Here is a 102500-nt window from a genome sequence, read left to right as displayed (position 1 = left end):
AAATCACTGATTATATTGAAGAAACTCATTGATCAGGGCAATATACACTAGCTCTATATTTACAACTAGGAACAGTAATAAGTATGATTTTATAAACAGATCATCAAAATCCAACAAACCAATACAGTTTCTGAACTTTTATTATATAAAAATGACTATCATTATGCAAACTAACATGTCCCAAAGAAATAATCTATTTTGAAATACTGTGGTTCCTAATTCTCAAAGAACTAATCAATCAAAGAATGACAATACTGAAAGTACACAATCTCTTCAAGATTGCATTCATGTCTATGTTTTTGTTTGAAATGGTGATTATAATACATTTCAGTATGATTTATGAGCAACTGTTCTCTAAACCCCCTTATATTTAACAGAGTAGTAAAGAGATGCTAAACAACACAGTTCAGTCTACTTACATGAATAGTAACCACAATCAATTTACTGTTATATGTCTGAAATATTCATTTACTTTTACTAAGCATGCGAACTAAACGTAAAGAGAAATATCTCTAGCTTCACGTCAGGATGAAAAATATTTAAGGGGAAACAAAATATCTGTACATCTGTGTCAAGATATGCTGTCATGTGTCAACACATAAATAAGACAAATGTAGAAGTGAACACAAATCTCTGATCACATCAGCTGACAGGAGAGGAATATTGATACCATATGTACATCATTAAATAGGAAAATAACCTCAGTCATGATGTGTCATTGGTGGTAAGCAACAGTGGCTTCAACACTTATATAATTTCAACCTAACCTGCCTTCCGCCAAACCCCCTCCCTCCCAACCAGTGCATACCACTTTGCCTCTTACTGAAGGATAGGAAATGCGAACATAACAGATGGTGGTGGTACAGAGTGCTGCTGTTAAAACGAACACATTCATGACAAATTTCTGTTCCAACAGAGTAAAAATCCAGGTTCCAAAATTATTATCTTTATATACTTTTATTTGTTCGGATATAACAAAATTTTGATATAATGTCAGAAAACTGCCATTTCCGAGGACTTCTAACACGAGTCGCCAGTGATAAAGAATTTACCCATCATGATTATGACGCAGGGTCTCTACAGAGCTCCCAGAAGGGAGGAGCAGAAGGAGGTAATGGTCATAACAGCATAAGGACCTTATGCCACAGGATAACCATCCTCATATCATGTCAAACAAGGTAAAATTAGTATAGACTTGCGCACAGGTCTCCAAAATGTTTTGTGAGTTGATTACATCACCATCTCTTCTACATGAACATGTGGTTGCCCTGATTTGAGAAGACATGTGAAGTGTGAAAATTCCATAACATTCTTATTTCATGTCTGATTGTACTGAAATTAGTCTATTCCAAGTGAATTTAAATGAGCTCCAACCAAAACCAATATCAGGATTCTGTCAGTCACATGGCCCAAACAAACATCAAGGTGTTAAATAGTACTTAGAAGAAGAAAAAAAAATGCATGCACATGAAAGTATTGTTTTTTTGCTGCACATTGTGTGAATGTATCTAGATGATGGACTGTGGAGAAAAGTATGGCTCAGATTTGACCTGATGGGAGATATAGCCACAAGGTAATCAAATCTGCAACTCTAAATAGATGCTTTACCCTTTAGAACCAAAAATCACTCAGAAAAGCATGCATAACTTCAGGATGTTGGCCTCAGTTTTGACATTTCTAAAGTGAGTTGCCACTTCAAGATAAGAATGAGGTCTGGAATACAAAGACTATCACAAATTCAACTCAAACTCATGAAACTCTAAACAGAAGGTCTAATTAGGGGAAGGACTCATATCTTCATGGCAGATTATCCACTTGTAAATGGGATGAAGTAAAAATAGTATTTCTCACATCTACTACAGGCACTAAACATCCAAATTATCCATGAACTGTATGTTGAATGCTGTCAGCTGCTGGATTCTTTTAATAAATAAATTTCACAAAATCTGAATGAAAAATGTGAAACTTCAGCAGTACTTTTACCTTTTCTATCAAAGTAACTCAGTTTAAATCATGGCATAACATAATGAAGTATTAAAAATTTTTCAAGTTAATGACAGTGAACTAAAGAAACAATCCATGACCTTACCCACAATAAAAGAAATAAATAATGAATATTTCCTCAAATGTGGCATAACAGAAGTATTTCAAAACAGCAAATGCATGGCATCTTGTCTGATGTGAGTTAAGAAACTGTTGGCAAGACATCTCTACACTGCAAATAGCATTTAACTCTACAGTCAAGAAAAAGCAATAGTTTGACACACAATGCATAGGCCTACATATATGTACGATGGAAAAAAAGGTAATTTTGTCACACCTATTTATAACTCTCTTTCTCCCTCTCTGAAAATTTTCACAAGAAAAGATAGTTTGCTTTATAAAAAAAAACACTCTCTGTGACAGTCAGTAAGTGTCTTTCACAAGTCATACATATCATGACATACAATAGGCATAAAGACTAACGAGACTCGAAGACTGAGAAATCAGATTGACGCCTTTAATATGTTTGTACTGCACACAAATGATGTGTCTTCCTGCATGCAGCAGGACTCTTAAAAAAAAAGAAACATAAAAAAACAAAAACAAAACAAAACCTGACAACAAGACATTGTAGAGTGTGTTCTATACAGGATGAAGTAGATTTGAATGCAAAACCCATAATTAAGGGAATCTATGAGGCAAAAATAAATCTGTGAATACCAGACTGTGGTACATCATATCAGCACTACAGACAATACTGTGTGTTTCCATAATATGAACGAGGTTCCAAAATAAAACAAGGCAGAGCCAGACTAGCATGACTTATATAAGAATATTCATCATATGCTCCCTATCATCTTGAATACACAAACTACATGTCGTCTGTTGAGAATGAGAAGGGCGTTAAGTGGTCGTGAACACTATGGGTTTAGTGGCAACTTAACGCCCTTATCATTCTCAGCCGACGATGTGTTGCAGTTACTCAGTATATTACTGGGTTACATGACATCGACCTTTCTTTGGGATACAGCAATGAAAATACTACGTAAAAAATCAACAAGCAACAGAGAGTCATTACCACGGGCAAAGAACGATGGCGGATGAACATACAAAATTCAGCAGGGTTGACGAGCCCTCTGTCGCGAAGAAGGCTAGATGACCTGAGGAAAGCTATTTCTGTTCTGTAGCTGCTTCAGTGAGGCACCATTGGTTGGTGTGCTGCATGAGGGTGGATCAGGCCAAGCGTCATGAGTGCTGCTGTCAGGGGGGGGGGGGGGGGGGACAAAAAAGAAAGGATTTTTCAGAATGGGCACTGATACAGGAAAGGGACAGGGGCAGTCAAAATCACAAGAGTGGTTTGAGCAGCCACCTCAACAACAGCTTAGCATCAGCACAGAAGCTGTAAGCATTTCAGCTGTTGCCTTAACTAAATGACTTGCAATCACTAAAAGATTGTCCATTGTTATACTGTTATGAAACTCTCGAGTCAGATACTGTGAGATATATGCAACCATTGTAATCATTCAAGAAAAGTAATGCTCAAAGGTATAGCTGAGCACTGATGGACAGTCTTCTATGTACGGCTGTGATATCCACTGGTAGAATGGCATCTCTGCAACACACAATACACATAACATGCTGCTCCATGGCTAATACTGGCATAACATAGATGAAATATAGACTTTCCTGCTTTTCAAAAACCTCATAAAACTAATTTACAAATTACATTATAGCATTATCAATCTATCTATCAGCATGATTTCTTCACTAATTTCATCTGTGACAATTTTTCATGTTTTTCCAGTGGTGGAGATAAGATAAAAAGCATATTTGTAAATAGACATGTAATCAAGAAATATGAAGTTGGATTACACAGAAATATTATACCATACTCCTCTATTGTACGTGTAAATAGCACAAAGACATTGATCAAATAAACTATATTCACAATTACTACAACTCATCTACCGTGTATACCCCCCCCCCCCAATCTCCTTAAAGGGATAGCTGAGTACAATACCGAGAGTATGAGTATGATCATAGGAGAGTGAGGTTTACCACCGAGCTGGTTGAGTGTGCCCGCTTTCTCTTCCAGCAGTCTGGGTGGATTTTCTTGTGTTCCTCTGCCAGCTGCTTGGCCTCCTGAGAGAAGACACGTCTCTCCTCCAACTTCATCTTCTTCCACTTGTTGCCAAGAATAACGCTGATGGCTCTGTGTAAAGACAAACATGATACATAATTGATGTCATTCATTCACCAGTTCATTCATTCACAGCATAACTGATAGAGCCCTGTGTGTTACATAGTGTCATCCATGATCATGCTGAAATATCTGTGTATGGAACAACACATCCTTGTACATTTGTAAATCATTCACTCATTTATTCACAGATTCTCAGCAAAATAAATCAAATGATGCTCAGGATCATTGTTGTTTTGAGACTGTCCAATATTTACCTATCATAAGTATCAATAAGTATCACAAATTTTGCATAACACCACTTCAGATGTTAAATATGATGTGTCGTTCAGTGTTCAGATGAAAAGATAGATAATTGAAAGTCTGCCCTCCTCTGTCTTTGAGAAAATTTTTACACTAAGCTGTCTTTCATGTAAGATGAGACATGGTGAATGAATAAAGTTAAGTATGAATAAGATTCTGATGTCAGATGAGCTTGAGAAAAGTCAGGAATGATCTAAGTTGGCAGTAAGTACCTGTTATCCTTGTCAGGGTACAGCTGAGTGTACTCAAGTCTGAACTTCTTGGCAAACAGCATGAAAGCATTCATGGGTCTCTTCCCCTTGCCTTGATCACCCAGCTGCAGTTTCTTCATTCCCTTTGAGGGGGAGGAGGGGGCGCTGGCACTGCCCCCCGAGGGTGACAAGATGAATGGGGGCAGGGAGGTGTGGGAGGAGGATGAGATGATGGGGCGGGTGGGGCTCTTCTCAAAGTCCTTGCGGTGTTTGGCCATGCTGCTCAAGGCCAGAACTGCAGACGAGTCCAGGGGAGTAAAGTCTAGGCTGGAAACACAAATTTTAAAGATGTACAAGAAACATTAAATAGCTTGAAATTGAAAAGAAAAAAATATATACAGTGCACTCCCGTTACAATGAACACGGTTTTTATAAAATGGGTTCAAGAATGTAGCCAATAGGAAGCGCTGAAATGAGTCACATGTGCTTTGGTTACTCAGTCCCATTGCACTGCGTGTTAAATCCTATTGCCGATCGTCTGTGCGCACGGCGGCTCCTTTGAATTGCATGCATACGCGCTGTCAATCCTGTAAACAACTTCTACAGTGTAGTTCGGGCTGCCGGCCGGCCGGCCTTTCTTCCCTCGTGCATACATAACATGTGTGGCGTACGTATCATACGTACAGTGTACAGTAGACCAAGCGTTGTGGGACCGGACGCGTACATGGAGTCACTTTGAAGGGCAAATGACGATTTAGCAGGTTAATTCTCACGCCGTTTTCAGAGTATGTTGTCTAGTAGGCCTATATGAGGAGTCTATATCAAGTCTTTAAGGTAAAGGGTGCATATTCTATGTAAAATAAGTAAGTTTTCATGCGGGAACTTAAGTGTCCGGAAACCCAACCCCCCATCATAATTATATGTGCGGGAGTTCCGAGTGCGACGTGCGTAAATGTTTGGGACGAACATCTTCGGACGTCTTGACCCACAAAGGTATGTGAAAAACGCTGAAAAATGCTGTTAGTTTTCGAATTTTCGTCCCATTTTATAAAACAAATGATGCACAGGATTATTTCGTATCCTGTGCATCATTTGTATAATAACGAAATTTCGTTATAACGAAGTAAATCTTCTGGTCCCAAAATTATCACCATGAAAGTCTATGGTACAAAATTCGCTTATAACGAACACGGTTATAGCGAAATTTCCGTTATAACGAAGTCTTTTCCGAGTGCCACAGACAAAGAAAAACAAAAGAAATGTGCTCCGTTATAACGAAATGCGAATTGCTTTCGAAAATAAGTAGCGGAACAAGCTTATAATTAGCGTCTCTGCATGGGTGAACGCTTCTCACCACTGTGTGTTCGCTCCTTGTGTTTCCTCAGTTTCTGAGGGGAACTTGCGTATATTATTGTAATACAGTTATCCCATCACATTTCACATAGCTTTCCGGTGTCTGATGAGTATTCAGCAAACAGAATACATATGATATATATATATACGTGGTTTCCTTGTTTTCGTTATACAGCTGTATAATGTATTTGTTCGGTTATAACGAAATTTCGTTATAACGAAATTTCGTTATAACAAAAGAAAACTGCCGGTCCCGAGCATTTCGTTAAAACGGGAGTGCACTGTATGTGCCTAAGTAGTGGTGAAAAGCGTGCACTGTACAGCTTTGGCTGCACATGGCCTTTTTGAGGCTTACAAAAACCTAAGGGCCTAGAGAGATGTTGTTGTCATGCAAATGTCTGCTCAGTTAGGTTTTACACTTTTGTAGCACTCACCTCTTGAAGCTTTCAAGGACTTCTGACTCCTTGAAGCTGATGGCATCAGGATGAGATGGAGGCAGGCACACATCACCACTCTCTAGCTCAGAGCATGGGATTCCATATCGCACCACAGTTTGGCAAGGAATATATGATGACCAACCTGTAGAGAAGGCAGTATTTGATTGATTGTACATAAGACTCATTCAACATGCCTCTTTTGGATAGCAGTGATACATCAATGAACCTCACAATAAATTATGTTTCATTTTCACTGACTGTGTGGTGACTTCAGATGAATTTACTCATAAACCGCTAAATAAAACCAAGATTTTCTTTGTTTGTATGCATAAGTCCACATCTAATACACTAGAAGTGCAGTGGTAACAGCAGAAAGCAAGAAAAAGAAATGCTTCATTAAAAAGCCAATTGTTACTGTTTCGTGGTTTGTGATTTGATCGTTGCATGGTAGCTAGAATGCTTTCAGGATCACACAAATTGGAGAATGACACAGAATTCAGCCTGTTTATAGCCATGTTCAGATGTATTTGTAGTCGGAATAAAATTTTATCGCGCAGCAATTAGAATGAAAATTTATGCTTATCTTACCACGACCCTGTGTCCACAGACGGGAAGAAACTCTGACCAATTTACCATGACCTTCGTGGGGATCACCGTGGAGGGTCGTTGTAACTTCTGGAAGTGGTAGCGCCGCGCACGTCGACCATACCATTGTTTTTTTACGAGCGGCATTTATCTTCTCCATTCTTGTTGATGAGAATTTCTGAGCGCTAGTTTCTCCGTCACGATCGACTAGGTTAGAATTGTACTGTACGCGCACGTGCACTCGCATTTGACTCCGGAAGTTTTACCTAGGTCGTATAAGGTTTGTAAGGTCATAGATACTCCAGGGCTTGTTCGCACAGGCAATTTACTCCGACCGGCTAGTCGTGGTAGCGACTATAGCAATTATACAGCATTACAAATGAAACACAGGAATGTCATACCTTTGTCTCTGACAAAGAAGGGATGGTCTGTGGAACAGATTGCTTCCAAGCATGGCTGATTCGTCACATCAGGGTTAAAGGTTAACTTCATCTGATCATATGACTCGCTGTTTGTCCTGGCTGGCTTGGGGTCACTGGGCTTGAGGTCCTCAATCTTGACCAACCTCAAGCCAAGAGGGGCAAAACCTGCCTTGGGTGACTGACCACGCCCGTTGACATCTTGCTGGAGATTGGCTTGAGCTGCCAGAAATTCGGTGCTTCCAATCTCTTCGGCCAGTCGCCACTCGGTACGGGGACCAGAGGTGAAACGTATCAGGTTCCCTAATAGGAATTCACAATGTGTCATCTCGTCACAGGCTTATACAACAGATAAACTATCACCTTCTCACATTCCATAACTCAAGGTGTAGAGGAAAAATACAAATCCACCCTGTGGCTAAAACTAGCCTAAGATGACTGCATGAGGCATGTTGTAAACAATTGTCGATACTTTTATACTGGTCCCACCATGGAAATGAATTGATATAAAAAATCATCTACCCGTATTTGTATGTAGTGACTTATTCAAATTCTGCATAATTGTAAAAGGTAGGTCATCCTGCAAATGAGTAAAAACTGAACCAGAGCTGATGCAATCATATACATGTGATATATGAAATATGAAATGGAACAGGAATGAGATTGGAATGTAGGGTTGAATATTCAGGGTTACCTTTGAGGAAGCACTTCCACACAGCCGTGGGCCAAGGGTGTGACCAAGTGCCTCCCGCTGACTCCGCCTCTTTTGGCGACGCTGGAAATGGTGAGGAGGACGTGATCCTGGCATCACTTTCAGGTGCCCAGGAGCCGATGGGATCGATGATGTCATCCTCCTCCTGAGGATGAGCATTGGAGGAGGAGGAGATGAGAGGTGGGGGAGATGGGGTCCTTCGTGGAGGCTTGGCGTAGGTATGGATAGCACGGTTCAGGGAGTTCACTGCTGCTGACAGTCTGACACACAAAAGTAGATGCACAACAATTAGAATGTACATGTACATGTACATGCACTTATCACATCACACACATTCAAGCTTTGCAAGATTGTGCATCTTAACAGGACAAGTCTTGCTTCCAGACCATCTACATACAGCGTACTACTTTGCTTCCGAGAATATCAATGCTCTCTAATAATGAGAGAAGTATACTTGGTGAGCTGCCTGCTCCTTTGGCAAAGGCAGTGAGTCACCACAGAGGATGCATTTTGTGGAAGGGCTACACAAGACAAAGGGTCTGGAAACCAGACTAAATCAAGAAATATCTTGTCACACTAGGTATTACACACAAATACACACACATACATGTAATACTATGCAAAATAAATCTAGAAATACAGATACAGAATCACAACAGGTAAAAAGAAAAACAACTTCACAAAACAAAGCAAAGTCACATGTGATATTGATCAGAGTTTAGTGAGGTTTTTCTCACCCTGGCTATGAAATCAATAATATTCAGCCTACACCCTCTTGTAAGGTGTAAATAAATTTTATTTTAAAAAATGATCAAAGTACATGTATACACATGCTTTTGTCATTTTTGAGAGGAATATTGGTTTCAAGATCTTACACTTCTGTCTGATGGCATTGCACTTGTTATTGATTCAGAGCACAGATGGAATTTTTATAAAATTGAATATACACAAAAAAGTTGATGTTACTAGTATCCACACCCAAGCTCTTCAATTGTGCTGACACAACACCTGAGGCCAATTTCCTTAAGATTTATGATTGGTCTTACATTCAATTTATCAAGCATAACACAGTGAATCCAACAATATTGATCATAAATCTGTGTCATAATGCACGATTTCAACCACAAGGTTTTCAGCAGATCGAGGAAAACTTTTTTGAATTGCATCAATCTTAAGATTAACATCAGTCTTGAAATATGAAACTGAGACCATCTTCTTTTTTTTTTTGTTGCAAACTTGTGCGCAATTCCTATCCTCACTCAGCAAACTGATACTGCACGGGTTCTTGCTTTCACCATTTGTTGATGCATTACTGGTTTTACATGTAATCGACACAAAAAAAACCCCCCAAAATATAAGGATGAATGAAATTTATATACATTGTAACTACAAACATTTGTTGCAATTTTATCATAATGTCAGTATCACATTGCAATAATGTATTAAAAAAAAAAGAAATATTAATATGAAATATTACATGATAATGGTACAATTATCACCACTCTGACCTGGTTTGCTTGTGGAGGACACTCCCCTCTGAGTGATGCCTTTGTCTCTGTTTGCCACTGGTGGATCCACTCCTTCTGGACTCCATCAGTGGGCTCTGAGGACCGGTAGCAATGATGGCCAACTCTGTAAGCCAGTCAAGGGTGGAGTGCTGCCCTCCGCCTCCATCACACTGGTCCACAGATGAGCCAGTGATGGTGGTTTCACCTCCACTGGAACTAGCCAGGATGCTTTTACTCTTACTTTCATGACACTGGGATGGGCTTGGCTCTGAATAGCACAAATGCATGAAGAGGTGTACAGATACTCTTAGACATAATTATTATATTATAGTAGGCCTAATGAGAAATCACGGAGATAGCAGTGGCAATTGCAGTGATGGTAACAATTTTCAAACTATCAGAGTAATACATTGTAATTATTAATACATGACATAAAACTAGTAAATTGTTATCATTCATATTACAAAGGGATTTCAAGAAGAAGCTATATGAGACTTACATTGTAAGTCTATACACAGTTTGTTAGAAATTATACATTGTACATACAGTACATTACACTATGCACACGTGTCATATCTTCATTTTGCACAATGGTTTAAAGGCAGCCGATCGCCATCCCTTATGGTACGTAAACTCCGAACGACCGAAGTTTGTGCATGCAATTGCGCAATGCCAGACTCGGTGCTATATCCATAAACGTGTGGGACAATGCTGCCACTGAGACACGTGTGTGTGTGCGTGTGTGTGTACGCATCATACACAAACATTGTCACCGCGAGCTGCAGTGATTGGAGGAGAGAGGCCAGAAGACGCGTGGCTCTTTTGGCCTCTCTTCATGCGCATGCGCACTGAGAGTGTGCGTCCATTCGGAAGCTCTTGTGGCTCGCTCGGACAGCCATTTTGGGTTAGGAGATTTGTAGCATTGAGCTCTTGTAGGTTAGCGTGTTGTTCGCTGACCCATTGAGCCAGCGCTATTCTCATTCGGGGTCACTACATTTGATACAGAATGGGGGAGGCAGCGTGTTGCGTTCGTCTCCGTGCCGCACAAACCACTCGCCACGATTGAGTGCCTTTAAAGGGGCGATCGTTAACGATCACCCCGACACTGTACAGGCATTCTAACCTGGAAACATTGAACTGCACATTACTTGAATATGAGACCATTCTGAAGCAAATAATTTTCACACAACAATAAATATATAATGTACTCTTAAATGAATCCCACAAGGATTGGAACAATCATCCCCAGCATTCCCACTGATCAGTACTAGCCATCCCCTTTACATACATTCCTCTCCATGTATACAGTGTATGTGCATGTTTGTTATTTCAAGAAACATCAAATCAATCCTAACACACTCAAACTTAATGCCTATAAAATTGACAAAATGAGAAGATTGTACACTTAGGTTAACAAACACTTTCAATTTAGAGATTATCAGTGTATATGCAATTCATGAGAATTACCCTTCTCTGCAATTTTAGAAGTTTCATTTGTTTAGAACATTAGTAAAAGTCATTACAATTATTACCACCACATTGCAATGAGTACAATGGCCTACCATTTGCATTGTGATCCAGTGAGGGAAGCTGGGGGTGTGAAATCAACTCCTTGTCATCCATCATCCTGTTTTAGTCAGGCGATCTCTGTGTGTAATAATCATCACAAAATGAGTCAATTAAAATTTCTACTATTCAAATGTCCAATCAGTCTGCACTAAGATACATGCTCATGCTACAGTGTAGTTAACAATGTCATGCCATGACATAATGTTGACACAAAGTATGTTTCTTCACAGTTCCACTTTTGTTAATCCATGTACACAATGTACGGTGTACATGATGGATTATATTTGTACTGTTCAGTTCACATCATGAGACATGTACAGTGTATATTTGTACAATGTACATTGTATGCACTTTACATTAATCAACTTGATGGAATCAAAGTAAAAAAGAAAAAAGAAAAAAAAAGAAACTCAAATAAACAAATTCTGGAATTGAATGCACCTACAGTGTAGAGTACAAATACATATTGCAATGTCTGCATTTAGTATCAATTAAACCTTACATATCCATGCAGTAAAGGTTATCAACACAACTTAAAACTCCTGTGACAATAGGTCTACATGTCATGATTGACCTAGGATCTAAATGATATATTTTTTACACTGAATTTTACAAGACAATACTATAGAACAAAGAAACATTGAAAAGGGGTAATACATTGTGTTTCAAGTTTAAATTGAGACATATCTGTATCAAGCAATACATTCAAATGAAGTGCATCTTTCATGACATAATAGAGAATAGAACAGATAAAAGCATGTATCCATGCCCTACATCCTATTTAAGCACAACTGTAAATGTGGATATTTTTGCTCAACAAAATTTTCGCATTCGGCATGGTAAGAAGAGTTTCGCGTGTTTTAAATTCCAAAGAATCATGACATCAACTACTGGAACATACACATAAGGCAAGCAAAAATATTCACATGCTTTTATTCTTGCGCTCGTTACAATTTGTAAGTATGGTTGCGTGAAATGCATGAAAATTTCAACACTGCGAAAATTTCACTTTTACAGTACATAGTTCATCAATATTTAGGAGTAAATTGGCTATTATTTTAGTTTTGGCTCTCTAACATCAGCACAGGAGATGGACATTGGCTATGGTTCAGGATCTGACATCACTGCACGGCATTGCATCATCACTCAGAGATGGACGACGGAGGATAGTCTATAATGAACAGCTATGCCATTTCATTCAACTTGGGTTGGCTTGTAATAAAGTTGTATACTGCAGGCCTAGACAGATAGATCTGTCTGTCTGGAGGAGTCTTTTATTTTTTTTGACGTTACCTATCGCTCTCCTTCAGAGGGGATCCGTGAAGCCAGACGCAGTCTCCATGGAACATTCCCCGACGACCAGATACAGACCGATCTTTCGGTCAACTGCAGGCCCTGGTACATCATACATGCGCTTATACATCTGAGCTATCAATATTGAAATGCATGCCAAAGTTGGGTCGTTGTCTAAATCTGTATATGCCTACACCTTTAAGTTACTCGCTTTACTGAAGAGCTGTAGACCTACACTGTAGATTGATTTTTGTCTTTAATTGTATGTATGATAAGGATATGATGGATTTACGTCAAATGAAACTGATTGGAGCAGCCAGTAGAAATGATATTAAAATTGATTACATTTTGGGTGTAGCATTCTATAAAATGTTGTTCTCAATTAATTTTATGCATTACTACTCAATCATCAGTGCTTCATTATACTGCTATATTAAGCTATGTAAATCATTGGGGTTTATTGGGACGAAAGTAATCCCTCTAACGAGTGCAGTACACACAGATGTCGATGGCATTGCAATCGCACCTCAGCTCTTGCTCACGTACACCCACACCACAGACACAAACACGCAATGCTATGTGTATGCACACTACAGACTCAGTACAGGCGATCATCTGTGTACGGCCTGCCCACACACAGCCAGCTGATCCACAGCCAAGTCCAGGGAATGAATGACCTGGATCAAAATAACATCAAAGTGTTCTATAACATCACGAATCCCCAGCTAAATAACATTAAATTTAGCTATTCACCTTCACATATTACTGTCACATCGTTACACTCACCTAATGAATCCTGTTGGGTGGCTTAACGGAGATTAAATCGTAAACTGGGGAGTTGTTTTTCCTCACCTATCAGCTATCTGCAACCTCGGCACGGGAAGGGACGCCATGATATGAATGGCTATTGTAATCTTGTTTACTATGTATGCAAATATCGAATCCCTCGAACGTGATTGGCTGTAGGGCGGCAAGCCGTCTGTTTGATCTGTGTTGACTGGGATGTTTACAAGCTTGTGACAGGTGAAAATGTACATCCATTGAATGTACGGGCCTGGGTATTATCGAGACTCCGAGTAAACTCAGCTTTATCTTTATAGCCCTGATACAAAAATAGATCATAACATAATTACTGTCGATGTGTTGATGCATTGGTGCAAGACTGGGGCGAGGGGTTTTGAACGCAAACATGTGCTACCAGCTTGATTTTGTTCTTCATTTTTGCAGCAAGAAAATGCCGCTGTCATATAAAATTTCAGAAATAAACAATAAAGTCCTTACGTATAACGAGGAGATAGTCTATGAGATTGATTTGTCTGAATAACAGTATCATGCACCAAATCACAGATCACACACTTACCCTAATAACAACCGCATGTCAATGCTGCTGGTTCAAGTAATTGGGCAAAGAAAATATATTTTTGGCACGGAAAAAAAGGGGGGCTGCGTGTCCCCAGCCTGAGTGTCCATGGTCCGTATTCCCCGAAAGTGGTGATAAATGTGAAAAGATGACTGGAAACTAGTGATTGACCTTGAGGTAATATTATCAGGCAAATAAAAGAGAAGAAATTCTATCTATATAGTAAATTCACTTGATGTATATTATCTTGAACTTATGCATAGAATATAGAGATAAGCCCCATGCATATAGATTGATCATGGATGAAAGCGTTAATTAAAACTGCATGAAAGTGAAAAATTGTTTTTGCCTGCCAAGTGTCGTATATAGATGTAACTTTATTGCAGAAAGAATCTTCAATGGAAACGTGTTTTCTTATTTCAAAGAAAGTGTGTGGAGTTCTGTGTATGCATGACCATGAAGAGTTACTGTTTGGTTGTATTTACAGAAGCCCAAATGGCTATAATACAGCTCTTCTATACATTTTTTTTTTCAAGAAGTAGAGAAGTCGCATATAAGAGTTTGCTTACCTTGAGTCAAGCGGATTTTAAGTTACCAAATAGGCATATTGATCGGGAGAACTTTCTGTACAAGGGGCAGATATCATATAAGCGATTTCGCACACGAGGTTTTTAAAGGGATAGTATTGTATTGGTAGAGATGAGGATTGTGCTTTTAACAAACAGAGAGAGGGGGGGAGAGGAATCGTTATCAAACGTCCAGAAGTCATTATACAGGACAAAAAGCGGCTCAAGAAAAGCAATAAGTAATGAAGCAATTTTATAGATTAGTATCTGAAGCAAAAAGGAATTTTGAATGTAAACTGAAATCTAAAATTATAGAGTTGTAACCGAAAGTGTTTTTGGAGGTATGTGAAAGTACAGCCAAATTTGAATCAATTTTGGGAGTTGGGGAGAAACCTAAACAGAGGAATAGCAGAAAAGGCAGACACCGCCGTCGTGAGCTGAATCGCTTGCGATTGCGGTTTCCTGCATGCGATTATCTCTGTTATTTTACTTTAAAAATACTATATATCTTATTTTATGTTTTTGTATACATGTATTGTTCATTGCAACTGCTTGTATATGTGTATCTATTTTGTGTTATGTTTATTATCGTTTTATATCACTTCACTTATAATTCTTTGTCTTTGTGCTTTTGAAATTTGTATTCAATTTGCATTTGATTGAATGCAGAAATAAATCAAATCAAATCAAATAAAACAGTATAGGACACTTTTTACATTTCTCTTTTTGCTTCTGTTATTACGAATGTAGACATATTTAGTGTTCTTAGTTTTAGAATCCAGGATCCATGGTGCACAAACAAATAGCTTATAGTCAAGTTTACTGAACAACTTGTTAAAGAAGTCATTATATGAAACTGGATCAGACAAAATCACTTATGCGCGGTCCTGACGTACCGATGTAAATCGAATTTATGCATTAGGGAGAACGCCGTCAGAGAGAGGAGATAATTGAAGAAAGGAACCAAACAGCACTAGCTGTCTGACTATAATGTAAGTTGATATGTGTTATCATCCAGAAATAAGATTATAAGCCATGCTGTTCTATTAATGGACTCAAATTTGTTGTTTTTAGACGAGCAATTATGTTTTGAGGAAAGGAAGATGCTACACGTGCCCGTTATAACTGTATCTGAAACATTTATGGACAAAAGTACCAGATAATGGTGAAAATGTTGATTGTATATACATGTCTAGACTATAACATAATGTATTTGATATAATGTGTACCCCACGCGCGATCATTGATCAAGAAAGTAGAAGTTTATCGGTTTATGAGATCACAGGAAATCTCTTGAACTATATATAGTCACAGAACACAACAAAATGGTCGTCAATCATGGTGTTTCATCTTTACAATCAAAAGTTACCAGCGGAGTTCCCCAAGTTTATAGTGTACTGGGCACATGTTAACTTCTGTTGTGCGTATATGTTGACCTTCCCAGTGGAATATTAGATGTGAAAGCCCTTTGTGGACGACTTAGGTCTACTAAATTGTATCAGCAGATAAGTAATATGATAATAATGATGCCCTGAATCTGCAAGCTGATCATAATAATCAGACTGATTGCATGGTCAAAAAGAAAGTGCATGATAGCTTCCTTTTAATTAGGAAAGGTGTTAAGTTAATAGAAGGAATCTGCAAGCTGATTTAATCAGACTGATTGCATGGTCAAAAAGAAAGTGATAGCTTCCTTTTGATTAGGAACAGTGTTAAGTTGATATAGAAGGAATAATCCGTGCTTGTATGTTGTAAAGCGGCATTCCTGCAGCTACTATGAGTCTATATGTAATATATCTCGGAGAAAATTTTGACAAGAGGTTAGATTTCACCCACCACAAGGACACTACCTGTGCTACAGCAAATCGTAAAGTTGAAATTATCAGCCCCAACCGTACATTTTCTATCCTTGATGAGAAAGGATTTATTCAGCTGTACAAGTCTATCGTAATACCTACGTTGAATACTCTCCGGGCCTGTGTGGCATCCACATTGACAGAAGTATGCTGTAAAAGTAAATGGAAAAGTATAGCATCGAACTCCCAGACTGATCTAAATATATTTACGTCCACTCCGACCCCTGAGTTATGAAGCAAGATTTATAAATCATTTAGAATTGCATGCCTTCACTTGCATACAGAGCTGATATTATATAGATTTTTAAAACTATAAATAGGATTTACCATTTATTTTAAAAGGATTATATAGTATTGGTTGATATGAGAATTAGGCTTTTAACTTTTTGTGAGATACCAATGAGCCACATAATGTAAGAGTACAGAGCATACCATTTTAAGAGGAATTCAAAGTTTATTAGATGAAAATCGGTTTTGGAATCACTGAGACATCAAAAAACAAAGTAAAACAAAGCAATCCTAATAAAAGGTGGGTCCGCTTTTTATTTGGAATGCACTTTTTTGCTATAGGAAACAGCCATTTTAAAACCGATTTTCATCAAATAAAGGTTGAATCTCTCCTGGAATCACATGATCTTTCATGTTTCATGAGAGGTTTTTCATTTTCTCACCATCCAAAAACAAAGTAAAACAAAGCGATCCTAATAAAAGGTGGGTCCCGCTTTTTATTTGGAATGCATTTTTTGGCTATCTCAGCCATTTTAAAACCGATTTTCATCAAATAAGTTTCTCATTATCTCACCAAAATTATTACTGTATCTCACAAATAAAAAAAAAGAAAGAAAGAAAACTGAAGTTACACGGTCTCAACCAAAACTAGACGCTCCCTCTAAAGTCTCCCGATCGAGTGCTGTAAGTTCTCTTCTGGAGAACCACATGGACACCAATTCAAGATACTGAAGAAACATGTCATGAGATAGTGCTCCAGGGGCTCTCTCTCTCTCGAGAGAGAAATCAACGAGTGGAATAAGTTAACGGCATTATTTCTGGTTGACAGCCCAACAGTGAACTGGACAAAATGACCCTATGAATTTTCCTGTCCGTGTGATACATCTTCGGCACAGCGCCTATCAATAATCAAGTAATTAATTTCATACGTCCCCGAGGGGCAAATAAGTTTACTGAGTAGTATTTACCATTAGGCGTAGTGATTTAAACAAAAAAAAAATGTTCGAGATCACATTTGAAACTGGTAACTTTGAAACTTAGGTACTTGGCAGTAACAATCCTCCTCTACGAATGTTCCCAGTGCATGCAACAATGATTTGAAAAGATCGTCATTGGATTTAGTGTTTCACAATGATTACTAGTAGTACAGTGTATGTTCATCTGACCTAAAATCATGATGACTAAAGGCGATATAAAGCAAAACAAAAAAGATAGAAATTCTTCAACAGGTAAATAAACCCTTTCCTCGCAATCTATTGGTTCTGAAATCGATTGAAAGTATGCGCGTCTCACAAACTATCCAATCAGGCCTAAGGTACTAGAATATTAATGAGTTTAAAGCACCCGTATGTTCAGCATGCACCTGTTGGTGTGCTTACGTGTTGTTGTACGTACACACGTCGTATCATGCGTACATACGTACGGGGGAAGCCTATGTGGCTTCGTTGGTGTTTCGCTGTGTGTATAATGCATGGTGTAGATACGCAGGCCTATGGACGACCCTTGATAAAGAAATGAAGGTGAGCATTTCCTCGTTTTACTTTCGAGCGTGAAGTTGTCGCCTTAGATTTGAAAAACTGTTTGAGTGTCTCTGTATGAAGTCAAAGGTATGTTTTATTTGGTATCGGGACCATTTTGTGTGATAAGATGAGCGGTCCTCGTAATTTTCAGTGTTGTGTTGCTATGTCTGCTATCTCAATAGCGTGCATAGAAACCTAGTGAGTCACCCCGGTAAGTGCGTGTGTTATTCAGACCCACCTATCGACCAACTTCCCAGAGCTCGGCCGGCGCCGCACCTGGGTCTGGTCTGGGTGGACCAACCTAACTCTACTACAGGCAGGCGATACTCGTGTAAAACGTAGTTACACAATAGACGCATGGATTTTGGGCAGCGGATTTTACTTTGTTAAAGAATGTGTATATCTTTCGGTCTTTCTTGTACCTTAGTCTAGATGCAAAGTCCCAGAAAGATGCTATTTTCTGCAATTCTGGTAGGCAGTGCCAGTGTCAGTGAGTGCAGTGAGAACGTAGTTCTATGTTCTAATTGTTGATTGAATGCTACATAACGTTACTGAGTGATACACGCCATTAAAACCAAAACAGCGACAACAACGTTATTGGCAGATCTCCAATTCCATGAAGCAACACGCAGTCTCCATGGAACATATCCATATCCCCAACGACGTACTACCAGAGACATGCAGCCGGAATTGCAGGCCAATCTTTCGGTCAAGCTCTAACAGTTAGATTTATGTCATCAAAATAATTCTAACATTCTAAAGATTAAATGCCTGTGTATTAGTCCCCTCATTTCAATAGAAATGAATGTGCCTCGAATTTCTAGAATGTAGAGAGACTAGAGTTCAATAGCATTTTACTTAAAAAAAAAAAAATACCCAGCTGGTCTAAATTATTAATTCTGACTCTACTATCAGCGAGAATGAATCAAGTTTTGCCTTATTTATCTGTTGACAACTGAAGCCATGCAGCTTTTTATCTCTATATTTATTATCATCATTATTGTTACTTATATTATGATATTATTATTGTTATTACTATTATCATTTTTATTATTATTATTAATTTTGATATAAATCAGTCTTTTTAGTATTAGGCCAAGTAAAAAAAGATAGTAGTTTCTCGTCCGGGTTTTTTGAGCAAGGCGATGAGGGAGGTCCTTACTATTTGATATCTTACTATTTTTTCGAAGATTGTCAAAATGAAAGTAATAGGCCCTATAAGCTATGTGTTTCTCGTCCGGTAATTCTGAGAAAGGTAACGAGAGAGGGCTTTTCTATTTTCTATATCCAATTTATGAAATGAAATATCACTCTGGTATAGCAAGGCATAATTAGAAATGAGACATCACGATTGGTAGGTGAATTGTCGATTTTTTTTCGGCGGCCTAAAAAATAGTAAATATCAAAAAAGTTGATGCGGCAACTGAAAATCGATGCGGGCGGGGAGCGGGCTGGGACGAGAATTATGAATTTCTTGGTATTTTCAGCGCCATTTTGAAAATAGTAAATAGTAAAAAAATCGATGCGGCGGCCAAAATCGATGCACGCGAGGACGAGAAACTGGTTTCTTTTTTTACTTGGCCTTACCATGCCCTCATGTTTCTTCAGACAGGAATTATAGACCTTCATACAATGGCTCCTTTGTTACTACAAGTATGTTTAAGGCATTATTTCGTCTGATGAAAGTGGGTTCTAGTGGGTAAAGTGTGGGAAGTGACATTAATTAACAATGTCAGGAGTTACAATATTTGTTTTCAATATTTGTTTTCAGCATATGTTTTTTTCTGTGTGTTTATTCAAACAGCAGTTGAAGAACCAAAGATGTCACCACATGCAATGCTGAACAAGGAAATCGGTTTACAGTACATGACACCTCATCTTACATATTGTATTTATTTGTTACGAGCACTGACTCAAAAGTTGTGAAAACCATGGCCAATTCAGCTGGATACAAGCTGCGCAATGCCGCCCATAAACACTTGACAGACCCGGAGTGCACAACCCTGAAAATCTGTATAAAGCGGTTCCGTGAGACACAGTCGGTGCTGGGACTCTGCACAGCACTGCAGAAATTCCTGGACACTCCTGAGAATGTGCACATGATGACCCTCATCTTCCCCATGATCCCGGCTGACCTCCGTGTGGACTTCGACAACCTGTCACGACTCCAGTTTGAATATTACAGCACTCTCGTTCGACCGAAGCTCGTTGATAAGTATAAGCTGGATAGCCCGGTGAAGAAGCCAAGTCCAAACAAAGGGAGAGAGCGAAAGTCGTCAGCTCGTGTCTTCCTGCCCGTAGAGCAGCTGCATAATATTGCAGAGGCCCGGGAACACACCATGCAGACTTTCAAGGGGCACCAGACCAACCTACAGCGAAACCACAGTCAGCAATCCGTCGAGGTTGTTCGCTTCGCAAAGGACCACAAGCGCAGCAAGACATACCATGCAACAGAAGAAGTCCCATGTGGACGGAATACTCCAGATCCTGTGCCTGTGGTGCGTTCAGAGCAACAGCCTACCGCACTGAACATCAGCCACACTAGCAGTGACTCTACACCTAGAGTAAGGCTAGGGGAGCTCAAGCAGAATGCAACACCGAAACCACTCAAGGTTAGGGGCTTTGTCACTCTTCTAAAATTTAACATTCTGTTTGATAAAAATTTCTTTTAGAACTAATCAGTAATGGTATTCAGCGTAATTAATGTCATACAGGTTGTAGTTTTTTCTGTGTTGTCATTTCCTTGAAGGGTGCTGAATGGTTTAGAGTTCATAGAAGAAAATGAGCCAAACTTTACAGATTATCCATGTGTCACAATCCTTTGAAATGCATAGTGTACATTCTTGTTTCATTCACATCCTAGTTATAGTACAATGGATAGTACATTATCTTTGTTTGTAGGCATTTGAAGGAGAACATAACCGAGCTTGTTGAGCCTGTCACTTCTAAACTTTCTATTTACCCCCACTGAGCTATCATATCATGCTTGGTAATCATCTGTTATGTAACATAGAAGCCCACATTTACTAAAGAAAAATATGAAAGCACTGGCACATGCCATATGATATTTTGTTCGTACTGTGCATAAAATTTTTGGTTAGGAATAGAACAAACTAGTAAATATTCTGTGTGATAATCAAAAAGTGTTTTTGATGGTTCTTTTTAAAAAACTGAAATATCGAAGCAATTCAAAGCAAAAGTAGTTCAAATATTCATAATGATCATAAGCATTCTTTGTCATTCAAAGTATGTGTACTGTGTAAGTACATGAATAATTTTTTTTTTTCAGTAAAATGGTACACTGTATCAGGATAGTTTTAAAAAGACAGACATAATGATGAGAGAACTATGACTGCATACAGTGATTGTAAATATCCACCAGACATTTAATTAACTCTATCTGTGGTTATCTACCTGTAGCAGTATTCGCCTCAATTGAACAGAAAAAAAAAATAGCTACTCTCCTTTTCATTTCCCTCACTCAATCACACATTTATCTATTCATGTACTTGTTTAATCATTGTTGCTTGTTTCCTTTTGACAGGTACGGAGAGTTACACTGGAAAGGAGGGAAGGTCAGTCCTTTGGGTTCTGTATCCGTGGTGGTGTGGACCTCAATACTGGTATATTTGTTTCCGAAGTGGATCCAGGTGGTCAGGCAGAAAGAAAGGTAATGTTATAGACTGTGTAAAATATGTTTCACACCGTAATTATGCCTCAGCTAAATTACATTCTTTCAGTTAGCTTTATTTTGATCTGTTATGTACATCTATTTATCTCTTTATTTTTAACATTTTGATTATTTGGTGTGTGTGCGTGTGTCTTTGCAAATTTGGTTTTAAAAAATGAAGAAGAAGAAAAAAATCCATGCTTATCAAGGTAGTGAAATCAAAACTTCCTGTTCACAAGCATATTGAGCTAGGAATGATTTGCTACTTTGAGTAAATGTTGGTACTTTATGGTTGTGTTGAACATATGGAAAAGAGGTCCAGAGCTTTGTGAGATCAAATTAAAATGTTTTTGAATTGGCCTTGTGCAGACAACTTGCCATATCCAACAATATGTTACAAGAGAATCCTGTTTGGACTTGTTAACACAATCACACTGAATGATTCAGTTTGAACATTGAATCTAGGGCATTTTAGTATTAAACACAAATCATTCTTTTGCAGAATATATGCTGAATATATTTTATGTTTTTGTTGTGGTGCAAAAAAAAAAGAAGTTTTCATTGTGCAAGTTAAAATCCCCTCAGAGGAGTCTTCGCTGTCACATGAACTGTAGAAGATGTGTTTCCATGTTTTGTAGAATACTCCTTTCTCTGAGTTTATACTTAATTTGCTTTTTGCGTGATGTCTCCCTTGTAATGAGTCAGCCCACTGTTGTATGTTACTATGGTGCAAGCCTCACTTCTAATGTCTAATCCATTCCTACACTTGCAGGGGATGAAAGTCGGAGAGAGAATCCTGAAAGTAAACAACATAGTATTCAAGAACATCACCCACTCGCAAGCAGTTGTGGCAATCAAGTCTGCTCCGAGAATCCATGTGTACCTGGCACCTCTTGGCCAAATGCCTGGCTCTGTCAACAATACACCAAGGTCAGAACAAGCCTTTATTTGTGATACTAACAGTAATACTGAAGTGGCACCCTGTAATAATCTCCTCTCTTCCTCCAGTGTACAGAATAGACTCTCTGATGAGATGATTTGCTTCAAGGTGATAAGTTTCAGATATGCACTGATGTTTATTTAAAAAAAAAAAAAATGAATATATCTTTTCATTCCAAAATAGGATGAGATAAGTCATTTGATTTCTCTTGCACATATCACCCTTGGATGAAATGATTAGATTTTTTGTAAAGACAACATCTTCCTTTTAAGTTTACAAGGTTGTGTTTGAGAGCTAATCTCTCTCCCTGTTTTTTGTTTTGTTTTGTTTTGGTTTTTTTTAAATGAGTGTGTTTCTCTCTTTAATAGACAGATGATTGTTTCTTCTTTCACCATACAGACCATCGTTAGTGTCTGGGACCAACCTGGGGAGCCAGCAGTGGCTCGGCAGCAGTCAAGAGCTTAGTCAGGAGGAAACCAAGACGGCCAAGGGTCGGAAAGTGACCATTCTAGCCGAGGAGGATGGATGGCTGGGATTCAGTATCAGAGGGTAAGATCCCTCTCCTACTATTCAAATATTGGTAGAAGTCTTCATGAATGAAGGTTCTAGAGCTTAACCTTTTTATGCCTCATATAAGTTGGACCCTTTGACCAATGAGGATTTGTCCAGCTCCCCCTTTCAACCCTAGAATCAGTTTACCCTGTAAAGATCAAATGGTTGTAGGCTTCATAAAATTTGCAACTATAGATAAGATGTGATATAGGGTTGTTATCAGTTTGTATGGAAACCCCAAAGTTTAAAACCCAACCAATGCTGTAAATTCCAGGTTATCTGAATTCATGAAATTATTCTTTATCTGTATGCATATTTTTATACATTTAGAACTGTGGATATGCAAGATGCATAGAGGGTTTTGTCCTGTCTGATTAAATGATGTGTGTGCATGGTTTGAAATTTTAAAAAGTTCAAATCTTGAGATTCCCAGAAGGTCATCTATCTAGCAGTTTCAAATTAATCACATTTGATGTGATGATTTGCAAAGAAGTTGGATATAAGTACTATTTTTGTGTATTTGTGTCTGTCTCTGAGTCACAATACAGTGCTTAAAATATTTTTTACTATTGGAAGAGCAATTATACAGCAAATTCTTGAATGAAATTATATTGGCACATGCCATTCTAAATTCTCATATCAGAGAACTTCAAAACCTAACTGAAATTGTTTTGTTTAATTGTTAAACTGTGCTGATATTTAGTTTTCATTCATTGTGTTTAATTCAGTGGCATGGATCAGAATATAGATGTGTCAGTGGCCAGTGTTGATCCATCGTCACCAGCAGACAGAGCTGGCTTGAAGAAAGGGGAGCTGATTACAAGAGTGAGTCTTCTTACATGCCATCTTTCATTCTCTAGAATGAGATGAAACAAGAAAATATTGATAAAGATTTGAAAAGTAATATTTCCTGTTGCTTGTAACTATGCTATGAATTCAGTCGCAGTCATGCCAATAATTTTGCCAGGAAGACCACTTGTGAGAAAATCTATCTAGAAAATGCACTCTAGCACATTTTGCTACTGTGTACTGCACTTTGTTTTCTGAGAATGAATCTGGTTCATGTTAGTTACAGAAATTCTCATGACAGTAAAACTAATGGACACATGAAGATAATTCACAGCATGAGGATTGTATGCGAGTGGTTGAAATATTTGAGTGTGTGTATACTTTGGTATAAAAGATGGAATGATGTTTATGAAAATATTTTTTTTCTTGAGCTCTCTCTCCCTCACTCTTTAATTTCATATACTCTTTAAAAAAAAAAAGGAGAACTGAGATAAAGAAAAGTGAACAAAATTCTGAATTCTAAGACTATTTTCTTCACATAGATCACATCTTTCGTACACTGCACTGCATACAACTTGTATAATATTCAATGGCAAGTAGGAAAGATGTTTTATCATAATTTTTGCATTTTGTCAAGGAAAATTCAGTCTTCTTTTGATATTTGTCTTCTGGTGATATCTTCAAGGTGAATGGGGCTGATGTGTCAGGATTAGAGCACATGCAGATTATCAACCTGGTCTTGTCTGCCAGTATTGTGGTACTCCATGTCAAACCAGGTAAGTGATGGCTAACATTTACAATCTGTGTAGTATTGTATGCAACATTGCCAAAATATTTATAGGTGCTCTTATCACTACAATTTCATCAAGTAATGAAATTCACCATACTGGTAGTCTGGCACTTAACAAATGAGTAAGATACAATAACCATTTTATAAGTCTTTATTTTACGAAGTAGGTCATGTTTCACTGTTATTCATGCAGTGTGTATTTGATTGAGAGATGCTAACATGTCAAAGATGTGTGTCTAATAGCAGTTACGACTTTAGCGAGGTTGAATGCACTTATGGTGCTATACTCGTGAAATTTGAAACTGTGGTGCACCAATATCAGCAAACTCTGTAGCAAGTATCATGCTGTATAGTATGTGTCAGTCAGGGACATGTTACCACTGAACACACTACCTCGGAGACTGCTTAGTCCCATTAAGTATATTTCCTGTTTGTATTTCCTGTCCAGCTCCAAGGAAGTCATCCCAAAGCAGTGACCACACATCAAAGATGAGAGCTCGCCATGTGTCCTCCAGCTCATCTACTGGGGGAAAGAGCTGTAAGGATGGTGAGTATTCCGCTCAGTGTAATTAAAAGAAAAGAAAATAAAAGAAGGAATTAATGATTTTCTTAACCCTATAAGGGCCGGGGGTGGGGGGCGGAGGGCGGAATCCGCCCCCCCTCGACGTTTCGCGCTATAATTCTGTAACGCGAGAAGGCCTCGTCACGAGGTTTCTTGACTTTGTTTGTTCACGTCTCGCGCAACTTTTGAGACCAAATTTGCAACGTCCGCGCATACTTTCGAGAAGCCACACCCATTTTTGTAACGGAATGTTGCCCCAAAACGGGCACAATTTTGTGATTTTGTGTACATTTCCTATGGAAAACAGTGCTCTGTCATTAAAGTCATAAAAGCCTGATTATTTTTACAATTAATCGCTTTCATTGATTAATTTTGTACTAATAATGGTAGAAAAGTGGTCAGTGACAATTTCCAATGAAAAAACAAAGAAAAAACAAAAGTTGAAAAACAGAAATACATAAGAAATTCTGAAAACAATAAAATACATAAGAAATTAAATGAGTATGGAAGTTTTTGTGATGTACAATTGTTGAATATGCTAAAACAGATTTACAGATCAAAAATTAGACTCTCAATGCTTTTAATTAGGCTAAAATATGACCTTGAGCTTAATTTGCATAATTAATTAATCAAAATTAGAAATTGATTGCTTAAACAAATTTTATGACACAATCTTGTAGATTATGACGTGGGTCTCACGCATGCAAAATTTCATCACGATCACACCACCGATGGCCGAGATCTCGGGGGGGGGGGGGGGGGGGGGGGGGGGCGGAATCCATCCCCCCACCCCCGGTCTGAGCATAGCCAAAAAAGCCCGGCCCTTTTAGGGTTTAGGACTGAGAAACAGCAATCAAGTATATCATGTGATGTTTGAAAGTTTGCATGGAGACGTGAGGAAGTGAAGTTTGTAGTAACATCATGTTTACTGTTGTATGTAGTCCTTATAAGGACTGTAAGGACTAGGTATATTATGTCATCTGAAGTTGCACTGATCAAGCTTATGCTAATTGAGAGGTGTCTGAGTTAAGCCCAGAGATTTGTTTTGGGTCACATGCTGAAAGGGAATATTGCTGAGCTTTTTATGCACATGTTCTTTAATATCTCTGTATTAGCCACATGTATGTGTCAGATACGACAACATGCATATCTACCAGTACTGTCTTTTACCATGTCTTTTTATATAACACTTTGCATAAAGATTTACATTTCTTTCTTTCTTTGGGGGGGGGGGGGAGGATACTGGCTAAAGCACTGTGAGACTACAAGTTTGGTATTGATGATAAGACTACTCCCTTCAGATGTTAACCCCTGGTGTCGTGATCCTTCTTTTGCAGCTCCTAAAATAGATGTGGATGTCAGTCCTACCCGCACTACTAGGAGACGTGGCCCCAAATCTCCAATACCTGAAACTGACATGGAGATTGCACAGTTTGTTGCTGTAAGTAGTATAAAAGAATTTCTGTTTGTGTTATGTGTGTATGTCACTGTGTGTTTGTCTTTCTGATAACAAAGGGTACAGGCGTAGCTTTTAGATTTTCATGATGTTCTTAAACTGATTGCAGCAATGCCTGACCCCTGTTTCCTAAGACTCTTGGTTAACTGAAGCATACAACCCCAGCAGTCTGCCTCAAATCTGGTTTGCTTATAATTCTTTAACTGATATTTGGTATTTCTATATAAATCTGTTGGTAAATAATCCAGTAATTTCAGTTATTTCCATGACTTTTCTCACCATCAGGAGATGCAGTCAACACCACCTGTTTGCACGTCTACACCACTTCCACCTGATGATGACCCGAGGCTAATCAAGAATAGGAACCAGTACCTGCGAGAGAGGTACAATGGTACAGCGACTGATGAGACTACCATCCTACAGATGATGAGAGCACGCGATGAGATGGAGCCACTTCAGCTGGACCTCAACCTGTCCAGCATCTCTGGCAGGTCAGTGGAACAGGATACCACCGCAAGGAATCTTGGCTCCCATCCAGGAAACGCTGGCCAGAAGGAGAGTCCAAGGAGACGCTCGAAGTTTGAGCAAGGCACCATCAGGATGAACCTGGCCGACCCTTCTGACAAGGAAGCCATGAAAGAGGCGAAGTTGATCAACATTGACATCGATATCGATGGGGACGGCGACAATCATGTGGCCGTTGCACAACGTGTACATGTCAAGGATCTCTTTGAACAAAAGCAGGAGACAAATCGGCAGCACAGCCCATTGCCCGGTCAACTCAAGAAAGAGGTGGATATTCCAGATGGCTTCACACCACGAATGAACATTCTTAGCAGTCCTTACACGCACTACGACCGGGAGAGACAGATTAAGGCAGATGCGCTGTCCCCGTCATCTAAAGACTTGAAGAGTGCCGTAGGGACAGCCTCCAGTCAGATCAGAAAGGAGCTGAGTGGGAAGCATCCGGCTATGACCACCTGTAACCTTCCCCCTTCTCCCCACATGACTGCAAACCGCTCTGGCTCCAGCCCAGTGTCAAAGTTCATCCACAAAGTCCTGCGTAGGGGAAGCGGTGGGAAGGAACTCCTCAAGGGCCAGGGGGGCGGTCAGTCCAGCAGTGCAGGAAGCAGGGAATCCCTCAACAGTGGATACGGGAGCTTGAAGCTGAGTAAGATAGAATCTTCATCCAGCTTGGGTCGAACGGCATATGACCTTATGAAGATGGGTGCCTCTGATTTGAGCTCCGCTGATGGTGACTGATCTGGAAAGGCAACAAATCTGGACAGAAGTGTTGATCCCTTGGGGGAAAAAAAAAATTGTAGGCCAGTATGAAGAAATCTGAACAAACAGCCAGGTATTAAACCAAATGATTTTTCATTTGACCAATGCAATTTGCAGAGTGAGGAAAGAAAAATTGTGTTCATGTTTTCTTTTCAAAAAGACAGAGAAGCTCACCTGGTATAAATAGGTCACCAGTATTTATGATGGCATCAGAGAAGACCGTTTTCACTAATGCACTTTCTCGCTTAGACCATCTGATGTATCTTCTTGCTGCGCTGAGATATACCAAGCCTTATCATAGTAGTACTTTCGTGCTTCTAACATGTTTCACAGCACATTACTAGAGTCCAGGTCTGAAGAACCAACATTAAAATTCAGCATATGATTCTCAGCAATAAACTACACATATCAAATTAGCATAGGTAATAGGTGAAATATCCCTGTCTAAGATCACAGAAACAATGTGCAAAAAGAAGAAACAACTTTGCGTTCCTAATACCTGAGATGCCTTTCTCAGATGTCAGTGTTGCACTACGGCAGTTATCTGCTTAGGTCGATGGTGTAGTTGAGCTGCCATCCTCTGAGGTGAACATTGGAGTCGAGTCTTGCGTCGAGTCTGCGGTGGAGCAGCTATCCTGTAAGGTCATCCGTGCAGTTGAGCAGCCATCATCATCAGATGCCTCAGCATCTTTGCATGCCCTCTTTCTTGTGGGAAGTGAAAGTACTTACATGTATATACGTGTAGTTTGCATCAGGGGTGGGTCCAGGATTTGGTAAAGAGGGGGCAGAATTGGTTGATAAAAATCCATGCTGCACTTTTTTTTTGTCAGCCACCAAAAAGGTTCAGTCCTAGTCCAGGGATTGGGGGTGGAATCATGCACCCTAAAATAGGGAGAAGGGGACTGATTCGGCCCCTCCCCCAGATCTTGGCCCCTGTATGCGACAAAATTTCGCATGCTCATCGCCCTGGACATAGTCTACAAGGGAACATTATCAGATTTTTCAAAATATCTAATTTTCAATTATGGTTTATTAATGGTTAATCATTAGATTAATTCTTAGCCCATAAAATACTAATGAGATGGATTTTAAGCAGTATTTCTGCTGTATTTGTTTTAAGGTATTCAATAATTTCTTATCGTAGAGAGTTGGGCATTTCATTTCCATTTCCATATTGTTAAACAATATTGATGTCACCTGTCTCAGGCTGAATGACACTTTATAGATGCCTCTGCCATGCAAGAAGCAGAGGAAAATATTGACCATCGTGCATGTTTGGAGGTCTGTTCACTATTTTTCATTCCCATTTCACGTGTCAAGATTTGGAAAACCTCTGCCAAAACACAGAATGTGTGAGTGATACATTGCTATTCGGACAAATTTTTGTGTGATGAGTGATTATGAACAAAAGGCATTTATGCAAATCAGTGGCTCTGGGTAACATGTATATTTTGTAGTCGATGAAATGAAAGTGTCAAGGCTTCCAACCAATCATTGGACTTTTATAAGATTGTTACGCTCTAAAGATCTGTCACTGGGTATTGTGCACGACAAGTGCGACAATCATTATCACTGGCATAAGGCACATAGTTATTAAAGAATAGTGAGTAATAATATAGATATCCTTGCCAGGTTTTTTTTAATGTAGTGTGTAGTTTATATTCATTACAAGAATGTTGGCTAAACCCATTTAATTTTCATTGCATACTAGCAGTAGTCACTGAGAAAATGATGTTGCTTATATCAATCTATTATGAAGGAGTTTTGGTGCATTGTACTAACTTTATATTTTAATGGAAAATCATTAAACTAGAATCCTCTATAATGAATTAGTAGAAATAGGCCTTCTGCAGACTAATATATAATTTCTGTGGATACCATTTTCCGATGTACAACACAACAGGCACCTACAAACAAATCAATACAATTGAATTGAGTATTGAAATCACACAGTTTTTTTCCAAACACAGAAATGGAACATGCTGTGCGCTGTGTTTACAGTTGTTTGTGTGGCATGTGTTAGGTCTTCATAGCATTATGAATTCACTGCAAATCAGTTGCACATTTTCTGTAGCTGTGGAGGACTGTCCATACATTGAGTGTATTTACTGCTTTACATATGGTAAACTTTGATGCAGTCTTATACTCATGGTATTTTGCATTTAAGGGATATACATTGATGTGAAAGTACATTTAGCAACACAGATTTTGTTTGATTGTAAAGACTTAGAGAAAGCCTTACAATGTTTGTGGTGCTTAGAGCCTAACATGACACATTTCTTTTGAGTATATGTGAGGCAGGTATACCACAGTCATTTCCTCATCCCGGACATAGTCAGCATACTTGAGGACCATAAGATAATACATTTACATTAATGGAATTGTTTCCTTTTCATAATGGGCAGGAAATCTCTGTTTGATAGTCACATATGATGACGACATACAATATATGAAATGGACAGTCCATTTACGCTTTATTGATAGCATTGCCCCGTATGTGACTCACACCAGCTGTATTGTGTTGGTTTTCCAATATTTGATAATTTGTCAGGGTCTTTTTCTGTATTCCAGGGTGTAACACTTACCTCACTTTATCAACAAACAATTCCTTGTTCTTCCAGACTAGGTACAGTACAATTCCTTCATGTTCTGAATTTGCAAGCTGTGTTGGGAAATAATCCACAATAAATACTGTACATTCATTGCTGTGTTTGATAGGCCAACCACTGACTGAGCCTGTTATGCATTCCATGCCAGATTACATAATATTGTGCTGTAAAATTGATTTCATGTACTAACAAACCATACTCTGGAATGTTAATCGTGTTGTAGTATGAAATTACTCCATTCTTTCTGCACAGATTTCAATTTCTTGTAGGAAATAGGGAAAAAAGACAAAGTGTGAACAATTGGAAAGTCTGTAAGTTCTGTATTTATGTCAAATAGTAGAAAGCCCATTGTATTCAGTGTAATGTTATCATAGAAGGCTGAAAAATGATATTCCTATGTTTTGTGTATGGTCATTCTGTAGTGGATCTAAAGAGGCTGGTTCATCTTTTTGTGATGCTTAGTACCATCATTTACATTCCTTGCATCATATTGTCAGTAGTGACGAATCAGTTGTGCAATGTATGTGTTTCTATGGTGTATGCTGTGTAACCTGCATAGATATGTGAACTTTTATAGTAAAGGCTCTTCGTACGCTGAAATGTCTTGAATGCATTGTATTCATGGATAAAGTATCATGTTGGATGTATGGCAGCATTGTATTCTCGCATTCTAAACAAATAGTGTTTGTGACACCTTGAAGTTTGACCTGCAATAAGAATGTAACTTGCTTTTTATTCTGTGTAATAGCCAGTGTTCTGATATTTAACATTACATTTTGTAAATGAGAAATATATGAAGCATAGTTTTAGGATCACAGTCTATTAATGGGACTCTACCATGATAAAATAAGCCTTTCTTTGCAGTGTGACTTACCATTGACATAAAATGTCAGTGGACACAAATGTTATCTCAAAAATGTACATGTATGTACCAGGCTGCAGGTCAAATGTTGTACATACTACTGACATGAACGGAATGAAAAAGAAACAAAAATTGATCAAATCTTCTGACATAATGTAGAGACACTGCTCTTAAGGAATCTACCCTGGCATGTGGAAGAAATGGATATGGAGTTTGTGTTATAGAGAAGTAGTGATACTGTAGGTTGTCTATGTGTATTCATTGGATTCCAGAGTGTTGTCAAATATCTTGATTTGTGATTAACAAAATTGACTCCAGATTTTTCAGTGGTAGTAGAATATTCCCTTTCAGGTCATTCTTGAACAAATTACTAGTACCACTTTGCTATATAAAATGCAATCTCACCTACAGCTGTATCATTTGTTGGCTATGAGTTACTAGTTCTTCATACAAATCTATTGTTTCAACGTCCTTGAAGTGTCCAGACTTACTGTATTTTGTCTTCACATAGCAGAAAAACATACATAGACATGTCAAGATTAATATACAGTTTATCAGGAGATGGTTTTCATCATTGAGTTCTCAAAGTTATAAATCAGATGATGAGTATAATAGATATGTGTCCATGATTATGTATTTTTCTGCTGGTGAATGTACACTGTATAAGTTAAGATCATGTATGTATTTCAACTACTGTAATTCACCTTTTGTAACCAAGAGTGCAAAGCTGTCATACCAACAGTTTCGTTGTGCATCAGGTGTGTATAGTTGTTTTTTGGATTGAAAGGAACTACAACTGTAACTCGTAATCAGAGATAGCCAAATAAATTGAAATCAATCAATGAAATTTCAAGGATGTCATTTGTTTGATGACTTTATGAGAGGGAAAAGGAGAGAGAGAGAGAGAAAGACTTTTAGATAACTGTGTACATTTTAGTTTTGGGTTAGCCCCCCCCCCCCCCCCCCCACACACACACACTTTTTTTTTTGCACCATAGAAAGAAATTCATATTGAAGGTGTCACCATACTTTGGGTCCCCCTTTTTTTTACCCTGGAAGTTCGTAAGTGGCACTAGAAAGAAATAGCTAGAAACCTTGAAGTGTGAGCACGGTAAGGCTTTGTTTTTGCGCTGAAGACCTCTTTTTATTTATTTATTTATATATTTATTTTTTATTTTTTATTTTTTTGCTTGTTAGCTGAAGAAACCCGGAACTGGAATTTTCTCTTTTTTTTTTTTTGCTTTTTTTTTGCTTTGTAGCTCATGAAACCCGGAAGTGCCCCCTCCCCCCCCCCCCCCCCCCCCCCCACACACACACTTTTGAAAACGTGGCGCCGGCTGTGAATGGTATATGACGTATCGAGTATGATGTCAATGCACACCTCAACATCATGTTCGCTAGTATTCCTTGAAAAATCAGTAAACTAGACGAATAAAATGGTGGAGGATTCATAAAAATCAGATCCAAAATAAAGTAAAGAAATATAAAGTTATGTAGATTTTTTTTTCCCAACTACAAATTGTAATATCAGCTTTCAGCTTTTTTTCCCTTCATTACGATGGATGTTACACTGTCAATTATTTTTTATTTCCATTGACAATGAATTGTACATGTACTGGGCCACATCGTCTTTTGATTAGTTTCATCCTTTCTCTCTCTTTTTTTTTTTTTGGGGGGGGGGGGTTGGGCAGATCTTTCTGTTAATGAGACCATATGACTTGTAAACTTCACTCTTGAATTCAACCTCAACTTCCACAAGGCATAAAATGTCAATATCTTCAACTTTGTCTTTAGATCAGCTATAGTAGGCTACTAGTAATCATATCATGACCACACTTGTTTATTTCTCAGTTTATCGTGTTTACTAGAATAACCTAAACATGTAAAATCTATGTGTTAACCTGAAATGATAATTATACGTTTTACGTGTCATATTACTTATGTGACCAATAACAGAAAGATCGATAGTACATGTGTAAAAAGTATTGAACGCAATGTGTCTTTGTGTGATTGGTCAGTTAGTTTTCAAGATGGCGGCGCCCATGAGCACCAGTCGTGTATTCATTCTTTGTCGGCCGTCGACGTACGACCGTGTAAATGCTGGGACGCAAACTGGGATTCATGGTTTCCATCTCTTCTTTGTAGGCAGGTAAGGCGAGGATGGACTTTCTTATTATCATAGTAGCCTCTCATACATTGGATTTATAATCCACGTCTCACTTCTTTGCTATCTCGTAGGTATAAGATGTGATTTAAGTCGCAGGAAATGACACCACAGTCGAAGATGTTCGTGAAAGGAACAGGTCTACTGACCGGAGCGACCGGCGCCGTCGCATCGCGGGTGGGCGGGCCTGGCCTGGCTAGCGTGCCTGTCTGGCTGAGCTCGAGCCCGATCGCGGCGGTGGGTTGGCCTTGTAAGTTGTAACAATGGTTACTACAGCACAGGGCCTACAGCTACACTTGCGTGGTAAAGTTTAGAGTTATGGAGATGTATCGTATATGGGCAAGTAGATGGGTTTACAGTCTTTAGAAATGTGAGATAATAAAATGCAATGAGCATCTCTCCAAACTGTCATAATTATTTTCATGATTTTATTTTGTATCTTAAGTCTTATGTTTGTTTTTTTGTTGTTGTTGTTGTTGTATGTTCTGGCTTTTTTGCTTTGACTTTGGGGTTTCTGACAATCAATGGGTCTAATTTTTAAATGTTGGCTGTCTATACTACAGTATAGATACCGGTAACAATAATAGCAGCAGCAACAACATGACAAACAAACATCACTTAAACAGGTGAAAGGTTTCAGACTTCCTAAAACATGCATTAATAATTGAGAGAATGGCTGGATTGATCTAGTAGAGAGTAGAGCTAGAGTAAAACAAGTTCATGAAAAAAAAAATGCATAAATTTTATTTATTACTTTTAGCCCGACCAGACACACTTGTGAACAGCGACAGGGCTGTACGTGTATGGTTAAAATTTATATCTACAAACTATGTGCCCTCTGGTTATATGAGTGTGGTATTCACGTGGTTTGAACTGAGAATGAGATACTGTCTACAGTGAACAGTGAATGTGACTTTTAATAATGACAAATGCCATGATCAAGTAAAGAAAAAAAATTAATAAATAATCATTGGAAATGGAAATACACATGCGCATGCACACGCAAACACACACACACACACACACAAGGCAGCTCTTGTGAAATAAAAAGAAAAAATGGATTAGCATGAATGCTGGGAAGGAGTTACAGGAAGAGACTGAGGAGGACAGGAAAAGGGTGTGAAGGAAGAGGAGTTGAAGGGTCAAAACAACACACTTGAGGCTCGAGATGCATGGGTTCATTGAGGAAAATGATTTTATTAAAAGACGATCAACGATTATGACAGAAGAAAGGGACTTGAAATTTGAGGGCTGGCAAGTCAGTATACCACTCCAGTATGATAACTCATACTGCAGTACCAGGTATAGGAATTTCTGAAAACTTAGTTAAGCTTCTTTTTGTACTCTTATCAAGGGAATTCCAAAACTTAGGGCCCGAAAAAGGAAATGTAGATTTGGCAAAATCATCAAAAGCAAGTGAAATTCATTGGATTGCTGGGTAGGATATGAATGGACAGTTGTTTTTTTTTTTTTTTTTTTTTTTTTTAATTGCTTGTTCGTTTGTTATGCCCAGAATGAGGGCATCAGCCATCACACAGCATATTACCACCCGGTGAAGTGTGGACAAACAACATTCTACAACACATTGGCAATTTTTTTTTTTTTTTTTTTTAACTGTGCAACCAGGAGAGTCTTAGGGATTGCAGGATTACATAACAATGACTCTTGTAAGGGGATGAAATTCTTGCCTTATGATTGTTTCTCTGGATTTTGTTCTCATGTTTGGACATAAATGAGGGACAATGAATTTGTTGCAGCCAATTGTCAATATGAGTAATCAAGCGGAGTGCTGTTCCAAACAAACAGCGAAAAGAAGTCAAATCATTGATACATTGTCTTAAATTTCTTTGCACCTCAGCAATGTTCCTGATAAAGTGTTTCCTGATGTCCAGTGATGATGGGTTGAGTGCTGCTGGCCCATCACCTATATTCTGAAACCTGATGAGTTGTAGACGTCACCTGATGGGTCGTTGAGACTGATAAAATGCTTTAAAGTTACGAAATTCCAGTATGTAATCCAAAATATGAAAAATTTAAATGACGTCATCAAATATTTGCATATATTCGAAAGTATTTCATTTATCCTTGACTAATTTTCACTCAAATTTCAGTATGTTCTAGCTTACAGTATTGTCTGTCAAAGTTTTAATTACAGTTTTTGAAAATTATGACATCATCACTGTGAAAAAATCAATTACATTTGAAATGAAATTTAATCATAAATGCCAAATTTGACCATTTTACACGTTATCTCTATGGGAGTCCAGTTTTTTTTCGAATTGAAAATTGACATGACTTAATCCAATGAGCAGTAGGTTATTAATCCTTGTACAGTTTTCTCCCAGCTTTTAATATGTTATAGCTGACACTATATGCTATTGGCAGTGTGCTTTCCATTTTTTGATTATATGTCGGGATCATGTCTAAAAATTTAGTTGAAATTGATTCTTCGGCTTCAATTGAACAAGCTGTTGGGCAAATCGTATCCTATAGCTGGTATAGCTTGAGAATGAGAGGCGCTGTCATGATCACCTCCATATTTTCTACACTCGTAGACTATATTAGCATTATTTTATAAAATAACAATTTTTCGATCAGAAGCCATCTTGGATATGTAAATTAGGGTCAAAGTAAAAAATACTTTAGTCTAAAGATATTAAATCATACCAAGGCAAGGGTATTTAATGTCATTTTGAAATTATAAAAGCTATCTAATACTTCTGACAGCTGAACAACCACATTTTCCATGTGTGAGGGTAATAACAATGTGCATAAATGAAGTTGTCATGTGAATTCCTTTTATCGCTGTACAGGTTTCTGGAAGTTGAGTGGGAGCTGAGCACAGAGGTTTGCCGATCAACTGGGCAAGGACAGTTTTGCAATTTTGCATACATTGATGACATAACCAGACAATTCAGAAGAATTCTCTCTGCTGTTTGAGTGGAGGACACTGAAAAGTGCTAATAACCATTTTTCAAATAAAGATGGAGGTGAGGTTGAAATTGAGCTGGACGACAATTACATTGGTGGTGCTGGAGCTGTTCCTTTTCTTGTCCTTATGTAATGGAGGCAAGAAGGAGAATGAACTCGTGAAGAAAAAGTGTGACACTTGCCGATCCCTGACGAAGAGTTTCAAAGAGGTATGTATCTAGGAATATTACAGTGTACAGTGTGTGTGCAACAACTGATTGAGGCACCACTGTCATGTCAGATCGTTGAAACATCCATGCATATTATCAAGTCACTAATTGTTTTTTTGTGTGTGTGTTCTTGTGTGTATCTATTCACTCAGTTGCCTGTCTTAAGTATATTTTGTGGTACCATTTAGTAGAGATTCAACAAGAGTACTTCATATCAATTTATACTTTGTCTACTGTGTTTCCATACATATCAGGGCAGGAAAGATAATCATTTCTATGCTTGATACTGTAGTGACATTTGCATGCCATGGATGAATGGAACACTATGTTGTACATTCTTGCAGTGTGTAGACACCTCTGCAAGAAATCGTAGCATTGTCACTTGAATCCAATGTTTCTTACAACTCCTTTCTACCATATTCTTCTAACTGCTTCACTAAGTAGAATTTGGAGAAAAAGGAATATGTGTTGCTCAGTGTTGCACCTTCAAGAAGATTTAAAATTAATTACTGGTGTTTATTGATTCCTTGCTGATTCATGCCTCATGGTTGTTGACGATTTGTGTTTGACTCAGGGTATGGAGAGAACATCACGCTATTCATATGAAGGTGGGGACGCAGACTGGGAGGAAAAAAAGCTTGGAAGTTATGCTACAAGGTCAGTCTCACAGATGTCGTAGATGATTGCTGTAATGATCAATGCTGATGATGATGATAATAATGACGATTATGAATATGATGATGGTGATGATAATGATGATGGTGGTGGTGATGATGATGATAATGATAATGGTTGTGGTGATGATAAGGAGGTGGACAAAGGATGAAGATGATGGTGACTATGATAATGATGATAATGATGATAACTTTGGTAATGATGATGATGATGATTATGATGATGATGGTTATAATGATGATGATGATAATGATGATGGTGATGATGATGATGATTATGATGATGGTGGTGGTGATGGTGGTGATGATGAGGAGGAGGAGGATGAGGATGATGATGATTGTGGTGATGATGACATAGACACTGATGTCATATAATAATCTATGATCCTGAGGAAACTCACTATAACTGTGTCTCTCCTGGCTTACCATGCTTTCTGTGTGGCAGTAGCAAGCAAAGAGGGATTCTTATTGCAACTTTCACTGCATATTTTCATGACAATACACCTATAAACAGTAAGATGTACTTCTCTTTTAGTATGACTTTGAATACTGTTGACAAGCATGAAAAAAAAATCACATGTTGCCATAAAAAGCTGTTATATGTCCATTGTGCTTACAAAAACTTCTCTATTGTCTTTCTTTACAGTGAAATGAGATTCATAGAGGTGACTGAGGGACTTTGTGAAAATAAAGAACACGATGTAAGTAAAAAAAAAGTGTCTCATGCTACTCTTTCTTTGTACAGAAATGAATTGAACAAGGCCAGTGTGTCCTGACCTTTGTAATTCCCAGTGAATAGGTGATGTCCACCCTAGACAGCGCTCCAGTGATTTTGTTATTTCTTGTCATCAAATACTTGATCATGAGATGTTTCATAATGATTGTTTTAATGGAGTATATTTCTTTTTCAGACAAAGTCACTTTCAGTTGTAGAACCTTGCTAATCAATCAAAAGTTTGTTGCTCTCATGCTAAATTAGTCTTTGATGCTGATGTTCAGAAGTGCTGTGAAGACGCCTATCAGAAACCATTTTTATTGGCCCTAGGATGTTGTGATGACTCATGTATAATTTGACATTTAACCCGTTGAGGACAGACTGATTTTGCCACAACACGCATTTCCAATAGACACCTGCCCAAGTATACTTGGTACTCATCCTCAATGGGTTAAAAATTGTATTCAACTTTAAGCATAGTGTAGTATTCTAAATGCTTGTACTACTGTAGACATAATTAGCACTTCAAGATGCATCATGTGGTACGTAATTTTTTGATAGATTAAGATGGCAAAGATGATGATAATATATATCATTCCCATCAGTAGTAGAAACAAAAACATTTATAGAATCAATTTTATTCTAAGAGCTTCTGTTTCATTGAGATTGTATTTGTGAAATAAACTGCTCACATTATATTTACAGTGTCACAACTTGCTAGAAACCCAAGAGGAACTGATAGAAACATGGTGGAAGGAGTACCAAGAAGAATACCCTGATATGTTCCAATGGTTCTGCATTGATAATTATAAAGGTAACGTGAGGCATGGAGTTTCCTCTTGTGGCAGGGGAAATTTCTGAATAATATGTTAGATCAATACATTATACAAATGATGCACAGGATAGAGTGCGTTAGTGGAGGCGTAGCGCACTTGAGGGTATTTACAATTGTGAAACATGCACGAGGCGAAGCCGAGTGCATGTTGCACTACATTGTAAATACTCGAGAGTGAGCTGCATCTCCACTAACGCCACAAAATAATCCTGTGCATCATTTGTTTTATAAAATGAGTCGAAAACTAACAGCATTTTTCACGTACCTTTGTGGGTCCATACCAGTCAGCTACATGTAGCACTCGCTCGAGAGAGTCAAGCATGACGCAAATCTCTCGTTTGAAGAGGCTACGCCCCCGTAAATAATGCCAGTGTATATCTTGGCAATCAATGACTTAAAAACCAAAGTATATAAAACACCTGTTTTTGACCCTGGCCTAATCTAAGCATCAGTCATCGCCACAGCGCTGGGGGGGGGGGGGGGGGGGGGGGAGGAGGAGGAGGAGATTGTTTTGGTTTTATCATGGGCTATGTAGCTCCATGGTGTGTGTGTGTGTCGACAAACTTCTACAATGCTCTCCTTCTTATTCCTGTATTTTCGTTATTTATGGGTCAATTTTTTTCGTTCATAATGTAAAATGGATGACCATAGAATTTCTCAATAGAATATAAAATTGAAAACTTTAGAAAGGATAGAGAAAATTGAGTTCACTTTGAATGGTCTGCCACAGGCAGATATCCTTATCATGCTCTTACGTAATACCTTAGCTGCTGGAGTCATTAAACCCTGGCTTGGCCTCCAGGTTTGTCACGCCTGAGCAGAAAGTTAATTTGCAATGGACAAATACTTCGACTCTCAACTCCCAAACGAAAAATCTTTAGCGAGGTATAGCACCCCATCAGCTTCGTGGAAGTGGGGTCTCGTCTCAAACGAGGGATTGACGGCATGCACGTCGCACTCGGAAATCCCGCACATATAAGTACTGTACGTATAAGAGTACTGTATACGTACGCCACATAATGTTATGCACACAAGAAAGGCCGGCCGGCGGCAGCCCGAACTAGAAGTTGTTTACAGGATTGACAGCGCGTATAGTAGGGCGCGACGCACTTGTAACAACTGATTGAGTGCGCACTGGTACTGCAGTGCAATGGTACTAAAGTAAACAACGCCCACGTGACTCATTTCAGCGCTTCCTATTGGCTACATTCTTGAACCCATTTTATAAAGATAGATATTGCACAGCCTGTAACTCTTCAAAAATTACAAAATATTTAAATGTTTTGCTGATTTTATTCCCTGAGCATAATCGATGCTTAGGCTTGCGCTGAACAACAAAGTGAACACTGTACCAGTTACAGCATTGTTTGTGCCTATCTGATTGGTGTCGTATTCTTACTTGAATCTGTCAAAATGTGTTCTGGTGTTCTACTGAAGCCAAACTTTTCAACTTAATGAAATGCGAAAACATGTCAAATTCTTCTTTCTTGGCCTAGCACTAATATTAATTACTCAAAAAGTCTTTTGTCTTTATTTGTTTTGTTTTGTTTTATAGTACCATGTATTAAAGTCTTGATTAAATTGCTATCCAATTTGGCAATGAATACTTGCTTCCAAGCTTCCCCCTGAGGATTGGAGTAATTTCCAAATCACCCTTTGTGGGGGACTTGTGCTTGTAAATATTTTTTTGTACATTATCAACATAATAAATGAAGAGAGATTCTTTCAAGCTGCAAGTAGCATGTTTAGACACTCTCATTATACTATGCGGATGCTGTTGTGGCCTTTATAGTTTGTGCTTCTCATGTAAAAGCTTTAAATAGTGGCACAACTTCTTGCAGATCACATTTTCTATTGAAGAAACTGATTCATGAAAGACAACACTTTTGATAATGAGAAAATCCATCAGGGTTTCCCCTTAGTTCCTTGTGCAAAGACACTTCATGCAATATAAAGGAAAAGCACAAGAAACAGAACCGACTATTTTATGCTTTATCAAAGACTCCATGAGTATCATCAGGACATTTGTGAACATTCTAAACATTCAAACTATGTTTCTGTTGTGTTAATATCTTTATGTTACCATGTCAATATGACTTTGCTGATTTCTCTAACAGTCTGCTGTCAGGAGAACAGATTTGGACCAGAATGTGAAGGTAAATATTAGTTTTCTTGTACTTTGCTATTTTCTAGAAATCTGAAAATTCATTGAATTCATAATTCACAATTCAATTTTTTCCTATTAATTCTTAATTGATCAAGATTTATATTTAAATGGCAATCCACAGTCCTTTGATTAAAAGTGATGAAATGTCTGTCTTAATGCTCAAAATGTTTACATTCAGGATCAGTTAGATAAACAGGAGTGATACAGAGTGCAAAGAAAATAGAATGTTACATGAAAGCCCTGAAAAATGAATTGTGTAAATTGGACCTACTCTCCTCAGAGAAAATTATTTTCATACAGCAATTTATCGAAATCAACATGTATTTAATTTTTACCCATTTTTCTTATTGGGTCATTTAATTGAGATCAATTTTATACTCAGAATTATGACATTATTACTGAGATTATTAGCATTGATTTTGAGTCCATTTTCACCCATGCACAGAGTGTCCATATGGTTTGGAAAGACCCTGTAAAGGCAATGGCAAATGCATGGTAAGTCAAGCTAGTGATACTCTTGAGAAAGATGCCATGCATATGTTCTCAATGATACATGTATCCTCTTACTCAAATTATATCAGAATAAACTGATTGCCCAATTGTACAATGTATGTTGATGAATCTTCATAGAAATTTGCAAAGTGTTGTTAGAGTTGTTATTTATAGTGTTCACTATGACAGGTGTCAAAGTGCTTGTGTTTCAGCAAATGCAAAAATAAAAATCTGACTAATGTTGTCAGAGATTATGAAGCTTCATGTGTCCACTATGTCCTAATGAGGTATTAGAGGCATTTTCCTACAATTGCCATAGATTCCTGCAGATTTTTTATGATATCTTGATCATTTGCACAATTTCCTCCTTACATCATGGATGATTATTGTGCTGTCTTATATACATCTTACATGTATGGAGTCTCAGTGTATCCCATTTTACATATGTAACATGCTTTCTACAACTTATCAAGATATTATTCCTGTGTGTTATAGATCTGACTATGGTCAAAGCATAGGGTTAGAGTGGTCATGTATTTCTTCGAAAGTATTCCCCCATGACTTAATTTGAGGGACTATATGGTTTTGTTGTTTTCAAGATTTTATTTGTGATAGTTGTCAAGAGGTTTAAAGAACATCTGTGGAACATCAAAAAACTGGGCAGAACTAGATTTTGTGGTATTGTTTTGATTGTACAAAGGAAGAAATTCATCCTAGTGTCAGTATGCAGAGTATTGCATTTTAGAGGTACATATATTTTGTTATGGTAGTATTTTACATCACTTTGTCTGCGTTAAATGCCCAGGGTGCAGGCACAAGAGCGGGAACAGGGAAGTGTAAATGCAATGCTGGCTACAAGGGTGACCTATGTGACATATGCAAAGATGGCTACTATGAGGTGATGAAGAATGAAATGCACACAGCTTGTAAAGGTAAAACATTGCCAGATTTCTGTCTGCTTTGAAAAGTTACCTTCTTCATAGCGACATTTCTAGTTGTAATATGCTGTGTGAGTGTTTTCATACTGCTGTATAAATGCAACAATACAATTGTTACTGATCACATTCAGTGGCATATCTATTTGAATATCACAAGCATCTGCAAAAAAAAAGAAAAAAAGTTGAAAAATGAGGGTATGATAGGAAATGTTGCCAGGGAATTAGCTGATGAGATTCAGTCAGAGAAATATGTCTCTAATGTTGGACAAAGCATTACTCATTAATGTCCTAAAAATGAAGAGTCAATTGGTCACTTTTCATCCAAGAAGATGTCAAAACAATTTGCATACAAGGTTTTCATACTGATTCTTTTAATATCAGTTCAGTTCCAGAAATGGCAAATCTAATTCATCACATTTGAAATTAACTTGAGAGATGCATATAAGTCCATCTCACTTTTAATCATGTTGTTATGTCCTTGGAGGTTGAGATATAGGTTGTTGAAAGTACATGTACTGTATAAATTTTGTGGTTGCCCCCCATCTCTAATCCTAATCCACAGCTTGTCACAAGGCTTGTACAGCTCTATGCACTGGTCCAGGACCTAAGGGGTGTAAAAAGTGCAAGGCTGGCTGGCTCTGGTCTGATGAGGAAGGCTGCCAAGGTAATGTCATTGCTGGTGTTGATGTCATCTTAACATGAATATATTGTAGATATGTGATGTCATCTTAACATATATGAAAATGAAAATGTTGATAGTGATTGCAATTGCATATAATCACTATTTTGTTTTGCATCAGTATGGTTATTGTAATACAAATAAATTTTATTTCATCATTATCATGATATTGATAACAGAAACGCTTATCAGTAGTTGAAGACATACATTGTACATTGTAGTAAAAGTAGTAGAAGTAGTAGTAGTAGTTGTAGTACTAGTTGTAGTAGTAGTAGTAGTAGTAGTAGTAGTAGTAGTAGTAGTGGTAGAAACAGAAATAAAAGAGATAGTACTTATCATATTTCCATGGTTCTTGTTGCCACTGTCATGAGCGTCATGTTTGGATTTGCATTTGTTATAAAAACATTGTCAAATGAATGCTTTAGTCATAAGCAATCAGTGAACATACCCACAAGTTACAATTTGCTCACTAGTGTGAGTATAAGATTGAAATCATCCAATGACAAGCCTCCTCATCGATCATGTGACAGATGTGGATGAGTGTAAGGCGGAGGAGCAGCCGTGCGAGCCTGAGGAATTCTGCGAGAACACCCAGGGTTCCTTCAAGTGTGTGGTGTGTGACAAGGCCTGTGACCAGTGCCTCGGCGAGGGCAGCGATCACTGTGTGAAGTGTAAGTCTGGATACGCCATGGACGACGACAGACAGTGTCTCGGTAAGCTGATTGAAACACTCCTCCGTGATTGGTTTTGAATAATTTTTCTGAGCTATATGGCACTGTCCTATAAGACTTTTATCGAAATATTAAAGCTCCTGCTGAGTGTTTATATTGGGTATAAGGAGGCTTTGGGATGGATGATGCCATCCCATAATGCCTTGTCAAAGTAATTAGCAAGACACAATCAGGAAGAGATGTACCATGGTAATGATTTCATGTCTTTTTAGCCATTCCACTAATGTGCAAAGTTTTCATCTGATTTACTCAAGTTTTCACTCACATGCAGGTTTTGCTTGCTTCCCTCTAACACAACTTCCTTTATATAGCGATAATTTTTCTGTGCAAGCACGAGATGAAATGAGAGCAGAATATGCCTCCTTCGAAGCATGACGTTATGTCTTTTTATCTACCTGTGTCTTGAAACTTGATCTTTTCCCTAAGAAAAGGAAAGATCACTAGTTCAAACTTGAAAACTGATGCCAGTACCAGAGCTGATGAGTAGGAAACTTAGCTATAGCGGAGACTCTTTCCACAGTCAAATGTTAATTCTTTTAAACAAAAAAAGTGCAACATCAATACTCTGATAACAGAGATGCCAAGGTGTGAAAAAAACAACAACTTCTGTACAGTTGTGAAGTGATTTGTGTGGTCTAGAGGCACAGAAACACAATTTACCCATGAGGACTGTGTTCACATTACACACTGGTCTGTGTCCACACTGTAGACATCAACGAGTGTGATAAGGAAGACGCCTGCAAGATTGAGCACATGACGTGCCACAATGTTCCTGGGAGCTTCTACTGCGACTGCGAGGACGGATACGAGAGGGTCGGAAATGAGTGTATGGACCGAGAGACATGTGAGTAGAAAATAGGCAACTTCTTCTTCCTTCGTATGAGACGGCTATGCAGTATAACCAAGCCGCTGCAGCCAGCTCACTGTGTCAAGGTTGGGGTTGTCAAGATCCAGGTTGGTGGATGGGGCAAGGGTGGGGCACTCGTTGATGATGTGGTGGGCTGTCTGTTGTGGGGCTCCGCACAGGCAGGCTGGGGAAGTACGCAGGCCCCAACGGTGCATGTTGGCCTTGAACCGACCCACTCCTGAACGTAGCCAGTTCGGTGTAACCCAATCTTTGCAGGGTAGGTGTGTGCCCGGTGGTAGGCTGGTGTTCAGGGTGTTTGAGAGTTGGGCGGGTCGGGGAGTCTGCTGCCAGCTGGTTCTCCATGCCTGGAGGGTGTTGAATTTTGAGCCACCGAGGGTAAAGAAGGAAAGATGATTACGTATCATCATGGTTTGATGATAGGCAATCATCAAACCTTACTTGCCTTCAGGGGCCCTTTGTATAAAAGTTACTATTATGGTAACTTTGCCATCTAATGGTAACTTCCGTGAAATTCTTGATTTTGATTGGCTGTTGAGTATTGTTGCCATGGTAGTTACCATTGGATGGCAAAGTTACCACAATAGTAACTTTTATGCAATGGGCCCCAGGTCAGACAGTGTATGATATTGGAGTGGACATTTATTAGATTATATGCATTGTTTGATTTGGATATTGCTCCCTCCTGTAAAGAAACACACAATTTTTATAACAAATTGACATAAAGATGTGTAAGTACTTTGTGCGTGTGTTTTTTTAAGGGGGGGGGCACATTCCCATTTATAGAACTTAGATTTGAAATGTCTTTTTAACTAAAGATATGCAATGTTAGGTTAAGAAACAAAAGTATGACAACCTGTCATTGAGATGTTTATAGGGATGTATGAGTCTCCAGTTGTTTCCCACTTTTAAGATGATATTTTCAGAATTTGTTATAATTTTTAAACCAGTGTAGTAATCAGAAAGCTGAGCATTGTTCGTGGACTAGTGGTAAACTATGCATGGCATATTACACACACACTTACAAAAAAAAATGGGAAAATGCAAAAAGATCAGTGAAAAGAATGCTTCGCCGACACTACAGTGTATGTCAGCCTTTGGAGCAAAACTATGAAAGAGAATATATACTATGTAAAAAGCTCAGTGAAAATAATGTTTTGCATGCACTTTGTCATGTCCTCAATGCAAAACTATAAGAGAGAATACATTCTTCCGTATCTTTCACTTGAGAGGACAATATTGTTGGGAATATCCTATGTTTCTTATCATTAAGATGTGCTTAGAATTTGATCTCGCTTGTCTTCCATTTGATTATTTCTGTTCCCTTTTCTGCTTTTACCACAGTTGAAGGTAAGACAAAAGGACAGGGAGGTTTCCAACTTGAACCAAAACTTGGTCTCAAAGGAGAGATCCTGCTCTATCTCCTCTACTTCTTCATTTTCATTGGGACAGTTCTCGCCTCAAGAGGGAGCCCCATAATGGCCATCTTATTTGGACTGGGTCTCGGTAGCTGGTACATTTCAAGATTTTTTGTCAAGAATGAGGGCACGTGACAGAGATGGAATGCTTCTTTCTTCAAGGATTGTTTGTTTTTTAGAGGGTCATTTGTATTCATACTGTGTATGCTTAAGAAATATTGTGAAACAGTATGTTGATCTTGAGACTGCAGTACTTCACATTATTTCGAATACATGTATAAAGTGGGCAATTATCCATTATATACATGTAACAGCATCTCCTGCTTTTGTGATTTTGTTGTAGATGGATCTATGTCTGTTGGTGGGTATACTTTGCAATATGTTGAGAAACCCGCGTTCAGCAATAAGCTTAGTAATATGCTTACCAAATTATGTTTCAAAAGGTCAGGATTTCTCTCGTGCCAGTATTTTGAATATGTGCAAATCATTACGGAGTATGATTGAGCTACACATAAGATGCCTAGTATGTACCATAGTGTTTTGTTCAAAAAATCGGTTTGCATATGATAGCCCCCAGTATTGCTTCTATGTAATGCAGGATATGATACATCCACAGCTCTTGTCGTACAGAGGGCATTGACATTTTTTGAATTGTGATTCAAAAGTGTAAATTCTGATCACTGTACAGTGGACAATCTAGAAGATATTGCTATGCCCATATTTGTTCAAAGCTCATTCAAATCGGACAAACTCGCAACTTATCTCGCTGATTCTTGGTGCAGTTTGCAGTTACTAACTGGGTATGTCACACATGTAATACAGTTGACCTTGCTTACTTCAACCTCGCATAAGCCGAATAATTGCATTCAGTCAATGCAATTTTAAAGTCCTCGATTCTTTGTATTCTATTGATTTGAATCCCTCAGAAGTCAAATTTTCTCTAAGTCAAAGCTATTTCTTCAGTCCAAATAGATTCTACATAGGGGCAATTCCGCAGTTAGGTGGACATGACATGGATAAAAGAAATGTGCCTCTTTATCTTACTCTTTAATTCAGGTATCAACTAATGCCATGGATGTTCACCAATCACTAAGGTCTTTCAAATTCAGTAGATTTTATTTTTCATATTCATTGATTTTGCGAGATCTAAAACCATCATTTAAAATGTACATGTGGGACTGGGGATGCTGAAATTCACTTAAATGCAAATTACAGTGGGTTGCTTTGAATTTTTTTCCTCAAATTTTTGCTAAAAGGTAAAAGATGAATACATTTAAATACTCCAGAAGTCATGAGACATTTTGTTGATTACAAAAGGGTGAAATGACTTGCGGAATTACTCCGGACAAATGTAACGTTACTAACCGTAACGTTACTAACCAGGCATTTGGGGTCTAGCTAATAAATCATCGGTCGAACTGCTAAAAATATTTGTGTGAACATTTGTCATGACGCAATAATTGAAATTAATGCAACACTTTGTTTTAAGTAACTTGAAATTTTGCACACTTTTTGTTTCAAGACATTGATTTTTTTGTCATGTCCTTTTTTCGTAACGTTACTAACCAGCCCTTTTAGTTGCCATAGCAATTCTAATATTTATTGGATTGTACTCATTCTTTTCTATATCATAGACCTAGGAAGGATGAACATGTTTTAAAATGATTTTGACTTGAAATGAATAAATGGTGATTTAGTAGTAAAAATAAATATCTAAATTTCTTTAAATGTAACGTTACTAACCGCGGAATTGCCCATAGGCAAGGTCGACTATTTAGTCTGGATTTGCATTTCCAGCACACCATCATGCAGGGGTCGCATTTAACTTTTTTTTTGACTAGCCAGGCGGACTAGTTACTTTCAATTTTGACACTGAAGCAATATTTTGGCTAGCCAGACGGACTAGTTACTTCAGAATTTTATGATTTTTAGCTAGTCCGACGCGATTTTGGGTGGCCAATGGCCAGCGGACCATTGCCAATTTCGAACCCTGCATACAACAATACTTTCCCAGTGACATTTTCGTGAAAGAATTTTTAGTGCCGCAGTCCAGCATGGCACAAAATGCTCACGACGACTTCTTCTTAGGATAATCGAATAAGCCGACTGTATTCACACAAGGTGATGAAGCAGAGATCGTCTGGAGGTAGTGAGCATAATGTAGAAATGAAGACAATGCAAAGGCTGTAATCATTCAACCTGTATCTTTCAAAAGTGGAGCTTTATGTCCACATATAATGGTCAAATTACAGCTGTACTCTCAGTGGTATGCAGTATGCTTTAATACAATGATTGGACTTTTAAGTGCTCCTGTGCATGTATGTCTGCACTGATTTATGTAGCATTCTGAAGAATAGAAAAATTCACTGAATTTCTTGATTCATTTGTAAGTGGTTGATGCGGAATCATTATGCCATAAAGATTGAGATCTGTCCATCAGTGGAGCCTCACAGGTGCTATATTTTGACCATAGCCAAGAAGTTTTGTTGACAAAGGTAGAGGAAAGCAGGAGAAGAGATCAATTCAGAAAAGCTGTTGAGGTGAAATGATAGAGTTAAAAGTAAGATGTGTGGAAATGTACTGTGTTTTAATTCTCTCAAACTGACTGCCCTTAACAAAACGAAAAAAAAAAAAAAAATCCAGTACTATGTATTAAAGTTAGCACCATACAGTACCATGCAGCACCATATATGCATCAATAAGAACTTTTCTTTTTTCTAATTGTACTTTACTGCAGGCTGAGCACTGATCAATTATACCATTTGTTGTTGTTGTTCATTTCTTTTCTTTTTTTAGTTTTGATACATGTTCGATCAGTGGTGTATTTTACAAATTCATGATATTCTTGTGACAGTGGTGTCATTATTATAATCATTTGTGTATGTTCAGAATCTGTATCTCTTTTCAATCCACAAATGTTGCCAAATATTAATATTCATATTTGTTCAATCACACACACACAGTTTGCAGCCATTTTGATATGGAATATTTCCCATAGTTGGTTTGGTTGTTACAAATTACCACTTCTTTGCAAGGATGGCAGAGAGCTTTGATGAAATCAAAATCAAATTTTATAAATCTTATTATTTAGACTAGGAATGCATCATTAGGCCTCTACATATCATAAGATGCTAAATTAGGTTCACTGCAACATAAAGCTATATGAATCTTGTTCCATAATGTAAGGTGGCCTTAAAACTTCCAGATCAAGCAGATGTCAGCAGTGAAAATAATAGCACTCATAATGAAAATTGCATAGCTTGATGCTTCACATTGAAAGAAGAAATGTTAGGTCGGAGATGACTTTGAAGGTGTTGTTGTTTCAAAAATAAATCTTTACAAACAGAGAGTGTGTGTAAAATTAGGGCTGATTAGAAATTTGCCACATGGTAGAAAGGCATTTACTTGAAATATGCTCAATGTTTTGCACTATTGTACCTGAAAACTGAGCTGTATATAATTACGCTGTCTTTGTGAGAGTTTCAGGTTCATGGAAGATACTCGGAGTGCAGTATCACAAGCATACATGCCAGTTTTCTGTGATTAATGTACAACTTTTGAACTGCATCATAAACTGCAAGCAAGACTCTTGTCTTCTTGTAAATATTACATGTGTTTCACATCGAATTATTGGTCAATCTCATAAACATTTGTTCTGCTTTCAGTTACTGTTTTTGTGAATGCATAATCTAGCAGTTTAATGTTAACATAAGCTGATTATTGTCTTAGCTGCACAACGACTCTTCTTTCCTCAATTTGACAGATGTATCCTCTTTTCTTTTGTATGATTTGTTTGGATGGTTTTCTAGAATTTCTACTTAAGTTGTGAGTGCATTGTTTGAGATGGGAATTTATATCATATCTCCAAGCTGTAAATCATGACATTGTTAGTGTCTAATGTTTTGATTGCTTTGATTTTATTATTTATTCTTTACTTTATAATTTGATAATAAAGGAGTGATTGCATGTCATATTTATCTGTAGTTACAAATTTTGGCTTAATTCAATTTTGTCAAATATAGTAGTATCACCTGCAGAGTAGAAGGAAATCCATCTGCAAGTGTTGGTGGTTTATGTGTGCATGGTACTAAAAATGAATGAATTTCATGAACTTCATAAGATTATCTGATATCAAGAATCAAGTGTTTATCATATTTCAACACTAGGTGTTGTTCAAGTACTGGCCAATTGATATTGGTACATGTTTTATGCAATACAATATGAGTTGTCTTTTAAATCATCTGAATGATCACAAATTTGTTGTATCTTTTTTTTTTTGGGGGGGGGGGAGGAGGAGTGTTGTTTGCTTTTGGGTTTTTGTTGTTGTTGCTGTTGGGTTTCTTTTTCTTCAGTCTTGTGACAATTAATTCTTGTCTTTGTATTTGCCAGAAACACAAAGAGATGTCATTTTTCCTCATCTGAAATACTATTTTCATCACCTGTAATGTATTTGTCTGGGTCTATTCAGTGATCATTGTGTGTCATCTCAAAAAATAAAGTTAAAAAAGGTGATTGAGTATTGAGACAATGTCAGTCCTTAGGCAACAACAACTGCAAAATTCACAAAGTGACAGCTTTGATAACACATGCACGTGTGTAGAGACACCCTCCACGCTGTTGAGTTACTGTGACAGACAGGTGAGGGAAAGAGATATCTTACAGACTAAATATTGAGGGTCAGGTCAGAGGAAAAGATGATTTTCTTAGGCAAGGAAAGAAGGAATTGAGTTGTGATACATTCTTTGTCACTTGCTTATCCACACTGGTGTGTCTCAAGTTAACATGAATTTTTTCCCTTTTGAACTGTCCCTATTGTAGACAGCGTGTGCTCTTAATATCCTGCCCTCACGTTTATACTGCACAAAGTCTGTTTTTCTCAGCATTTATGTACACTTGCACCTCACCAATCCTGCCAGTTATGTGTGCATCATTTCCAGCCTTGAATTGGAGGATTGCTGGTGGCATATACAATGACTACCCATCTTGCCATCTTAACCTGTTGAGGACGGGCTGATTTTGCTACAACACACATTTCCCATAGACATCTGCCCAAGTATACTCAGGACTTGTCCTCAACGGGTTAACTTCAGTTCATTGGCAAGATTCTGTCTAGAGAGCATGCCTACTGCCTTTTACACACATGAATTGAAGTTATGCCATAGTGATTTTAGAATCCCTATATTCATTGATTACTGTATGTAGTGATGCTGCCACAAGAGACTGTTTAAACTATGTACAGAAACCCTGTGTTGTATGCATATACCATATGTAAACCCTTGTGGACTATCGTCGTGTTATTCTGCATGCTATGTTGTGGGTGCTTCCAAGATTTGACTGTGTCTTCTTATCCAATGGGAATGGTTGCATGCTTTAGCAAGCCCCAATGCTGCCAAAGAAAATATACATTGTATTGTCCAAAAGGGGATTAGCAACTTGCTGAATACTTTGAAGATGTTGCATATTGTCATGAAACAATGAGTGTGTCATATTGTACCAGACACAGATACCCTGTAATGATATGAAGACTTTTGAAGTTCCTATCCTTCATGAAACTGCAATATGTAAAGAAACATGGGAGGCATGGTATCGGTAGGCACATGCATGTGCACATACTGTAAAGCAAGACGTTTTCGCAGGATCAAATTTTGGTGAACTGGAGGCGATGGCCTTTTTGCAACATTAAATTTCACAAACTGCCACTGACATTCAATGCATAGTGTAGACAAGAACTTTTAATTTATGAGAATTTTGCCTCGTGAAATTCAAATGCATGTGAACATTTCTGGTTTTACAGTTTGCTGTTGTTGTTTAATGTCTCACTTTGTGTGAAGCTGTTTCCTTTTTGATCCATCATTCATGATCTAGTATAACCCATTGTTCATCTTTTTTTTTGTGTGCGTTTTTGTTGGGTTTTTTTGAGGGGGGGGGGGAAGGGTGCAAAAGCCGATGAGGCCATATCTTAAGGCCTGAATGAATTTGTTGCCTTCAGATAGTAGAGCATTGTAAATAAAGCACAAAAAGGATTATTATATCATATAAATTGTAAGAAAAGAAAAATGGCACTGAGGTCTTTCTGGCAAAGCTGGTAGAAGTATAACCTGTGACAGCAATTCATCAAGATAATCACTAGCTTGATGCATATGAGGTCGGGGTTAAAGGTCATCCGCTACTCCAAAACTGCAATGTTAACTGCATAAAGTGCTGGTACATTCAGAGAGATTTGATCAGACTTGGTGAAAGGGTAGTATAGTAGAAAAGAATTACAAGAAAGCCCCTCAGTGGTCCAGTATAGAACATAAAATGATTTCCACCCATTTCAGATGGGTGGAAATAGTGAATTTATTTATAATAACTAGATAGCAGGTATGCCCTGTGTATGTCATTTTGATGGTGAGTTTCTTTCACAAGTTTTACTGACATTGCATAATCATTATGATTTGTTTTCTTTGATGTGAATTTATTTGTATTAATGATGTGTTTTGTGTGCTTCTTCTCCCTCTTTCTCTGTGCATGTGTGATTGTCATCCTCGTCTTAAAACACCCCTTCAGCTAACAATGAAACTGACCACTCATCTGAAGAATCTTCAGAGAAATTGGAATCCGCCACTGGTGAGGAGGGGGAGGTTGAGACTTCTGGTACCAGCCGAGGGATAGCCAACGACGAAAGTACTCCTTCAGAGGAATTCTCAGGGAGACATGAAAATGTTGATGACGAATCAGATAAAATTTTGCAAAATGGTGATGATGATCGAGAAAAAGGGCATGAGATTCCAAGTTCTCTTGATGATTTGCAGGATGTTTTACCTCAAGGTTTAGAAAACCCAACTCATTCAGATGCATTTGCAGACATGGAATCACAACAATTAACAGAAAAGATTGGGAAAGAGGGTAATTTACAAACATCACAAACTGCAGATTCACATGTAGAATTGTGATGATTTTAGTGGTCATAATATTTATATTATTCTTTCAGAGTTTTTAATAATGGGGGGGGGGGGGGGCGGTTGTTGTTTTGTCCAAGTCTGTATTGTTTCGTCAGTGAGGAGTCAGATTTTGTGCATTTTTTTTTTCACAATATGTGTTTCTGTGCCTTCTAAACTATGTGTTTCTGTTTAGATGTGGGTGTATTCAGTTTTGTAAGGGAAGTTTCCCTACATACACATGTTCATGCAGCATATACAGACAGATTATGGAAAATCTCAGTGGCAGTTTGAGCTATGAAGGTGATCTGTTCGAGAGATATCAATTTTCACAGTTTTTGGTAATTCTACATGATGCCCTCTCACGATGGATACTATAGAACAATTTAGTTCGTCTGTTGAGAATGAGAAGGGCGTTAAGTTGTCTCGAACACTATGGGTTTTGTGACAACTTAACGCCCTTATGACTCTCAACCGACGTTATGATGTCACAGTGGTTTTACAATGTACAACGTATAGACAATATTACTGAATTTGCGTATATTCCTGTGTTCTTTATGTAAAGTACATATTCTCTTTACTTGCTACTGAAATGCATTAAAGCAAACTCCTTACTCCTCCTGCCTTATAATATGGAGGAGCAAGATTAGATGCTCTTTGGTTGTTCTCAGAAAATGAAGAAACTTTTGTGAAATTCCTTAATATCATTCTCCTCCTGCAACATCATAAACTGCTGTAGAGTACCCCTTGGCATGTGGAAATGACCAAAACTTTAAAAGATCATAACTTTTGAATGAGTGTTCAGATTCTCCTGAAATTTGAGTGAGTATTTCCATGATCTTTCTGCGTATGCTGAATCTGCGTACATGTGTATGGTTTGGGAAATATCCCTTTTTGGCATACATTATGGCATTTTGACGTAATGAGTGAAATAAAGCATCAAAAAAGTTGTGAATATCCTGCTCATTGAAGACACTGTGTAACATGGTGGCCCAATTTCTGCTTTTTGTAAAACTTTACTGATTTAGCTGAATCATGATGTTCAAATGCATAAAGAAATACTAACATACAAAAGTTTTGAGAATTATGATGTGACTATCAAATTAGGCAAATATCAACACACTAATAAGCAACTTAGCTATACTGAATAGTTTATTCTAAAGCTTCTGTCTGTAGGATATACTGTATTGAGTATGGTCTATTTGATTATTCAGAAATTTGCATACATGTATTTGAAGCATTTAGCATTTGATAGTGTGTAAGACCAGTCAGCTCAGATTTTCAAACTGGAAGTTTTATAAAACAATGCCTTTAGGCATGTTGATCAATTGAAAAATATGATACCTGGTTTATACTTTCAGCCCTTTCAATATAATGAGTGAAAATTAACAATAGAAATTAAAAAAAAATCTACCTGATTGTGATCCCTAGTCTACCAATTGAAAGACATTAAGAAATAATATGTGATCACTAAGACAATGTTTCATTGCAAAAAGCATAAGTTGAATATACCATGGGGGGGGGGGGGGGGGCTGCAGTCTGACTTCCATTTGATTAAGGCAAATCAGATGTGACAAAGTTTAATGCAATAATGTTGCAGATTCTAGAGCCTCCGTAATGTTGAGTTGTCAATGTGCTTGATACCGATTGTTGATTCTGTTATAAAAAAAGGAAATTATTTTGTAGCAGTATGTTCTTAGACCTAGGCAAAAACAAAAAAGAGTCAACAACGGAAGGTGTTTGTTGGGGTTTTTTTTTTTGTCTGTTTAAAACAATAAAAGGAAAGCTACAATATTGTGACATCGTGTCTTCTGTACACCCAGGAGACAAAAAGATAGGATTTCCTTATATTGCACAAGGTACCTCAAGAAACAGCACAAGTGATGTATTATTTTCTGTTTCTGACCTCAAAGTTTCTTTGTGTCCCTCTTAGAAAGCAGGCTTTGTTCAGTTTGATACACTTGCAAGCTGAGTGTCAAAAATAAAGCTTGTATCTCATGATGGATCTCTAGTACCTGTATATTATGTTTCCTCTACAAAGTGAGCACAAACAAACAAACATAGCAATATTAAACTATAAGGATTTCTCTAACATATCCAACTTTATCCACAACCTGGGAAGTGAAGATTTTCTTCTGCAGCTGCAACCAAATGCTTCGTCTACAACCAGCCCCCCTTTCTGCCAAGCAACAGCTTATAAATTGGAATTCAGTCAGATGCAGGTCTCAATAGAATGTTAGCACAGAGTTGAAATAAGCATAGGAATATCAAATTACTGTACTTACATCACCTGAAAGAGGCATCCATGATTTTCAGTGGATAAGAAAACCCTCATAGCTGGTAACTAGGTTCCCACACAAAATTGGCCCAAAGACATTTGCTACAAAGTTATAAATCTTATGATGCCCCCCCCCCCCACACACACACACGTGTATACTATTGGCATTCTATTTACCTGTTCTAAAGGATGACGAAAAATGACAATATCAAACTGCTTTATTTGTTGCTCTGTCAGGCAAGCCTGACTCAAGCTCCGTGGTTGTCAGGAACAATGAATATTGTAAAGACATGCTGCACGTGCAGCTGATGTGGTATTCAGCGAGCTCCTTCCCATCCCTTTCACACAGTGAGTGCTCCAGTTTGTTTGTGGAATCTTTATAATTATGTGTTTGTCGTAACATAAGGCATTTGGTTGTGATCTTCTATTGGATTATGAGCGGTCCTTGTGCACACGGTAACCTGTTGAGGACAGGCTAATTTTGCTACAACATGCATTTCCTATATACACCCCTGCCTGAGTATACTTGGTACTCGTCCTCAACGGGTTAAAATATCCTCCAGTCAGTGGCCACTGTTATGTATTTCTCATGCCCCTTTTATTTCTTAACATGAATGTTCTTTTTAATCAGTGTGTTCCTCCTCTATTTCCTGTAGTTTTTATGACCTTAATCAAATGTGTTTGTCGTCCAAATAAATATATGTTTATGTAGAACTTGTTCATTTGCTCTCAGATTGTGTGTTCCAAGTGTTAGAATGACAAGCAGTCATCACTGATGGTGGTGGTGGTGGTGGTGATGATGGTGATGGTGATGATGAATAATGATGAATGATGATGATGATGATGATGATGATGATGATGATGATGATGAATAATGGTGAATGATGGATGATGATGATGATGATGATGATGTAAACAAGATGTTGGTATGATGTTCATGATAATGATGATGTTGGAATGACAATCAGTCATCACTGGTGGTGGTGGTTGTGGTGATGATGATGATGATGATCATGATCATGATGATGATGATGATGTTGATACAGAGATGTGATGATGCTACATGTAATGATGATATTCTCTACAAGAATGATGACAGAGTGGTGGTGGAAAATGTTTTTGAAGGCAGAAGTGCTCATGATCAGAGGAGGCACATGAACGAGGATGAAAATGGTGATGACAAAGATGAGGATGATTATGATGAAAACTTAATGCTAATGTTACACTCAAAAAGAATACATAACCAAATGTGGAAACATTCCAGCGATTTAAGTTTGTATGTCTTGGATGTGGAATTGAATTGGTCTACATGTATTTCCATTTCTAACCCACACAGCCAGTTTACTATACACAAGTTCCCTTCCATTGCTTTGATGGCTACATGTAGTCTTAGCTATAATAGCTGCATTGCCAACAGTTTGTAGATGTGGCTTTACATACTCATACATGTATTACAACACATCTTGGACAAAACTTGGAGGATACTTGTAATATTTGTACAGCATTATGACACACTGTACTTTTAATGTATGCATGTAAAATGTGCTTGCTTTTTTGTGTGAAGTGATCAAAGAGAAACAAGTACTGTGCTTGCTGAATAAGTATAGGTGTAAACATATTTCATAGAGTCTCTTTCAGGATTGGTGTTTTGTATTCTTTCTCGAATACCAGCACACTGCGTTAAGTTTAAAGATGAAAAACATAGATGTAATGACAATTTTGTTTACGTACAGCTGTGTATGCATAGTGCTGAGTAGACTTGCGTACAAACTAATACATGCACTGGTTATTTCTGCATCCTGTGCTTTAGGCATATGCTGAAAGCTCCGCCTGGTCTTGCGTAGCCCGCTGCATTTCACTATGTACACAATTAAGACATCGGTATACTGTAAGTTAAATGAATCACAATGTATAATATTATCATACTTTACCTACTTACTATAACTGACATTGTTTCTTATTATACATTGTATAAACACACACACAAAAGAGTCACACATGTATTACAGAGACTACATTTTATTTCCACACGCAAAATATAAGAGAATAATAACCTTCATGGAAATGAAATATAGCTTGTTACTGGTATAAGTGAACACAATAACATTGGAATCAAACACACTGCTGGAAAAAGAATCCGTACAAAATCACAATTTTTTTAAATTGATCAGGATTATAACAGTGAAACTAATAACATTAAATTCTTCCACATTAATTGAAATTCATTTGAGGTAAGAGAGATGGTTACAGTGATAGTTTGCTGAAGTACTCTCTCTAAGAATCAATAGGGGACAGATAATGTCAAGAATATGACTCAATTAACTATTAAAATGCTTGTGTTGTCACTATCTCACAACAGATACCATTTGTGATCCTTGCATCGCTATTATACCATAATACCGATATGCATGTGCACACACGAACAGACAGACAGACACACACACACACACGCACATGCACACAGAGCAAAGGTGCTACCTTCAGTAACTATTCTCTTGGTGAGTGGTTGTGGCATGTTTTAATACAAAGAAGCAGATTACAGATTTCATTGGCGAAAATACATACCATGTAATCAAGAAACTAATAACATGTTGCTGGTTTTTTTTTTATTCTACTTGAGACTGAAATCACATGACATACAAAGTATCTTGAAGTAATGCCCACAATCATGTGACGATAGAAACTCTCCCTCCACGGCTCTGATCTCTCTCGATATTAATGGCTTGGAGCTGAAAGTCCTTGGATTCTTTATCCAGCAGTGAACAAATAAACTATATACATATTGGAGGCTAACACTACTCACTAAATTTTCAAAGCAATCAGCATGCACTTCAAAAAACTTTACAGCAAAATACCATTATGTGCTCAAAAAACTTTTTTTCATATTTACATATTTACCACTTGCACAAGTTATCATTAGATCTGTCCACTGTCAAAATATATTCATGCGATAACACGGTTACTCATGTGTTACAATTGTCTGAATCTACTCATCTTCTCAACGCTTCTAATCTCCAGCTCAGTACTTTTTCCCCCTCATCACATTCATCTCTTCTTTCTTGTGTATGCACTGAAGCATGTATTTCCTATGATACACCTTTTAATCTTATGTACAATTATGTATCAGTTCTGATTGTGCTAAAAAACAAAACAAAACAAAACAAAACAAAAACAAAAAATGAACAACTCCCAGTATACCACAGGAAATTTATGTGTATATGAAACCTTCTGGTTGCATGAACGATACATGAAAACAGATGTTACACTGAAGAGATATGACTATACATGCAAGGACATGGTATCACATATTTTAAATACAACGGATCACAAATAAAATATTGAAAATCATGTGACTACATTTCATTACAAGTTACATGTTTTGTTAACCAGAATATAATTCAGCATGTTTTCATTGGTCACTATACAAATCAAGCGGACACTAAAGGGCATTGTCTATGTCAAAAGAAAAAAAACACATACAAACTTGGCATTCCGTGCAGACATATGCAATGTAATCTCTCTGCTGGAATAATATCTTAAAAAGAAAATGTGCTACACAGCAAGTAAGGTGCATGGCTACTAAGCATAGCTAGTGATGAAATATATTGTAACGTGCTGGAGATCATTACCATAATGTAATCTACCTAGAGGGATACCATTCTCGGGGACGGATCCAGGAATTCTGTAAAGGGGGGGGGGGGGGGGTGGGGGTGTGCAACTAATATTTCTGGTGCCACTTCCAGTTTCATTTCATTTTTTCCTTTTTATTTCTTTTGTTTTTAACGAAAAACGGGGGGGGGGGGGGCGTGTGCTGGTTGCGCCCCCCTCTGAATCTACCATTGCATTCTTTACTTCCTTATCATTTGGGAAGGGAAGGGAATTGATTTCCCAAGGAAGATAAAGTCAACATAATAGCAAGACTTTTATCACCACTATAAAGCCAACTTACTACCCAAGTGAACAAACCGTACACACGCAATGGTCTGTAGCTGTATGATCACAGAGTACTAAGGTAGTCTGATTACTTTAATGATTTGACCACTCCTTTTTTCTCCACCCGAAACTTTATTTTACAGTACTTATAAAAGACATGATTTAGGGCATGAAATTGCTTCCTTTTGAAACCAATCTGAAAATTAGACTCAATACAAGTGGTGTTTTTTTTTTTTTTTGTTACTTGGTCCAACTGTCAACATAAAAGAGCTAATTTTTATGATTATTAATGAAGTCAACTGAATCAAATTGAAAAAAAAAATGGAATTCATACTGTCACTTTATAACATGGAGGTGTGGACTAACATTGATTAGACCATTTCATTGTGAAAAACAGGAAGGACCTAGAATCCGTTCACTGACTTGTAAATATTTCATACGCTGCAAAGGACAAACCATCTATCTTTTTCACCTCGTACCAAACCTACAAAAGATTGAAGTATTCTTTATCTGTGGCTTTCACATGAAACTTTGGTTTACAATCATTAAAAAAAAAGTTTTAAAAAAAGTTCAATGTGATCTACAAAATTCAAACGAGTAAAGAATTAGAAGTCTGCACATCATTAATGTTCTTTATCTCAAGGGAAAGGATTGTGTTGCTGACAGCATTTATCAACATAAGTGGGAATCAGGAATCTGGATGACCAAGCTTGATGATGCAAGATCGCCTGACAGACTTTCTACTGACTGTTCACAAGAAAGGATGTATTTACAAAAGAATACACATTATGCTAAAAACAATATCTCCTTGTCTGCTTGTGATTGATACAACATCAATCATCACATATGGAATTATGATTAAAAAAAAAAGGACAGAAGTGAAATATGCTTTATTTACACATATCGTTATTGTTATTTACAAATTACAGCAGTACAAAAAAGAATCAAAACTTGTTAAATTGCAGAATGCGCCTGCTGTCACAACAGATAATTTTGACATACTAATTAGTCAGCTGGGTGTCAACATTGACATATCCTGAAGTGTCAGTATCTTCATCTTTACACTGAGGACAAGACTAGCTCACACCCAACAATAGCACTGTACCAAAATACATTGTAAACTTTCAAACACCATAGACTAGAAGACATAAAGATCTGCTGTCTAAAGTAGGAAATAGTCCCTGACATGTTATATTTACATGTGGCACAAACATTTACAAGTGTAATACTACCAAAATCATTAAAAAAAAACTCTTGATACTGCTGAATATTGATCAACCAATGCAATGTACTGAAAATACTGTGGCTAACAACTTTTAAGGTCAAACTTCCAAGATGATATCATACGCCCATACAAAGCTGATGTTCAAGCAGTGGGACTACATGACAAGCATTTCATGGAAAGTTGACAGATTTTGAATCCTCTCGGCCACGCAAAGCTGGCACTACATACACAGCTCACTGCTGCAGATGCATGGATGATAATCTGCAGGCATTGTGTCTTGCCACAAACAGCGGACTTTTGCTTTGTGCAGAAGACAAACACAAATCAATGTTTACGACAACCAAAATTCCATCCAAGTTTGCATGCCTGGCTGAAAATGACAGATTCATGCAAAGTACAGCGTAGCCGTCGCAGCTAGAATGAATAAATGCTAGGGTAGGTACACAACACCTCATTGGTAACATACAAAGGACATGGATCAATCAGTTTCATCACTGATATGCAGTAGCAAAACACTGCTTGGGTGTGTGTATTTTTCTTTTCTTCTATAATCTTTTTTTTCCTTTTGCTGAAATAGAACAACATGTTGCACATTATATTATGTTATCCTACACAGCAAACTCCTAGAAAACTGGATAACAAACATGTTCAAAAAGAAATATACACAAAGTGCTAATAGTTTGCACGTTGGTAAAATCTGAGAAAAAATCTGAGACAATTCAAATTCTCTAGTTTGGATATCCACAAACGATATAAAGGTCTTCACATAATTTCATTTCCTCATTGCTGAATCAAGGAGAATATGGAGCCGTCTTCTTCCGCTTCCTCTTCCCTTCAGATTCTGGCTCAGCCTCAGCCGGTCTCTTTGTTGGAGTTTGTTCATCCTGGGCTACCATGACAACCTCTGTGGAACCTTCATCTGTCGTTACCACCTCCGTCGTCACTACCACAGTGGTCATCTCGCCCGAGCCCATATCAGCGGTCAGGATCTCATGGGGCACGACCTGGGCGGTCACCTCTCCCTCGGTGATCACCTCCTGTTGGATGATCTCTTCTGGAATGATCTCTTGGATTATCTGCTCTTGCTGCACCAGCTGTTCCTGCACCTCCTCCGCAGGCACCTCGTTGTGGGTGACGATGGTCTGCTGGACATCTTCCGGGGGGCCTGAAGTCTGGATTGTCACCACTTCCTCCTGGATTGTCCCCATCCCTTCCGCGGGAATGGTGGTGGTGGTGACGATCTCTTGCGGAATGGCTTGTGAGGTGGCTACTTCCTGGGTGACCATCTCTGTGGGCAGGACATGCTGCAGGAGCTGGGCGGCCATCATCTCCGCATCCATCTCCTCCGTCACCACTTCCTGCTGCACTATCTGTGTCGGGACGCCTCCCATCATCACTTGGTTGATGTTGACAGCTCCTCCATCCTGGCCTGTTGAGGCCACCATGATGGGCACACCCTCCGCCGTAGAGGCCATCGAAATGGGGATCCCCTCTGCCAATCCGTCCTTGCTGACTTGCACCACAATCTGGTTTTCGTCTTGAGACACGACAGTCACCTCCTCTGTGGCTCGCCCCGCTTTCTTCTTCCTCATGGACGTCTTCATCTGCTGAGATGTCTCCGACATCTGTTCTGCAATCTTCACCATCTCTGAGATGACAACTTCCGAAGCACTCTTCCTGCCTTTCATGTCACCCTGCCAATTCTCATCAACAACAGCCTCTTCGATCACCATCTGCTGGTGTAGGCTTTTCTTCCCACGCCCCTTCTTCTCAGGTTTGGTCATGATCTCATCCTCTTCATCGCTCTCGTCTATGAGGTCCTCCTCGCTGTCGACGTCACTCGATTCTTCCACCTCCTCCTCGCTTTCATCATCATCGCTCTCACTAGATCCGTCATCATCACTGGTCTCGTAACGTTCTGCACTTGGCAGAACTCCATTCTGGAGGGCCTCCACTTCGTCCATAATCTGAATACCGATAAAACAGAAATGAACACATAGTATTAAGTATGGTATTTCAACTGGGGGGAATTCAAACCGAAAAGAAACGAAATTATTGTATTTGTTTTGTAACATTCTTACTCTCTCCTGCTGCCTTCAAAAAGTAAATGGTCAATATATTGAAAAGCGCTCAAACCATCAAAAATGTTGAGTGTGTTCAAGAGTGTAATTGTATCCGTCTCTATCTGTATCATATGAATGGTTTAATGTCTAACGGTTTTTAATGTTATATCTGTGTTTTGGAAATAGAGTTGTGCAATGAACAAGAAATGCTACAATGTCATCATATAATTACATCTGTTCTGTAATATAAGATGGCAATGCCATTTTTTTCCTTCTCTCTCTCTTCAAGTTTGCTATGTTTTTTTCTCTCATTATACTGGCCAGGTTTATGGTCACCTACTTGAATGTGCACATCTTTAAAGGTATAACCCTGTGAATGCATATAATAATGTCTGTGTGAACGCTAGCGTATGCTTTTACACATGCGTGTGAGCGTGTGTCAAGCCCCTAGTATGTGTTCATGTGGATTAGTCCAGATCATGTGAGTATAAATACACTCTAAAAGAGCAGAAAAAGGGAAGGTGTAAACATGCATTGTCAGCTTGGGTGTAGATGCAAGTGTGTCCATAACGCCAGTATTCATTTACGTATCGATTACATAATATCCTTTCACAAAATATTTGGGTTACGATATGCAATGCGGAGTATATAAATGTGTATGCTTGTGTGGGTGTATGAAAATATGTGATGCATGTGCCAAAGTTTTTGCCAAAGGGAGGTGTACGCTGTATGTGAGGGGTAAAAATGTCGAGTGTGTTCAAGAGTGTAATTGTATCCGTTTCTATTTGTATTATATGAGTGTTTGAATGTCTGACCGTTTTTAATGTTATATCTGTGTTTTGGAAATTGAGTTGTGAAATGAATAAGCAATGCTACAATGTTATCATATAATTATACCTGTTCTGTAATGTAAGTTGTTCTTTTTTTAATAAGCAATTTGTATGTGATATTGTTAATGTTATGTTGTATTACTGTGTAAACTACCTCAATTTGGCCTTGTTAGGCTGCCATGGTAGTTGTTTTTCAAACCATGAATAAATAAATGAAATAAAACCATGATCGTGTTTGAAGACATGGCTACTACACTGTACTCATTTAAAGAATTCTGTAAACCAGTATTTCATAAGAACTGGCACTGCAACCCTGCAGTGGTAGTTCCACCTAATTCCAATCAAATGTCAAGAGAAGATGAAAGCTGATACAAAAGTTGCATATGTAAATCTGTAAATTCCTGGCGCCGTCAGGGTCAGCTCTTAGAAACAGAGATTTCCTTTTCTTGCTGTTGCAATAGAGTGCCAATCTTGTCCTGTTCATCTTGTTAAATTGCGGAAAGTTATGGTAACAAAACATATTTCAGGAAAACTTTAACAAGAAATATTCTTGAAAAAGTGAAACGTGTAGCTAAGACTTCCTCTTCTTGCAATTCACTACAACTAAACTTTCTTGTTTTAAACTGACTGAATACAAATATGTGAATCTAAGAGTCATAATGTCAAACCTGATATTTCTGCTTCATCATGCGATTTCCTTTGCTCGTTTCACCTTCCAGCCAGCGTGCTGCGTCCATAGAGCCGTGTCTCCTCTGACTAACTCCCAGACGATAAAGCTCATGAAAAATCTGCATTGAAGTAAGACACAGCATAGTAGCATATTGACTAGCAAGTTGTGATTGCAGCACGTCATATCATAACCTTGACAGTCACTTCAATCTACAGAAAATCTACAGAACATACACATGTATGGCTTGTAATAACAATCACAATAAAGAGACTGCATCCCATTGGACAACAGACAGGAAAGATTGGCACAAGCTTATCCATGTCAGAGCAGCCCATACGACAAGATGATGACGAAGAACACTGCCAGATGGCAAGACATAACACTCCAACTGTTTTGAAGGCAGTTACTGTTGATCAGTCATGGACAAAATCCACAGCAGGCATGGATAACCAATGCAGCCAATAGAGTTCTCTTTTTAGATAAACCTCTGATCAGGCAGCTGCCATAGTCTGAATGCAGAATTGTAAGGATCTAAAAGGGATGGTATAGTATTGGTTGAGGTGAGGATTCAGCTTTTAACTTTTAGCAAGATAATTAGGAAACCGCCCTATGAAATGTTAAAGAGCAAAAAATCTAAAAGGAATTGGAAGTTTACTTAAAGGACAAGTTCACCTTCATAAACATAAGGATTGAGAGAATGTAGCAATATTAGTAGAACACATCATTGAAAGTTTGAGGAAAATCGGACAATCCGTTCAAAAGTTATGAATTTTTGAAGTTTTTGTGCAGTAACCGCTGGATGAGAAGACTACTGCAGTGTATGAATAACTTAGATGTCACATGCGTACAACAATATAAGGAAAATATAAAGAGAATTTCACAAAATGTCGTCTTTTGAAAAAAGTACTCATTCCATTGACTCGTTACCGACATATGTTATGGGTAATATTATTCCCCCTGCCTTAAGAAAGAGGCAAGTCAATTGGTCTTTTATTATGCGAAAAAAGTGAAAATATGTTGAATTTTCCTTACATTTTCTTTATCCTGTTGTACGCATTGACTCACAAGCTGTAGTAGTCTCCTCATCCAGCGGTTCCAACACAAAAATTTTAAAAATTCATAACTTTTGCATCGATTGTCCAATTTTCCTCAAACTTTCACTGATGTGTTCTACTTATATTGCTGCATTTTCTCAATCCTTATGTTTATGAAGGTGAACCTGTCCTTTAATGAAAATTGGTTTTGAAATGGCTGATAGATATAAAAACAAAGTAGAACATAGCGATCATAATAAAAGGTGGGACCCACCTTTTATTAGGATCACTTTGTCTTGGATAGCTCAGCCATTTCAAAACCAATTTTCATCAAAAACTAGAAATATCACTTAAGGTGATTAATACCCCCGCCCCGTGACGACAGTCTTACCCAAGGAATGATCTTTCCTTGATCTTCTGCCATTTAAATGCCGTTACCATGGCAATGCCGCTTCCGACACGTCCGAAAAATATGTCTTGCACATCTTCCCACCAAGACTATTGTGTGTGCCACATTTCATAAGCTTTTGTCAAAAACTGAGGAAGTAGTTCAATCCACAAGATCTTTCCTTGATCTTCCGCCATTAATATGCCGTTACCATGGCAACGCAGCTTCCGACACGTCCAAAAAATATGTCTTGCACATCTTCCCACCAAGACCAATGTGTGTGCCACATTTCATGAGCTTCAGTCGAATACAGAGGAAGTAGTTCAATCCGCAAGATCTTTCCTTGATCTTCTGCCATTTATATGCCGTTACCATGGCAACGCAGCTTCCGACACGTCCGAAAAATATGTCTTCCACATCTTCCCACCAAGATCAAGGTGTGTGCCACATTTCATAAGCTTTGGTCAAAAAACTGAGGAAGTAGTTAAATCCGCAAGATCTTTCCTTGATCTTCTGCCATTAATATGCCGTTACCATGGCAACATACTTTCGGGTACTGTCAAAAAATGCGTCTTGCACATCTACAACCAAAGGCACACATCTGTACCAAGTTTCATGGAAATTGGGCAAAAACTGAGGAAGTAGTTTGCATCACAAAATTTTCCATCATTTTGGCTCATAATATGTGAGCTGTTACCATGGCAACATACTTTTTGTCACTGTCAAGAAATGTGTCATGCTGACCTATATCCTAAGACAAACATTCAATATGAATTCCATGAGAATTGGAAGAACACTGATGAAGCAGTTTTGCCATGAAGCATTTTGCCCTATATTTTACCAACATGCCGTTACCATGGCAACGCACTTTTTGCCACTGCGGAAATATGTGTCTTGCACATTAACATATTCAGATGAACATCTGTACCTAATTTCATAAAAATTGATCAAAAACTGTGGGAGGAGTTCGCGACGCAAGATTTGTACCCATTTTTGCCCATAATATGCCGTTACCATGGCAACGTACTTTTGGGTACTGTCAAAAAATACATCTTGCACATCTACAACCCAAGGCACACATCTGTGCCAAGTTTTATGGGAATCGGTTGAAAACTGAGGAAGTAGTTCGCGACGCAAGATTTGCAACGGACCGACCGCCCGACCGCCCGACCGCCCGACCGCCCGACCGCCCGACCGCCCGACCGTCCGCTGATTCCTAGTATACCCCCTTCAAACTTCGTTTGGCGGGGGTATAAAAACCCCTACACAATCCCTTTAAAGCACATTCCTGAACATTGCTTTAAAAAAAGGTAATTTCTTTGACAATTGATTGACTCATGCGATGTTCATATTGTTTTAGGTATAAAACAGTGTCTGTAATATTTACACTGTCAGTTCTTGCCAGAGTACACAACTAGCTTTAGATGGCACTTGAACAACATGCTTGAAAGGGACTCACCCTCTGACGGCAGCCATGACGCCACAGCTGGCCCCCTATCAAGCTGGAGAGATACTGGAACTTGCGCTCCCGGCGTGTGAAGAGTGGAATGGTCATCATCATGCCGAGCCTGCCCCTGTTTGAGGACTCGTAGCTGTCTGGACTGTGGGTTTGAATGAAGAAATGAAATGTCATGATTGCTGGGTAGGGTTCGAAATTGGCAATGGTCCGCTGGCCATTGGCCACCCAAAATCACGTCGGACTAGCTAAAAATCATAAAATTCTGAAGTAACTAGTCCGTCTGGCTAGCCAAAATATTGCTTCAGTGTCAAAATTGATTCTAAGTAGTCCGCCTGGCTAGTTAAAAAAAAAGTTAAGTGCGACCCCTGCTTGTAGTGGGGTCTTTCACTAATCAAAGATAATGGTCCCTCACTAATCAACGAGCATTTACACAAATCATTAGTAACATAAGATGTCAGCAAATTACACCATGATTGACAGGAACAATACTACAAACTACAGCAATGAAATATGAATGAGGCAAACATCCCAAGTTACAAAATTACATTACACATTTGCTGGGAAGTTGACACACAAAGTCTTCGTGGCAAGCCCCTCTGGTACTGCACTGACAAATCTTCCCTGCAACATATCTATATTTTATAAGGAAACTGTACGACTTCCCATAAGTGTTATGGGATTTGTCACAAGTAGCACTCCTGCTCAATCAAAGAATTGGGTCAAACAACTCTAAATTTACTGCAATGCTAGTCTTTTCAGTCATGGGTGCTCAACAGTGAACTCACTTGTTAATTGTATACTGCTTGTTCTTGGGTGCCAGGGCAGCCATACACGACATGTAGAAGACTGGCATCTCTTTCTTGAACTCTGCCAGGATGTGTCCCCAGGCCGACTCTGTGATGCGGTGCGTCTTGTCGCCCGTCGCCACAATCTGCGGACTGGGGAAGCTGAGGGGCTTCTTGACAAACCTCTGGACTTCTTTGCGAACTTCCACCTCCACCACTGCGGGCAAAGCGCTCCGCACCGACGGGCTGGTCAAGAGGGCGCTCAGAGCTCTGGCATGGTTGAAGGTGCGCATGTAGGTGACTACCTTCTGTAGGAGTGGCTCGTTCTTGGGCACCTTGGCCCGCTTGGGTCTGTCCGCACCAGCAAACTCGACTGGGTCTGTGTTGACTCCAATACTCCTAAACATGATACCAGAATTGCTGGACGAAAAGACAGCCCTAGATTCCCAGGCATCTTTCTTTCCTCGGGTCCTGGTGACTTTGATCTCAAGAGGCTTTCGTCCACCTTTGGTCTTCCCCTTGGGACTCCTGGAACTGGCAGGTCTGCCACGGCCACTACTGGAATTGGCACGCCTTGACTTGGCTTGCCTCGACTTAGCGCGAGATTTGGCCATGTCTCTATGTGAAAATACAATAATCATGTAAAGAGTTACAAAACACAAGCACAATCCATTAAAAAACGACTGCACATGCATTTTGCTTTTCCAATATTGGTTTAATCAAACATTGCTCCTTAGTGAAAAATATAAAATGTACATAAAATCCGATTGATGCTCGTGCATAAATCAAAAGCCTACACTCTTTTCGTGAAAATTGTGATTAAAGTGGTTTTGTTTTTATCTCCATTCTCTTTCTCTCTCTCTTTCTCTATCTCTCTCTGTTCTTACACACATTTCTTTTTACAGGTTTGTGCTGTCACAGAAGATGCAAAATCCCCGATGTTCTTGATTTTACATGAAAACATGATATCACGCACAAGATTCAGGCTATCACTCTTACTGCCAAAGTATACTTGGGATTTAAGTATAATCTGATTTCATATTCTCCTATGCATCGTCAACATTACATGTTTATTTCACAACTTTTCGACGAAAGTGTTGTTTTGCATACCTTCTTAATTGCAGCTATTTCTTTTTTTTTCTTGTCTTGTTTTGTCTTTTTCGTTTGACTCTGAGATTGTTGAATTTCTTGAGTATTTGTATCTTCTTTGTCACTGGTTGTATCCTGAAAAAAAAAGAGGACAGAAAAAAAAATGGTAAAGTAAGATTATATTCTTATCTATAACAAGCACCAAATGAATTGCACTGCATGTTTCAGGAAACACATAACACAACGTGATAAGTACCATATTCTCATCAACTTTGAATGACTGTACTCAAGAAGGCTCTGTAAACTGCATTATCATACAGACACAAAAAATTTGCTAAAAGTTTTCTTGCACAAAGATGCTTCATATACTTTAATTGAAAGACTTGCTGATTTTTCATGTGCAAGACCACATTAATCAGTCATTAGATTCAAGAATCTCTACAGAGGCTTTAATTTCCTTATTGTACAGTATGTCAAGAAAAAAATTAAAATTGGATTTTTCCATTGATAACTACCAATAAGATTAAACTATTACAAATGATACTTCAGGGTCATAAAATATAACATCTTAGCAATATTTTGCAGAAAACCCCATTCAGTTTAGTTAAGTAGTCACAGAAAAATGTGGATCATTGTGAATTATGTCATGGGTCTGATTCTTCCAAGTTTAGCACTTGGATGCTCTTGGAACTGCATGATGTGTGAACACAATGGACAGAACTTGGAGGGAAGGGATTCCTGACATGCTCTACAAAACTCCTCATTTCTCTTTGACCACTGAAGCAAATCGGACGTGGGTAATGAGTTATAGTTTCATACCCTGAAATTGTATTTGGATTGATTCATTATTTCTTAAGTTATCATTGCAGAGGGTCCCGTTGTATTTTTTATTTTTTATTTTTTATTATTTTTCTTTCTTTTTTTTTTTTTGGGGGGGGGGGGCATACGGTATAGGTTTAAAAGCTTTTTCACAATAGTGGGGTACTGTTGGCTTCGGTTATTTTCTTCCTGTTGAGTGACCACAATTAACAAGCTGATTATGATGTCACTTTAGATAAATAGATATAAATAACTAAATAAAACCAATAAAAAAACTAAATGAATAAATAGAATTTTAGAAATGAAAATAATGTTGAAATCTAGATCAATTTGAGATAAATTAAGAAGTACAGCAAGCCGCCCGTAATTCGACCATAACGGCGGCAAAAACTTGACCACTGACTACATCATACATGTAAAAACTAAAATATGCTCTTGCTTGTGGTCAAATTTTGGCACGGGAGGTCAAACCTTGGTGCGGGTTTTTAACTACAAAATGTACTAAGACTAAGAGCTACATTAGAATTGTATGTCAGCCTATGAGCCGGGTATGATCATATTCAGCTGCAATTGCTACCGCAATAAAGCTATCCATCCAAAATTTGACTGCCGGCTACTGATGTAAGCATGGTAAATCGAACCTTCCTCGGTGATTTTTTTTTTTCCATTTTTTATTAAATCCTAGGGCCCCTACTATTTTTTTTTTTCAAAATATCACTCTGCTGCTGATCTGGCTCTACCAACCTTCAACACTGCACTACACAGTCAAATGTATACAGAGCTGAGCTGAAGTGAACACATCTCACACTCCACAGCACAGGATTGAATCCATTCAAAGATATGAATCCTAGCAACCAATTGTTAGATTGTTAACTTGGAATCGGATGAAGTTGAGGCATGAGGTTGAGCATCTAAACTATCTGATTCCAAGTTGTGTACTCCTTACCTTTTCATGTTTGTGCATTTACATTGTGATTAAAATAATGTCATTAAATGATTAATATCTCAACCTGAAGACACTTAAGACAAGTCCATCATCATCTCATCATGGTCAATGACAAAGTTGGTAAATTTATTCACTGTGTGATTAAAGGACAAGTCCACCTTCATAAAAATGTGGATTGAGTGAATGCAGCTGCAGCAATATTTATGGAAATTTTCACTTTTTCGCATTGACAGAGTGTTACAGGAGTGGAGTTAACCGAGATCGTCATGCGACTTTTTCTTGCTCTGCTTCCAGCTCTTTTTCACATATCTATGTGCATGTCAGCTGTGTATTGCGATTTGCGGTCTCGCACGCACCATACGAATGCGCAAGCAAAAACGCTGGTAGGAGTAACAATGCGTAGACCCGCCTATAGCAAATCACGTGTGTGTTTGCGCGCCTTTAGTCCCATGCGTTACAGATTTGTGTGTGCTACGCATATACTTTGCGCTAAAACACAGATAAGAACAAAATCAAATCATGATTACCTTATCTGAATGTTTTCCTGGTAGTACCACTATTGACAGAATTGCAATGATTTGAAAAATTGCACCGAGGAAAAGGCCGTATTTCAGCACAACATCTACGGCGTCGACACTGACAGAGTTGAATTCATCCACCATGATGCCAAGCATGACCTTTGACCGTGTTGTTGAGCAATTTTGCGTACTGGAAGCTGCTATTAATAAAGATAGGGAGGACAATTTTAAGGGTTTTTATATTCTTTATTCTCTTTGGTTAATTGCCGTAATTTCGTTTATTCTTGTATCTTTCTAATTGAAAATGTTGGTTTTCTATTCTTGAAAATTATTTGAGTACTCACAAAAGATACAGTATGCTACTAACTCAAAGTATTCCTAGTGCACATCCCTCTTTCTATGATGGAATAGTCCACGTCATTTAAATTGTATACAGCGCTATTTTCAAAACGACGAATGAAGAGGTAAATAGCAATTATTTCACCTTTTATTCACTAATTACGTCTCCAATTACGTATTTGACCAATTATTTGCATTATTCTAACATTTCTAAATGGTAGGAGATAGAAATTAACTGTAATTTTCGGTTAATGCACTCACTAGCAAGTTGAAAAGATGTCTGAGAATTGTTCCGTCATGACTTCTGCATGCATACGCACACAGCGCTGAGCTGAGTTGAGTGAGTGTTGATGTCATGCATGTCACACGGCCACGGTCGGCGTCTGATTGGATGCCGTGGCCATGGGCGGCTGTGGCCTGGGGCATGGGGGATGTTTCACGAAGAATTTAAGTCAAACTTAAAATGTAAGATTGACTAAAAATTGTGGTATGCTGTGTGTGTCTTGTTGTCTCTACTTGTGTGTGTGTTGTGTCTGTCAATGTTGCTCAACTTTGTAGAGAAGCACTCTGTGAGAGCACAGATCTAGCTAATTTAGCTTCACGAAGCAGCTAACAAAGTTTAATTTCCACCAAAAAGGACAATGATCTTGTTCTTCAGTTCTTAGATATATTCTACCAGATAGAGATCAGTGATTTCCACCCATACGTATGCATGCGCCATGCTAAAAATCGCCCGAATTCCCAATCTACAGAAGCTTTGTGAGTTTTGTTACATTATCAACCCTCAGCTGCGCGGCACCTAAAGCAATTAAAGCAATTAAACCCCTCCAAGGCCAGCGGGCCAGACGAGATCCCACCCAGACTCCTGCAGCTTATTGCACATGTCATGAGATAGCCCCAGCTCTGTCATTCCTATACCAACAGAGCTACAATGATGGTATAGTTCCATCACAATGGAGACAGGCCCTCGTAGCTCCTGTACACAAGTCTGGTGACAAGAGCGAGACCTCAAATTACCGGCCTATTTCACTAACCTGCATTTGTTGCAAGGTAATGGAACATATTGTCCTTAGCCAAGTTTCAAAGCATCTTGCATCCTGTAACATCCTCTCAGATGCACAGCATGGCTTCCGCCGAGGACTCTCCACCACCACTCAGCTCACATCTACACTACATGACTGGTCCTCCACCATCCAGAAGCGTAGCCAGGTTGATGCTGTTTTCTTGGATTTCCAGAAGGCCTTCGATCGGGTGCCCCATCAACGTCTGTGTACCAAGCTTCGCTATTATGGCATAACAGGGGACACACTAAACTGGATTATGTCATTTCTCACCAACAGACAGCAAGCTGTGGTTGTTGATGGTTCCAAGTCCACATGGAAGAATGTCACGTCTGGAGTGCCCCAAGGCTCAGTACTAGGACCAACTCTTTTTCTCCTCTTCATAAATGACATACAAGATAATATCCAGTCTAATATCCGCCTCTTTGCTGATGACTGTGTCATTTTCAGAGAAATAAATGCAATCTCAGACCATCACATACTACAACAAGACCTCCTGCAATTATCCACGTGGTCTTCAACTTGGCTTATGAGCTTCAATGTGAAGAAATGTGCCGTCCTATCTATCACCCGGAAACGTAATCCCTCCGTTTTCCAGTATCATCTCCACAATGTCCATATACCTAAGGCACAGGAATACAAGTACCTGGGAGTGACAATCACTCATGACTTGAGCTGGAACAAACATTGCCAGAACATCAGACACAGAGCAAGCAAGACATTAGGGCTTCTCCGCAGAACATTATCCCCATGCACGAAGGAAGTAAAGGCCAGAGCCTATACCGCACTTGTCCGGCCCCAACTAGAATATGCATCAGAGGCCTGGAACCCACACACAGCTACAATGGTAAACTCTCTTGAGCAGGTGCAGAAAACTGCTGCTCGGTTTGTACATGGAGACTACAGGTATTCAACATCTTCCTCAACGCTGGTCTCAGCTCTTGGTTGGGATAGTCTCCACACACGACGCCTCCTTGCACAGTGCACCCTCTTTCATAAGATACACTACTGTCAACTTCTACGTTTACCACATGTGATTTTCCCAGCTACCTACATAGGAAGGCATGATCATAAGCTCAAGTACATAATCCCAATCGCGACCATAGATGTGTTTAAATTTTCCTTTTTTCCCCGAGCTGTTAGAACCTGGAACCATCTGCCAGGACCTGTGGTCACAATTACCAACCCATTAACATTCAGAGAGGCTGCTCTTCCAGTCATCCGAGTGATGCAGCCTCCTGTTGGGTCACACATGCTCTAAGAAAAGATGCATGTTTTTTTTTACTAGCACTATGCACCGTCACTTTTATTGTACATTAGTGACATTTAAAATCATCCTGTTCACCATGTCACCTCTCACTGACGCACGACACTTCTACCATCCCGGGATAGTTTCAAGGAACTGCTGAAAGGGATTACTACTTCAAGGTTCAAGGTTCAAGGCACGTAGCGCGCCTCGCAGCGCGCAGACTAAAAAGTCGCAGTTAAATCAGGCACTTCAATGTGCGTATGAAAACCTCAAAAATGCGCAGCTTGAACTCCCAAGCCAAGTTCATTGACCCTACTTGCCAACATATAGAAAATCCTTTATGAAATCCATAAAAGTTACCGGATCACTACCAAAATCATCTGTTCCTTGTAGAAAATACATTTGTATGTATCTTTCTCAACCTTTCCTGCAAGTTTCATCTAAATCCATTCCCAACTTTTTGAGTTATTTTGCACACGGACAAACAAACAAACGGTAATGAAAACATAACCGCCTCGGTTCTCCCTTGGCAGAGGTAATAAATAACAAAGGAATTATTCTGTAGTAAACATAGGGTCTAGACATTAATGACAATTTGAATTAAAGTGGATGGTGATTAGGCTAATAAGATTGAACAGAGAAACAAGTGGCATAGAACATCTACCATTGTAGCCTGTCTTGAATTTAAGTTTGACTTAAATTTTTTGTGAAACACCACCAGATTGTAGAATCTAGAAGTTATGCTGTCAGGCTCCCTAAGTCATTTGGAGTATCGTGTGTATCATTTTGCATTTTCTTGGTCCTCTGACTATCTTGTCTTGCTGGAGATGCCCACAAAACAATCAACGGCGTCTGGTCGGTCTAACAATCAACATAATTGAAGATATAGCCCTAGTGATGCCCACGTAATTTAGACATTAATTTCTCTTTAATTGTAGGGTTTGAATAATGCATAATGGTAAATTTGTACGTAGGTGAGATCATGGTCGGCATTGAGATTAGAACATTTAACAACAACATGTGGCATATTGTTGTATGTTGCTGCAGCTACAATGTATGCAGAAAAACTCGCCACGATCACTGTCAAACTATTCATTGCTAAGTCAGATGCAGCAAGATAAGAACACAGTCTACACATGTAGAAATGAAACCTAATGATGTTTACCTGTCAAAAGCAAGCATCGCGTCATGAAACGTCTCTAACAAAAATAACAGCATGATAATGCTGTCGTTCTTTTCCCTTTTTTTTTCTCTCTCTGTAGTGGTATATTTAGGTGTAGATGGTGTCACAGTGTTTTTATCTTTGTGTGCATTTCTAGGTGTGTAAAGAGAAATATTGAACCAGATGGAGGGAAATACTGCAAGACAAGTTTCAGCTGCACATGCAGGTTTGTGATCTGATTACCATCTTTCTTGAATTGTCTTCTCTTTAATAGAAAAAGGCAAATTGCATCACAGCTCTTCTAGCATTGTTGATTGTCCATTACAGTATGTCTCAATGAAGAAGTCTCAATAGAGACATTCACGTTGTCACTGTATGTCTCAATGAAGAAGTCCCAATACATTGTAGAGACATTCACGTTGTCACTGTATGTCTCAATGAAGAAGTCTCAATAGAGACATTCATGTTGTCACTGCTTAATCCGTTCTCTGTCAATGAGTCAAACGTACACACATTTTGCATTCATGACCAAATGGACAGGAATTTTATGGGAGGCAGAGGGTTAAAAACTTATAAAGCAAATTATGAGGTATTCCTGTTTAATCCACTGATAAGATTAAGATGCATGAAGACTTTATAACAGTGCATTGTGAATTAACATGATTTTAAAATTGGAATTGATACATTGTACACTTGTAGTTACGAACTCCCCTTCTGTCTGTTTTGTCCTAGATGATTTTGACCTCATCGAAAACGAGACCTTTGATTTTGATCTCTCGTTGTCACCCCAAGAGAGGTATGTATACTGTTTGTCAGCAGTTAAGTCTCTTGATTTATCTTAACGTGTTTTCTGTGTCTGGCTCTTCTCTCTTTTCTGCTTGTCCCACTACCCCCCCCCCCCACCAAATGTAATTATGGTTCTGTTAGTAGTACAGGTTTGATGATTGAAATACTGCATCAAAGAAAAATCTTGTTGCTCACAGAATACTTACAAATGTACTTTTATTATGTTTTTATGAATGTATGATTTAGAATTTGTTTCTTTTAAAAATGGCTTACCTTTCTTTCTTAAATCAAAAGAATGATACTCATTCATTTCTCAGTACAGGCTCTCTGTTTCCAAGTCAGATCTTTTGGCACTGAGATGACAATGTTCAGTTTTTCCACTCATCAGTGTTTTTCCATACCTGGAAAAAATAGATCAATATTTTCATAGTGGCAGTGTGGTAACTATATCTACTGCTTATTTTGATGTACATGTCATTTGTACATTAGTGTCAAAGTTTGTTTATCTTTGCATTTAAACATTTCTTCCAGACAAAAGAAAGGGATTTTTGTGAGGGTGAGGAGTGTCTGATTATGTAAATTCTTGATTCTTGCAAAATTTTATTTTATTTATCCTTTTTTTTTTTGGGGGGGGGGACCTTTCAAGACCATGAGTTATTAGGCATATTTTAAAGACATTGGAGTGTCCGATCCCTAACCAATTCTTTATTAATTTTTTTTTTTTTTTTGGAAATACATGACTTTTTTGTATGCTTTTGCATGATATTAAGATATATGTGTAAGTATGACATCCTGCACTTTTTATATTGATACTGTGCTTTTACCTATCAGACTTAAACTATGTTCACAACTTTTGTTGCATGATGACATTGTGAATTAGATCATGTTTAATAGAAAAGCCATTGAAGCTGCCCAAATCTCTTTGACGTTTGACTGGCAACTAAACAGAATTGGTGTCATGTTTGTTTTGTTTTTGTTTTTTTCATGTGATTTTTGCCACACCACAACTATTTTGAGATATCACTCTTGGATGGCCTCTGTAACACTGAACCATATAATTAAGATTACTGCTTTTCCCAGAAACTTCCCTTTCACCCACAAACCTGGCCAGCCACATGCTTCAGTGAATCACTGGAGTCCATATTTGTTTTGCCTTAAACCTGACCTAGTGTATATCACCCTCTAATCTTGAAAGCTGCATTTCACGATGTGTCTTGTACAGTCATCCAGGCCCTCAGAAAGCAGATGCTGAGGACGACGTGTGTGAGGACGAGGAGGATGAAGTCTTCATGGGTCCTGTAGGCTTCAAGGAGCAATGTGTTGCCACTAACGCAGAGCTGGCCATTGCTGAGCGCAAGTCTGTGAGCCCTCCAAGTGCAGCACAGTTTGCGTTGATCTTCAAGGAAGCATGTTCTGTTGCCCTGGAGTTTGAGAAGATGTCCTCCAAGGCCAGTTCATCCTCCTCAGCACACAGCTCCTCCTCTGGCTCAGGCTCCTCGGAGGTAAAGGATGCAAGGGGGTCAAAGGCAGCCACGGATCTGAGCCGTGTGCAGGGGACTGACTGCAACACTGAGCCCAGTGAGACTGAGGAGGGCCTTGCTCACAAAGAGGGGACATCAAACAAATCTGAATTGGAGCACTTTAAGAGGGAAGTGAAGCGTGACATACGTTGCCCGATGCGACGTGCGACATACACCATCAAGACCAATCAACCCAGCCCGTACCCAACCAAACCACCATCACCTATGAAGAGAGAGCCACAGAGGGAGATGCAGCCACCAAGCACAAAGCTGTTTCGGCCACACCCTCCCCAAACCCACGCCCCATCCAATGGGAGGGGCTCCATGCTCCCAATGAGCAGGCTACGCCGGCCCACGGCCCTGCCCAGGCCAGCCACGGGTGGTACTCAGAGTAATGGCAGCAGAAATCCCACCAGTCACACAAGTTCTGATGGACCTGGATCACAGATCCCAGTCAGCCATGCTCACACATCTCCTGCCAAGAGACCGGTAAGTAATGCACATCAAGTTAGTATGATCTTTCAGTCTGCATTTTTTTTGCTCTCATAATTCATATAAGAGACACATCATCATGACATGCCACTACAACTATTCCATGTAGTTTTATCAAATCTTTTTTTATAAGAACAAATATGCAAATGGTGTTGCATTTTCAAATGCATTCAGTCTCAGTTTATACAGTGTGTCATACAGTGCAGAAGCCTAGCTTGAGAGCATCCTAAACACTTCCAGCCTGTACTGTCCCTTGCAGAACAGGGTCGGAAAGTGCACCTTGGCGGACTACCTCAAGACATAGTCCTGCCTCATCTTGAATGAGGCCATGTGCATACAATGTACCATGCGTGGTTGTAGACCATGCGTTATTGAGTTTGTAGACGGCTGATAATCAATATTTATGCAAATTGTTAGCTAGCGTAAGTTTGTAGTATGTAGCATTTACAGAAGGAATGATTGCATGTTGGTCTATAATTCAAAATAGGATTTAACAGTAAACTTTGGTATGTATCAACACATGTTACAATGTCCTTTCAAGGATTTGAGGGCCTCCAAAATAATCTTTAATTATTCATTTCCTAAAGACCCAAAGAGAGTTCCCACAAATTAAAAAGAGGAGGACAAACACTCACAAAATATGTCACCGTGACACAGTACATCACAGTATGGTACTGTTCACTCTATTTCAAGACTGTTCACTCTGTTTCAAATTGACCACTCTCTTAGTGAATACTGAATCTCATGGGAAGAAGTTTCTGCATTGCATGTCATGGCCAAGCAAAGACATTCAACACCATGCTACTTCCTTTTGACTCTGTATGATAGTCTCTATCTGACAATCGAGCCAGCTGTCTGTCCCGATGAACAGTGATGAGTGATTGTGAATTGACCGACCAGCATAACTTCTGAGTTTCACTATGTTCCAACAGTCTTGCTTGGTGCATAAGTTATGTTGAACTCCACGTCATGTTTTAGGGGTTGTCTACCATGTTGAAATTGCAGTCTTTCCTGAAATTATTAATCCTTTCATGTGTGTCCATTCTTTGTAGATCTATATCAATTGACCAAGTCTAGTCAACTGGTGAAAGTCTCTGGGTGTTGTGCTGTCTTCATGTCATCTAAACAAGTTTCTTTATACTGGAATAAATAACTCACTTTGCTCTTTCTCTATTCAAGGCAAGTTCCAGGATGTCTGGTCTCAAGAAACCTGGATTCAGCAAGACGAGCAATGCTGGGACAAAGAACAATGCAGGTACGCAGTCAAAAACTGCACTCATACTTTAAGTATGGATGAAACATTGCTTTTCAGAGTAAATACTTGGTATGATATTTCATCAAGTAATTGGCATCTGCAGAAGACTTATCCCTAAAAAGACTGGGCTATTTTAGTAGCTCGAAAGACTGGGGGGGGGGGGGCCTAAAGAGCCCCCCCTTAAGATCTCGGCCGTGGATCGCGCAATCGCCGCGAAAATTTGCACAATGGTAGTGTGCGATGTAATCTACAAGATCGTATATTTAAATTTTCCAAAATAGTCTTCTTTTATTTTATTTTGATTAATTATGCTAATTTATGCGAGAAATCAGACTCTTTGATCTAAATCAGTAAATAAAGTTCCAAAAGTGCTAATTTTTGGTCTAATTATTCTTTGTGGCATTCTTAGCAAATGCACTTGAAAAAAAATTCGGTATCAAAATTAATTTCTTCTTCATTTTATTGTTTCATGAATTTCTTATGTATTTCTTTGTTTTTTCGACCTTTTGTTTTTGTTGTTTTTTTAAACAAAATTTGTGGCAGACACTTTTTGAAGCATAATACTCCTAAAACAAATTCATTTTAGCCATTGAGAGTAAAAATAAGCATATTTATATGAACCATGTGAAAAAAATCAATTTGCATTGACTTTGTGCACAAAATCACATTTTTGAGCCATTTTCGGCCTCACATGCATGTACAAAATGTTATATAACTTCAGAACCGTACCCCCCGGCATCACAAATTTGGTGTCAAAATGTGCGGGAAACTTGAAAGAAAAAAGTCATAGAGCATCGCGGCGAGAGCATTGCGTGTTGCAGAGTAATCACGCGAAATGTCGAGGGGGGGGGCCTTTTAGGCCCCTCCCCCCCCCCCCCCCCCCCCCGTCTTTTTAGGGTTAAAGCCCTGTATACCTGAACTGCTCTCAGCTTCCGTCTCAAAACTCACCAACTGCCCACAGCTGCTCTTGTGTGAGTATGTGTGAATGTTTGGATGCAGGCAGAGGTGCATGTAGAAATGTGTGTGTTTACCAGTACTTGCAAATTTCATACCATCCCTATATCACCCTACTTGCAGAGTTACTCTCCGAAATCCACAACCAATGTGCCTAGCCCCATGCGAATCTACTGTTGCAGAGTTGCAAGGCTCTGGCCTCTCTGCAGGTATGGTTGTCCACGATAGACTGATTTCTCCTCCTCCAATTAAAACATGCAGTTGCGTGCTGGTTCCTAAGAAAAGACTGATAAGATAGCGCAACTTTCTGAGGTGCGTCAGCATATTTAATCAAAACATGCCTTCCATGCCTGTTCCCTCTGATTCATGAACAAGCAAGACAGTGCGATGCAATTAGAGAACTTAGTTACTTATTTCATTTTTGGTGTTCCCTTGCGGCTGTAGCATGTACCATCACTGATGTCACATAGATACTTATATGGATGTATTGTAATCAGATGCCAGACCCCTCTAACTGGTGTCCCAAATTTTAGAAATTGTCTTAATCAGTGTAATATGTTTTGTTTCTCAGAGAATGTTCAACCTAAGCCTGCCACCAATAAGCCCAGCGGTCTGAAAGCACCAGGCAAAAAGCTGAGTTTGATGAAACCCTCAGTTATCAGTCGTCCAGGCCAGAGGAATGGGGCTGCCCACTCGTCTCAGACTGCAGGCGGAGCGGGAGTTAGCAAGCTGCAGCCCATGAGAGCAACCATGTCATTTGGAACAGGTTCATCAGTAGCAGTAGCAGCTGCTCCAAGCAGGGGTAAAGACCCCAAGAAGACTACACCCCCATCCCAGATTTCAGCAAACACTGGTATGTTGCGCAAGGATTTACAAGTTCAAAGGACTCATGATGACCAGATACTTCTGCATGTTGCTCAAAGTCACCTCAAGACTTTTAGTGACATTAGCTGACCAAACTACAACAAGCACTTATCAGTATTTGAATCAGGTTGATATGTTGCAAAGTGGCTTGATTAATTTCAGTGTTTTCTTGTTTTGAAGAAAACAAGATTTGAGGTGGTGACATCATATTTCAAGGCACCTGCTGTGAATTGCCATGCTTTTTCATCAGTTCAATTCATTCCGCCAAGCTTGTCCTAAGTTCTAAAACTAGCCTACTCAGGTATAACAGTGTGCCTTGGTCCAGCAGGATGGCCACAATTAATAATGAAGGTAAATTTCCATTTTGAATTTGATTAGTAATTTCAGCTGACGACTAATGTTTCAAATAGTATCTTGCACCCTTTTATGGATGGAAACTGCTATGCAAATAGTTTGTGTAGCAATGGTATGAAAATGCATTGCAAATTGTGATGCACTACCATGATAGTTATTCCCTGGGCCATGGTGATACAAATGGGACTAGGGAGATTAGGTAAACTTCATTCACAGGCAGTTAGCTTCCAGATGTCTCTGCCAAACAGCAAAGAAAATGTAGACAGGGTTGACGTGTGACCAATACCACTGTTTTGTGGAAACCTGAAACTTTAAATCAGTATTCCATGACTTTCTTGCTTGATATCTCCGTATTATGAAATTTTGATGTGGCTATTTTTAGAGGTCAACTTAGAAACACAGTGGCACTTCACTGCGACATATATGAAAGCATTTTGTGCGTTTAAAGTGCTTTTAAAATCTGATAAATGGTACACAATGAACATAAATCTTATCTCATATATGCTATTAAACTTTCTGGTTTTCATTTCATCTTTCATTTTTACTCTGTTGATTTCCTGCAGTAAAAAAAAATGATCTTTTTATCCTTCAACCACCCATTAGGTAAGAGGAAACTTGCCACGCCCCGTGCAGTGACACCCCGTGCAGCCACGCCGTGTACCCCTGTATGTCAGGAGAAAAAGGTTGTCCCCAAGAGATTGCTCTCCAGTGGTTCCACTGCCCCTGCAACCCCAAAGAGAGGTGCAGTCACACCCAGGTAAGAAACCAAGGTGCCCACATAATGCACCACTGTGTAATTGTCCTACCACATTCTTTCTTGTTTGTTTGTTTGTTTGTTTGTTTGTTTGTTTGTTTTTGTTTTGTTTTTTGTTTTTTTGTGATATAATTCATACTTTTGAACTCAGGGTTATCTTTGGCAGGACCAGCCCTGATGAAAGGCCAAGATTCACCCATGCCTGAAAATGTCCTATAATGTGCTATGTACACAATACACTATCATGAGCACTTTCACCCTTTATCAGACCTCCCAACCACTCTGAATTTGGAGGAAAGAATCTGAATTTTGACCATTCTCAGCTCTTGTTTCAATAGGAGCTTCCTATTTTTCTTGATAATTTTACTACGCAATCCCATGGGAAGTGTACTTTCTTTCCTACTTTGTAGCCAAATCATCACTATTTGTGACCCTGCACCTCAAAACAAACAAAAAGTCGCCAGACATGAATTTTTAGTTAAGACCATATTCTGAAAGAACAGACTTTAAGCTTTAAAATGATGTATAACTCAAATCAAATGGACTCTCCTAACCTATCTAAATATTGGAAAGAAAGCACAAAGTCAGGAAAAGTGTGAACTGAGAAAAGAGGCTCTGAAGTACAGTGTCTATTCAAGCGCTTAATCTTTACCAAACCGTGCTGGCTGTGCGATGAATGGGACAAAAAACAGGAAGTAAACTACCAGAGTAACAACAATGAAGGAATTATCAGATTAAATTGAAATTAAGCATGCCTCATTAACATATTCTGTCCATAATTAATGCCAACTTTCCAAGCAGTAGCACTATTCTTTCAAAAGTTATTAGAGTTGAAAGTGAAGAGTGTGGACAAGGTTTTCAGAAATGAAAAAGGGATTCTAAAGACACACCTAATCACACTATTCTACCAAAAATGTTCGAGATAAACTGCTAAAAAAACACACTTTCCTGCCCGGTTTACGATACCAAATTTTGGCATAATGTAAAAGAAGATCCGTTCTTTCAGAAAATATGAAAAAGTCAAGTTCGGCTAGGTTGACCCATTTCACGTATTTTCAGTCCTCACGCAAATTCAGTGTGTGCGACTTTATGTTCGTTTTGAGGTGCACTGTCACATTTTTCAGTCAGAAAGGTTGGGAGGTCTGCTTTATGCATCCTTGCACTTTGCTTTCTGCTTGCCACACTTTGTCATCACCATTCAGTAATCCCTCCAATCTTGACTTAGTTGTAAAGTTAGCAAACCCACTTGGGGGTGGCAGTGTGCCTTGGTCCAACAGAAAGGCCATGAGGACACATTAAGGATAATGGGGATTAGTTAATCTTTTTTCACTGACTGTTAAGAGTTCAGTCATCTGCGCCAATTCATGAAGAAAGCACAACAAGGGTTAACATACATCATTGAGATCCTACTCTTTTGAAAGAGGTCATGAACTCAAAAGTCAAGTGACATTACTACTGTGATAAACCTACTAGAGTAAGTCTTCAGAATACTGGGTATCGAAAAAAATATCTCCCAGGTGCATTGCTTTCTGCATCTCTCTCAGTTGTACGACTTCTATTTCTTAAATGTGTAAAAGTGTAAATTTCCCAGATTAAGATCCATGCAAATTGTAATATTTGTTGCTGCAAAATTTGCAGTAATTTGCATATCATGCATTCCGTGGGTCATGTGACATAAACATCAGAATGATTTACTGAATCTTTTCCGTGCAGACATTTCCACCAGTGAGTGTTTAACATTGACCTACTGTACTACTATGCTGGTGGTCATGATTTGTTACAGTATATTGCAGAATCTGGTTCAGACACATGGGAAACTGACATCTAATTTTTAAATGAAATATTAGGCTTAATGTGTTCTGGTGTAACTAGGCTGTGACTATCTATGAAATGCGGAACATGCAAAATTCCTCTCTTTTCATTGTTTAACTTTTTGTCAGACCACGCAGATTCATATAAAATATTCATATGAAATGCAGAACGTGCAAAATTCTTCTCTCTTCATTGTTTAACTTTTTTGTCAAACCACACAAATTCATCCAAAAAAAAGAAAATCAGAAGAAAATCTTCACTTTCACATTGATAATTCTCTTTGCCTTGCATCATCAGGAGATCCACCTCCAGTATTCCGAGGCCCTCTACACCTGTCCAAGCCTCCAAGCCCCACACCCGACACTCCAGTATTACGACTCCACTGAGTGCCGCCAGACCTGCATCGGCTCGACGCATGTCTGCTATCCCCACCCCAGGCAGGCGGCCAGATAGTTCCCTCAAAAGATGTGGAAGTACCAGTAAGATTGGATCCAGTGTTCCCAGGTGAGCACAAATGCAGTGGCACAGAACAATAATGCAGAAAATATCCTTTATCCAGCTAACTGTGTAAAGTATAGCTTGCAATGCTCATTGATCCATTTTTGCCAATGATTGCAGGGGTGAGTGCCTGATACATTCAGTGTATCAGACAGTGGTTTGATTTCACACCATTATGATTTAACAACAAGGAAATCAGAAAAAAAAAATATATCAGAGCTAAAGGCTTTTATCATCCTGTAATGAAGCAAGACATCATGTGGCACCTGCACAAGATTTAGAGGAAATACGGATGACTCTGCTGCCAAGATCTCAACAATCCATGTTTGAAATTGAAGTCACTCTGTGTGAGAAGATCCAGCATATATGGCTACAGTATTTAACATGTTGGCCTAAATATGATTGCTCTGTTCTTTTTGTTCTTATCTTTTATTTCTTTTAGGCCTGCTTCAGCTCAGCCAGTTCTGGGTGAAAATCTCATGATTTCACCCCTCCAACTAAGCCCTCTGATGTCCCCGCCCCAGTTCCAGCTCTCCCCAGAACCCGCCGAGGGGGTCACCAAGGAGACGACACAGACATCAGCCCCTCCTACACAATCAACCTCACCAGAATGCACCATCGCTACAACCAAGACCCCGACTCCAGCCAATGTCTTGAGGTCAAGGACTAACGTCCAGGAGTCTGAGACAGAGACTAACCTTGTAAAAAACGCCACACCTCGTAATGCACCAGCTGTGGGACTTGTAAGCCAAACTTTTACCTCACTAGCATTGGTGAAATTTGTATTATGTTTCCTTTTGGAGGGGGGTAGCTACTAGAGAGAGGATTATCTCCATTTCCCTTAGCCCCGAAGAGTACTAATTTAACTGCTTTCTTTTGTACTGAGATTTTGTAGGATTTTGAATTCACAGACTTGCCTTTCGGGGAATTAAAGACCCAGTACTGTGGGCATTCATGGGTGACCCGATCTATTCTCTGCCCACCAGGATACATTTGAAAACCACGAATAGATTGATCAGCGAATACTGTAAAAGTGGAAATTTTCGCGGTGTTGAAATTTTCGCGCATTTCGCGCAACCCGAAACTAGCGCGAAAATAAAAGCACGTGAATATTTCTGCTTGCCATATGTTCCAGTAGTTGATATCTTGATTCCGCGGTATTAAAAACACGCAAAAATCTTCTTACCCCGCTGAGCGTGAAAAATTAGTCACGCGAAAATATCCACTTTTACAATATGTGCATTGAAGCATACGCTCATCGGTAATGGTTGACTCCAGTCAAGGTTCTTCCTCTGTGTGTACTTACACAGAAATAAGTGATAAAGCTGTACTCAATTCATTACAGGGATTCTTGAATATATCTGAGCTGGGCAAGCATTCCCACTTTATGGTATTCCACGATCCCTGGGGCCCGTTGCATAAAAGTTACAATTATGGTAACTTTGCCATCCAATGGTAACTTCCATGGAATTCTTGATTTTGATTGGCTGTTGAGTATTGTTGCTATGGTAGTTACCATTGGATGGCAAAGTTGCAACAATAGTAACTTTTATGCAACAGGCCCCTGGTCTTTGAGTTATTTACACTCTTCAAAGTGATGACCTGTGTGTGTATTAAAAATTGTATAATGATACAGGTGAGTGCCTGTGTTTAAAATCGTTCATAGGACTCTTCAGCTACATTTTCCAATCACATGACCATGTTGTTCATCGATTGCTGAATGTTTAAAGACTTCATTCAATTAAGAAAGAAATTTGTAAATTTCCAATCTAACTCAGATGCAAAATGAATTTTGAACAAAAGTGTCTCAATTATCTTAAACCTCTTCAAGGAAACCTTTTCTCACAAAAACTTCAGTAAAAGGTATACTGAATGTCAGCAATACCTCTCAATGTGCTATTGGATAGAATTAGGTTCTCCTATTAATATGTAAATTTCACGTTTGAAAAGCCAATGATGACCGCAACCGGACTGTCCAATGTTAAGTGATGACGTGTAAGCTTGTGTAGACATTCCATGTTTCTATTTGCTAATCTTTATTCCTATGACCTTGAGTTTGATTATCCTTGCTCTTTTTCTGGCATCCATTCAGCAAGCAATTAATGCCACTTTTACTTACCATTTTTCTGCAGCTTGTAGATTTCAGCAGTGCCACACCTAAGGAGAAGAAGGTGAGTTTTGAATGCAGAAAACGTTGCTCAAGTTGGTGCTTGATTAACATAGCAATATTTGTCAAAATATCACTGAATTTTCTTGAAATAACTTCATACGTGATATATGCACACATTTATCCAGTCGGATTAGGTAAGCCGAGTAGAGTTCATTGTGACAGGCAGATGCCCTTACAGTGCTGTTACTTGGCGATGATTTGGCTTCTCAATCAAGAAAGAAGGCCTATTGGTTTGTGCCATGTTACAATTAAACAGTGACAGATGAATGATAGGAGTTAATGCAATTCAGAGGCTATGACATACTCTAGGATAAATATGCAGGGTATAGATGCTGTTGAGAAATACAAAGCCTCAATCTAACATGAAATAGTTTCTATAAATGATTACATCCTTGAATTATTTCTTCGGTGTATGTTTGCTATAATATAATTTCTTAAGTTTAATTATATTTTGGAGCGATGATATCTCGGTTTATCCTAACTTTTATCATGTAGTGCCTTCTTTTTCACCTATTGTCAGAGTTTAAGAGGCATGTTAAATGATGGTGCCCTAGTGTGAAAGATCAGAATACACACTTTTTAGAGCTGACTTGTTTTTGGGGTAGACATTGACTATGACACTTTCTTACACGTGTGAAGAATGTGTAATGGAGAAAGTGGTGAATCTCATTTGGGGTACACATTGTGAAAGTTGCTCAACACTACGGGACTATGTATAACGAAAGTGGCCCCACGTGTAAGAAAGGTGTGTAGACCCAGAACCTTGGTATGCAGGATGCCACTCACTCTCCACATTCCATTTCTCTTGTTCAGGGCGTGAAGAGGCCGCAGCAGCTGGCCGAGACCGCTGACAAGGAGAATCTGATCACCTTCTGAGAGAAGGGGCCGGACTTTGTCGCCCCTGACTACCAGCTCACGCAAGACTGGTACTTCATTGCCTCTTTTCTGTATCATTCCAAACACTCTCCTTCCCTACCGCTCTGAAGAAGGTATTACTCACCACTCTGGGGGATTGTGCTTTTGCGCTGATGTGTGAATTCTGTCACCAGAGTGCATCCATAGACTGGTATCATATCTTGTGACATTGTAGTTACAATGTGATGTGTTCGTCACTAGTTAAGAATTGGGCACCAGAGTCTATTAGCTCAATGGTAGAAGCCTTTTTTTGCAATGTTGTAAAGTTTCACCAAATTTCATCTCAAGATGGTATTTGATGTTAAAATGACATGTATGAATGTCATCTCAAACCCAACCATCAAGCAATATGAAATGAATGTGTTTCTTGTCCTGTCTTCTTTGAAAGGCTCTAAGCAGCCTTAAACTCCCACCCCACCCCTCTTTAAAGATAAGAAGGTATAATATTATTAGGTAGAATTTACACCACCTCCATATGCATTTAATAGACATGATAACATGTCAAAGATCTGCCTTTAATAGATTTTAGTTACTACACCTCCCCATCTCCCCTCCCCCCCCCCCCATGATGCTTTTGCTAATGAGAACAGCTGCTTCAGTAGCTCTACTGTTTCTCAGCTAGTGACGTATCACTAATCCTATTGTTGTTGCTTTGCAGTTGCATAACACTAACAGCTTAGACAAGTGAAGAAATGTTCAGTACAGTTTACACATTGGATTCTCAGGAAGAGAATGAAAACAGACCAAAGTGTGATGGGACAAAATTATGGTGTCCTCTCTCCTCCCAAACTACATTTCTGCCAACTCCTCTTGGCGAGGATAAAGCTATTCCTAGGTAACATTCTACCAGGCAATAGTCAATAGATGTAGCATTGTATGATTAATGTGATATGAAAATAGTTATCTATGATGAGTATTGGTTCAACCTAACACGTATGCTCTTGTAGTCCTTTTTGATAGACGAATATCATTGGATAAGTTGTTGTAAAGTCATATCATTCATATTTAATATCTATTCTATCTATGGTTTGTACTGAGTAACACTGATTTAGTATAGCTAAAACCCCTATTTTGTGATTTGATATATTACATACATTATTCCTGTATGATTCATGATATCGATACTAAATCACACATTTTTATTCACTATATCATTATACCTAAGATGCTCATGGTTTCTTTGGGTGGGGTTTTTTTTTTCAGACTGAAGCTTAGATGGTGTAGTATTATTTAAACACTTAATTTTTATTTCTACTTTTCTTTTTTAACAATTGGAAAGCATGTACAGTCACCCACTTGTTAGCTTAAACATGTTTAGTTTAAGTATAGTAGATTCTGGTATGACCCAAAGCAAAAATCAGGAATAGTATGTCTTTGTACAAGGGGGACAACCGGGTGAATGTAACTTAGGTTTAACATTGACTATGTTCATTGTAGATAATTGAAAGTAGTAATATTGTTCCACTCAAGTTCGTTTACTGCAGTAACTACACCTGGGGAATTATTAAAGGTATACATGTGTTTATGTGCTCATGTAAATAATTGAGCCTGAGGAATAGGATAGACCGGTCGAGCTACATTTCTGTTTCCTGATTAAAACTCATGAAAGCTGAAGATGTGCTCATGCCTTCTGTTTGCCAGTTTGTGATGACAAGGCTGGCTTGATCCACTTGATTTTTGCAGTGCTGTATAAAGAGAGTCTGAACAACTGCTAAATTGGATGCCATGTCGTAACCCGCCACATTACCCGTTAGAGAGTTAGTGTGTACGCTCAGGCATCATAATGAAAGTGAGCCAAATAAAGGGTAGTGAGCGATGGGCATTGCGTACGAGTGCGCTTTCGTAACAACATGGCTCCACAAAGATCACGGGACCAGTTTTGACCAATTGCAGACTTGGAAAACTCATAAGCCAAAAACCGACTTGGCCAAACTCTATTTATATTCGGCGCTGGATTTGTGCATATTTGATGCAACTGAATCACTGCCATGTAAATGGAGACAGCACAGCCACAGACACAGATCATAAACTGACATCAAAGATGTGTATGATTGATTACTTTGCAATCTGAGTATAGGGATATCATGTAGCAGAATGCCTCCAGGAATTCCTTTCTGACTGAGCTTGTATGTTAAATAAAGAACAACTTAAGAGTATGTTAACTTCATGATGGCTGTGGCTGCAATTAGAAAGGTCTAACGAGTTCAGGCGTATGACACAGTGAAACTAAATAGATGGTGGATGGACCTGGGAAAGGATAACTTTAATTTTTCTTGAAGTTTTCACTAAAGTACAATTGCTTGACAAAAGACAGTGATGAGATATTTAGGTAAGCAATTTAGTGCATATACTGGGCTAAGAATTAGACAATCAAGATTCAACATCATATCTGTACAAAATATAACTTATCATATATACCCTCTCAATTACTAACCTGTCCGCATTTCTGTTTTGATGTATGCAGTATGCTGGACATTTTGTAATTGCATTATATAAGCTACAATGTATACAGAGGATGTAGAATACTCCAGAGATGTGATGATCTACATCTCAAGCGCAAATTTAGGTCTGTTCTGCCTTAAATTCAAAGGGGATTGCATTGACCCAAATCCATGCTGGAGCTTTAATGCATTTGATTTTGTTGGTTTTTTTTAAATCTCAGTGCAAGCGCTATAGATATTGTGTAAAGGGGAGTATACTAGTATATGTCTGCCTGGTTGAAACGAGTCTTGAGAGGAATTGTGTGGTCTGTTGGCTCGCATGTCGTTTCACATTCCTATCCGATGTTGTGGGTGTGCACTTTTGTCCTGGGGCCAAACATGCTCTCACATCAACAGGTACAATGCATATACCATGGGCCAGTTTACTTTAGGGGTCCCCTGTCATCGCATAACACACGCTGTGCAGGTTCACACTTTTGCGTCAGCAGCTGACACTCGGAGTGGAGCCGTGCATAGCGACGTTGCAATCAGAAAGACCTTCTGTTGTGATCATCTGTGTGCCCACACTGCGGCAGGCTCTAAAGATTGCAATTGAATGGACTAAAAGATCACCCCAAAACCAGCGCATCAGTAAGAGTCTATGTCCTGTATAACAGTGCAGATCATTTTAGATCTTTGGGTAGTAAGAAACAAGGCATTTTGCACAAAAGCTTTTGTAGGGGTCAGGAGAACATTTTTGTAAGTTTACTCTGTTTTGTTCAAGGTGTTATTACAGCTGTATTTAAAAATGCTATACCTCCATTCTATTTCATTTCTGTATGTACGTAATACTGATCCCAGATAAAGGAATACTCTGAATAATTTGTTTGGGGCAACTCCCTTAGGCCTCCCTGCTGTGTACATCATTGGTTAGTAGGAGACTACAGAGAAGTTGCACGAATAAATCAGTTTGGTGTACAAGCATGTGAGTATTTTGAATTACCCAATGAAAACTTGTATGAAACATGATATACACTTATAATGAAGTCAACTTTGTGCATCACTTCTCACAACAGAATGCATCACACATTTTACTTTGTCTTTATCACTAAGCTTCTAGACAGAAATATCTATTCTAATGAATATCATATGCTTATATTTTTTCTCTTATGCCAAAGAGCTCTCTGGCAATACATCCTGATGGAAAAGAAGGCCTGTGCATAATTGAATCACCTACACCCCCAAAGAGTGTAAAGTACCTTTCCAATCAATTGATGTTTAGCATAATCTTTCATCTTGCAGGACATCACATTATGTACATAAACTGCTGGTTATTGTTTTGTTAGATATGATGTGTGGTATTAAATTTTCGTTATACATTTTGTAATTCGTTTTGTATGCCAAACATTTTCCCTCCTACTGAGGCCCATTTGAAGATTCAGGTGATTCTGTACTTGGCGTGATGTACAGTTCCACCATGATTTAGGTCATGAGTAATTTGCAAACCTTCCATCCATCATTCCTGGTTACACTCGGATTTCGCATCTTGGAAGCAGTGCCATGCAAAAGAAGTGGTGTCCATGCGATGTGGAAGGGCAGTAGTGTGAACTCACCCTCCTTAGTTGTACCTCATTTGCTGCATCCCCCATCTCCTGCCCCCCATTGCTCAGCTGGACTCCAGCATTCCAACGGAATGCCAAGCCCACTCCAAGCCAGACTGCCAGCCAAATGCTGTCAGTGTAATTAGCCATAACTCACCAGGCACTGATCGCCCTTCGTGGGATTGTAGGAGAGGGTGGGTCAGGTTGGAAAAGGATGAGAGGGTAAGTTAGGTTTGGGGTGGGGGGGGGGGGGGTGGGTGGGCATTCCTGGGCATGAAGCTGATGAGGGGGTATATGAGAGGGTACTGCTGGTACACCAGATGTTCGGCATTGGGGAGGTAGAGGGGAGGGGAAAGGAAAGAGTGGTAAGTGGAGGGCGCGTATTAACTCCTAACAACATTATTTTCCAAAGGGGCACCTTAGAGGCCTGAAAGGGATTTTAAAACATTCTTGTAAGCCCTACACCATCACTACGCATGTGCTATACCATAGATTCATTCATGTACGCTGCATCCCATGCTCTTGTATCTTGGTTTTAAAGGAAGGTATCCCTGTAAATTTGTGCATACTGCTATGGAAAATGAGGGTGAAATGTGGGGGGGGGGGGGGGAATGACAACAAAAGGAAGAAAGAAATTGAACTAAGTGGAGTGATGTAGGGCTAACGACTTTGCACAATAATAACAAGCACGTTTCAAGCTTCATATTCCAGGAACATGTTTTGAGGCAAAAGAGATGGTCATGTGGTTTTGATACACGGTCTATATTTTAACACAAATCAGTGTAATTAAAAGAAAACCTTTTCAGTTGAGCAGCTGTATCATTTCTGAATTTCATAGTACATGTGTACTTTTTGTCAGTTATGTATGTCCATACCACTATGTGAATACATACATTCTGTATAATGTGTGTGCTTATGTGCGAGTACATGTACACTGTATTTCAATGCGGTACCACAAAGCACAGGGAATTATTGCCCTTTATAGATAACTTGTAACTTGCAATCATTCAAGTTATTCAGCCACATGCCTTCTTACTTGAAAGAGAATAGTTGATTTTATCATCATCTGCCCTAGCTCCATCCCTCCTAATGAGCTTGCATTGGATGATTAATTTTACTCCTCATTCTCCAAGTACTTGGCATGTTGACTCACCCTCTCCCCCCTCAAGATCCTTTCACTGTCCATTAAATGCCATACATCTCGCTCTCTCCCTTTCTCTCTCTGTGCTTTATACTATGGTCTGGAATGTCGTGTATAGCATGTGTTGTGCACGAAGGAGCAGGGCTGGTGCTACTATAAGGCATGTGTGATGTCTGTGACTGCAAACGTAACGTTGCTGGGGTGACAAGACCGTGTATCTCAAATTTTGGTGAAAGAACGGCTTTTTTTGATTAATGGTCAGATGATCAGTTAAGTGATATCCTGTCTTACCCCCAAAATGAAGCCACCACGGCATGTGAAGGAAAGGCCATCCCATTTGATATAGTGCTTTGGCTGTCATGTTTTTTGCTCTCCTGAACATTTGACGATTAGATATGAAATCTTGTCACCCCAGTGATGATAAAACTTTGTGCTTATACTAGTAACCTTTACTGTCATTTTCTGCCCACTGCTTTGTGCTCTGCGTTTGATATGATTTGTCAAGATTTTGTTTCACTTACAGTATGACGTGGGCAAATACTGTATGAAGGCATTTATTTTACATGTTATTTACTGAACTCATATGTATTATTTTGTATATTTTGGAGTGTCTCTCATCTGGTGCATGTTTGCTGGAATTTACAATGTAGGTGTTACATAACAAGCATCTACCACTACAAAGAAAGGAATGAATAGAGACTCTGTGTTGCATATGTATATCTAAACAGAGATGCAGATGTGCTCTAGATTGTGGAGATGTATGCATTAATCCTGATAGATGTGATATCCAGTGCACTGTTTTCTCACTCTTTCTCCTGATATCTCTCTTTTGTCAGAAGCATGGCATTATATAAAGACAATGCTTGATCAAACAAAATGTCTAACATGAAATCATGAAACAGAAAGAGGCAATTTACTAATTGTGAGCTATTGTTTCATTGTACCGGTAATCATATCTGTTAGGGAAAAAGAGTTCTATTTTCAGTGAAAGTTAATTTTGATGAGCGTATCAGTAGATTACACATGATTATCACCTAACTTGTCACTGCAAAAAACATGAAATCATTAATTTGTTCTTTCACTTCTCTTTTCTTAGCCAAGGGGCAGTTTAGGGTATGGTCACACATGTACAGTCAACCTTGCTTAAGCCAACCTGGCATAAGTAAGTCAAACAATCGTGCAAGTTGAAAGGTCTTTTCAAGTCTTCTTCTCTTTATATTCTGTTGATTTTAACCCTTCATTTGTCGAATTTTCTCAGTCAAAGCTATTTCTTCAGTCTATTCGCAGATTCAACTTACGTGAGGTTGACTGTGCATGTTATTGCATTATCCAACTCTGTCATTATTAATCACTAATGAGACCATGTCAATAATGATCAGATATTCATCATCATGGAGAGGAAAAAAAAAAATTATAATAATAATTTTGGAGGGTGGGGTGGGGAGGGGGTTCCAAAAGCCAAGAAGAATGCAGCTTCATGGAGACATGTCTGTAACACATGACAGACACCAAGAATTCAATGTAATGTCATGTAGGTTGATTATTCATGTGATGTATATATGTATGATTGTACATCTTGAGGAAAGCATATGTGTAAACTTATTTACTACATTATGTGTGAATTCAAATTGCAACATGAGATAATTTGCTGATTTATGTACATCCTGTATAAGACATTGAAGAAATATATTGTGGCATTATTTGATTGTCGCATGTAATGAAGACTGTGTCGATAGATGTCTATGTTGGAATGTTGTGCATGCTCTCCACTTTATGAAAATGATAAAGAGTATGCAATTCTAAGAGGAATTCAAACTTTATTTGATGAAAATCTGTTTTGTAGTGGCTGAGATATCCAAACAAAACAAAACAAAACAAAACAAAGAAAAACAAAGTGATCCTAATAAAAGGTGGGTCCCACCTTTTATTAGGATCGTTTTGTTTGGGATATCTCAGCCATTTCAAACCCAAATTTCATCAAATAAACTTTGAATTCATTTTAGAATTGTATGCTCTTTCATATTTCATAACAGGTTTTTCATTATCTTAAAACAATCATCATAAAAAAAAATGTAGGAAACCTGAAGCCCCATCTCAACCAAAACTGTCATTTCAAACATTTTAAACTGAGTCCATTATCAACATGATCAGATAGAGCAGAATGAAATCACTGATACTCCACCTGTTGCATAAAAAGAAAATTTTTGAAGTTACGATAACAAATTATTTTCTTTGTTTTGTTTTGTTTTGTTTTGTTTTTTGCTCGACAAGTTTAATCTCAAATATCGAAACTTGCAAAGAATGGATCTATGCAATTAAATTCTTCATATTCTCTCTCAGTTTGCAAATAGTTTAGAACTGGTGCAACATCAGTTGTAAAGCACATACTCATCCAATTACCCCTCACAACACAATTCCTTCATAATGACATTGAAATTTCATGCAGTATTTATCATAAATGCTAGAGTGGGCGTCTTGATAGAGTTAAAGGTGTTCTTTACCATCGGGGGCAGTGATTTAAAAAAAAAAATGCTTGACTTATCACATTTGATGCAAATGTGTAGGTTAGTTGTATCACAAAACTTCCTACAGTGTATCATATAAAAATTTTGCAGTAAAGCCTAAAATGTAAGGAGATATCACTATTTATCTTGATAAGACATTACTGTAGACAGTTTATTCTAAAAAACAATTTTATCATAACTATTGTTCACATTTCATATATTCTACAATGTGTAACATTGATTATACTGATTAACATTTTTACATATATGTTATTTCTATCCCCAACTCACATTTCAGAACTATTTAGCACTAAAGCTGGGTTTTCTTTTGTCTGCAAATGCTATATAATACCTTTAAGTATGCAGGTTATCTGGCACTGGGTGGCTAATCGCCAGTGTGGTTGAGATGGGCGTGGGAGATGCATACCATCATATTAAAACAGATTGTCTATGTAAATATGCATTGAACTAAGTACTGGTACATGCTGAAGGATGAGATTAGGTAAGGCAGCTGTGCAAGTTGTCCTGGTATGCATTGGTATGGTGTTCGAACTGAAACTTTTCAGTGTGCATGAGTATGCCTATGAGTTCTTTCTTTCTCTATCTTTCTGTTTGGTGTTGTACAGTGTGTTTTTTTTTTCAGTGAGTGCAGGTTTGATTTGTTTTGGTATGAATGTGCTCGTGCATATTGTGAGTGCGTGTGGTTGTATAGTCTATATGACTGTGTAGGTCCAATATTGGTCTGTATGAGTGTGTGTGTACATGTATAACTCTTGATCCAGTTTTAGGGAGACAGCATATGGGACATGTATACTAAGCATTGTCATCAGTAAAGCATGGATTGAATGGGATGAAATATACATGTAGTTGAAAACGTTAAATGTATTACATGTATTTGCCATTTGCAGATGAAACAAAAACCCAGCTTTAGTGATTCAAAATAGTTCTAAAATGTGAGTTAGGGATAGAAAAAATCAATGAAAAACTGATAATCAGTATAATCAATGTTAATTATTGTTAAATATACAAAATGTGAACAATATTGGAAATAACATTGTTTCCAGAATAAACCATCTACAGTTCTGGTTTATTGAGAAAAGTAGTGAAATCTCCTTATATTTTAGGCTTTATTGCTAATTTTTTATATGGTAGGATTTTTGTGATACAACTGTACAACTGATTTGCTATATGCATCAGATATAGATAGAGAATTATATATACTTTCCCTTCTTAATCAAGGCAGTGATAACATGAGGGGCTGAATCGTCCATATTTCTAGAAGTGGCCATTCTGTTCGAGACCCTGTCCTTTCCAATCTTCAAATGTTGTGGTTTCAGTGGTTACTGCAAATGACTCCATCAACAATTTTAGTCAAGAAATCAACTTGCCTCTAAGTCATGTGAGAGAAAAAGAAATAACCCTATGTATTCAACATTCCCTTCTTTTTCTTCTTCTTCTTCTTCTTCTTCTTCTTCTTCTGCTTGGTAGTGTTCAAAGTTTTAACCTTATTTCTTGTCCTTTGAATGGATAAAGAAGTCATCGCTGTCGCCTCGTGTAAGAGGAAAATCCAACGATCAATGACTTTTCGTAGCTGAGTCTTGATTTAAGGCAAAAAACGAGGGGGGGGGGGGGGGTAAGGGAACACCTCTTCCCCTCCCAATCATGCTAGAAAATTAACATCTAACGAGTTGTCTCGGTACAGTAGTAAATTCAATTCAATTCAATTTCAATTCAATTCAATCATAGTTTATTTCCAATCATCGAAAATCAAAAAACATAGTACAAAGTATACATGTGATGAAATATTGTTCAAACGTTTGCATAAGAATCATGTAATATATATACGAGACATATTATAGAACAACATATAACATGTACAATATTTAGGAAAACACTGTATAAATACTTCGTGGGCGAGCGAAAAATAAATTCGATTATGGAAAATAGTGATCCACTAAAAAGCATAGCTTGTCGGACGTGGATCGCTAGACAAATAATGAGTAAATTATATACTATTCTATAACAATATACATGTAATTATTTTGAGATACACCGGTTGGGAAAAAATATAGAATACCAATGCTAGTGCCCGGACACTGCTCACTGAACCACGTGTACCGGGAAAATATGACAAGGACAACACGTTCGTACACACATTCAATTACCCACACGTATACACTGTAAGACGCGAGACAGTACCGAGAGGAGAGAAGACGGTAACAATACAAGTCTACGAAGAACAAGAGACAGGAAAGGAAGAGGAGAGAAGAAAGAAGAGAAGTCTGCACACAGAACACGCCAAGTGCTGCGACATCAGGACAAGTGAAGGCTCAAACATAAATCAAAACAATTTAAATTATCTAAGATTATAAGTAGAAAGTAGATATTTTCTGAGTTTGTATTTAAATGTAACAAATTTGGGGGAATCTTTTAAACTATTATCTAAATTATTCCAAAGTCTGGGTCCGGTATAAAGAAATGTATTTTGGGCATGTGCGGTTCTCATTAATGGAAGATGAAATTCGTCGGATCGTCGCGTGGGATAGTTATGAACATGACTATTTCGATGAAATGAATCATGGAATATTTTAGGTAAAAAGTTACTGTTGTAATTAAACATAAACTGGCCAAGTTGAAACACATACAAATCATTTACTTTTAATATTTTATGGTCAGAAAACAAAGCATCTGTATGTTCTCGGGTATGTAAATTAAAAACAATTCTAAGCGCTTTCTTTTGCAGTAAAAGAAGTTTGTCAAGTAACATCTGGCATGTATTACCCCAAGCAAGAATCCCGTAGTTTAAATAAGGTAGTATCAAACTAGAATAAAGAGTTAATAATGCAGATGAAGGAAGATAATATTTTAATCTATTCATTACACCAATGTTACGTGATATAATTTTACATATGTTATCAATATGATTCCTCCATGAAAGCTTGTTATCGACACAAACACCAAGAAATTTAAAGGAAGAAACTTCTTCTAAAGGAGTAGTATCAAATGTTATATTGCCTGGGAGGGTATTTAAAGAATTACTAAAAAGCATAACTTTTGTTTTTTTAATATTTAATGACAATTTATTTGCGTATATCCATTGTATAACCTTTTTCAGTTCTTCATTGACTGTTCTTATTAAAATGTTTGGGTCAGGGTGAGAAAAAAAAAGGTTAGAGTCATCCGCGAATAATATGAATGATAGTTTCTCCGAGGATCTATGAAAATCATTAATATAAATAATGAATAACAATGGGCCTAATAAACTCCCTTGTGGAACACCAGATGCAATTGTTTTACTTTGAGAGTCAAAGCCGTTGACATGTACAAATTGGGATCTTTCTGATAGGTAACTCGTGAACCACTCCAAGGCCTTTCCACGTATTCCATAATGAGACAGTTTGGCGAGAAGTATTCCGTGGTTAATCGTGTCAAAGGCCTTGGAGAAGTCCAAGAAGATACCTATTGTGTGTGAAAGTGTGTCGAGTGCGTGTGTGACTTTGTCGATGAGGGCAAGTAGTGCGTGTGTTGTGCTGTGATTTTCCCTGAATCCAAATTGAAAGTTTGAGAATATGTCGCAGGTTTTAAGAAAACGTACTGTCCTGATATAAACTATTCTTTCAAGAATCTTAGAAATAGAAGATAATAGAGATATGGGTCTATAGTTATTGACATCATCCTTCTCCCCTTTCTTGTAAACAGGAATTACTTTCGCAATTTTCATGCTATTTGGCACATGGCCAGTTGTAAGCGATGAATTGATAATGTGTACTAAGGGATCCACTATTTGAGGAATTATGTTTTTTATCAAATAGTTGTCAATTCCGTCATGGCCAGGACTTTTCCTTCTTTCAAATTAGCAACAATCTTTATTATTTCTTCTTTATATGTTGGGTCAAAAAATATAGTTTTGGAGTTAGGTGTATCTAAAAAATCATTAAAAGATTTACTAGAAAGAGGAATATTTTGAGAAAAATTTTTCCCAATTGAAGAGAAAAAGTCATTGAAAATTTCCGCCATGCCAGCGGGAGTGTTGCTGGAGGCATTGCCCCATCGAATTTCGGAAATATTAGATGAATTGTTAGATGTATTCATAGCATTCTTTAATGTTTTCCATGTGTTTTTAATATCATTTTTGTATTTGCTTATCTGATTCACATAAAACATTTTCTTCTGCGTACGTAATAATTTGGTGAGTGTGTTTTTGTATGAAACATATTTTTTCTTATTTTTTTCAGTGGGATTACATCTATATTTATAAAACAAATTGTTTTTCCTGTTTATAGATCGTAATATAGACTGGGTTATCCACGGGAGTCTTGGAATTTGCTTATATCTATTTTTTATGTTACGCAGGGGAATATGGTTATCGATTTCGGAGGTAAGAGTAGATATGAAATAGTCATAAGACAAGTTGACATCGGTAGTGTTGTATACAGAAGACCAGTCGATTTCTTTTAAACTGTTTTGAAGACTTATAAGATTATCTGCAGTAATCTTACGACGCTTATAATAATTATTTTGTTTAATCAGTTTAATTGGTACCTGAGTAAATATAGGAAAATGGTCAGTGATGTCTGAGAGGACGATACCAGACTCAGGAAGTGGAAAAACATTACAAAAAATGTTGTCTATGAGGGTAGCCGATTGGCTGGCGACACGGGTAGGCTTGGAGATTAATGGTAAAAACGAAGCAGACATTAATGTTTCTATAAATTCTTTTGAACTGTTTTGGGAGTTACATTTCATGAGATCGATATTAAAATCGCCCATCAAAAATGTATCTTTATTAAGTATCATGGGATTTTGTACTAAATCCTGCAAAACAGTCAAAAAATCATTTAAATTCGAACGAGGGGGCCTGTAAATTACGCCAATCATAATGTTTTTTCCATGTGGATTTATCAATTCAATAAAAAGGGATTCAAGTACATCGCTCATAACACTAATCTCCTCATGTATAATATATTTAAATTTTTTTGAGATGTATAAACCAACTCCACCACCAACTCTCTCGCTTCTGTTTCTAAATACAAATTCGAATCCGGGTAAAGAAAATAAATGACTGATATTAGAGTTCAGCCATGTTTCTGTTAACCCTATGATGGAGCAAGATTTATGATCTGGGTTTTCTAAGAGTAAGCGCAACTTATCAAAATTTTTGTTAATACTGCGTATGTTAAAGTGAGCTAACAAAAATTTTTCACCAACTGTATTCATGATCCGATTTTTATACTGATTTTCGGTCAAATAAACACACGATGGACTCTGGACTGGATCATTTGAGTCAAAGTTATATTCAAATTCTTGTGTTGAGGTATTGTATTTATCGGATATGTAATCTTCATATACACCGGAAATAATATTTACATGATCAGATTCAGAGTGCCTTACTGTGTTATAGAATTCATCACTATTCAAAGAATTAAAAGCAAAATTTGTTGCGTTAGCCATGGGTTAAAATATAAAACATTCGGGAATTAATAGCTGGCTTCCCGTCTGGTCCTAGCTCAGCAGCTACGTGGGGGTATGCAGACCTAAAAGAAGAAAGGAAACCGAGATTCGTACAGAGAAACATGAAACACACACAGAACAGGGAAACGAACATGAACACGAACACAGATGACACAGAATCAACATCGTTGCGGATGGTACACAAGGCCATGGCCTCGTGTACAATGCCTAACATGAACTTATTTAACAAGCAAGGACGTGTGCTACACGTACTAGGCAGTGGAGAGTGGAAGTGGACAGAGCTCCCACTGACAAGAAAAAAATGTAAACAATCAGCTATTTACCGATATACATTTGCTTGGCAGGAAAAGAAATCATCCATATCACTGAATTATTCTTCAAACATATCAAACATTTACATGTATATGCATATATAATTATCTCGGAATCAATAATCACTAGACACCTCCGGTCTCCTACGTCACAGAAATCCAAAGGGGGGGGGGGGGGGGGCGGCAGTAGCCCATAGTCATTTCATACGTTTCGGAAAGTACAACAATCTCTGCTTTGTAATTTCCCTCATGGAAAACAAGAGCAAAGAGACAAACTAAGATACAGCTAACTGAGACGCGACTTGGTATATTAAAATTAACCTAGGGATAAATACCAGTCGAACACCTCATAAGAGGTGAGCACCCTCTGAAAGGGTGAAATTTGCAGCCCCATGTGCAAAAGATTGAACTGAGCAGCTTTGAATAGTAAGGCAACGACCAGCCAACCATAAATGAATAACAATGATGTGTTTTACGTAAGACTTCGTTGCCAAAATATATACCGTATGAAATATGTTGGGCACGTTGACTCTCACTTTTCGAATAGATTTGTAAATGGCGAGAGTCATTGATTTGAGCTTTTCTATCGAATCCAGGATGTTACGTACATAAAGCCCCAAACGAAAACTGGCCTGTTACACGTGATATGACAAAGATGAAAAATGTTTCGTGTCGACGACCGTGTGTTCGGAGTAGCAAAAGAATAATAAAACAGCTAAAACCAGGGAGCTGGCCAAACAACTTGTTAGCTATCAAACAACAATGCTTTGTTACGTAATATTACACACACAACCTAAATTGGTAGGCAGGACTAATAAGAAGCTAGTCCAGATGGTGTCACCCTGGACTAGTGTTATTCTAGTAATGCTAGCTTGACTTGCTTATTGGACTACCGTGAAGTTAGTAATGACTACTGGACTTGGTAAGCCAAGGCAAGTAATGACTTCTGGACTTGCATAATGCTAGTCATGATGTTAGTTAACACTGCTGGACTAGGGAAATCAAGCTAGTAATGAGCATAAAACTACTCATCATGTTAGTAGTGATTGCTGGACTAGTTAGGCAAAAGATAGTCAAAGAGTGCTGGACTAGCACAAAGCTAGTCATGTCTGCTGAACTAAGTTACTAGCTTTGGATTTCCATGCTAGTCATGACTGCTGGACTAGCATGAGACTTGTAATGGATGCTGGACTATGCTGAGTAAGGCTAGTCATTGCTGCTTGACTAGAAAACGACTAGCTTTAAACTAGTGTAGATGGTGTCAAGTTACACTAACATAGAGCTAGTACAAACAGCTAGACTAGCTTATTGCTGGTCTGGCCCTTTTGACTAGCTTTCACCGAACCTAGTGCAGCATGCGTGACAAGCGAAAGCTAGTCAAGGTCTCGGAGATGAATCTGAAATGAAATTACATGTATGCAGATAATGTAACTGTGACGAAAATACATTAAAACAAAAGCAATAATATCAGGTTAAAAATCTCAAATTTTATTC

General features: G+C 38.4%; 5 protein-coding genes across 5 annotated transcripts; 3 read left to right on the top strand and 2 right to left on the bottom strand.

The window, feature by feature from the left end:
* Positions 1–3067: 3067 nt before the first annotated feature.
* LOC139742204 (HMG box-containing protein 1-like) lies at positions 3068–13438 on the bottom strand. The gene is made up of 9 exons (XM_071652781.1): positions 13340–13438; positions 11254–11338; positions 9692–9959; positions 8166–8443; positions 7454–7774; positions 6465–6609; positions 4699–5004; positions 4042–4195; positions 3068–3237 (listed from the first exon to the last, which is right to left on the bottom strand). Exons 2-9 carry the CDS (start codon positions 11315–11317, stop codon positions 3229–3231), a joined length of 1545 nt encoding a protein of 514 aa, XP_071508882.1. The 5' UTR covers positions 11318–11338; positions 13340–13438; the 3' UTR covers positions 3068–3228.
* Positions 13439–19893: 6455 nt separating this feature from the next.
* On the top strand, positions 19894–28369 carry LOC139742203 (uncharacterized). The gene is made up of 9 exons (XM_071652780.1): positions 19894–20695; positions 21628–21753; positions 22526–22683; positions 23093–23242; positions 23974–24070; positions 24720–24810; positions 25273–25371; positions 26724–26827; positions 27128–28369. The coding sequence occupies exons 1-9, from the start codon at positions 20015–20017 to the stop codon at positions 28103–28105; spliced, it is 2484 nt and encodes an 827-aa protein (XP_071508881.1). The 5' UTR covers positions 19894–20014; the 3' UTR covers positions 28106–28369.
* A 5318-nt stretch (positions 28370–33687) lies between these two features.
* Positions 33688–53350, top strand: LOC139742207 (protein disulfide isomerase Creld2-like). The gene is made up of 13 exons (XM_071652782.1): positions 33688–33746; positions 36575–36901; positions 37476–37558; positions 38222–38276; positions 38996–39104; positions 41243–41281; positions 41738–41787; positions 42590–42716; positions 43285–43386; positions 43932–44114; positions 44842–44976; positions 46342–46347; positions 52965–53350. The coding sequence occupies exons 2-13, from the start codon at positions 36746–36748 to the stop codon at positions 53348–53350; spliced, it is 1431 nt and encodes a 476-aa protein (XP_071508883.1). The 5' UTR covers positions 33688–33746; positions 36575–36745.
* A 7016-nt stretch (positions 53351–60366) lies between these two features.
* On the bottom strand, positions 60367–69202 carry LOC139742202 (uncharacterized). The gene is made up of 5 exons (XM_071652779.1): positions 69111–69202; positions 68001–68618; positions 67216–67357; positions 64333–64452; positions 60367–62738 (listed from the first exon to the last, which is right to left on the bottom strand). The coding sequence occupies exons 2-5, from the start codon at positions 68612–68614 to the stop codon at positions 61563–61565; spliced, it is 2052 nt and encodes a 683-aa protein (XP_071508880.1). The 5' UTR covers positions 68615–68618; positions 69111–69202; the 3' UTR covers positions 60367–61562.
* A 3562-nt stretch (positions 69203–72764) lies between these two features.
* Positions 72765–87518, top strand: LOC139742201 (uncharacterized). The gene is made up of 10 exons (XM_071652778.1): positions 72765–73119; positions 75916–75979; positions 77192–77978; positions 79161–79253; positions 80764–81043; positions 82012–82165; positions 84272–84478; positions 84915–85215; positions 86605–86643; positions 87456–87518. The coding sequence occupies exons 1-10, from the start codon at positions 72765–72767 to the stop codon at positions 87516–87518; spliced, it is 2343 nt and encodes a 780-aa protein (XP_071508879.1).
* The last annotated feature ends 14982 nt before the right edge of the window (positions 87519–102500 follow it).

This window comes from Diadema antillarum, unplaced genomic scaffold (assembly GCF_040938485.1).
Source record: "Diadema antillarum isolate AM-2024a unplaced genomic scaffold, OU_Dant_1.0 seq00000985_RagTag, whole genome shotgun sequence".
Taxonomy (NCBI): Eukaryota; Metazoa; Echinodermata; class Echinoidea; order Diadematoida; family Diadematidae; genus Diadema; species Diadema antillarum.
The sequence above is the reverse complement of the archived record's forward strand: the minus strand, read 5'-3'. Positions and strand labels throughout refer to the sequence as shown.

What these genes read in the sequence shown, in the direction of transcription:
- LOC139742202 (XM_071652779.1), bottom strand. Translation starts at nt 68,614, where the DNA reads ATGGCCAAATCTCGCGCTAAGTCGAGGCAAGCCAAGTCAAGGCGTGCC. An exon ending in AAGCAGTATACAATTAACAA is followed by an intron (nt 67,358 to 68,000) that starts GTGAGTTCACTG and finishes TCAAACCCACAG; the next exon opens with TCCAGACAGCTACGAGTCCT. An exon ending in GTCATGGCTGCCGTCAGAGG is followed by an intron (nt 64,453 to 67,215) that starts GTGAGTCCCTTT and finishes ACTTCAATGCAG; the next exon opens with ATTTTTCATGAGCTTTATCG.
- LOC139742204 (XM_071652781.1), bottom strand. Translation starts at nt 11,317, where the DNA reads ATGATGGATGACAAGGAGTTGATTTCACACCCCCAGCTTCCCTCACTG. An exon ending in GTGGAAGTGCTTCCTCAAAG is followed by an intron (nt 7,775 to 8,165) that starts GTAACCCTGAAT and finishes AATTCCTATTAG; the next exon opens with GGAACCTGATACGTTTCACC. An exon ending in CTTCTTTGTCAGAGACAAAG is followed by an intron (nt 6,610 to 7,453) that starts GTATGACATTCC and finishes CCTTCTCTACAG; the next exon opens with GTTGGTCATCATATATTCCT.
- LOC139742201 (XM_071652778.1), top strand. Translation starts at nt 72,765, where the DNA reads ATGGAACATATTGTCCTTAGCCAAGTTTCAAAGCATCTTGCATCCTGT. An exon ending in CCAGATTTCAGCAAACACTG is followed by an intron (nt 81,044 to 82,011) that starts GTATGTTGCGCA and finishes ACCACCCATTAG; the next exon opens with GTAAGAGGAAACTTGCCACG. An exon ending in CCACACCTAAGGAGAAGAAG is followed by an intron (nt 86,644 to 87,455) that starts GTGAGTTTTGAA and finishes TCTCTTGTTCAG; the next exon opens with GGCGTGAAGAGGCCGCAGCA.
- LOC139742203 (XM_071652780.1), top strand. Translation starts at nt 20,015, where the DNA reads ATGGCCAATTCAGCTGGATACAAGCTGCGCAATGCCGCCCATAAACAC. An exon ending in GTGGTCAGGCAGAAAGAAAG is followed by an intron (nt 21,754 to 22,525) that starts GTAATGTTATAG and finishes CTACACTTGCAG; the next exon opens with GGGATGAAAGTCGGAGAGAG. An exon ending in GGTACTCCATGTCAAACCAG is followed by an intron (nt 24,811 to 25,272) that starts GTAAGTGATGGC and finishes TTTCCTGTCCAG; the next exon opens with CTCCAAGGAAGTCATCCCAA.
- LOC139742207 (XM_071652782.1), top strand. Translation starts at nt 36,746, where the DNA reads ATGGAGGTGAGGTTGAAATTGAGCTGGACGACAATTACATTGGTGGTG. An exon ending in CTGCATTGATAATTATAAAG is followed by an intron (nt 39,105 to 41,242) that starts GTAACGTGAGGC and finishes TTTCTCTAACAG; the next exon opens with TCTGCTGTCAGGAGAACAGA. An exon ending in AAGGCAATGGCAAATGCATG is followed by an intron (nt 41,788 to 42,589) that starts GTAAGTCAAGCT and finishes TTAAATGCCCAG; the next exon opens with GGTGCAGGCACAAGAGCGGG.